The sequence below is a fragment of the Gymnogyps californianus genome, chromosome 15 (genome assembly GCF_018139145.2).
Source record: "Gymnogyps californianus isolate 813 chromosome 15, ASM1813914v2, whole genome shotgun sequence".
Taxonomy (NCBI): domain Eukaryota; kingdom Metazoa; phylum Chordata; class Aves; order Accipitriformes; family Cathartidae; genus Gymnogyps; species Gymnogyps californianus.
In genome coordinates, this window is record NC_059485.1 from 12848052 (window position 1) to 12992230 (window position 144179).

Sequence of the window (144179 nt, forward strand, 5' to 3'; positions counted from 1 at the left end):
ATGGTAGATTTCTTTTTGTGGGCAAAGAACTCCCGTCCATAGGATAGTTCCCTCCAGAAGCAGACAAGTAAGTGAGCAAATACCTTGTGATACATCATCATGAGTGCCACTTAAACATGAGAAAAGCAGATTTTCTGCAAGTGTTTCACACCTTCAGCAATTTCCACCTGAAAATGTGCCCAGGCAAAGTTCACCATGAATAGGAGATTACAGGCTTTTCAACCCAAATACAATATTGTTTCTTCTGTTATGTCTAGATTTGAGACAGATCAAAAGTGCGATTGCCTTTGCATAGGTGTTAAGATATAAAGATTTCACGTTGATTCTTGTTTTACCCTTCCCACATGTTTTAAGGATTCCTGAGGAGTTTTCCAAAAAGATCTGCAAGATCATCATCTGGGAGGAAGCGTGGTTTCTATACAGCTGTCCCCGGCTTTTGCTGGGCTATAGGCAAACATACAAAGCAATAATGTGCTAGAAGTACTCTGCCTTTGACCTCAAAATTGATTATCTTGTAGCTAAGGCCAAAATAAGGCGAAGGGGACTACAGTAGCTTAAGCTTTGAAAACTTGATTCAAGTTAGAGTGCTGCTACAGTCCTAATTTGCAATTTTGAGAAAATAATTAAACGTGATTTCTATTTCTCCTTTTGTTTTTGCATTTGGATAAACAAAAAATTTTCTTACTACCTTGACACTAGATAAAATCTACTAAGGCTCATGACATACCCAGATGCCAGGTACTGAAGGACGTAACCTGGCCTACATTGGTACGCTTTCAGCTGCTTCACTGTCCCTAGGAAAAACAGTGAAATGAATTGCTAAGATTTTACTAAGATTATTTGGATTTCAAAATTAGCTGTAGACTTTGGACAGAATCATATTTACTTAGAAGTGATACTTCCCCTCAATGCAGAGAAATCAAAAGCACGAGTTCTCCTTTTTAACTAACTTTCCTCTTTAAAATGTATCATAGCACAAACAATGTGTGTGAAAAAGAGAACTAAGTCAGGCTGTACATTTTTACTATTTGTTGCTTCTTATGTTGCTATTGTTTAGCACTTTCTATAGCTAAGGCATGTCTTTTCCTTTGGACTTTGAGAGGAAGACTACCATGATGACCCTTAAAAAGAGATACAGCTGCTATGAAACATCACTCTTATCTACCTAAGCTATGGGTCAGTTAAAGAGAATCCTTAGAACAGGAAGGGAAGTTGTGCAGTTGAACACATACATTCATCTGTGAAGCAAAGTAGTGAAATGTTGATGCCTATATATTATACAGGCTTGAGTCATTACAATCAGAAAGTAAGGAAATTTGTTAAATAGACTTTCCAGTCTATGAAAAATTGCTCAACCAGCAGTACATCAAGGCTATTCAGCCTGGATAGAAGGAATCCCAAACAAAAATTCTGGTATTGAATCCAATTTATGGCTAGAGAGGCCAAAGACACTAGCTGACTGGAAAACCAGAGCTCAAAGATAGAGCCAACAGCTCAGACAACATGAAAGGATTTTTCAAGGAAGTACAGTTCATTCATAATACAGTATCTACTGAAATCAATAGGGACTTTGCAGCAATGTCCATGAGCATTAGAGAATGCTGCCCTCAGTGAGTATCTGCCAGCCTATCCCCTAACTTTGTTACATTTTGCAGAGCTGGACTGCAGGAACTTACTTTGAGTAAATATTAGAATGGAAACTTTGGTTACCAATGTTGTGTCTTTTGTCGTGCATACACATTGACACAGGATTTCTTAAGTAATTCTGCCAAGGTTTACAGCTCTTAATGTAAAATCTTTTATGTCTATTATGAAAATGACTTCCTGTAGGAAAGTAAAGGTGTGATATAATGGAAGATGTTTTGAACATAAAAGGTCTGTCTCTTAGATTGCGGAGCTGGTTTTTTTGCCCCAGAGCTTGTTTTTAAAACTGTCTGATCAAATATTTCCCTGCTTCCTCACCTCAGAAACTAGCTGTGCTTCCATTGATGCATAACAGTCCTTCAGCATCCTTCCACGCCTACACTTCTAGTGTCACCTACCATATTGCTTCCCAAACACTATGATGAGCCTCAGTAGTGCAGCATGAACACTGCAGGTGAGACATAGCATAGAGCCCAAGGTAATGCACTACAATGCTGCTGGTCATATTGGCAGCTTCCCCAGAACATAATTTTCTCAGGTGAGGTTAGGAACTCAAAAGATTGGGAATTTCCAATCTAATAGGTGCAAAGAAAGATTAGGGCCTCAAATATCTGTGGTCATTCAGAATGTCACAGAACTTTGGACAAGCATTCTCAGAAGGCTGACGGAGTAAGGTAGGCTGAATGAAAGACCTGTTTATATGACTGCTTTCCAAAATCCTGATAGACTAACTTAAAAAGGCATTCCTGCAGAAATGACCTTGATTTCTACTTTTGTTAGGCTGGGATATCCGAGTTTGCTGCCAGTCTGCAATAAACATTCAATAGAATTCTGTTTCTCTAAAATATTAGAGTTTAAAAACTCATAGCCCTCCCATTTTTAGCTTAATAACATAAATAATAGTAAAATCGTCTGTCCTGGTTTTGGCTGGGATAGGGTTAATTTTCTTCTTAGTAGCTGGTACAGTGCAGTGTTTTGGATTTAGTGTGAGAATAATGTTGATAACATGCTGATGTTTTCAGTTGTTGCTAAGCAGTGTTTATCCTAAGTCAAGGATTTTTCAGTTTCCCATGCTCTGCCAGCAAGCAGGTGTGCAAGGAGCTGGGAGGGAGCACAGCCGGGGCAGCTGACCCGAACTAGCCAAAGGGATATTCCATACCGTTTCCTTCCCCCCGCTTCTTTTTTTTTGTTATATTCCTTTTCATTACTATTATTATATTTCATTATTATTATTATTGTTAGTATTATATTTTACTTTAGTTATTAAACTGTTCTTATCTCAACGCACAAGTTCTACCTTCTTTCCCGATTCTCCTCCCCATCCCACTGGGAGCGGGGGGGGTTGGGGAGGGGTGAGGGAGTGGCTGCGTGGTGCTTGGCTGCTGATTGGGGTTAAACCACGACAACATCACAACAACAATTTGCCAGCCTAGCTTCTGCAGTCCGGATTCATTTTTGTGCCAAGAGGACACAGCTACCATAAAGCTCCCTGTGGAGAATTAGGCAGATATATGAAGACAAAGACATGAAGCTGTTTTCAGCAGCAAGGTATCAAATGTTTTCTAAACTATCTTTGTGTTGATAGGTCCACATTTAAACTATGAATTCCACCACTTTCTTCCTCACCTGAATACCAGTGATTCATTACTTTCACTGGCACTAGAATGATTGTGCTATGGTACATGCTGGAACTTCCCAGTGGAAAAAAAACCAAACTGAAACAACTGAAAATTAACAAAATATTGCTGGTTTAGCAATATTTTGCTAAAGCACTGCTGATTTATAAGCATGCTGTTCTCTTATTACACTATTTTTACTAGCACAAGGTATTTCATCAGGAAGCCAAGGACGGAGTGTGAAGCATTTTCACTAGCAGTTGGCTGTAGCTGCATGCTCTGCAAGCACACCATAAGCACCAGGACCTGCAGCAACATCCAGCTGCTGCCTGGCCTACAGAGGAAAAGACACTGACAAAAGCTCTTATTCCCCCCCTTGGTTTTCAAGAAGTCTGTGAGCATCATAAACGTACAAATCTCTTAGCAGCAGTTTTGGGACAGACAGTGAACAACAGTATTCATCCTGTTAACAGAAGGACTTGTCGTTTATCTATAGCTGAGAGCAATTAAAAAAAAAAAAAGAAAAGAACAGAAATTCATATCCTTTCTGTCACTACCACTGGACTTCATATAACTAGTCCAGTACACTGGTACATTGGAGCATGTGACAAAAAACCCCTGTGTATACTGGTGCTTTGGAGTATGTGACAAAAAAAACTGTAATTCCCCTTACATTGAAATAAAATAGAGCAAGAATGAGAAACAGAATACAAATGCAAACCCAAACCAACAAGGAAAAGGACGTGTGCAAAACCACAGCCTGTGTCAAGTTTCAGAATGATGGAGGCAAGAAAACTGGGCAAAAATACTACACTGACAGTTGAAGAAACCACATATTTTAGGGGCTTCCCTAGAGCATTTCTGATTTTTGTCAACTAAAACACACACCAGGCACAAAAAATACTATAATTCACATCAGACACAATAGCTCTACATTTAGTCACTTGAATAAACCAGCACTCACCACGACTTTCATTCCAGTAGCTGTGGTGTTATTCTTGTAACTGCAGACGGTGAATGCGGTATCATAGACCCAGTCACACTGCCTTCTTTTTCAGGAGCTTCAGGTCCATGTTTCCACAGTCCTGCAGCGTGGTCTCTGGGCTGCTCTGTCACGGGGTAGGGGAACTCTCAAACCCTTCTGCTGAAGCTGCTCTACCCTGCATGAAGGATGATTAGTGTATTCTCTGAGAAACAAACAGGTTTGGGTCCTTGCCCTTCTTCCAAGGTTTATTTCAGTATTTTTACTTGCTGACTATTTCTAGATTTTAAAGTTGTGTGGATCACGAATTCAGGCCCATTCACAGGAGAAACAAATGCTTCACCCTCCAGTTGGTAGTCAGGCAGAACAGCTTTCACAGGAACAGCTGTGGAGGCCTCCAGTACAGCCCAGAGCTTCCTCCTCTTCTAAGCTGGGAGGTTGAGGCTTGTCACCTTTCAGGCAGCAGAGGGAATTGTGGTCTCTTCCCAAGCACAAACTCCATTGTAAAAGGGGCTCAGAGGCCACAGATATGAACCTTGCTTTTGGTTTTGCCAAAGAGGTTGGGCCTCTACCTCCAGGAGAGGTTCAGAGCTGTGTACTGCATATAGAGCGAGTCATCTCCAGTAGCACCTGGTATATCTTGTAAAGAACATGCCATCAATGTGTCGGACGCTGTTCCAAGGCACTTAATGTTCCTGTGGCTTATATGGGGGATCCAGCTACCTAAAGACCAATCCTGAGCACCTCTACCTCTTTGTATGATTCAAGCCTACAGAAACTGTATGGATTTTGTGAATTTTAATTCCTCAGACACCCCTTCAAGTTCTATGTGACAGAGTATAAGGCATTTTAGGGAGCTGAAGCTATTCAGTGAACTAGGAAAAAAATGTATTAACAAATTAAGGAAAGATACTATTAAACAATAATGCTGTAGAAGTAGGGACCATAGTCTGCTTCACAAAAATCTGCAGGTCAAAAGAATTAAGAACTGTAGGTACAGACTTCTCACTTCATTGCATCACCAGATGAGGAACCCTTTCTTACTTCTCTTTTTTGTGTTTTGCCTATATTCTACTTTTTTCTGAGAAAGTTATTGCCTTTACCACCCCCCTGACACCAATTTAGAATAAATAAGAACAACAAATGCAAGCAAATATAGCAAAAGCTGCTTAACCACAGCCTCCACAACAAAAGATGAAGCAGACATTGCCAGTGAAAGCAGCGGTTGAAGAACTGTCCAGCAAGCACCTCAGGAATCTGAACAAGACTATGTAGCTATTACTAGCAGCATGGAAAAAAAAAAAGTGCTAATGAATAAGCAGCTTACAGCTTTTATAGGCAACTTCAACTTTTATTTTTGCAGAGAAAACAGTAGAAGCAACATTACTCAATTTTTCATATTAACCTCCTATTGTACTGAGTTTCTCAACTGTTTGATAACCCTTAAGATCTTTTATTTAACAGGTTTAGATTACTTTTATATTAATTTTTTTTTTTTTCCTCAGCAAGCCTATAGAGGACCGCCTTAAGTCAGGAAAGGTATTGGATACTTGTGTGAGTGTGTACAGACCTTCTAAATTCATATAGCAAAGGAGGGAAGGGACCCCAAGCACCTCTTCTCATGAAATCAGAAGACTGCCACTCTGGGAAATGGATCCTATCCCTGCTTACCACAGTGGATCTATGAAGTCACTTAAACCAAACTTTTGACAGGCATCCAAACAGCCCAAGTTCCTAATTTTTGGAGTCCCCAAATTGAGAAATAAGAGATGATTTGCAGAAGTAACAAGTACCAAGAACTGCAGCTGAGAATAACTGAAGCTTTGAACATACCAAGAGATATATAAAGCTAAACACACTAAAAAGTCTGCATCCAAATGTTGGGAAGCAATGCACCCCAAGCTGGAAGAGAGCTGATGACTTCGCTTTGGTCTGCCTTTGTTTTGGCTGTTTCTAAGTGACCACTGCACAGTCTCAACAGAAAAAGATACTGAAGTAAACTCATTAATAATTGCAAAGCATTTTGTCTCCCAGGTAACCGCACTGGAGATTCCTACAGCATGAGTTAAATAAGGCCTAAAGCCACACAGTGAATACAGAGGATAAAATAAGCTGTTTAATAAACATATGTAATGTTTTCTTGATTTTTTTCTTAGCTGAAAGGAATACAGATACTACTGCACTTTTTAGAATCAAAACCAGTTACTGTGCAATAATGGGTATTTATACTCTTGAGATACTAAAAAATTATTTTTCATCTCTTCAGGCATAACTGAATGAAGGATCAATACAGCCTTTTTTTTTTTTTCTTTTTTAAATCTCCATTTATGTTTAGGGCCCAAACCTTTTCAGCTTTGACATATCTTTCGGTTACCCATTTCTTACTGATAGCAGAACTTGATCTCTACTGAGAGTGTATTGCTACATATCACCCAACTAAAAGACACTATCCTGATCTGTCAAGTAAATACTGTGGCTTCTTTCCTGTTAACACAGAGCTGCCGATTACAACAATTCAGGTATGTACAGCCAAAAAACTCCACAGAAATTGGTTCTGGGCCAAAGCAGGAAATCATCTTTTACAAATTAATTAGAAGGCGACGCTATTAGAAAGTTATCTATTTTAATACCTTCTCTAATTTGGCCTATCTCCTCAAAATTTAAACATTTTATTGAACCTCCAACAAACCCTGTAAGTGTATCTAATGCGAGTGAGGTAAGAGTTATTCTTGGACTGACAATATTTTCCAGTATTCAGAGGAACAGAATACTTAACTGTAAACGCCACTGAGATACTTAGATCAGAGCAACAACTGTTGAGTTATGAAAAATATTCTTGTGCAGTTTACATGGCAAGTCTCTGATACCACACCAGTACAAGATTCTGGGCAACATTCCAAAGAAAAAGAGAAATCAGCTGACTTCATGTTAATCACGTGAATATAAACGCCATATTCATCTATTTATTGTTGAAACAGAAAGTGAGAGAGATTTCTCAGTTATTTATACCAAGCCTTTGGCATTGATAGTGTTCTATGACAGAAAGGCCATTATTTGTTCTGGGGAGAGGATTGCCTGTAAGGTAATGGCAAGTGCACAGCAGCAAATGATACAGTTTTGAGCTATTTTATGCTATATGTTTCAGTCAGCAATTAAATGAAATCTTAATATATTTCATAAATGGTCAAGGTTTTCCTGTGTACAAACCTGAAAATGAAACCACAATTCATAAATTCAGTGTCACTATCTAAGTTTTGTGCTGTTGAAGCAGTATTTGAGGACTTGCATCACCTTTAGAGTGTTGCTAATCTTTCCAATGTTCCAATAATTTGTAGTTAAATCAGAACGCTGAAAAAATGTTGAAAAGAGGACAGTTTGTTCTGTGAAATCCTAGAAAACACTGGAAACTTCTAATGAGGTTTTACTTGGATGTATTTATTTTAAAACAAGGAAGAATGCTTTTCTAATAATCCCAAAATGAAGAAATTCTTGGTTTGACCAATGATTCCTCTAGTGACCAAGGATTCTTTGTAGCTCTTAATTTGCTCTAAAAGAAAATGACAACCCATACAACACCTTGAATAATCACACAACATAATTTGACATAGTTTTTTTAGAGAATGTTACTAAAACCATTTGCATGGTATAGTGATAGTCTTCTGTGGGATTATCTAATAGAGTGTGTTAGGAAAACAGATAATTCCTACAGTGAATCAGTGGAGACAAGCACTGGAAGGAGGGAAAATTAAAGAAACATTTATCTGTTTTAAAACTAAAAACCAAAACACAGGTTCTGTTTCTTTTTTAGTTATATCATTTCATCTCTAATGAAATCAGTTAGCAGCACCAGAGTAGTAAATCAGATACCTTACGTTGTGACAGGCTAATTGTCACCTCTCCCACAGAAGCAAGTACTGTTTTATCTGATAAGGAATGTAGCACACAGTTATTTTCTGGTGCCTTAGAACAAAAATGCAACGGCTCAGGCAGCACAGCAACATTACAGAACTACTAAATTCAAGCCATCAGACTTGCTGGCAGAACTGTGCTGAGAGGTGAAAGAACAGCTGATACAGTAGCCGAGATGAGTAATCTGGCAGTCAAGAAGATGCGAGACCTCCCTCCACTGTTTAATGCTTCTGTCAGTGGAGTTCTGGGAGCTGCTTCTGAGTCAGAAGCTGGTTCTATTTGAGTTATTGTTAATATGATGCTCGTAAGCAGAAGTGCATGTTGATACAGTAAATGAAGCAGAGGTCAGCTTCAGGTATGCACATAATTATTTAATAATTGTATCTCATGATAGGTCTCAGAGTTTATATCTTCTTCGAGAGTGAAAGCCTACTTAAATATTTTAATATTGTAGGCTATCGTGAGCCATCCCGTCAAATTACAGACTGCCTGTTCAGTTTTTTTAGTGAAAGTCTGCTGTACTTATTGACACACTATAAAGTGTTGTTTTAACACTACCAAGGCCAGAATATGACTACCACAATATTAACATTATTAGTCATAAAATATACCTTTCCCCCCCTACAATTACAAATCCTTCTAAGAACAGCTCTACCAGTTTTTCTGATGCATTAGGTATTGTCTTGCTCTAAATAACAGGTCTTGCACAAAGCTACTTTCCAATTGATGTTTTTGAAATGTTCACCTTAGTAACTTCTGCACTTATTCAACAGATACATTCCGGTTTAGTTAGATGTTTTACAAAAGACTAGGAAGTTATTATTTTGCAGGCTTACTAAATGCTAGTAGCTAGTCAGATCTACGAATGACTGATTTATTAGATCTTCCTTGATCCTCCACTTCATACTTAGCTGACGGGACTATTTCCCCCCATTATTGTGAAACCCTTACCCATATCCTGAAGCTCAGTTGTCTCATTTCATTGTCCTGCTTCCTTAACTCTGCTGCATAATCCCTCTGCGATTTAAATAAAAGCAGGAGAAATCTTTAACTAAAATGCTGAGTTACCTACGTTACACTAGTAGTACATCCACAGTATTACAGTCGTACTGGACTGCCTCCCAGAAGCTGTATCGCAAGAGGGGCACAGGGCCCACTGCGAGGCAGGGGACAGCACACGGGATTTGGCCCAGCACTGACAGGACGACAGACTGTTGGTATCAGCTGAAGTCCTCAAACCAGACATGCAGGTATGTATCACATTTGTACATATACCTTCACCCTTCTCTCCACTACTTTTTCCTTTTGGGGTTTATCTTCAGCGGAAGACCTAAGAAGCCCTGTCCGGGTTGGTGTGCTTGGTGAGCAAGCAGCCGTCACCAGCGGAGCGGACATCTTCAAACGCTGAACAAAGGGCTCTGGCTACACGGAGGACTCTGGCTCCTCACGCCTACAGCATGGCCCGCTGACGAGGCCCGTCTGGCCGCCCTGGCCTCGGCAAAGGCAACCGCTGAGAGCCTAAACGTGACGGGGAGGAGGGTGGCAGCTAAAGGCACCTCAGCGACACGGACGCAAGGGAGGAGGCAGGTCTCCCCGCCGGGCCCACCACTAGCACCAGTTTCACTGGGGTCACCCAGCTCAGAGCCGCTGCCGAGCCCCGAGCACGGCCCGGGTGAGGCGCAGCCGGCCGCGGCCTCTGGGCGAGGGGGAGCGCCGCGCTTCGGCTCCCCCCCCCCCGCCCGCGAGGGCGACCCCCGGTAGGGCAGAGCAGGGCAGGGTACGGCACGGCAGGGCCGGGCCGGGCCGGCCCCGCCGCGGGCTCGCCCCGGGCAGGCGGCAGCCCGGACCCTTTTCCCTGGAACACCTCCCGGGCCTGGCAACCGCCGCGCCTGGCAACCGGGCTGCAGGGCCGGGCCGGCCGGCTGAGGCGGAGGATGAAGCAGGTAGAGGCGCCGGCGGGCGGTGCGGGGCGGTGCGGGGGGCGGCGGGCGGCGGCGCGGCTCCCCCGCTCCCTCCCCGCTGACGGGCTCCCCGCCGCAGGCGCTGGTGGACGACACCGAGGATGTGTCCCTCGACTTCGGGAGCGAGGAAGAGCTGGCGCTGCGGAAAGCCAAGATCAGGTAACGGCGCGGGGGGCGGAGCAGGCCCGGCCCCGGCGCGGAGGCCTCGGCGTCGCGGCGCTTGCCTGAGGTAACCGGGCCTGGGCAGCCCTTGCTGCTCCAGCTGGACTGACGCACTGAAATACAAGAAACTCCATTTAAACACTTAATTCACATTTTTTTTTTTTACAGGGAGGGTGGTCAAGCGCTGGAACAGGCTGCCTGGGGAGGCTGGGGAGCCTCTGTCCGGGAGAAGCTCAGTGCTGGGCAGCCAGCTCCGGCTGCCCGGGCTGGAGCAGGCGAGGTCTGCGGCCCTGCCAGCCGCACCGCGGCTGCGAGCCCAGCTGCTCAGCAGGCTCAGCGTCGTCCTGCCATTGGAAACAGAAATTTTACATATCCAAAGCCAACATATCACAACCCCCCCCCCCCAAACTATTTTTGTTAGATCTGGAGAAGTGGAGAGAGCTCTCATCTTCAGCAAAACAGGTGCAGCAGAGTGGTCTGGCATTGCATTGCACACCCAGCTGAAGGGAAACAGCAAGTTATTTACAATAAAACTGTCATATTTTCCTACCATGGGATGTGATGTTATGTGGAATATAGTATAGATCTTATCCTTGTAGCTGTTACCTAAGAAAACCCAACCCATTGATCCATGTCATCTGTCAGGTTAAGAAGTCTGCCATTACCAGAGGTGTCACTGCGCAGCTCTGTCCACACCGAGGTCCCAGGCAACAGAGCTGTTGTTCCATCAGTGGCTTTTGAAGAATCTCCAGGCAAAGACTGTCAAGGGAAAAGTTTTATGTCAAAAGGAATTATACATATGCATGCACTCGTCAATAATGTGTATAATCAACTTTGATTTATATTGCTTTCTTCCCTTCCACCTTGCCCCAGTTTACTCTGGTCCATTACAATGTTAATATTTCTTGTAGGCCTAAACAAAGAAAAATAAGAGATGTTAAGCCTAACACAGATGTTATCAGAGATGTGCAAACAAGCAATCATGTAGCTTTACAAGACAATTACTCTGTTTTACTAGCGTCTGGTGAAGCATTTCTGCCCTTCCAGTGCATCGGACTTTGCAACTACATGATGAGTCAGCCATGACACAAGATTAATATTCCCAGAGTGACATTGTTTCTGTGCTCTAGCAGCAGCACACGTTTTAAATGAAGGTGTATATTTTGGTGCAGTCTTGGAGAACATAGCCTAAAGGATTAAAATAAACTGGGAAATACAGTTTAGAAGTGTCTTGAGCACGTGAGCCACAGATTCAGTCTATGGGACCAGATTAGAGTTAGTGTGAAGTGAAACAACCCTGAAATGTTTGTAGGAGGTCCACAGCACCAGTTACTTTACTCTAGAGATCTTTTCCTACTGGTTCACGCTACCTGATTATATAGACAGGCAAAGTATCAGTAAACCATACTATTAATTGATCCAGTTTGTGTAGATACTTATTTCATTAGAGACTGCTCTGCTTTCTTGCCCTCATTGTGACAATACTAAAAGATAATCTCATACTGAAAAGTCTTCTGCTATAGAATACAGAAATGAAACTCCTTACATTGTTCACACAGAAGTTTGTTTTTATATTTCTGAAGAATCTTGTGCAAACAAGCCTGGAACACACCCACGTGCTGCAAAATTTTGTTGTCTTATGTCATGGTTTAACCCCAGCTGCCAACTAATCTCCACGCAGCTGTTTCCCCCTCCCCGCTCCCAGTGGGATGGGGAGGAAGGGGGGGGGGGGAGGGAAGAAAAGGTAAAGCTTGTGGGTTGAGATAAGGACGGTTTAATAACTAAAGTAAAATAAAATACACTACTAAGAATAGTAATAATAATATAATCATAGTAATTGTAATGAAAAGGAATATAACAGAAAAAAAAGAAATAACACCCAAGAAAAGACAAGTGATGCACAGTGCAGTTGCTCACCACCCGCTGACTGATGCCCAAGCAGCAGTGCGCCCTTCCTGGCGAACTCCCCCCAGTTTTTATATACTGGGCATGACGTTCTATGGTATGGAATATCCCTTTGGCTAGCTTGGGTCAGCTGCCCTGGCTGTGCTCCCTCCCAGCTTCTTGCACACCTGCTTGCTGGCAGAGCATGGGAAACAAAAATCCTTGACTTAGGATAAGCGCTACTTAGCAACAACTAAAACATCAGTGTGTTATCGACATTATTCTCACACTAAATCCAAAACACAGCACTGTACCAGCTACTAAGAAGACAGTTAACTCTATCCCAGCCAAAACCAGGACATCTTATTAGAGGGCATAACAACATGTTCCAATCATTTGTCTTTAACTTTATCCCAATTTCATGTATCTTGAACTTGGTTAGAATTTGCATAAGCTATGACAAGTTGTGCTTTTGTGATTCTCCAAGGTATATGCAAGTGCTCCTTAAAAGCAAAAGGTATGTGGATAGCGATTTAGTTAGTGGCTACTTTCATAAGAAGGTTAGAAAAAGATGACTTAGACCATCTTTGCAGTTCGTTGCAGTACCATAACATTTGATCTGGAACAGTTAGGAGCATATGATCGCTTCTTTTTCAAATCAGCCAGGTAACACAAGATGATCAAGCCAGAGAGCCTGTTTGTTCAAAATTTGCCTAGATATACTTGAAGTACCAGACGGAGGTATAAAAAGCAGCATGTAGAGTGCTGCCGTGGCACTTCTGAGCAGGTACTGGGAATGATTCTCCTGTGTTTCAGTGGTATACCTTAGGGTTGACCCAATTTGATTCCTTAATATGGGATGCAACTAAATTAATAACAGCTCATTCCTATCCTAATAGGCATCACGCTTGCAAACTGAACAGAGGCTATTGTAACAAGATAAATGGTAATCATTTAGCCTCAAGGCTCCAGTTCTACACTGTATGGATGTTTAGATGCAACAGGATAACTAAAAGTCCTATCAAGTGGGCTGCTATGCTTTCAGGAGCAAATGTATGCCAAGCAGAACCAGTGCAGAGTTTTAGTTATCTTTATCCTTTATTGGATTTGAATGCAAAAAAAAAAAGATGAAAAGTTATCATGTTTTAAAGCCTACACTGTCTTCCATTAGTAGAAGAAATCATGTTAGTTTATACAATGGTTTCTTAATGCCATCATATTTCTGGAAATTAGCTTTTAAAAAAAATTATATAGTACAATTGAATTCAATATAAATGCATTCACTTAAGAAAAGCTGTAAAGTTTTTTTGTTTCAAAAAGGATGCATATGTCTTAGCTTCAGGTTTTAAAAGACAATTTTATCTATCTGGGATTGTCTCCTTATTAAAAATTCTGTTCGTATATGATAGGAGCTATAAGTTTCATCTGATGGCTGTGAATTAAGAAAACACATTTGTTCTGTTAAGTGAGGAAGTGAACTGTTTATTTACTGGATTCTGTTAGTTTCAGGTTTTTGGGTTTTTTTTTTTTTAAAGCATAAATAGGTGGACACTTTCTGAGATTGAGTTGTCCAAAGAATGAGGTGCAAGTTTTGATATATCTCCATATTCTTCCCCTAGGACAAGAACCTGCAAGTCTGTGTCTTTGGCTTGGCTAGCCATATCCTTGTGAGAGGACTGATATTCTGTAGTCTCAATAAAGTCTTTAGTGCTGTGATAAATGTGAGCCTCTTGCTCATGTACTGTTTTTTTAGTAAACGCCCTTCAAAGCTTGATATTGGAACAGATTCAGCATCCAAACAGTAATTCATCATCTGACTTCCAAAAATGAAACACTACTTCTCCAAAGTTACTTTCACATTTGAAGCACTGATATAGTTATAAAAGGTCAGTCCACCCCAATGCGCTTTAGGGTTGTGATCTATGAATAACTTGTATTGACACAAGATACCACTTATGTAATGAACTCTTACATCTTCTTGAATGAGATCAAGACTTGAAGTAGCAAGACAGTATCTGTTTTTGACGGTTCACAATATTCCCTCCGCTCCACCCACCCACCCACCCGTCTGCTTATGGCAGAAAAAGCTCCTTTCGCTTAAAATGTCACATGTTTAGTTTTAAGTCAGAATAAGTTTTTGGAAAGTTTGAGGTTAGCATGTGCATGATCAGGAGTAAATATAAACTACAGCTGTGCATCATTCTTGCTTCTGCAATCGTGTGTGTAGTACTACAAGAACAATATTGCCACTATAGAGTAGATAATTAGTAGAACAGTTAAACAGCTATAGAATGCTAATATTACAATAAAGATTAAATATAATAACTATTATAATTTAAATCTAATTATAAATTAGGTTTATAATAAACAATTGTAATTGTGTATATGTATCATTTTATTATACACAATAATACAATAACAAATTTAATAGTTGAATAGTTAATTATGACCTAGACCATACTACTGTTAATTGTTTACAGAGGTAGAGGAGCTTAATGAGACAATCGCTGACTTAAAAAAAAAAAAATCTTATTCAGAAAACAAGTTTTATTCACTCAGCTTCAAGGGAAGAAGTTACTTAAATGCAATAGCCTCTAGTTAATTGTCACTTTAAACTAATTAACACAAAGGCAACTGTACGGAGTAGCTTTTTGTATTTGGCATATTACCCTGAAAATTGTACTGTGCTCATTCTAGTATTCTCCAAACCCCCGTCTTACTGCACAGGCCAGTATTCCATGCCATATAGTTACTTCTTCCACTGAAATTCCCCTTTATTTTGTTACAGACAAATTTTAGTTTGATGAGCAAAGCACGAATATCTAGTGAAATTAATGAACATTTATTCATAAGAACTGTTAGATTCCCAAATCGTACTCCCTCTGTAAAAGGAAGTGTTTGGTTTCAGACATTACATATGAAGGTTCATTTTGTCTTATACCCAACAGCTACATTTTTTTTTAAAATTTTTTTTAGTTTCAGAGTTCCTGTTCTTGTTTTCAAAGCAGTTCTGAAAAGCGTAAGATCAGTCTCAATTCTTTTGTGCCTTGCAATGCTGATTTATTTCATGAAAAGATGAGGATTTTAGGGTACACTGTTGAACACAACCACTAAATTCCTTCATGCAGTACCAAAGAAACTGGTAAAAGACTCTAGATTTTGTTCTATCTTTGAGAAAGTTTTGACGTGAACAACACATTCCAACTTTTAGCTTTAGATTGAAGGTTGGCTATTGGAAATACTATTGCTTTGATAATGAAGATATACATCAACATATGAAATAACAACAGCTACAAACCAAAAATACCATTATAGACTAGAAATAGTTGTGTTATACTACATTGTTAGCAAATACTGTAATATTCCTTCTCTTCCCATAACTTCCTAAGTGCTCTGTTTTTTTTTTTCTAGGCACCCACTGGCCACCTTTTTCCACCTGTTTTTCCGAGTGAGTGCTATTGTTACCTACTTATTCTGTGACTGGTTCAGCAACAGCTTTGTTGCCTGTTTTGTCACTATTCTCCTTCTTCTGTCCTTTGACTTTTGGTCAGTTAAGGTAAGATGACCCTGAATAGTAATTCCCTTTGAAAGTATTGTGTGTGCCATTAATTAAAACAAAAAAGGAAATATGTATACTGACAAAAGTGACAAAGACATTGTGACCTGTTGATTTATTAAAAGTCTAGCCCATTTTAATTAAGACATTTACATCTCGTAGTTACTGTTTATCACCATGTTCTCTATGGCTGATGGGAGCTACTAATATGGTGAGAAAACCTACCTTGCCATAGGTAGATTTGTTTGTATGCTTTCCGTCTTAAAAAAAAAAAAAAAGAAATAAAATAATACTGGCTTTCAGTAATGGATGCCAAAGGATGTCCAAAGCTGCAATACTGTGCCCAGGCCCAGCATGCAGGAGCTGCAGAAGGCTCCTGGGAGCCCAGCTATGGCACTGGTGCCCTAATCACCTGCAGGCAGGTGGGTCAGGCCAGCCCAGAATCCCAGGAGCTCCACATGTAGAACAAGGCTTTTGTTTTGTAGAAGTGAAGCATTGATGCATCTCCAGTATACTGAAAACTTCTAGTATTCATCCAGGTGCAGAAATATTTTCTTAATTTGTTTACTTGATTCCATGTAGCTTACTTGCCTATAATTAATCTTCCATTTTTTCAGTGTGTTTTTGTTTGCAGTTCTCTCTTGCTGAGGAAATTTGTTCATTGGGGGCTTCTCCAACAAACTGACTTAGAAAAGATACATCCGATAATTTATTACCTAAGTCAATGTTATTGTGCTAGTTATCATATTAGAAGAGGAGAACAGGCCTCTAAATTTGCAGTAACTCATCCATCCTTAATGACTGTTGTGCTCAAGCTGGCACAGCTTTTAGAACTAATTTTAGTATTTGATAAAAGAATATGATTTTTCAGACATGCTTGTCTTTTTTTTTTTAAATGTTAGTCTGACAAGTGAATTATGCTACTGATTAATGCAAATAATTGTTTCTGTCACTAGAACGTGACAGGAAGACTCTTGGTTGGTTTGCGTTGGTGGAACCAGATTGATGAAGATGGGAAAAGCCACTGGGTGTTTGAAGCAAAAAGAGTAAGTATGTTAATAAAAGCAGGCGCAGGACAAACAGAATCCATGGGAAAGCTTGTAAAGCTGATACTAGTCAAATAAAGTAACAAATAGAGCACCTTTTTCTCAGTTAACTTTTTAACAGTTACTTTTTATCCAGCTTCTATAGAAGATAATGTAAATATTCAGTTGCAAGCACACTGGATTGTCACATCCTGGAAGCATTCAGGACAAAACTGGTCTCGCAACATTGTCATCATATGCATCAGCAGAAGAAATATTCATAGCATGGTACTATCGGTATGAAATGTTTCTGGTAGTTCTATTTTATTTTCTAGCGAGAACATCTTGTAATAAACACATCTTCCCATAGTTAATCCCAACCCAGAATCCTCTTCAGGAAACATCTATGTTGAAAGCAATGCTGAATAGTTCGAATTCAGTATTTTAAAATGAATATTTTATTCATGCTCATGGAATATGGTGGGGAATTGAACCCGGATCGCAGAGCATTCTGATACTGCTAGTGCTCCCCCGAACACCCTGAGCAAAACCGCTATAAAATGGCACTTGGCATCGCTGCCAGAGTCAAGACTGCAGGTTTTTTTTGCTTTCACTTGCTAACGTTCTCTCCACAGCCCCATTCAGGCCAGAGCCTGGCAGAACAACACTTCAAGCGGCACTCACTAGGACATTCCTTTCAAGCCAGTCCAGCCACGCACACAGCCTGGGTGCTGAGCCCGGTGTAAAACACTCTGAACGCGCAGGTCCGGAGTGCCCTCTAGCAGCCCTGCGGCCGCTTGCAATGAGAATGCGGCCAAGCAGGAACGCAACCGGCAGAGTGGGGCTGCACACCATTAAGAGGATAACAGACGTTAACGTTCTTCATGTAATCTAAGCGAAAGCTAAAGAGAGAATATAGGCAAGCCTGCATGAAAGCAAAGAAACTAGAAGACCTTCAGAGTTTCTCAGTTCTGTCAAGTCGAGACAGTAAGCAAGAGCTTTCTTAGCACTTAAAAGCAATGGCATCCATAAAATGACCTCCTGACCTCAAAATTACTGTGAGATGAGCAAGCCTAGTTCACCTATTACTTCTTCTTAAACCTAGCCTAGAAGTACAAAGTTGACTCATCTGTATGGGCTAAAGCCTTCCAAAAATTCTGGCAAATGGTAGCTTGATTAATGTGAAAATCATAGCATCACAGGAAGGAACATATAATTAGAGTGGATTGTATTTTTGTCATGGCTTATCCATGAGAAAAACTTTGTCATAGCAAGGTCCTGGAATACATGCAATTCTCTTACTTTCCAGAGTCAGGCATTCCCCACCTCCTTTGCCAGTCCTCTGGCAACTTTTTAAGGTCTTTTGCTTTCATAGAATTATAGGATGGTTTGGGTTGGAAGGGACCTTAAAGATCATCTCATTCCAATGCCCCTGCCAGGAGTAGGGACACCTTCCACTAGAGCAGGTTGCTTAAAGCTCCATCCAACCTGGCCTTGAAATTTACCCTCTTGCTTTACAGGTATATTTGCTTAGAAATATTCCAAGTCACTCACCAACAATAAACAGCTAATTCCTGGTGTGCTGCTGATGCAACAGAGGTTCACCCTTGAAATCCTATCTTCTGCTGAGGTTTGCTGGAAGACAAGTAATTCTTACACTTGCATTCCAAACATCACAACTTCCCTCTCCTTTCTCTGGGATGACTGCAGCCTTTTGTAATCTTGCTCATCAAGTTAACTAGGTCTTTTAGGTGCAGAGTTCTCAGGTGTATTGCTTTTTTTTTCCTCCTAAATAGTGCTAATGCAATGTCACTGTTGGGTAATTTGTCAGTAATCTGGGATACAGGTGATTAAACCCTTTTATTGACTCAGAACACATCTTTTTCTGCAACCATGAAGGCATAGAACATTGTTCTCTGGACCTCTGCAACATCACTGGTTTAGAGGGTACATGAAAAAATTAAAGACACCTTGTAATTATTGCATCTTTCAGGGTTTTCTTAGGCAAGATAGAGTAACTTAACCATATTTACAAGTTGGATGCCATTGTCTACCTCATGATGGATGGATGGATGAGTCTTATTTTTACATGGAGAATTCAAGATACTGAAAATGAACTAAAAGTCTTTTCAGTTTTCAGAGTGGAAGAGTCCACAGAGTTTTCTTTTCCAGTTGTGAAGCTTGTATTTCAGAACCTAGCAAAGATCAGAACCTTCTGAACAATTCTATTTCTTTAGTTTCTTTTAAGTGTTAGGAGTTAACAATGAGCCTTTCAGTGTAGATAGAGACACGTGAGTTGTGCCGACCTGAAGAAATCTGCAACCAGGGCTTTTTCCAGCCTGCTTGGAGGTTTTTTGCTCTCCCTGAAGAACACAAATAGAGTACCATGAGTAATGATGCCTCTTTCAGAGAGATGCCAGCAGTTACTATGTTGTCCAATACTAGTATCGCAGAAGAGCCATTTTCAAACCACAGTTCTTAGTTTATGGAATATCAGTGGACTTCACAAGCAAAATTGAAGTATTAGTTTACATAATAGAAAACTAAGCTTCATGCAAGATTTAAATTAAGCTAAGATACTGCATGTTTTTAGGAAAATGTATGGAGATGGGCACTGTTACGAGAATTCCATTGTCTGAACTGGAACCAACTGATAAATCCTATGGGGGATCTTTAAAGTTTGCTTGTTAGCACTTGCAACAGCTCATTGCAATTTCCACGTTAGATACTACAGCTTTTCTGATAGTGGACTGATTTTTTCCCCCATACTTTTGATTTGTGAACAGGGCACATGTCACGGATCTACACTACAGACAGTGAAGTACTCACACTAAAGTTCTGCTTGTAACACTGTCTTCTGTTTCACACTTCTCTAAGGCCTTGGTAAAGTTTGAATCTAGTGTCAAAGTTAACTTAGTATTTCTGAAGTTTAAAAGCAATTGTCAGTGTAACAGAACTTTGATGTTCAACTACTACTAATCTGTAGTGTTAGTGGGAGCTATCAGTGGGAGCTAAAAGGAATAATTATCTCATTTAAATGTGAACAGAGACCAGAACATTTTGAAAAGAAAATGCTGTCGTACAGTAGGGCAGCAGGCAGAAAACTTGGCATTTGCTACTTCTCTTCTTATTCAATCTTCCTTCTATGCATATAATAAGTGAAATTTAGGTAAAGAAGTGATTTTGTCCATTCTTCCTCCTCTGCCGATTTGTTATTTATTGTGGATTTTGTCTTTGTGACTAGTGGTTTCAATAATTTTCCTTCTAGGTGCCTACAATAGCTGCCTCAACTGAAGCTGAAGCTCGAATCTTTTGGCTTGGTCTCATTATCTGTCCGGTTATTTGGACAGTGTTTTTCTTTAGCACCTTGTTCTCCTTGAAGCTGAAATGGCTGGTAAGTCTGGGGGTACTGAAAGACCTACGGCTGACAGACAGCGTTGGTAGAGGGAAACCCCAGATCTGTTAGTTTTGCAACAGTCTTTGAAGCAAATCTTCCAACAGCACAAAAATTCCACTAACAGCTTCAAGAAATCACAAGGAGTTTTCTGCAGTCAAGCCCCGCGCTCTGGAACGGATTAGTAATTTTTAGTCCCACTTCTACTAGGTTATTGGATGTCAACTCCTTCATCTAACTTGAGAACCTCGGGTGGTTGGCAAAATTACGGACTTCTTTTTAACTGTAGCAACTTACTTTTCCCCAACTTATTTCAGTCAAAGGAAACTAATAGGAGAGGACAAAAAATGAACCAGTGATGCTGGTTTTCAGGTTTTCACATCTCCTTGGGAGTTGAATGTTACTTGCTCTTAAAAGTAAGGATTTTAGATCTCTGGTGCCATTCCCTTTTGAAAGAACCAGTATCATAGTGCTTAAAACCTTGATGTGTTGAGCTATAAGTATGTATTTTATAATTACTGTATTTATAAGCCATCTACTCTACAAAAAAAAGAAAAACATTACACATTTTTCTAAATACAAGAGGAAATTTACCCCATGTATTGCATTAAGATCTTTTTGTCTATGAAATCTTCATGTTTTCCCCTGTAAACATTAAGTGCCATAGAATTCATTTCGTCAAGTTCCTAGCCGTGCTAAGTACCATTTCTTATCAGTTTGAAAAGATAAAAAGTGTCTTGGACATGTGCAGCTACGTAACGAGTAACAGCCAAGATGACATTATTTTATTAAATGAAACAGGAACTTGAGCTATGGGTATGAATCAATTGCAAATCATGAACTGCTTTCTAGTGCCCAAAATGGCATAGCTAAACAAGCACTAGTTAAAATTAAACCAGCAGTCTTTCTCCACGGCTCCACCTTTATTTTTGAAAACCAGAGATCGTTTGCTAAACAAAGTGGCTTCATTTACTGGCTGGAGAAGGAACCCTAACTAGCACTGGAGGCAGGTCGCTCAGGTGCTTGTAAAAGGCAAGCTACACAAATGGAAATACAATAGCTTCCAAGAAACTGTTTCTGAGGCTAAGAAAAACATTTTTTTCTAAGTTATTTCATTAGTCAATCAGATGGGTTCTGCCTGCTGCTAAGCCTATAGTACCACAAAAGGATCTAATTATTTTCACTGCCTGTTAATGCTAGATATTGATTCATATCTATCGATGCTCTTCGTAAATCTGTAACTTACAGGATCGCATTTGTATATAATAAGGCATTTGTCAGCTAAACAAGCCTGCAGGTTTGCTATGTATCTGGATGTGAAACTTTTAGATACAAATCAGGCTTAAAAAAAGTGAAATGATTATGGAATCAGTTGAATAGGTCCTTTTTTGAATAAATGCTTTTAGGAAAGTAATGAAGTCTTTCAAGATACAGAATGACAAAAAAAGTTTGTATCAGTGTATATAGAAAGAGAGGCATTTTGTAGAAAGGAACTATTGTGTTTAAATTTGACATGATTGGATCTCTTTGAAGGTCATTTATTATTGGAAGGAATATCCTCCTCTAATAGCATGTATGTATATCTAAATAGTATGTATACATATATACACACGTGTGTATATATATTCTACACATACTCTCTCTATATAGCAGTGTATTTGTGCCAGCTGAACTTTTGTTTGTCCACAGGCTCTTGTGATAGCTGGGATCTCCCTTCAGACTGCTAATTTATATGGCTACATCCACTGCAAATTAGGGGGACAAAAAAGCATCAGCAGAGTAACCTCAAGTTTTTTTGTCCCAGCAGATGTTCCCAAGAGTAAGTACCGAGTTGGTCTACTCTGTGTCAGCTACAGCCCAGGAAGTATCACATACTGACCTGCCTGATGCTGTTGGTTTTGGCTCTTTCCAGGTCTTAGTTCCTAAAATAACTCCTGGCCTCTCCTGCGGAACTCGCTCGGAGGGGCCGTACCCCATGTCACTTTGCTCGGTGTTCGGAAGCCTGCTGAAGCTTCACAACCGAGCTGCTTCCAGGCCCCATGAAAAATGTCCTCCAAGTTAAATCCTCGGAGGTATTGTAATTCCTCTGCTTAGGCACAGCTGGGAGAACGATCTTCAACCCTCAGGCTTCCACCAGGTTCTCCCCTGCTTTTTACAGAAGATTCCTACTACTAGGTTATGCTAACAGCCACGCTTCCTGTGTTCGTTCTACAGGACAGACAAGGAGAATGTCAGAAGACCGCACTGAAGAACGCAGGAAGACAGGCACTAGATAAATAAGGAAGAACTAGAAGGATGAGCAGTAAAAATACTCATTTATGAAAGCTGTTCTTCATATGAAGATATTTAAGTAAAGCTCTTCTAGAATTATGCCTGCATGAAATAATAAGGATTTTGTCATTTGTGTTTGAGTCTTTAGCTTCTGAAAGGTTTAGAGCCTTTGTTCCTTACTTGAAAGTTTCATCAGAAAGCGGTTTGTATAGGCACAAAGCCAACGCTTATGGTTTATACAGAGCACACTTTAAGAAAAAAATCTGTCAACTAACGTGAAACTGTTGGGTTATCTTAACCAAGAATTAGAACGTAATCAAGAGAGGATGCTCATTTGTTTAACTTTGGAACTACAATAAACACAATCAAACTGCCTTTCCCTCTGGTACACAATACTGATTTCTCAAAGCTTTGATTCCTCAATAAAGAGAGGAATTACAAAGGGCCTCTTAGTTATTAAAGATACAGAAATGTTTATTTTTTAGTGCTCAGGCTTAGGGTCGAGTAGAAGAACGAACAAAAGTCATGTAGCACGTTAACACAGTACTTGTGTGAAGCAGCCAGTTGTGTATAAATAGTTAAAATGTTAATCTTATTCCGATACCTGTAATAAATAAAATATTGTACTTGTACTATAATTAACTTGCCTAAACTCTACTAGGTTTTTATTTTAAAACTGATGCAATTATAAGAAAAGGAGACACTACTACACTGAATTTCACTCTAAATATAGATCTTTTCCACCGAGAGGAAAGATACTGAAATGGTGTTATCCAGTAAGAGAGAGTGGGCATTACAATTCATCCTAGCGCAGCAGGCAGGACAAAGCCTACTACATGTGTGTAGCAGATACATTAGGTACAAAGCCCCAATGTCAGCGAAGCATATTTTATATTCAGCTTTCTAAATGAAATCTTATAGATGCACATCTTCAAACAGCAACTTCATATTCAGGTTATTAGTACCACGACACCAGATGCAGCTCGCCCCTATGTAACAGAGATGAAGACTCGTTTTATAGCTTTCTAGCAAGCTTTGAGACCACCTGTGAACTACAAGAATCTCGAACTATGGAAAAAAAACTAAGGCAAGAACATTTATATTAAGAATGTATTTGCAATATACAAAAAGAATACATTCCTTCTATTAAATCAAGGCATAAGTTACTTTTCTATAATTAAACATGAACTACATTTTTATTCCATTCATAGATTAGATAATCTTTTCTTCTTGAAAATGGTGTTGATCGCAGTATTCCTGAATTCCTGCAAAGACAGGGAAAAAGTAATATAAACAATATTTCAGCTGCACATCAGGAGTTCGTTATTACTGCATCACTCTGTCCCTATGGGTACAAATATCACAAGCTGGGCCTTTATCACAGTGACAATGGCTTTGGGAATTTCCCAGCTGTTTGTATTTTTAAACTGCACATCACCAGCTCTTTAGGTAGTGTCTGTATGGGGTTTTGTGCAATTACAAGTAGAAGTGGAGGCAGTAATTAGCCAACTGTATCATACTCAGCTATGGTGAGCACCCCTCAACAGGCCTGGTTGAGAATCTTAGAACTTTTCTGTGAGAGCAAGTACACACGCATCTTTTCTGAAAATTAACGACTGAAGCCAAACATAGGAACCAGTTATCAAATACAATTTCGTTATCACTTTAAGAGCCTGTCATAACTGATGCCCAGAAGCAGCGAACATAGTCTTTGCATCTGTTACTTTCGTAACTGCTATGCACATCTACTGTTTTCATTATTTGTGGCAGAATAACAGAATTCTGTTCAGCACCTCTATGTATCGCAGAAGTGCTCAGAACTGAGGGGATTCATTTGCACAGTGATTTTCAGACTTACTTTGAATGATATTCCTGTAAGACGATGTAGCTGGAGACTCAGGTGCTTCAGACAAGAAAGACTGCCCTTTGTCACAACTTCTTCCTTGAAGGACAGGGAAAACCATGAAAGCAAAGCAATGGGAAAAGATGAACTTTTATTTTACCCTTCATCCCCCTACCAGTTATATCCTTCCAAAGAGCCGCTTGCATCTATTCCTTTTAAGAAGTCCTTATGTCAGTAGTATAACTAGAACTACAGCTTACAGTTTTACAAAGGAATACTATTAGCAGAAACCTTCGGTCATTATTTTGGAAGTACTGACCTGTTCCTTGATGTCATTAAATCAAGCACTAATTGGTAATAGCTAGTGGGCACGGAACCAAGCCTTCTCATGAGCCACAGCAGAATTTGGGTGGTGCCAGTAACAGTGAAGTTAAAGCACTAGTTTTAATGCTTAATGTCTACAAGATACTATTCTTCGTAGTGGTTACGATTTTATTCGGTCTGCACTTCCAGGTTATTACACCAAAGAGAAAGACATGTTGCACTCTGAATATGACCATACAGCTGAAAAGATGCATAGTCTAATCGTAACCAAGATTAAGTCTCAGGCTAAGGAAATTATCCTAGCACTTCCCTCTTTTCACACCATGCTACGTTGCAGTTCCAGTAACTTTGGATTCAAAAAGATGTTCTATCTAGAAGAGGATATTTACCTAAGAGACAAAATGTTTAATATTCTAATTTATCAGTGTCCAAGTCAGGGTTTTCCAGTAATAACATCAGTATAGGAGGAAAAACTTGTTTTAAACGTAGTGCAATACAGTAACTTTACCTATTTGAGGATCTAGAGGCACTTTACCCAGGAGGGAAACATTTAAGTTCTGGCACATCTTCTCTGCACCGCCAGTAGTTGGGGGAAAGATCTGAGATTCATTCTGGGACAACACGAAAACTGGAGTTAAAATACTGCAATTCTGAGAACAAGGCATTTTTGGAGCAATGTTTTATATACAAACAACGTTGAGATAAAAAATGCTGTAATACACAGATAGCCTTACCTTACACTTTGGACATATAAAGCCACTCATATTTTCCACAACACCTATGATTGGCAGTTTCACTTTATGGCAGAAGTTGATCTCCTTCCGAACATCCTGAAGCGATACTTCCTACAAATATTAGGAAACACTGCTATTTTGACTGTAATGTTTTGATGCTGAACTCATTAAATTACACCCTTAGAGCTATTTTAAAGAAAGTTTGTAATGAATTATGACTGCTCTTTTCATATTTTGAGGAACATAAACCTGTGTTATGTGCTCTAGCAACAATTCTATGAGTAGCAACAGAACAGGTACAACACTTCTAGCCTACTGAATGTGGTTGTTTTGAGATCTGACTTGACTCTAGTAAAGATTCAGCCATATTTATGTTTTATCTCCTATATTAATCTCCTATCTTTAGTTCTTTAAATGTAACTTTTTCACATTTTCAGTTTACAGAAAGACCGTTGGTATTCTCAATAGGGCAGGCAAGGACAAGAACCACCAGGCTTACGCTTGTTATCTCTTTTCAAATTAAATTTGAAATAGCTTATCATCCCCTCAGACTTTTTGCGTATATGCCTGACCTCATTCAGTTCTCCTGTTCCCTTCTCCTTCCTTCACCACCTATCTGACACAGCCCTCACCACTTCACTTCCTTTACGTTTTATTCTTTCAGCTGTTGTGGAAATAATACATGTCTTTTGCTCATGTGACCTCCTGTTCCTTTCCAAACCAGGCATTAAAACCTAGGTTTGAATTTGATGTATTTTGAGTTTCAGCTCTCCAGGGGCTGATTTTTCTTCTAAAAATGCACATCACAAAGTTGCCTACTGGAGACAACAGGCTACTACATGTGGTGTCAAACAGTCCACATCTTATCACTTAAAAACTAAACTTCTTACTGACTTCTGAACATTAAGCCGTTGGTGAGTAAATTACAGATTCGCAATGATGTGAACTCTCATCTCGAAGAAGGAAGTGAAATACTGCATTTCCCTTCACCACACAGATCATGACAGCTTTTGATTGTGAACTGCTCAGCGGTTTAGTGACCCACTCGGATCCCCTACTCCACTGAGACGCCCGTCTAACTCATAAACCAGCCAGCTGCAGGCACAAAACAAGAAAGTCAACTCCCTTAGACTCCGTACCATCATTTCTCTGAAGTTAAAGAGAGTCTCTAAACCAAGGACTGGCTTTAACTGCCACGATGCTTCTATCAATGGAAATTAAGTTCTCGTACCTGAGGGGTAGTGATTATAACAGCACCATCTATGTGCGCTGCACTGAGATACTGCACAATAGATAAGTGTTCATCTGATGTTCCTGGAGGTGTATCTACAATCAGGTAGTCGATTTCACCCCAGTCCACGTCACGAAGAAATTGTTTGATCAGCCCTAAAGGAAAGGATAAGAATGTGGAAGAGAGAAAAAAATATCTCCCTATATTTCACATTTCAGGGTCTACTTCAACTTTTATAGTCTACGTATACAGACTCTTCTGACTTGTCAACTCAAGTACAGAAATTATTATTTTGCCAAGGCTCTAAAAAAAAAAATTAAAAAACCCCACAACAGCATCTGACCTTCTAAATTCATCAAATAAATATGTTCAACTAAAGAAAATAAGTAACCATTCACTCATTTGTTCCTATAGCTTACTATACTACATTTACATTATTAAACAAGCCCATGATACTAAATCTTTCAAGTACCTAAATTATTGTTGAAAACACTTGATACGTACCATTTTTTTTTGGTCCTCTCCAGATGACAGCATCATCAGGACTACTAAGCAAGAACCCCACTGACATGACACCTAAGTTTTCTTCAACATACTAGAAGAGAAGTAGAGAAACTCCGTACAGCATACAGAACAGTAAAGAAAGAGTCGAGAAACCAACTCTAAAATCGGATTTTATAGAAAAAGCAGTTTGGGGGAGGTGTGTGTGGGGAGACATTAAGAAAATAAAGGCAGAGAACCTTACGCGTGTCTTTTATCAAAGGGCACTAAAAACTACAGGTTTTGTGCCATGCTCACCAACTACCTTCATAGACTGAAAAGAATCCAGCTGTAGTAAGATTTACAGTGGTTTATGAAATCACTGGAGACAGCGTATAAATAAAAGCAGCTTTCCCTCTCAGCATCAAGCTGTCTTTTGAACAGCGTACGCACTAAAGGTGATCTTTAGACAATGAACACTCCTGCAAAACTTCCCTACATTATTCTAAATGTTAATGAGGTTTTTCTTGGGTGTAAGATACTTTTCACCTGTCACTGAAAAGGTGACATACTATACAGCTGCATGACAACCAAAAATAATGAAATCAAGTAACTTATATTTATTGCCCACAGCATAGCAGGAAAGCCAGTAAACAAGAGATACTTAAAATAATAAAACTATTTTAGAAATACAGTATAACTATCATTAACAAAAGAAATTTAACACTCTGATCTACATAGCCTATATCCAGATTCTACAGAATATCTGGATAGTCTATAGAATTCTCTAGATTCTAGATATTTACATCATTAGAAAAATTAATAGAAGTACCCTCTGCTCCTCCCTCACTTGTTTTTCACCTTAGAAGACGGTGCCCAACCCAAACAAACCCAACAAACTTTCCTGAAACAGTTGCACCAACTTACCACTGGAGACCATCCAGATCCACTCTGATGAACCTGAAAATTGAAGTGATACATAAAGTTACATTAGAAATAAATACAGACGGTACCTAAAATGTGAATATAAGTCAAAACCGGGTAAATCGATATCCTGCCTATAGGTACAATACTGCTGTAGTGGAGCAGCTGAGTTAAGAACTGCAGAAGGGCCGGATCTCCATTACTAAGCGAATAATAACTGTTCAACCCTTTTGCAAGAAGTTTACCCATGACTTCATGTATTTATATAAAATATTCTAGGGCTGATAAAGAGCATCATGCTAACATTACTTAAGTTTTAAGTAGTCATGAATATGTGGCCGAAATGCAGCAAAAGTTGGTTTGCAGAACTGGTCATCCTGGAAGCAGATAACTCGTTTACAAACTAAATTATGCTGAACTTCTCCATCTCACCTTCTTTATTGCCCTAGCCATTGCCACACACGTTTCCCAACAAGCAGTCCTTTCAGAAGCTTTAAGTCTACGAAACGCTAAAATGTTAATCAAAAATTGAGCAGAAATCCTTTAAACAACACGTTCGAGCATTCACTTACCTGTTCTCCTTCTAGACCCATCATTTTAGGGATTGATGGCCCACAGATATCTATGTCCAGCAGAGCAACCTGGAAGACAAACCAGCCAAGCCACCCCACTGGAAACAAGCCCGCACAGGACTGCCTCCGCCGTCTGCATCCCGCAATGGAAACGCTCTAGCGCACTTAATGCAGGAACTGAGTTCGATCCCTTGAGGCGAAGGGGGACGCGATCAGTGCAGTCACGCCCCGGCTCGGTTACCCCAGGTGTGCCGCTGGGCAGGAGCCCGGCGCCGCCGCCCGCAAGTGCCCGCCCCTGCCAGCTCCTCCCGCCCGCGGCTGCGGCACCCTCCGCCTCCCGGCTTCAAACCGCGGCGGCCAGCCGGCCCGGCCCGGCCCAGCCCGCGCAGCCCACCTGCTTGGCCTCGTCCGCCGCCAGCCCGTGAGCCAGGAGGGCGCTGAAGGTGCTCTTCCCCACGCCGCCCTTCCCGGACAGCACCAGCACCGTGTGCTTCACGGCGCGCAGCCGCTGCCGCAGCTCCGCCGCCTCCGCTGCGGGGCGACACGGCGGCGGTCAGCCGCGCCCTGACCCCGCCCCCCGCACAAGCCCCGCCCCCCCGCTCCTCAGCGCCCGCCGCCAGCGCGGGGCCTCCCTCACCCGGGTCCGGGGCGGCGGCGCCGGCAGCGCAGAGCCTCTGGTTGGGGCACCCCTGGCAGGCGGCGGCCCTCCCCGCTTGGGCGCTGCTGGTCCCCGGGCAGTCTGCAACGGACAAGGAGAGCTGGAGCACGGGCACCGGCGACGGCCCGGCCCGGCCCGCACGGCCGCGCCGCGCCCCTCACCCTGCGGCCGCGGCCCGCCCGCCGCCTCCGCCATGGCGCCCGCTGCTGCGTCCCCTCCGCCCGGCGCGAAAGAGGCGGGGCTAGGAAAGGGAGCCGCGTGCCGCGCGCGCATGCGCCGGCGGTACCCGCTGCCGCCAGGGGGCGCTCCGCGGCGGGGCCGGGGCCGGTGGGGGCGGGCCGCGGGCGGGCGGGCGCGTGGGCGGGGCGGGGCGGGGCGGGTGGCTGCGGGCGGGTCGGGGCCGCTGTGCGGGGTAAGATCCGGTGTGCCGCCGCTTCCCGGCCGGGCGGTTGGTGTATCCTTCCCCCGGAGGCGCAGGGGAGGGTGAAGTCAGCTGCGGTCCTTTCGGCACGCAGCCGTGCCGGGCTTGCGCGCACCCGGGCGGTCCCTTCTGCAAGCCGTAGGCACCGACCTCGGGAAACGACGTGCCCGGACGCGCCTGAGAGACCCCGCAGGTTTCCGGTAGATGGGCTGAGCGGGAGTTGTTACTGGCAGCCGCGTGTTTTCAAAGCTGCGTCGAAATTTCTCCGCTAGAACGGCGTCAGAGAGAAGCAATTGACAGCGGTGCCGCACACCCGGCTCAGTACCAAAAGATGGGCGTTAACGGCGTGCTCTGCGCAGGCTGGGAGCGGAGCCGTGCGGGGTTTATGCCGTTCACCCACGTCCGCCGCTAGAAGGAGACGTACTCAAATAGTTGAGTCAGCTTACTTTATGGCACAGTAGTGTACAACGGTCCAGGAAAGTATTACAGATTAATACACTTTACTTTTGTGTTTCAGAAGTTTTATACCTAGGAGATTATGTATCATTTCAGTAAAATCATGCCATTGCTGTACTTCGTAGCAATTTTGAATATATTAATTTCTGTACCTTGCTGGTAGACAATTTCTGCTAATTTAATGGGTACATTCATTTGGAAGATTATTCTACCTTAACTTGGCCAATCAACTTCTGAGCAATCAGATAGCCACTGTATTTGGTACGTAAAAATTAATGAAATAAAGTAATAATAAGTTAATTTTGCAAACCAAGGAAGCGTGCACCAGCTGGTGAAGTGATCTGGACCTTATTACCGGCCACCTTATCCCAATCACTGCTCCCTTTCTGTCTCTCCCATGGCTGCCTGAGCATGGCCTTGTCCTCTCTTCCATTCGTAACATCACAGTCTAAGAACGGAATTACAGATTGCAAACATCGGTGATTATTCCTTGTACGGCTCATCACCCCAGCACAAACTGACAGTACACCTGACTAAAAGCTATGTCTGTATACTGCAATTGTAAAACTGAATCACCTAAAGAGACCAACTGAGAATCCCCAACAGGGGATACCTTCCCAACATTCAGCAAAAGACAATTCCTGCCTCAAAATGCTTCCAATCTACATAGAAATGAGCACTAAATCACAGAACCATATTTAGTCTTATGAGGAGGAAAATGTTCTTCCAAGATCTTTGACAATCTTTTCACCTCCCCTTCATTTTCCCATTAGCTGTGTATAAAGTTCTCACAGTACCGTTGTGATTAGAACAGTGCAGAGTCCCAACCATTGCAGATGCAGCAACAGCCATCTGAACGGCTGTTACATGAGTAAAGCTTTGGTGCTCAGAATAAGGCATTAGCGTTAGCACTTTGCTTTGGAAAAATGCACACAATACATTCATGCCCTTTAAAGAAGTTTTCCGTTTTTCTCCTGCAGATGCATATAACAGGTATGAGCCTCGAAACAACAGTCCCTCTTGTCGTGATTACTTCCCGTGACACAGACTGACTTACTCCTGAGGCAGGGCCCAGGAATTCTAGTTCAAAAACCACTGATGGTAACTCGAGCTTGAGAGAAAGGCAGGTCAGGGCAGTGGTGCTGGAGGAACTGTGAGTGAACCAGCATGTTTCCAGCTCACAAAGCCTCCTTCTATTGCTTTGGTTGAGGGTGCTGTAAAAAGAGTGTTTTTCTGATTTGAGCGCAGTCAAGAGTCTCAAGTATTCCCATTTCTAACTGATTAGTCCCAAAACTTGATTGTTTTAACATGCAAGTGTTTAAGTTACTATTTAAGGCAGTCTCACCCTGGAAACACAATATCTAGAAAAGAATATGTGGTAATATTTGGAAAGGTACGAGCACATCCTGGTGTTAAATCTGTCTTTTTAAGAGAAAAATACTGCAAAGTTATCTTTTTATGAACACTCTCCAACAACCGCAAGCTTTTTAGAAAGAACACTCTGGGGGAAAAAAAAAAACAAACCCACAAAAACTTCTGAATAACTGTCTACCTACAAAAAAAGTCTAGAAAAAAAATCTTCAAACACATTTAGTTAAGGTATTTCAGGAGTTCGGCCTCTGTTTTTTGGTCATTAATAAATAGGCTACTGCCCGTTTTCCATTTCAAGTACATTTACCTCAGGTAAATGCTCATCACCACTTGATACTTGTACAACTTCTGTACTTATTGCTCTGTAATTATCTTCTATGGGAAACTAATGAAAAAAATGTTATGTGGAAGTGGATCCAAATGTTTAAGCAAATTCGAATGTCTGGGGTGGGAGGAACTGGCCAGTAAGACATATCTGAGAAATTTATACTGTACCTTCCCCATGAAAAATTTGGCTCTGTTTTAGACCACAGCTCAGTACAGCACTTTAGGTCTGTGCTTCCTTTCAAACATATGGATTAGATTCACTGATGTCAGCCGTCCTTTCCATATTTTAAACTGAGGTAGGTGTTCAAATGTTTTTCTTTTGGGGCCAACAGATCATATCCTGTTCCCAAGGTTATATAGAACGTTCCCCACAAAAAGCACCAAAAAGGAAAAGTAAATCTCTTCCTCAGCACCCCTCTTCCTCTGAGCCAGCAAGGGCTCTTCGTGCAGGGGTATCTGGGCAAAAACTAGGCTTTGTAGTGTTTGAGTCAGGCTCAACTCGGCGGTGAACTCTGCCAGCACTCTTGCAATCTCTCACGCTCAGGAATAACTTTACCCTCCTGGGCAGCTGCCGAGAATTAGTTCCATCAGTTATTGCAAGAGGAAAGTTTTTGGTGTGCGTGAGCATTTGCAGTATCAATCTTATCCTGTTTATACACCCCAGTCTGGTGCCTGTCCACTGTGTGTGGCTCCACTGCCCGTACCTCACCTCCCTACAGTTAGGACTTGCATTTGTATGTATTTTAAACATCATGAGAAAATAAATTCAACTTACAATGACCATTTATTTAAAATTACCTCTACTTTTTTTAGCTGAGGTGTAATGTCATGCTAGCTTTCTGAGACAAGATATGCTGTAATGTAATGCATATATATACATATATTTTATTTCCCCAGGTTGAAAAAAAGGTTAACAAGCTCTTTCATAGTTATGTATCTGGAGAAGAAGAAACGATTGCAATTGTCTTGCATTCAACCTAGAAGAAATCTGTCCTAATTTAAGGATTCTTAGGATAGTGAAATACAGCGCCTAATTACAAATAATTATTTATGTTCAAAATTCTTGGCACAGAAGATGGGTCACAATGCAATTTCAGAGCACTGGATTTCAGAAACAGTATTTTTGCCAGACAGACCAGAAGGCTGAAAGGAAAAACTAGAAAAGTAAGTTATCTGAGAAGTTACTTAACATTTTAAACTGGAGAAAAATCATCATCAGAGGAAGGTCTCTCCCCATCTTTTATACTTTTTATGGAAGATGAATACCGTTGAGGGGAAGAGCAAAGCCCAAGATAGTTACACTTTTTTTTTGTCCATTTGGACCAAACCATCTGCAGAGATCACTAGACAATCGTAAGAGATGACTCCCAAAGTCTGTGTTTCAGTTCAGAAGGCTTGTCTCCACTGCTGCATTTCCCTGCAGCCACTAACTGATATACATGAACCACTCTGAAGTAAAACTTTTATTTCATTTCGCTCAAGATAAGCTCACTGAAGGTAAACCTACAGACCCATCCAAAGCGAGCCTTCGGCAAATCCCGCTGCGCTATAACCAAATAGTCTCACATCACGTCTAGACCGCCGGGTCCCAACATGCACAGCGCTGCTCTGCGGGGGAAAGCACTGCTTCTTTGCGGGAAAAACAACGTGCCCCAGGACAGGAGGTGCGAACGGAGGCCCCCCGGAACGCCGGGGCCCCGGCGGGTTTCAGCCTGCTGGCAAGACGGAACAGCCCTCGGAGCTCTGTGACACCTCCGCTGTGTCACAAGGCGCTGCGCAGCCCCAAGAAGGGTGGCAGAGGCCCTGGGGCTGCTCAGAGCGGCTGCTGGACAGCCTGAGGGTGGCTGCCTGAGCCCAGTGCAGGATGGAGTTTCTGGGGACCACGCAGCTAGCCAGTTACTGTGGCACAAAGAAGAGCTGCCTGTTCCCGGATCTAGCTCCCACCAGCACCACCAAGGACACCTATCAGTCCTACTACTTACCAGGCTACCGCTACCTCAGCTCCTGGAGGCCCAGTCTGCTTCACAAAGTGGTTTCGGTCCCTCCCAGCTCTGACAAGCAATTTAACCCCACTGGGCGGCCGCCCACTGTTCTGCCTGCATTACGCTCTACCCTGCATACCCGCTACAGCACTCACGACTGGCACCATGCCAACGTAGTTCAATTAAAAGGCTCTGAAACCTCCAGGTACTGTGCTGGTAGACTGAACGCTGATTCAATGAGACTGATGCAAGATAGGGATCAACTGACTTATCAGATGCAAGAAGACAGTAGAAGAAACCTGGGAGAGAGGATCTCCAACATTGATTTCTGGAGATCGGAGCTCATCTATGAGCTAGAGTGTCTGCTGAAAGAGACCCAAGCCTTGGAAACAGCAAAGAAGCGGCTCGAATGTGCTGCAGATGAAATGCAAGGACCACTGAAGGTAGGTTTGACATAGCTAGTTATTTCATGACTGTACTGCAGAATGGGTAAAGAAAACAGCTTAATCTCTGTTGAATACTAGTATGACTTTTACTGTTATCATCAAGACAGATCTTGGTGAAACATTACCCTCAGTGAGAAGGAAACGTGTCCACCACGGGCTTTACATACAAAAGTCAACAAAGGAACCTAACAAGACATTTCTATGCCCTTTTCCTTCCTTTCTGCTTGAGGCTCCAGGAGGCTGAATCTCCCTCAGGCACTGGCCGGTCAGCTCAGTGCATTACAGGAGAGCAGAAGATGGCCCTGGAAGCTGCAATATCCCGATATTCTTATCTAGCTCTGAATTTTCTGCTATTGCTTGGTGAAAATAATATTTTCACTTAGAATAGCATATCACTTGCGTTACATTTTGACATTCTCCAGAATCTTAAAGGCAAATTAATTGCAACAGGAAAAGCCACAGTAATATAAGAGTCCATGAATGATGCTAGCAAAAACTCAAAACATGCAAAAACTAGAGTCAAAGTTTTCTCATAAACATCTGGAATACTGCTGATGGAAGCTATGTCTATCATGTTTCTAGGCAAGTACAAATAGAAAACCAAAATTCTGTGTTCAATAATGACTTTTTTAGCTGTGTGTATCTGTACTGATTCAGAGTGGCAGGCTGAGGATGCTGTCTATTCAGGGAGCATTTCCTGCTGAAAGGCTTTGTGCCAGCTAATGCTGTTTCATTTACTAGTATGGTTCTAAACAAGTGGATGAGACATTAAGGGTAAAGTTAACCTGCTGGGACAGGTTAACTGAATTCCCTATTCAATGACTGTAGTTATGCAGTCCTTCTCTTGTATAGGTACAAAACTTCCAAACTTTGGCATTGGGTAAGGGAGGATGAGGGGAGATGAGATTAAAGGATTATGCTATGGATGAGTGTAAACAACACAGGTATTTTAATCTACACAATTTACAACAAAGCTTAGGCATGTTGAGATGTGGGCCTTGCTGCACATTAATAAGCAGCTAATCAAATGGCAGCTATGGTGGCAGCTAATCCTTAAAAGTATGTATTAACAGGTAAGTGGGAATGAGCTACTAAGATGGATCAGTTGAGCGCAATGAAACCACCTCCTATTCTGTTCCACCCTCAAGAGATGGTCATTACTTGACATGTCAGCTCAGCGGCCCCTTCAGCAAGGTTCAAGGTTTCACTCCACAATGCAGTACTGAGCCTATTGCAAATGTTCCTTGGTTTGCTTGCAGATAGCCCTAGAATGCTTGTACCACCGTGAGAAGCGGAAGGGTATAGACTTAGTTCATGATGATGTGGAAAAGAACCTCATAAAGGTAAGATCAGACTTACTAGTTTATTTTTCACACTGTGGAAATAACTGAAATCCAACTAAATATTTATCAGGGTAAAAACATTGCAATAATTTCTTCCTTTCATTCATTTGGAAGACTGGGGGGGGGGAGAGGAAGAAATTTAGTAAAGCTGTATATATGGGGGATGTTTAATGTTTAATGTTCTATTCATCCTTCCTGGAGCAAAAGGAATAGCCTAGCATCCTTGTGAGGTCTTGTCCAGTTCTATCTTCCCTGATCCTATAAAACAAGGTAGAAACATTTCTCAAGATTGTTTTCTGGGCCATGGTCTATAAAATCTCAGAAATTCTTGGGGCTTACAATATAAAATGCTGGTTTACTGCCTTGCTATATATATAGTGTTACTGAACAAAGAAAATGAGGTGGATAGTAGTGATTGCTAAATCTTTTAAATTAAAAAAAAAAATCAAACAACATTTTGCTAACATATTTGAAAGAAGTTATACTGGATGTGTATGAGAACAAAAATACTAGGAAAGAACATTACGGGACAATGGCATTGCTTCAAGCATTTTTCTGGATACAGCAGGATGTGCAGACCACTTGGATAACGAAGATGCTTGTTCAGAGCCCACAGCCTGCAACTTGGAGTTTTAGAGTTTTAATGAAGAATCAAGGAGCTAATATACATTAGCTTAAGTATTTCAGCACTTAATTTAGCATGAGAATTCAGGGTAGGATGAAATACTGCTAAATGTTCCACATGAACAGATGAAAAAACTATTTTTTCAAAATGAAAAATAAAGGTTATTTGCCTGATCTCCCCAAGCACTGCTCTGACTATGGAGCAAGCTAGATAGTGACAATGAAGGACAACAAAGGCTCATTTTGTAAAAACAGGAAAGCCAGTTCTAAAGTTGCTCTCACTCCTACACATACTGTACAAGTACAGAGACAGAGCCTGTATTTTTAAATTTGGAGTGTCTTAATGACTTCCAAATAATTTAAAACACTTTATTCCCTGTTTCAAAACTCACAAAACTGTACACACTTAGGTAAGAGGGTATGTTGGGCTAAAACAGAGTTTTTAGAAAGGAAAGAGGCTGGAACACCGTAACGTTGTTTAAGGGACCGTAATTACCGTGTTTGCACAGTTTTCAGTGTGGTTGGTTTGAGTATTTTGTATTTATTTTAAGCTGAGTGGAACCTGGCTTTCAATTTCTTTGACTAATACTTAGAGTTTTGAAGAATATTACAATATACTTCCTTAGGGAGCCTGTTTCTGAAATCAGATCTATTTTCAAGGTACTCCACTATTAGCAAAATATTTGTATTGTTCTAGAAAAATGTAGAAGTAGTTAGAGGGTAGTTTAATGGATTAAGGTTCATGTTTCAAGTATCTTCATTATACTTAAGCCAAGCAAAATTTGACTTTATGTTTATTAGAATGACTCCATCCAATAAAATCTACTAACATGTTTGATATAATATAAAAAGCCATACAAAACCAAATCAAAAGATACAACTTTGTAGCACTGAGTAATAGAGGGACCAAAACACATCCTTTCTTGACTTACATTGCATTTGAGATATGTGAGGTGGTTGCAACATCTAGAATGCAGAATAAAAAGGGTAAATTCACTAAAACAAATGAAGTTTGATGAAAGCACTGACACTGTATATTTTCCACTGTAGGAGGTTGATGTATTTAAGGACTGCCAAGAAATATTGACAAAACTTGCACAGAAAATCAGTCAACATTTGGGGTAAGACTTTACATGTAATTCCTCTTTTAAAGACAGGAAAGCTGAATTCAGTGTTAGCTAGTATCTAATGACAGATTGAAAATAGCAAAGGCAAAAGCAGAGACTTAGTCTGTTAGATGCTCATTGCCCTCCATTTCTAATTCTTACCAATGATAGAATTTGTATGTTAAACCGCAGAAGAGCAATACTTACTATTTAAACATGACTGTGACTCAATTTTTAAAGTAATGTTTAATCTGAAATCCTTCGTTAAAATTAGGGACACCAAAATTATAGCTTAGTTGTGCCAAAGTTGCTATATGGCATACTGGAGTGAAGTTCGAAGGGAATTTTTTTTTTTAATTACAAAGCTAAATTCAAAGGAAATTTATTATTGACAAAAGAAACAGGAATCTAAGCACATCATAAGGTATGAGATGAGTTATGGAATGGACTTAAATTATTTTTATGTATATTTATATGTTTTTGTTATGGGACGCTTCGGAATGTATTTTATTTCTTTGAGGGTGCACATATATCCTAGTAAATGCAAATTATATTTGAGTCTTATCATTTATAATTAGGCAAAACTATTCTGAATACAGTGTTCTATTAACTACACAGAACTGACACAAATTGTAAAAGTCATGTTTATATGACATGACATGATTCTCAAAAGAAACAGTTCAAGTACTCACACACAAGGAAGATAAAATTGTACAGTTCTTGATTAATACATTAGAGGAGAAAAGGACGTAGGTAGATTTTATAAATGATTGCTTTTATTAATGGCAGTCAGGACTCGCGTGAGTCAGGCTAGATGCATTCCTGCAGTTCATCTCACTACTGTAATGTATTGGGTATATGATCAGATAAAAGCTAAGTTCATATTTGGTGGCATGAACTCTGTCTAGCTCTTTAGGCTGGCATTTCTGGTTACCTTTGATTCAGTTCTGTCGCCACATCAGGCAGACCGATAGTAATGCCAATTGACAAGTACATCATGGAAACAGCAATATTTGCAAAAACTCAATATGTCTGCTGTCTTCCTGATGCACTGGAAAGCAAGACTTTGGTTCTTTCTCCATCCATATTACTCTCATTCTAGCCCAAGGTCTGCCAGGCCTTCCCCCCTTTTGGAAGAGCCAAAGGAGATCAAATTACTCCAAAAATTCCTTGTGGGTAAGAAAGCAGAGATGGAGCAACACATTTCCCTCCTTGTGATCAAGATGAACAGAAATATTTAAACAGATTTTCCAGTGATGTACAATTGGAATTATGCTAAGTGAATTTGTCCCCCAAATCAGCAGAGATGGGAAACCACAACTCTGGTCTGCCCTTTTCTTTCTCACTTACAGCTGTGCTGGCATGAAGGTTACCACTGAAAACCTCCTCCCTTTTGCTCTGAGGCTTTCCTTCATGCCACACAACAACTACCTGTTGTTTTTCACCCTTGTGGTTGTCTGTCATCAAAATGAACGTTATTAAATGCAGTGAGTTAAATACAGTTCTTTGGGGAATACCCGCTAGAGGCTAGAAGAGATGAATGGTACAGCAGCTCCCTCTAGCTAAATTACAGCACCAAGCATCTTCAAGCCACTAAATGCCAACAAACTATAAAATGAAGCATTGTAGGAAGGTAATGAAAGCAATTAACTATTTAGCACAACAGCATTAAAGGTGGTTCAGATTAAGGTAAGTCTTTCCCCTTCACAGCATCATCAGAGATGCACAGCATGCCCTGGAGCAGGATCTTTCTGACAAAAACTCAGCCCATTTTATTGATGAGAAGTGCTTTAACCTGAGGAACACATCGGACAGCATCAACTTTTACCATGGAGTGGAAAAAGCAGATGGGACGTGAGTATGAGTGGCTATTGTAGCCTTCTCATTCCGTGCTCCCTGCTGTAAGTAGGAGCCTGATTACAGCACAAGCCCTAGCCTTATCTTTGAGAAGTTATATAGAAAGAAGTGGCTTCTCTCTCTGTATGGCCCTGTTTTTCCTCGGTGTGAAACCCTCCATCATCCTCAATTATTCCCTGCTTCCTAACAGCTGCCATTGTTGGAGGTCAGGCAGAAGCTAGCAGTCTGCAGCGTCGATGTGCAGTGAGCTGTGGTTTTCAGCAAGGATGATCGTTTACAACTGCGTTGCAGCTGACTCCTTGCCCTCAAACTCCTTTGTGGAGATGTTTCCCTCTGGTTTTGATTTACACTGTTCTGTGGCCCTCAGGTTTCAAAACCACATCCAATCAAATAAAAATTCAGATAAGGTGTGCAGTTAAGTGCGATGTGGTAAGCAGCATGCAAGTGTACACCAAGGACTATATATATTTTCTGTAAAAATAGCTTGGGTTATTTGGAAATTAGTCCATCAAGCTATACAGAGATATGTATTAAACAGGATGATCAAAAAAGATTTTGCACAGCTTTAGCATTACAGACTGAATTAAAATTACTGAACTAAAATGTCCCAATTGTATACAGTTTTAAAATTGTTTATTAGTAGCGGCCTCATCAAGATCTGCATCCAATCCAAAAGCAATAGCAGAAGAAAATCAGCTTGCAAGAGGGCAGTGTTTGTGCTAATGACTTGTTAGTTCCCTTATCACTCTTTAACATAGCAGTATTTGAATGGTGAATGTACCTCACGATCAAAAATGATAATAACTCTGTCTTGTCAGAAGGAGAAGAAAATCAGTATTATTTGTTTACTTATGTTCTGCTTTTCATTAAAAGATCACCTCATTCACTACTGAAATGAGGGCATATCTGAAGGAAACTTGGCAGGCATTCTGCTGACTCTAGTAACACTACCTACTTTCAGGATTAGCAATGAATAAAATTATTCTTGTCAGCTCTAGTAAAAAGCAGATTTATGTGGATAAGTTTTACAGCCCTTTTCCTTTCTCACCAACCATTATCCAAAGAAATGCCATTTTTCATCAACATTTTCCGGAAATCATTTGGCAGACTGAGACATACCTGCAGCACTCAGGAGCAGAGCAGGTGTTTTCTGCCTCGGCAGAGCCAGCCGGATAAATCACAGTCTGAAAAAGCAATGTTAAAGAACAGATTAAGTACTAAGTATTTCAGATAGTCAGGATGGAAACCTACACAGAAATTTAATTTCTAATGAGAAAATGAATATAATCCATTAGACCACAGAGGGGAAAAAAGGCCCCAAACCCAAATATCCTGCAGAAAGTACTCTGAGAATGTCTGGATCAGTAGCTGTAAGCACTGTCAGCTCAAGTTTAGTACACTGATTTATGCACTTTACTATGGTATCAGGTTGGTTACCTGAAACTTTTCAGGGCAACTGCCTAAATAAATGTGTAGCACTAAAGAATTTCAAATCATTTAGGAAGATCAGTATTTCACTTTGGAGAGAGAGGAATACCCTATGAAAAACTGAAAAAAAGGCCACTGAGAAAACAAGCACTGACAAAATTAACTTTTTCTTTTTGCATCCCTTAATATTTACTCTCAGTATTCAATTAAAATCTAGTGTAAATGTGAAACTCAAAAATAGTGACCTATCCCTGCAGAGTTTAGCATACAGGCATAATTCTTAGAAGAAAGTTTTGTGGAGAAAGAAGTCTAAATGCAGACAGAAGTTTGTCTCAGCCTTTCAATTTGGCAAGTAAAATATTTGTACCTTTTCATAAAATACACTAAATATTTCTGGGTGAAGAGAGAAGTGATCTAGTAGGCTAAGCAATGCATTAAAGAAAGCGGTGAATTTAACTCCAAAGAGAGTAGCTTATGCTGCACCAGCAGTTTTCAAGCCAGGGGCTCAGGCTGCAAGTTTAGAGCCCCGCAGACTCCTGGTTTGGAAAGATCTGAGTCTGGGATTTATGTTCAACTAATTATAATAATGATGGCCATCTCTGAAGCTTGGACACGAAACCAAGCATCCCAACGTTTGTTTACATACAGGACATTGCAGCAGGAACATTCATGGGTGGCATTTTGCAGTGCAGGAGTCCTATATTCAGTCTTTCTCTCTATATTCACAGGCTTTGCCATAGTAAAGCCATTTCTGCTTGTCTCATAGATATTACTAAATTTAACTGTAATAGCCCTGTAAGTTAAAGCAGAGGTGTTCATTTTAATACCTGGAAAAGTAAGAGGATGGAGATACTTATCCCAATGACACAGCAGGACACTCTTAGGGCTGGGAGAAAATTCCAGTTCTCCTTACTCCTAAGTCAGTGCCTTATCCATTTTCCTGCTATCATTCCTTCTTATGATGAAGGCTACTAGGAGGTCAGAGCCACATGCTTTATTATGTAAGTCATACATACCTAATGAGGTAGGGCTGCTCTGATAGCAGACCAGAGCTGCCTGAAGAGCTGTGTAACAATCCTTCTCCGTTGGTTTCTTGCTCATTTTCCCTAAACTAGGTTGGGCTCTCATGTTCTCTGGTGGCTGGTGACACACAACTCAGTTTCCCCAGGATAAATGTTTGGGTTCACAAAAGTAGATGGTATTTGAATCTAATTTGATGGTGTGCAATGTACACCATTGCACAGGTGATCATGCTAAACAATCTAATAATCCATCAAAGCCATAAGCACTCTGAAACTTGACACAGAGAAATGAGTCAAATTTCAGCTGAGATACAGCAGGTATGAACTCAGACCATCACCTAGCCTGTTAAAGACAGGAAGAAGCTGCATTGTTGACATTCATACCTGATCCTGAAAAACTTTTTAAGCATCAATAAACAAAAAGTAGGCAAAAGTTCATTCTTTATACAGCAAAACATAAACCTACCTACTTCGGAGTTGACACCAGGGCCACTAAGACCTTTAGTTAGAAGCTACAATAGTCAAGCAAGCCATAGAAACACTGTTGAAGCAACAGCTCTCCAAAAATCTTTGCTTGTTGTTGCCAAATCTTTGGTTTATAGAGGAAAAAAGAAAAAAAAAGCGGGTATGAAACCCATAGAATCACCTGATGTATGTGATTGCACAGTTTGCACAGTTCAATGGATGAACACAGTGTAATTCAGTGTAATTATCACTGAAAGAAAATAGCTCACCTAAGCTTTTATTTTTATTTTCCTCTTATTTTAAATTTCTTATTAGTGTTTCAGTTCCTGCAACATGGGCTAAATTCAGTGAAGACAATATCAGGTGCTCTCAACATGCAAGGGCCAACTCTGTCAAGCTCCGAGAGGATGCAGAGGTTGGACTGGAGAGCACATCTGAGGAGATGTGGAACCATTTCATCAGTACCAACTTGGCCTTTAATAATCGTATCGCTGAAGTAGCTGAAGCAAAGAACAAACTCCAAGCACAACTGGCCAAGGTAAGATTCACTGAGAGTTGGCAGCTGCATATTATCTTAGTTGTACCCAAAAGGCATAGAAATCTTCTCTGGAGTTTACGTCCTTCCTGAATAAGCACCTCCTCAAAAGATATACCTGTGTTACCTTTCCTCAAACTGCATTGGATTCACACACAGCCTAAGAGCTTACTCAAAGACAGGCAGACTGACAAGCTGACAAGGTTTTACAAGGAACCGTGCAACATCTATCCGTAATCACACACTGATTATGTTCATTTGCAACTTACATGTTAAAGTGGGGAAAGATCTCTTAGATGGTATTTTTTTCTATTTTACGTTTATTGATGATATTCCCTGGCCATTTCCTGACACAGAAATAGTACATGAATTACTTTTTTCTTTTTTTTTTAAACAGTGAACTAACTTTGGAAAGTGTGCAAATAAAAAAGGCCCACAAACAGCACATCTATCTGTTTTAGAGGAAGGAGAAGACTTTAAGTTTTTGCACTTTCATTTTGCAGCAGCAAGGGAAGAGCCCTAAATTAACTAAAATTTAAAAGTATTTACATACAGAATGTCATTCATCTACCTTTGACACCCAAGTTCCAAGTTTTCTTTCCCTTTTGATAAATACATTTCCACATCTTTAAGCTGAATTTTGGCCTGATTGTGGTCAGAAACAGCCTGATATTTTGGAGTGGGTCAGACAGTGAACTTTTCAAACATTAGTTCTGCCTCTGTCTTCATATTATACAAAGCAGAAATGGCAAAGGAGACAGACCTGTATTAATCTCTATCGGTATTGCCTTTTCAGTAAGTTTTCACTGAACTAAGTGATGCGCTGGAAATGTATTAGTTGAATTTTGAAACATATGTTCTGAAGTTAGTAAGAGGTGCTGCCTTTGTACTGACGGATAAAATCTTGTTAAGCTAGCAAGACTCACTGTGTTACTTTCATATGACTTCAGGAAGTTCTTCCATTAAGACTCCTATAGAGGAGCCTCATGTTCCCTCATTTTTTTCATTGCACATTTGGAAACAATAGAGTTTTCCTGCCATTCTATTTACCATAAGTAGTTTAAGACATTTTCAGTTTATTTTTAGGGAATCTTAGGAAAGTGCAAACTAACCAGCTAAATGTGTCTTAAGTCACAGCACATAAATTAATGTTTTCTTTTTTTCCCCTGCTTATAAAGTATGAAAGATCTTGAATGTAGTTTTTTGTGTGTTTTAGATTGTGTATGATCTAGCCAGCTATAGCACTTTATCCCTGAATTGGCCATCCATCTAAGTTTTTCATGGATTTAAATCTATGAACATTTGCTTCACATTTTCCATTGACCTTTTCTAATGCTTTTAAGTGTTCCTTTTATAAAAGAACTTATAGCATAAGGTAGCACAGGGTGCATATACGGAATCACAAAGTGCATTGTGAGATATCAACATACGAGCAGGGATTTTGTCATGGAGTCCAGCTGACACTATGACATAACTGCTGACAACTGGTATACAATGGAAAAACAATATTTATGCCCCTATGCTGTTACACTATTAAATAGCAATAATAAGCTATCTGGAGAAACTTGAGTAATCATATTTGTATAAAGAATAATTAGTTTGTATGGTACACATGGATTAAAAAAGTATCAAATAAGATTGCACTCTATGAACTAATGCTGCTGTTACTGCTGAGTTACTAGTTAGCACATACACATAGCAGAGATACTTTACTGATCACAAACTCCATAGTAATGTAGTTACATCAGAATAACAAAATGCTGGAGGAGAAGAAAACTGCATATGCTGGTGAGGAGCAATTCAGGCTGGTCAGTGTTGTCAAAGGAAAATACAATAGGTTTACTGAGCAAAAACATTGCTGGTTAAAATGTGGGTGATGTTACATGGTAGAAGTCCTGTTAATTCTCTTGCTTGTGACCATACCTCAAAAGGACAAGAGGAAGGAGAAGGCAAGTGAGGGCAGAAGTAAGGAGTGCTCATTTAACAGTTATCTATAGGTAAGCATAAGAGAGTACTCTTTCTTCTTTCTTCAGGCTTGCAGTGTAGTCTGTAATAATCAGAGAAAAAAAATATTGCTAGGATATGCTTTGATAAGACAGCCAATGGCTGTCTCTTAAATTCTACTACACTTCTGTTCTTCCATTGGGATGTGATTATAGTCAAATGCAGCTACTACAGTTCCTGTTCCCTTCACATCTAATAGCAATTAGACAATGGGTGCCACAATTTCATTTTTTGTGTTTAAAAAAATCAGTCAATCTTTCAAAGGCTGTTTTTGCACTGACTTCTCAAGCAATGAACGCCACTTTCAGAGACATCCTTTTTTCTGCCAAATTATTTTCCTAGCTAAGCAGGCTAGCTTCATAAAATGAGAGGAAAATGAGCATAGAAAAGATTTGCTATCTTGGAACCAGGAAAAGCTATTAATTTAATGAGGTCTGGAACCCATTTCAGAATGAAAAATACTTTTCTGATTTGTGAAACAGCAAAATCTCTTCCAGAAAAAAAACCCCCAAAACCTACAGGGAACCTCCTGCAACCATTTGTTTCTAAAATCAGTACCCTGAAAAAGGAAAGAAAAAAAAAATACATAAAAGAGTAAATAGTGTGAATATGGTGATGATCTAAAAATGATCCTATGTTGAAATGGCACATTTTCTTCTGTTTATATCACTTGCACATAAAAGATTGGCTGGTTAAAGTTACAAACCAAGTGCCTAATGCCTCAGCTTGTGGTCCACTGCATGCTCTTTAGAAACATAGAGCACCAGGTGGAACAGTTTGTCTTACATTGTAGATTTCATCTGTTGGCCCTGGAAAAATTTAGTTTTCCTTTGGAACTAAGCTTTTTGTAAAAACTCATTTAATTAGACTTAAACTCTGGGATCAGTAGGCTGTACTAGTGTCTGTCATTGATATTGTAGTGGTGATTATGCTGTGTGCTATGGTTAGCATTTGTTGTATATGCACTTAAAATGTTTCTCCTGGCCTGAATTTTTTTCATATTCTGTTTATATTGCCTATATATATAATGGCTTTATGGCCACATGTTTACAGTCATGACTTTCTGTGCAAGAATGTCATTGCTTCAAACTTGTGTGGGGAAATCCACTACCAAAAGGAACGTGGGCATTGCTCTGGTAATGATCTATTGGAACACTCTTGCATTGCTGTACTCAAATGGTAAAAGGCCTTTCTCTTCCTGCCTTTCTTTCCCTTGCTTGATGACAGTATTATATCATATGTGAGATTATGTGAGCAGAGTGCTATTCATTTATCGCTTGGAAAACAATAAACAGGAATAAAAATACAGGAATGAACAAGATTTAATTAGTTCTGAATTTACCCAGGCAAGCTAAGGAATTCCATGTGCAGTTTGCTATACTAGTTACTTCTAAAGAGCTAGGATTTTCCCTTTAGTAGGCATTTGCGCATATTGCATCATATACCTCCTTTCCTGGGTGCTGCTGTCTGCAGCAGCCCTTCACAGGAGTGCTGTTCAGGAGAAGGTTGCTGGGTTGATATTCTAGTTCAACAGTAGTTGCTAATAGTTATGTTATCAAAGGCTCTGTATGAACAATCTACAGCAGTCCTACCAGTCCTTCCTTCTCCTCCTAAGTACCACCAAATCTGTATTTCTCATATAAGCAAAATATAAAGAAAAACAGTGATCCATTATTATTCTGTTTAGTTTTATTCTAGGATATTGTCGTCTTTGATGTCTAGACAAGTGTATTCTATATACCAAAAGATACACAGAATGTGTTTACATGATGAAGGTATCCTGTTTTTACTTCTATCAAGCATCACGCTAGTTTGCCAAGACCTTCTCCATCAATAACATGTCTCCATTTCAGGTTACAAACTGTACAAGTCTCAGAGTAATAACTGCACAGCAGTCCATCTGTTTTTATAAGCATTTTGTCTGTTTCTAGTACTGCTGATGGACTTGTACCTCAGTTTCTAACATGTTCCTGCACCATTTACCTTGAGTTTCTGAAATACAATTGAATAATAGACTCCAGGAATTTCCCTGTTGTAACTAATTGAGGTTCTGTCATAGAATTTAACCTAGGTTCACACTATAGAGTGTTCACACATCATATTTAGAAGCCCATGAACAAAATACAGTCTTCAGAAAAAGACTTCAGCTAGTTTGCTTTAACTATACACACTTTTCAATCCAGGTAAGCCAAGAGATGCACCTAAGAACTTTTCCTGGTAGGCATTTGAAAAAACAGATTTTTGCTCCTTAAATAACTTTCTCAAACCCCAACATTCAAGCTGCTTGGCACATAGCCTTTGCCTCTTTTTCATGTCTAAAACAGTCCAAACAAGACCAAAGGCCTTCAATTTCTAGTCATCAGACAACACACATGATGAAAACATGCATATACTATCATTTTATAATATATATCACCTGTCCCATCACGTTTTTCACTATAAACCTCCAACAATTTGCATTTAGTTAGAGGGACGGTTTAGCAACTTACAGATGTCTTGTCTTGGGGCAGATCATATGTATTTTTACCCTTTATTCTACTTGGAGTTTGGTCTGAATCCCAATACTGAATAGGCTCCAAATTCAGGTCAAGTAACCAAGTCAGCACAAGGGAAGTCTCCAAAGAGCATTTGTTGTCAGTGATTCCCACGTGCTATTCTGCATTCTCAGTCCAGCTGCTGTCTGCTCTCACTGTTACTTCGCTGATGTATTCAGGAAATTCTCTGAGTTCTCTTCACTTCAGATTTTCATTGTCTGCTCTTTGGCTTTTCCTGCCTGCCACTTCTTTTGGGGAAGCTGGCTGGTGAGGCTGACAACCCCAAGTCTATCAGAAGTCTGGGAAGTGATTTGCATAGGGGAACAGTAAAAAAGGATTAAATTGCTTTTGTATAATTTTGAACAGGAAACTATCAAATGCAGAAGGGAAATGCTGTCCTTAAAACCCTGTTTTATATGTGTCCCTGTCCAGTTCACAGTAGAGCTTCTATGTAAGATTATTCCCTGCCCACTTTTGCTTGATTTTCTTCTAGGGGACTACGACAATTTGCCATCTTTACAGTGGCAATCAAACTGAGTATGTGGGAGCGAGGGTGTGGTATAAAGCATTTCCTTCTGCAAGTCCAAAGCCCAGAGTTCATCACAGCTGCAAGAATGATTAAAGGACCGGAAAGCAAGCAATTGATAGAATAAGTTCCTCAACTTTCTCTTTAGCAGGCTTAAAAAGGTGATGGTAGTAGCACTAGATGACACTGCTTTATTTAGCTTGTCCAAATAACAGTTGGGGTAGGGGTGCAGAGCTTGCTAAATCCACAAGTATCTATACAGAAGAAAAAAGAATCATAATAGAAGACTTTTTGCTTCAGCAGACAAAACCAAAAGAAGAATCAGTGGCCAGACAAAAGCCAGACAAATCTAGATGGAAAACATAAGCACTTATTTGTCAGAGCAAAGGAATTAATCACTGCAACAGCTTACCAGAGATAGATGGCTTCATTAGCACCAGGAACTCAAAAATCAAGATCACTGTTCTCCCTGAAAGCTCTGATCTCTCTAGAGGCACTGGCTTACAAAGAGGAATTTCTACAGGATCGACTAGCGACCTGCAGGCAGTGCAGACTTAGTGCATAACTAAGACTTCTTTCTGACCCTAAGATTGAAAATGTCCCATTTCCATTTCTGTCCCAACTACGCAAGTCTATGGTTAATTTATCTTACTTGATTCTGGGATTAATCTTGGTCATAACAATGCAAGATTCATCCAGAATTTGGATAGCAGAACCCTGGAAATATGAGGTGCTGGAGGCAGAAGCCCAGAAGTCCTAGCTAGGTATTTGGCAAGGGTTAGATCACAAACCAAAGAAGGTATTACAGCTCCACTGTGTTTCATCATCATTTGCCTCACAGAGCATGTGGTCGTTTGGGGATGCAAACTCTGCAAGAGTCTAATCACAACGTATGACTGGTCAGGCTCAGAGCTGCTCTAGGACCAGATTTTCAGACTGGTGAACAGAAAATATAGTGTACACAACTCAGTGTAGAAGAGGGTGGTATGTTGTCTTCAGCATGCCTCAGGAAACACTCAGTTTATGCCAAGAGACATTATGGTAAATATATTTTACATCTGGTGTAAAAGTACACAAATCTTTAGGAAAAGAAGGAAAACCTTTAATCATGGTGCCAGCCCCTCATTAATATGTTTGCATCTCTTTTCCATAAAGTTAATATTAACATAAATAGTTACCTTGGCTTCAGTCTCCTGGAAATAACCAATAGGGCAGGATGTTTACATACATTAGCTCTGGGAATCAGTCAGACCAGACAGCAAGTGACATGTTTACATAGTCCAGTATTTATATCATACCTAAATAGCAGATTATCCCTGCCAGCTCCAACACCTGTACTGTGCTCAGAAGTGTTTCTATGCCCAGAGGCAGAATGCCCAGCACCACCCTTCCTGCAAACCTTGCTATTCCACTACCTGGGAGCACAGGGATCAGAAAGATGCTAGAAAAACAGGTACATGTTTAGTAAAACCATGAAAAAATAACCACCCACTCCAATAAACAAGTAGCCATGATTTGAGTATTTCCACTCAGTTCACTGAGAATGTGTGCTTTTAGAAAAAGCTCCTTCCCCCCCCCACCCCGAGGTGTGAAAAGACAGTATATTCCATCAATATACAATGGAAATTAACACTCACTTTCCTTTTTGCCTGGTATATTTTTACTCTATACCTGAAGAGCCTACAGTATTTTGTTTTAGTAAGTTACTCCATCTCTTAAATAAGTTACCCCCTCAGAGTCTCCATCCTTCACACATTATTTTTATTAAATTTAAATTTATTTATAAATTTAAGAAAAAACCTTTCCTGTCTTAGCAGCTATTGAGTATGCTTATATGGTGGCTAGAAGAATTGAATACATTTTATATTTACACAACTTTCTTCTAATTCAAGCGATGAACCTACTTAATTTTACAACTAGCATAAAATATAGAATAAAAGCCAGGAAAACCTCAGTGGCAATAAAACCAGAAACTGCCTATCGGCCTCTGAAATAGTTTTCAAACTTCTTATCTGAGAAGTTCTAAAAGGAGCCCTCCTACGGCTGTTGAAAAGGACACAGCCTGTTCCTCTGAAGAGGAACGTAAAGAAATACTAAAATCCAATGCGAGGCGCCCATGCAAGAAGCATGTAGGAGAGGTGCAGCAGTGTTGTGAGCTGCGGGAAGGAGTATGCATAGAGCAGAGGGAGTACTTTCCCCGTGGCACTTGCCCCACAAAGACTTTCATCTGAGACCCCAATGTATCCTCACATAACTTTTTAAATATATTTTTGTTGATTGCTTTTTTCCCTTCCTCTTTTTATGCCTTAAAATCTCAGTTATTTACAGTTTTTCATGCCTGTTCATGGTGGCTGGGTATACAATTAATCTTATTTAATATTGGAACCCATTTGAGAGTAAAGTTTTCAGATGATTAATGAAGAGTGACTCAGAAGTGGTTGGGAAGGTGCATGCTGGTTGGTGTAGGCAGCTCAAACTTGCTTGGAAAAACCTGTTTGAAGGAGGAAATAGTTATTTAAGCTAGGAATAGACTTTTGCCTACAAACCAAGAGAAATTACAAATGAAGGCTAAGGCACTCACTTGAAGACAAAACCAGATTTCTCTCCCCTAAAATTGTTGCTTAATCTCATGAAATCATAGAGACTTGCACAGACTACATCAGAGTACAAACTACGGGCAAGTGGAGAAACCATGCAGGAGAAGCCTGGCTCCTCAGCATACCATGCAGCAATGCTCCACTTCATGGATTAGCCTACAGGGAACATGAAATGGGGAAGGCTGGAGTTATCATAATCAAGTGACAGCCATTGCACATCGGGATGTATTCAGGTTGTCATGAATCCAAGTGTCTTTATTTGCAAAATAACAGAAATCTCTTCTCACACTGAGGGACACACAGCTGCTGAGTAAAGGCAGCCTGGATTGAATGGATGTGAGACTTTGCTGGCATTGATATAGAAGATAACTTCTTTCTGCCACAACATTTACGTCTGAGAAACTGAGGTGGTTGCTACTATTACTGCTCCCTCCCCTGTAACCTGTCTGCACTCAGGCAATTCATATAGGCTTGGCAGAGCAAACAGGATTTAGTTGAAGGCAACTGCGCTCATATATTTTTATAAAATTGTTCCTTATTCTCAGAAAGGGCTGTCTTGCAGGAAACAGAGATGGACATATGTAGTAGCTTTTCTAGAAAAGAAGCATTTTCAGGCTCCAAAGGGTCATGAGACAAATGCATTGCATTGACTCTAAAGTCAGGACAAATTCGGCTTACCGTGACTGGGATGAGATTTTATTAATGACTGGAAAGAATCTCATTCCTGACAAGAATCAATATTATAGAGCAGCTGCATGAGCCATAGCTGTTTCTCTCCAGCACCATCTCTTTCGAGAGACATCACCTCTCTTTAACAGAGAGATGTATACCCTTCTCTCAGATGAGGTAACTTGAGACAAAACAGAGCATGCAAAAGGCCCAAACTGCCTGTTTGATTGTTATTTTGACCAGGTTTAGCAAAAACACATTAATAACATAGCATTTTATTTTGTTCTCCTAAATGATGATGCACTCTAAAATTGCTGGTCCTGCAGCATCTGAAAGCACGATACAGCGTAAAGTGGAGGAGAAATGCAACAGAACTCTGAGGCTTATTCTCGTTCTTCACTAGTTAAAAGTGTAGCAAGGAGGTATGCAAAGAGTTAAGCATTTTCTTGTGTATAGTTATGGCTTCCTCTGTTATTTTGAAAATATTTTAGAAAATCCAGGCCAAGTTAAAGGATCCCATGTTTTTCTCCCCCTTTAATTTTAATAAAGCTGTTTTGAAATAAACATCTTGTACATTTTTAGGACCAGTGGAAAATTTAAATAGAAACTGATTGCATATAAATGTGAAATTGATTGGATTATTTTCAGAGATTAAAGTAAAAAAATGCATACTGGAATTCAGTGGAAGGAGGATTTTTATAAGATTGTAAATTGTTATACTGACCAAATGAAAGGCCCAGGGTCCCTAGGTCCTCTGTTTCAATCTATGCTGAATAGACCAATCTGTGTAAGGACACAGATTACATGTCCAGATATATACTTAAAGCCGTCTTTGTTTTAGAAGTATAGTATTTACATTCTGATAGTTTCCTCTTTTCTGTGAAAATGTCATGTCTAAGACAGTTATAAAGAAAATGTTGGGGATTTTATAGGTATCCTTTAGCACACGTAGAACTTATAATATGCTTTAGCTTTCAGATCTGTTGACTGTATTTATGACAGCCCTATTCCCATTGTTATGAAGCTTTATAAATAAAAGCTTGCCATATTTCCAAATCCAGACCAATGTCCCCACTCCTGATATGCTTGATGAATTGTGCAATGCATTGACTTGAAGATATTTTCTCTGGGCAGAAACTAAATCGGTACTTCACTACGAAACTCAGTCATCCCATATAAGCATACAAAAGTTACTGCTCAGAATGATTCTAACTCTCCTTCAATACAGTTAAACTATCTGAATGCATTACCTGCTGATGTCACATTCTGTTGAGGAATGTGGGGTTTTTTTCTTTTAAATGTGCTTTTCTTCTTTTTTTAAGAGATTCCTGGACTATTCCCCACCACCATCTGGTTAAAAACAAAACAAAACAAAATTTGATAAGTCATAAACAGTGATCTGCAATTAAGCTTCAAAAGAAACAAACCAACCCTAAAAACAACAAGAGCAAGGGACATGGTAATCTCTATCAAGAATTTGTCTATGACATGATAGTAAAAACTGTCAGGTCCAAATTCATTTCAGATTTGAGATCTGGGTTATACTTGTAATCCAAAGATTGCAAGATATCATAGTTTTACTGTGAAATAATGTGGTCATATATCCTAAAATTAATTGTGAAATCAGTCACAATTACACTATTTATTCCATTAAGTACGATAACCTCAACAAATGTAACTTTTACAAAATAATTTGGATGAAATATGGAAACGTGGATGAAAAAAAGTTTAAAAAACTGACTGAAAGGCAAAATATTAAAGATAAAGAAATTTTCAAAATGAGGAGGCATGAGAATGTTCCTCCCACCATATTACCTGGCTGCTGCTTTTTGCATTCAGATACTAAACACTGAGCAAACCTTAGAAACAACAAAGAAACAAGGATAGCTGTCAGACTGTAGCATTTTAAAAATGCTTATGTTACACATAAGACTATCCTGATTACATGATGAAACATGTGTGACTTCAGTGGCTCTTTCTCTCGGTCTAACTGTATCCAACCTATAAAAATCGTGGCCTTGGTAAAGTGAAAGAACAGCGGGAGTGCAGTTTTCTACAAGCTCTCAAGAATGCTGCAGCACAAGACTTTACTCATGTCCTGGAAGGGAAAGTTTCCGGATGGGCAGCTGCCTGAGCCAATGCCTCACCATGCTCTCTTAGGAACACGCTGCTCAGCATTTGTTGTTTTTGCTTCCTGCCTTTGGAGGTCATCCAGAAATGACGTAGACTGGTGCAACACTATCTGGTGATCCTCCCCACCAATCCGTTTATGTATAGCAGATTATCTAAATCATTTTATCCAATGTGTGGCCAGAATGAGTAATGGAAAACTGTTTGTACAAAGCTTCTGCGATGTGTTGGAGCTGGTTCCCCCGAGGCCATTTTTCTTTGTATGTCTTAAATGACAGCACTTTAAAAAAAAAAAAAGTAAATAAGTTGAGAACAGACAATGAACCTAAACCACATCCACTTACATGCAGCCAAGCACGGCTTAAAGATGGATGCATAGTTTCACATTTGAATTTTGAGTTCACAGGCAGGTTTAAACAATATTTTCCTTTAGCGAATGAATGAGGGGTTTGCTCAGGAGCACTAATCAATTGCCTTGGTCATGCATAATGTGCTTGTAGACTACTCCTACCTTTATGAGCAGGACACCAGAGCACCTACTGAAGTCGTGGCGTGAGAGTGTAGTTACTGCACATTGTGCTGACACAAAGTGGTATAAGGGTTGGACACAAAACTGAGTTTTCAGTGACTTTTAGATGAAAGCCTTTTTCATGACTAATGAACTACTGAATTCTCAATAGAGAGAAACATTTTCTATTTAGACTTTAGAGCTTGCCCTTTTTGAACATTAACATTGTGTCACTTTGCGGGCTGTGCAAGCTCTAAATACTTCTAGATACAAGACTACCATTGTCCTATGTCAGTTATATGCCATTATTTATGGGGTAAGTGCATACATGACTCAGTATTCTAAAGAGAGGACAATACGGTCTCCTGCTTCTGTGTCATTAAGGGAACACCTATGTTCACACACAGTGGGCAATGAGGCCCAGCCAGGTGCTATCTGACACCACGGCAGAGGAAGTGCTGTAAAGGAACAGAAACAAACCTCAAGTCTGATGATTACCAACATTCATGCACTTGAAATGTTACTACTGAATTTGAAATACATGGGTTTGGTGGTTGTACTTGCGCTGTGGCCACATATGAATGCATCAGAAGAGGATTTGAGAAAAGTGTGAGTTCAGAAAACCACTCTTCTGAAGTTCTCTCCGCTAGCTGAGCTTAATGAAAATGGCCTTTCCAAGAGACTGAGGACAGTTTATACATAGGCAATCTGCTCAACGTTGTCTGTACTAGAATCAGCTTTTTCCTTCTGCATCTTAAAAAAACATCTGATATGTAACTTGTTTTTTCACACAAGCAGAATGAAAGAGTAAAGGGCACCCAACCATTACAGAAGCATTGTCACATAGTACTGGAACGGCCATGGTTTGTTATAGGCAATCCTTACATAATAAGGATTTGTGGCAGAGGAGTGGCACTGTTATCTGAAATACTGAAGACTACTAAATTTCTTCCCTGATCCTCTTATAAATTTGTGTAATGCTTCCATAGTCTGCTGCAGTATGTTTCTGTGCACATGCTGTGTCCCCTTTGATGGCTTCCTTCTTTCCTTCCATGTGTGGAATAAACATAAGGTACTTCTACTGCTTTCAAAGAAAAAGAGGGCAGGAAAAAAGTTTCTTGCAGGAAATATTAATTTCATCCTCTTCTCTAACCTGATTAGAAGAATTAGCACTAATGAAGTGTAAGAGAGCTTGTAACCTAACTCCACTCGCTGAATAAGTTAACTTGTTTTGATTCATATTATCACAGGACAGAAAGTATCAGTACAGTGACTACATTACATGCTTACCATAACACGAGCACATTTGTGAACTGCAGCATCGCTCTGGGGAGCTGGTTTCAGAGTCATGGTTCATTCTAACCAAGTGCTCTGGGCTGCTTTAATTGCACTGTTTCGTTGATAGATTTGCTCCACAAAGGTGAATCACCATTTCCAACTGCTGCGCAAGAGAAAAAGTGTTACTACCAATAAAGCTCAAAGTCTGAGCCACAAAGGTCCTACCCAGAGTCTGAACTGAGAGTGGAAGTCCTCTGTTCCACCATAAGTAGAAAACAAATAACCCACTCAATCCTTTCTGAAATTGAAACTTAACTTTGCCCAGTTCTTACTGGGCTGAGATACATGCTGCTTTGTTTCATTGTTTTTACTTTGAATTACACTTTTTATTAAAAAGAAGTAATCTGCTTACAACTTGCTCCAAATTGTAAGTAGCATTAACGTAAGAGGCCGACATCCTCACAATACCCCACTGCAGGTAACAGAATATGCCACAGTGAATTTGGCTCACATGCATGCAGTAAGGCGTAGCATGGGAAACACCACTGTAGTGACAGAAACTATAACATAAACACAGGAAAGGAGGACCCTGCTAAGCAGTGGGTGACCTCTAAAAGCACTGCGTGTGCTTTGCCTTACAGCCTTGGTACGTCCCCACAGGTTGATGTTTTTGGTTAGCAATGAAGGTGAACAGTGGGAGCAAAGGATAGGACTGACAGGCTTGTAAAACTCTCCCTGACATACATCCGCTTAATCACCAGCAGCCTGCCTAGGAGCTGGACCTCACCTTTGTCATGTACGGAGGAACACACGCTGGATTCTCTTAGGGAGGTTATAAATAGCAAAGTCCTGACAACAGCACAAACTACTCAAATTCTGCTTCTGAGCAGCAGAAGACCCAAATCCTTGGTGTTTTGGGGGAAAAGGGAGGATGTGGGCTTGATGCATAATGAAGACATTTTTTCCCATGGTTTTTATCTATAGAAATAAGTGTGTGTAACTGGTAAAATTGTAGACAAGATGTAAAACAATGTATCTCACACTGTACTCTTATCGTAAGTAGCTCCTCTGCAAAACAAATAGCTAAAGTGCACTGGTTTACCTGCATAAGTATTATTTCCTCTAAAACACAGCTAGCTTACAGTGATTATCTAATTAGGAAGGAACCACTGCAGAATAAAATTATAGGGAGAAATTTACTGCCGTTACCTTCACCTTCTTCTATACTGTGTTCCCTTCATAACAAACCAGATTTTTTTTCCCTGCAGCATATAAGCAATAAAGGCTTCTTTTTGGGTGAAGATGCTCTCAAGCTAGCTCTGTGAGAACCAACCTTGGACCCAAAGGGCTCAGTACGGTGTGGAGACCTGGCTTCAAATCAGTACAGTCATGTTCATATGCTGCTGCTTCAGGGTCCAAGATGATTCATCTATTGGAAAATTGCATTGCTGTAAGAGTTGAACTGGTTTGGACAGTGCTAGCCAGGAGATCTTTCACGTTGCTCTACTATACAGTGTCAACAAGCCCTTAAGGATTTGGACTGGAGTGCAGGTTCCTGGCATCCTTAACGCTTTGGATTTGTCTATAAATAACCTTTCAGCAGCAGGAACTAATTCAATTTTCAAACCACACACAGCACTAGCAAACCTGGTACAACTTAATGTGTAGGCAAGTTCTAAATAGCAGCATAATTTAAATCACATTACACCATTTGTAGTGGTTGTTGAAATTCAAGTTGCATTGATTTTAGTAGACTGGCTGAGAAACTACATTAGTTCAATTTGTTCTCTTCCATTTTAAAGCTGCCTACAGGAAAAGCTTGAACAGGTTCACCACATTGGCTGTAATGAATCCTGATAAATGAAAGTAACATAACGATCAATTGGCTGGGAAATGTTACCTGAATATAAACATTTTCTCTCTTCTTTCTTTAAGACTGAGCAAAACTTTTCCCTTGCAATTTCTCTCATTTTTTCATACAGATTAAAACATCTAAGAAGCACTTACAGGGTTCTCAGGGATAATATGATAATACGATAACATGCGCTGCAACTAAAAACTATGCTATACTAATTCCATGGGCCTCTCCTTTTTGGTGATGTTTCACTCCATATCTTCTCCATTTACAGAAGATAAGCCTTTAAAGGAGGCTGGTCTTCTCTCTACAGCTCCCAGTGGAGTTTTCAAAACTGAGAATTTAGTTTCAGTATGAAAACATGACTTGTGTTCATATGTTCCTGCAGCAAATGTCCCCAAAATACTTGGGGTATGAAACAATTTCAGAGGGAACATATTTGATTGCTTTTGAATTTTTATGAGGCAAAAGGAAATAAGAATTGAATGAAGGTTTAAATGAAAATGACAGTTTTTTGGAATTTTACCTTTGCAAAATGTTCATAGATCAAGCAGATTTTTTTTACTTAGGAGAAAAATTAGATAATGATGCAAAATGGAAATAAGTCCCTGTAGAGCTATAAACACTGCCTCTATGAAAATGGTTTTATCACAAAAACACAGTTGGAATTTCCCCCATCACAATAATTCAGTCCTTCTCTTCTGCTTGTAATAAATTTATGTTCCAATTTGCCTACAAATTTCTTAATTTTATAATAGGAAAGAGATGGTGCATTTCTTAGTGGAAGCTGATTGTCTGTTTTCCAGGAACAACTTCATTAAATGCTTTCACGTGATGTATGATTGTATGGCCCCCTCCTTCTGGCTCTCCTATGAGATTTGATTACCATACGTCCTTTTAAAGAAATGGCAAGATCAAGCCAACATTATATAAATCCATCCGACTGATGTGAGTTTATAGTAATCTCCTCCTAAACTAAGCAAAATGACATGCCAGAATGAAAGCAGTTCCAATAGGAGCGTTTAAAAGCGGAGGTGAGTTCTGATTTTGTATGCACGTGAGGCTTACAAAAACATTCTACTTTGTTCAGATACTTCAGGAAATCTTCCAGACAGAAGATACAATCATGTTACTGGAGAGATCCATAAAGGCAAAGGAGTACCCACTGAAAGTGGCTCAGACCCGCCTGGAGGGAAGAACTAAACGACCCAATATAGAACTTTGCCGTGATGCACCTCAGTTTCAGTAAGTAAAGGCCATACTACTCTGTCCCTTCCTTCATCAGCCACTCAAGAACAGGAAATTTAATGACAGTGTGAATCAGTTTGATGAGATTAGAATTGCATTCATTACATTGCGATACAAATTCTGGGAGAAAGAAGTAAAATCCAAGGAGCTACATTGAAACAATGGGCCAAAACATCTAATGTTCAATGTGTGTAGTTGCCTTTAGAGTCCCTCTCCCAGGACAGTTAAGAGCTCAATTGCTTGTTGGTGGCTGATATCTTTTGGGATTCAGTCTCATGTCCAGGTTGGGACTTAGGAATTGATTTTAATTCCATTCTGTATGAAACACAAAGATTTCACTTCAGGAAATACCTAATTTTAGAAACATGTTATCCCAAACAAAATTCTGTCTTTTGATGCAAAAAACTATCTAATGGTCAAGCTCCTTAAAAAGTTAGCTGCAAATAAGAATGAGGCAGCATCTCTTACTGCCTCAACTAATTTTCAAGTATATAGTGACTCCAGTATCATCTTGGTACAGGTTAGCTCATTTGGCATACATTTTGGTTATATAGCTGTGGGGGCTTCCCAGCACATGCTGGCATCAGCTTGGTGATGCCTGTGCTATGATCCATTGTATAGTGTGTATTGTGTCTTTCTGGATATACAAGATGATGTCCGAAATACTAGCCTTCAGTTGGAACACATCAGTGTTCCACAAGAACCCTATCGAGTGTATCTTACTTAAAATACTGTCTTCAAAATGCTCTGGGGGGTTCTCAAGAAATACTGCACCAGGGTTCCTCCCATAGCTGGAGTGAATTTCACAGTCCAGTAAAAGAATTTTGCATATTTTAATGAAAAGTAGAAAACTATTCCCTTTTAATTTTTGTCTCTAGCAAAATCGCACTCTATACAACAGCTTCACATACAATGAGATGAATGAAGTACATAATGCTTAAACTGAGTAGTTATATTATTTTTCCTAAACAGTGCTTTATCAGCTCAAAAAGCTTCTATTCAAACAAGGAAGTGGCAATAAGTCATAGTTTATTGTACTGGCATCTTTTCACTTTTTCTAACTCCTTAAACCATAAATTGTACAGTACAATATATCTTTTTTCAGCCTCATACCTCCTTAATCGGATCTTGACATTTCCTTTGGTGTATCCATATATTAGATTTCTTCAAGTTCATGCTCTGCTCTCCACATCCATTCTGTCACAAAATATCATTTTGGATCTGAATTCTTTTATATCCATTTGGATAGTTTTATTCACGTGGCTTTTCATATCACATAAGTCATGCCTGTTCTAGATGCAGGAGTTCAGCTGTGGCTGAATTTGCCTCTTTAGTTACCACCACACCATCAATTAGCTATGCAAATAAACTAGTATCAGCATTTTATTAAGAAAACAAAACAAAACAAGATGGCCTTAAATATTAATACACAACTCCAGTTTTATACTCACTCTGAGTCCTGTTCTCTCTCTACTTCCTCCCTGAAGATCTCTTCCACAAAAATGTCTGCACCATTATGATTGATATCAGTCTGGTCAGCAGGATTGCATGTATCAAAGACATAAAACTTGTTTGATTTAAGATCAAAAAAATGCAGAGTGTCACATTATCCCTTCTTCTTCCCACAATTGCCAGTGATGCTGTTGATGTTCCAAAGGGTTCTGTCTAAAAAAAAAAGTTTGGAAGCTTCATTTGAAGTCACTGGAACATCAGAATGTCTTTGATTATTTTCTTCAATTAGAGTGAAAGGACATTAACGTGACGTACTTAAAAACAAGAAGTTCATAAGGGTTCTAAATCAATCTAATTCCTATTAGCTTCAAGGTTATGCAAGAGCTTCACAAGCTGTTGCATAGCTATTTGGAAGTATTTTAGGCTTAACATACACGCAAGTTTTCTGTCAGTCTAATATGATTTCTAATATTTTAACCAAAATGTTTATACAAGTACATTGTTTACTAGATGTAGTTATATTGACAGATAATTAGCATATCCTGTTCTCCTTCCTCGGATGCATGTGAATTTTGCTCTACCACAGCTCCCTAATCCAGACCAGGTTATGTTGGATGCTTTAGCTGATCCAAATCATTGAATGTTATGTTCATCATAACTGCAATTAGAAATAGAAATTCTGACAGGGTATTTGAAATTTGGACACTTTTTTCTATCACAGTTTTTGGTTGAGCTCACATCTCAAAATGTATTTTCTTAGAGAGAAAATCCTATCTGAGAAAGTAAAACCATTTGCTAATTCACTTTTTAAGGATTTTTTTGCTTTTAAATAATTTAAGTGTATTTCTCATGTCGTTTAAAGCAAGAAGAAATTCAGCCCAATAGCTCAACTGTAATAGAGAAAGAAAATATCAAATGAACCACTTCTTTGTAACATGTAAATGTTATCTGAGTTTGCTGTTTATTTAAAAGGAAGTGCTGATGTTGGCATTTGTTCTCTGTGTGTGCTGCCAACTTTGTAGTTGAAGGGATTAGACAGAAAACAAATTAATAAAGTCTAGTTTTTCTGTGCTGAAACAACTGGGACTATCCAAAAACAAGTTAAAGTGGATTCTGGAAAAATTAATCTTTCTTATAGTCTATAGTGCACTGAGCAATTAATAGAACATTAGACAAATCACAAAGTTGACAGTATTGAGAGTTTACCAGCTCAGTGACTATACAAGAAGATTTGCCACATCTCCATTGATAAGCCACTGGAAGAAACGTGGCTAATATCAGCTCACAGAAAATCTTAATTTGAGAGCTCCACATTCAATGGTTATTCTGGCAAGTGATTCTTGTTCTGATTAACATGCTTCTGTGCCAAATCTAGACCATTCAGCACATTCTGCTGCACAAGTTTAAGCTATCATGAACTATACCAACACTCTGCAGTAACATCCATCTCAAACGTATTCTACAAGACCATATGCAAGTGCTTAACACAGCCATGCTAGCCCTAGAGAGGCTACACAAATGAGAGGCTGCAAGTGAAGAAGATAGATAGCAATTAGAAAGATGTATCAAAGCAGAGTGGCTTCATCTGCTGTTGAAGGTCAACGAAAGCAAGAAATCATGACTTCTTATAGGTCCTATGCAAGCTAGTTTGGCAAATAGGTTTCATATTGATTCAGTCTAAGACAGCTGTTCAAATCCTGCCTGAAAGCATGACCTGTCCACTGTCAAAAAAGGAATGTGGTGAGGGACTGCTAAAGTTATGTGAGCAACCTGTCTCCTCTTTTTTCAGGCTTGTCACTGAAGTTTACACTATAGATGACACCTTACAGACCTTAAAGCAACGTCTGCAAGAAGCCCATGATACTCTGCAGATGCTGATCCTCAACAAATCAAAGCTGGAACATGAAATTTCTGTGAAGGCGAACTCCTTCTTCATTGACAAGAAGTGTATGGACATGCGCAAAGTCTTCCCCAGCACCCCACGGCTCATTGGCTACACTTGAATAGTGATCTTTGATATCTTAGCGCATGATATAAAAGTTGCAAAGGTTGCAAATATTTCCCGAAGGGATTAATTATTACTCTGTTTTCTCAAATAATGAAGTCGTCCTATAGAAATAAACTAATGAAAATTAATATCATGCCTTTTTCCTTTGAACAACCTCGTATTCTCAGCTGTAGCTGCTACTAATTCAAATAGAATTAGTAGACTTATTCTAACAGAATCAGACCACACTAAAATAACCAGACAAATATTGCAAGACATATGTGAGTTACTAGCTGGAGAAAACGTTAGGCTGAAGCACTGTACTTCTCAACAGAATTAGTACAATACAGGATTTAACTGCTCAGGACAATGTGCCATCTGTGTTTCAGTCCTTATCTGGAAAAATCCAGTTTAAATGCTTACCCCATCCTTACACTCTCCTCCTGTCTAGCAATGCTAGATTTAGTGTTTGGAATTAGAGGAGGTTGAACAAACTGGATTAACAGAAGCTGAAGGGCAATTTCAGTGCAACCCCTTCAGGTACACTTGTAGCCTGTATTCATTGAGAGGGAATCTTTCCACCTCTACCTCTTTTTTTTCTTTTTAATTTGATTTTTCATTCAATTAAGTACGAAGAAAATTTGTCTATTTATATGAACTATTTGTGACTGATGTGATATTTGCCTAAGTCTGAAAGGCAATATACCTATTTAGAAATATGTACTATCTATCATTAGATCTCAAAGGACTTCATGAGCAAAGACAGTACCATTGCTCTGTTGTGACTAATGAGAAAGTTAAGACAAAGTAGGAATGGAACCAGCGTACAGGAACATGACGTGCACAAAGTGCGCCAGAATTGTCCTTCAGTCTGTAAGTCAAGATTGCTCAGCTTTCTAGTTCTCAATGGAGCAGTACTCTGTGTGGTGGAGAGCAGAAGGATGGAATGGGCGTTGAGATCTGACTGTTCTGGATGACATTTGAAACACATTAACGACGCACTAATCCTAGTAAAGGATTTGAGGAAGAACTAGTTTTAACTAATGGTAAAGCAGTCTGACTGTTGTGGACAAAATGGAGTAATAATGTTTTACTGTTATTTGTGTTTCTTCCTGGATTTACTCACACTCATTTACAGAGTAACTGGCAAACTACAATTCTAATAACTGAGCTGTTTCCTGCTACCTCAGGGTCCTCTCTACAGGTCAGCTCTAGGAACACACAAAATGCATTTTACACTGGACCAAAGCCAAATCCGAAACAATGCTAGATTTGAAAGTCTCCTGAATAAACTGGCTCTGTTCCTTATCCTTTGTTTTATGTGGGTGGTGGCTTAATCTATCTACCAACAAAAGTAACATTGCTGAGGCACGCTGGGCTGAGCGGTGCTGATACTTCCTTGTGAGTTAACCTCAGTTTTCACTGAGCATGGTTGTGGCTGAGCTATCTTACACCCAGTTTCTCTCCTTCAGTTAAAAAAGTAGTATCTCCTGGCTATTGTGTCAAACCATTTACATTGTGATATGTTTCTAAAGATTTAAAATCATGGGAAAACATTTTGGAACACAGGATTGGGAAGTGACATCCAGGCCTGCTTCTGATGCTCATTAAACCCATCTCACATCGACTACGCTGCATCTTGATTTTCTAAATGAGGGTAATGCCATAGTCATGTTGCACATGACTATGGACAGGGCAGGCTGCTCCATCCAGCAAGCTAATGCCAAACGGTGGCTTTTTGGGAGGAATTTCTCCGAATACAGGAAAAGTTCCAGACATAATTTGGCTTTGTATTGCAATATATGACTGCAGAGCAGTTCAAGGGGTCCTGGTGATGTGCCGCTGGAGATAGGAGCAGCTCTGTTACTGAAGACTTCACTGGTAATCTGGTTTGAATTAATAGTCATACCTTGCTGTTTCTTACTCAGAAATACTTCACAACAAACTTCTATTACAGAACCCCCCTTGGGACATGACTTAGCTAGGAGGAGCGAGGAATCTCGCTATTGTGTTTCCCAGCAGGGAAGGCTGGTACCACTGGTAACATTTTCCTCCCTCTCTATGCCTTTGTATAGAGGCAATGGAGATTTTATTGCTTGCTTCTGTTACTATCAAACCGTAGAATAAAGCACCTGATTTGCATTTCATATACTATTTTTACAATGTATGAAGAATAATATTTGTGTTGAGCTGTTAAATATTGACAATAGTCCCATTCTATTTATCAAATACTGACGGCTGACCAAGCAAAGGAGTAAAAGTTATTTGGAAATTTGGATCTTCTTGAAGCCTTTAAATATATTTCTAGAAGTTGGAGGCTCTCCCAGTTCACACAGCTACTCTAATAGCTAGAAATAGTTTCTCCCTTCCTTATACCAAGAACTCAATTAAGAAATATATAGCAGAAGAGAGGCGCTTCTAAGAGAGCTGAATTCTTTTAACAGTTCTTGACAGAAGGAAAAAAAAAAAAAAAGGAAAAAAATCTTTGTCTGAAAACAATCAACATCAGTGAAAAGTGAGCCTGAATCAAAGCCCTGAATTTGAAAATTTGGGGGCTTTGGGATGGAGATGGTGGGGCTGAACAATAGTTCTGAACATCACAAATTCCAGCTCCTTCCTGACTGTGCCTTTGTTCAATGTTCTCTCCAAGACCTCAGCTCTGCTTGTGCGTGGAGTACTCACTTGGTACATTGTCAGTGCAAACAACACTGAACTTGTTTGAACACAGTGTGAACTCCTACTAAGAGTGACTGCCTAAAACCATGGATCTATGACAGTTAGTACTGTTCTTTGAGAGTATCATTTTACATAAGATCAGTAATTCCCTGAGATTCAGCTACCATCAGCAAGAATAAATTTTTACTGAGTATCGCAAAAATAACAACATTGTACAAAAGTCATCTTCTTCCCTAACTATAACTGACCAGAAGATACTAAGTATATTATCCTAGTGAAAAAAAAAACCTCAGTGAAGAAAGTGCTCTTGTCTTTCATTAGTGGTATCGATACATGCAGCACATTTCAGTTTGCTGATAGTGTACATCCTCTTTTTAAAAGTAAACAGTTTTCTTTAGGCTATCGAAAAGGAGAAGACTTCCATGGACTTAGGCTATAAACCTATATAAATCCAAAAAGGCTAGAAATAAGTCACCTTTTGCTTCTTAGAAGTCAAGGTAGATGGATAATGCAGAAAGCCTGGATTGTAGTCTTGTTCTGCCACTGATCTACTGCATAAATTAATTTATGCTCAGCCTCCAGAATGCAGTTAATCCCAGTTGTGATGGGAATACGTCAAAGGAAACACATTTCTAACAATTATAAAGATACTCACCCAGATAAAACTGAGAATCTCTCAAAAAAATCCTAACAGAATACAAACATTCTTTCAGCTTTTTTTCCATAGATCTCTCTTCTTATGAACTAGATCATTAATTAGTGTACTCACATGCAGCCACAGACATCAAGAAGCCAGATCTACTGTATTTCCATGTATAAAACCAGAAATTTAACGCACAGTTCCATAATGAACTTGAAAGATAAGATCTGTTTTATAGCAAATAGACTAATGCAGAAAAGACCAAAACCTGTCCCTGCCTGTTTCAAACAATGAGATAATTTTAGTTCCAGACAAGCTATTTCCTAACATTATCTAAACTGTAGCTCATAAAAGTTTATGGACTCAACCTCCAAATAGAGTAAGAAAACAATGGATCTAAGTACCTTCACTAACGATAATCCCAGTTCAGTGCCACAAGGTTACTGATTATAGTGAAAGTAGCTTATTTTACACAAATCTACCAGTAGTTTATTCCCCCCCCCCCTTTTTTTTTATTTATTTAAAAAATCACAGCAAGGAAGCAGAATTTGTCACGTATAGATTAAATGCCTTGCCACACAGAATTTACACGTGGTGTCCCCAGTCAATATATGTGATGGTGCTCATAGGACAAGTCTTTTCAGTATAGCTACTCACCTGCGTAAAACCTGGCATGTGCTTTCAGCACAGGATATTAAGGTGTGAATAACAGGAGATAAAGAATATTAACTATGGAGACAAGAGTGCTGAGTTTGGCAATTTGCATTTAAATACCATTCCAGTTTGGTAATACAGTTGCACAATTGCACTTTTTCATAACATTGTATTTTAATTTTGTTAAGGGGGATAGCATGGGAGGCGCCTCGCAACACCTGCTTTTTTTTTTTTCTCCCTCCCTTCCTAGTGGTGCATTTTGGCATTTCCATTTTTACCAAAAGTCAAGGAATGTCCAGTTCTGTATTTATTTACAGCACATGCAGGCCTACTGATGCAATAAGAAATCCCAAATCAAATGAAGAATTATGCCAACAGTTTGGTAAGTAACTACTGTCTTGGATAAGGTTTATGCGCTGACTTAGACCTTTGCAATATTCAATCTGAAGATATGAAGTTGGAGTCAAACCTTCAGGTCTTCACTCTGCAGCTGCTTCAGCAACACTGATTTTACAGAATCACAGAACAGGACCTCTGGAGATCATCTAGTCCAGCCATCCCCTCGCTCAGAGCAGAGTCAACCAGAGCACATTGCTCAGTGCCATGTCCAGTCAGGTTTTGAATATTACTAAGGATAGAGACTCCACAACCCCTGAGTAGCCTGTTCCAGTGTTTGATAAACCTCACAGTAAAAAAATTTTTTCCTCAAGTTTAAACAGAATTTCCTGTATTTTCACCTGATCCTCCTCTACCAAGTGTAAGTCTTCCTTGCTCCAGACTTTCCCACTGGTCTCAAGGGCCTGGGATTTCTGAGGACATATCTTACCAGTAAAGACCAAGGGTGATAGAAGGCATTGAGTATCTCATCCTTTTCCATATTGCTGTCACCAAGTCCCCTGCCCCATCCACCCAATGGGCCCAGATTTTCCCTAGTCTTCCTTTTGTTGCTGATACACTTCTAGATGTCCTTCTTGTAGCTCTTCATGTCCCTTGCAAGATTTTGGCTTTCCTGACCAGCCCCTCATGCTTGGACAGTGTCTCTGTACACCTCCTGGGTGACCTGACACTGCTTCCACCTCTTGTATGCATCTTTTTTTTATGCCTGAGCTTTGTCAGCAGCTCTTTGTTTATCTGTGCAGGCTTCCTGCCACCTTTGGTTTATTTCCTGCCCATTTTAATGGACCGTTCTCAAGCTCAGAGGAGGTCATCCTTGAAAAATCACTAAGATCTCGGTGACCTTTCTTCTCTCCAGAACCATATCCCATGACATCCCTGAACAGGCCAAAATCTGCTCTCCTGAAGCCCAGTGTTGTGATCCGACTATTTGTCTTGTTTCCTTTCAGAGCCTGATCTTCAGAATTATGTTCCTTGAAAGAAGGAAATAAAAAAATCCACAACCTGGATATCTCTATGATATCTTTTTGGTCTACAGACCAAAAAGGATTTTCTGGGATTTTTTCCCCCCTAGAAATTACAGGCATGAATTTAAAGCATGATGATCATGCATTTCCCTAATACAACACAACTCCTGATAGCTTTTGGAAATAATGGCAAAGTGCATGCATCTAAACTATGTCCAGCAGAGATGAGATTTCGAATTTCTGTCTCCTTCAATCCTGATGAGAGAATTTTCTGCTAGATGATTGAGTTTTTAACCCACAAGCAGCTATGATACATGCTTGTCACTACACACAATGGTTTTGGCTCATTTTCTTTCATCATTGTGAGAGAAAGCATGCGGGGCAACACATTCTGTAGAAGAGGTTCATGAGAACAGGGGGACTGCAGCATAGTAGTAGATATACCAGTGAAACAAAAGCAAGAGCAGTTGCCTCTGGACCTGGATTCCGACACCAAAGCAGCAGTTTACAAACTACCATGAAATTTTCAGCTTATTTCTGCATTTCTTCCCCCCAAATTCTTTTAAGAAGGAAACCCATCCCAAGTAGATTACAGGCTTCTTTTTAAAACCAAGGGATTAAATTCTTACAGTAAAGGCACAACTAATTCCAACAATGAAAAATAAATAACTAATAACAAATAAGTAATGCTTCACTGCGCAATAAAGAATTTAAACTTATAGAGGATGTAAACCAGCAAATCTTTCTTCCAATGCAAATTGCTTTGAAGTATTAAAGAATGGTAGAAATTTCAGTATCACTGAATTATGATCCCACATCATGTAAGAACATGCTTGCTCTCCTCAAGTCATAAAATAACCGCTCGCTCCTTATTACCTGCATTACCAGTTCAGATCTGTTCTCTGGCCTCAGGCCTGCTGAAAACCATGCAATAAAACAAACCTCCTATTAAAACTTAGTCAGGAGAATAAGATACAGGTCAGACTGGTCTAAGTATTATTTGGTGAAGGAAAGACCCTCCTAACCATTTGGACTTTATAGCTCTAGTTATTTGCCAACTGGAATCCATAAATGTTTATCCAGCCTTCCTATGATGTCCTTTGATCTCTTACATTTTTATTTTTAAAAACACAGATAACATTCCTGTATCCATATTAGACAAATAAGTAGAGGAGACAACACAGTGGTTTGAACTTTTGTTTGGATTTTCTCTCAGTATTTATAAACACCAAGGCAGTCCTTCATTGGTTGCCAGTGCAAAGAAATTCAAGCTTATATAAAATACCCATGCTGATCTGGTGTATTTAATACAAGACAGACCTATGCTACACAAATGAGACTCCCAATAAGTTATTTGTGGGTTTTTTTTGTTGTTGGGGTTTTTTTTTGGTTTTTTTTGGTTTTTTGGGTTTTTTTAAAGGCATTTACTGGTGTATGACTATCACCAAGCCTCCAATATTGAATGGAATTTTTAAAGTGGAAAAAATTGAAGAGAAATATGTCTAAATAAACAAGGCAGAGGTTGTCTTCTGGTGGGAAATTTCTTAAAGTTGTGAAACAAACATTGGTAAGAAAACCAGGCTTTAAACAAACAAAAGACAGTGGTGAAAGTAATCTCCAGGTCAGAGGGCAACAAGCAAAGCACGGTCAGGAAGGTGGTGGGACAGTGAGTGTCAGTGGGTCCCTACTGTCCAGAGTCTAAAAGCCCACCACAGTTATTTCACAACCAAGTGGAGCTGGCACAGCGAGAGCAGGGAGCTACAGTGACACTGCAAGGTACTGAGCAGCACAGAACCACACTTCACAGTTACAGTCACGAGAGCCATCCCACACACTGCCAATTGCCTAGATCACAGGCATCCTGCAACAACCCCTGCACAATGCTCCTTGTGGCCTGTGCATCCTGGTTTGGTGCTTTGCTTTAGCATGCAAGAAGGAAAAGCATTTATTGAACAGGCATCTGATATAGTAGGGCTCAGGCTAAACATCTAGGCACTTCATATGCTACAGTGTAGTTAAGGCACTGTAGGAGGAAGAGCGACATTGTTTCTGAAGCTGAGCTTTTAAAACAAACACAGTCATGTTATTACAAACATGCAACAAAGAGAGGAGTGTATTCATCCCCTCATATCACATCTGTGCCCTGCAGGCAATGTTCTGAGAGAAGTCTGTGAAAATTGTACTTGCAGCTATCTCAGACAGCTCCACCTATAACTGTCTCAGCTCTGGCTCTCCTAGTGCCTGACATGATGCCAGAAATGCGTACGTGATCCCCTCATGTTCCTACGCAGTACTAGCTGTGTTTAACCAGCAAGCATTTACAAACATGCCATACAGGAAAATGAGGTAAACATGAAAATGGACTCAGGAGTTTTATTTGCATCTATTGTGTTCATTTGTGTACACTGCAGAGAAACACAGTGATCTAAACACGCTGACACTCCTGAATCTCTCTGGGAAGGACTGTGCTGCTGTTCAGTCCTGAGGGAGCCCTAATCCATCCCTGTGTCCAGGCAGCTTGTGATACTTCTGCACTGCAGACGCTGCTGCAACTTCAGCCCATGGACTGTGCTGATTAAATGTTAACCAAGGATTTTGTACATGTTTTACAGCCAAAACTGAGCTCCATGCTACTATGGTTGCTGCATTACTTCCATCAGTTGCAGTATTGCTGGATGCTTTTGTTGCATGCTATCTGTCCTTTTGGCTACTCTCTCCTCCAGCATCAGCATTTTCTAGACCTCAAAGATCCTAACCCAGAACTGGCACTAGCAGTCCCGCTGTTTTCCACTGGCCCCAAGTTCCTTGTTCCAGGGTCCATTGCTAATCCCACTCCTTTGAGGAACAGAAAGGGCCAGCTGCAGACCCCAGCCAGACATCCTTTATTAAGAGAGCATGAGAGGCAGCAACCACAAGGCTGGTCTGTCAATGGCTGAACAACAGCTGGTTGGCCAAACCCAGCAGGTGGAATTCAAACTGAACTACTCGCAAGCATCCTTTACGTGTTACAAACATTTTACTAGATTGCGTTGGCTAACTGGCTAAAAGACATATTTGCATACACAAATAGTTTTCTTGGCATACGCTTTTTGCTGCTTTTGGAGCTTGCCCGTCTTATGAGCAATCTATACATATTATTAAGCTGAGCTATAGGTCCCTAATTTTCAGTAGCCTGTCAACATTAACATTGCGTAGCATCACACAGCACTATGCAGAGTACTTCAGAGATCTGCAGTGGCTGACAGTTCCCCCATTGGTTATCACAAAGTTTTTACAATTCAGCTATGCCAAGGTCTACTGTAACCACTGTTGCAGAATCATGCAAAGGTACAAGAAGTGGCTGGTGAAGAGACACCGGAAAAACCTCATTTGGAAGAGCACAGCAATTTTTGCTTCACTATTGCTGATGGCTCCAAGCAGGAACAGTGGTACTACCAGTGTCTGGAGACATGCACTTGTGAACTTTTGCATAACGCATCAGATCTGCATGGCCTTCAACAAGAAACCTCTCTTCATCCTTCTGTAGCAGAGTACATATTTGAGTGAACCATGACAGTACTGAAAGGGACAACTTTTGTTATCAGGAAACCAGCTATCTTGGTTAGCTACTTCAGATAGCATGACAACTGCTTGGCAGTATTGGCAGGTCAACAGTTCTAGCCGTGGTGGAGACTTGTTACGAATGTTGTTTGCCTCTAAAATGTCAGCACCAGTGATGCACCTGAAACAAACACCCACCTCTCAGGGAATGGCTTTTCAAACGAGAATGGAATTAGTGATGACTGCTACACGTCCTACCTCTGACCGTTTGAAGGAAGGAACAAGAAACTGCTTTCTCTGCAGGGTTTGGGGGGGTGGGGTGGGGGCATGGAGGTCCCTGTGCACACGGTCTTGTTAGAGTTTCAGAGCCATGCCTGAACAGTGAGGAGCCACTGAGAAAGCTCAGGTATACATGTAGCTATTGCAGAACCGGGGTTGTGCTCTTGCTGGTTCAGTCTATTTTGGTTGAACTGGCTGCTGAAGTTACAGTTGCTTGTTCTAACCTGCCTCCAGCAAGCTCTAGTCTGTGCCACTATCCATGCACCCTACCCTGCCCCCTCTCCTTGGGAGCTACAACACACAAGCGCTTCTCTCCCTGCTGTTACTCCTTTCTGCTTGCTCAGGCTGTGTCCCCACTTCACCTTTCTCATATATGGGAGAGCACAACCCTTGCCAGGCTCCTCCCTCCTGCCATCCAATACACAAAAGAAAGGGCACCAGCATGCCTCCATTTCATGCAGGAAAACATGTATCAAAGAAACTCAGGGAAAAAGCTGTTAGATGCCAGTGTCAGAAATGCCGTCTGCACAGTGCAGCCTCCTCAATGTCTGCAAAGACATACATACTCCTATGAAGAGGGCAAGTTGCAAAGAGCTATTAGCTTTCCAGCTGAAATTTGTAACTAGAAAGTGCCACCCGAAGCTATGTGGGCTCAGGGGTGCTATGGAAATTAAGTGACATATAACCCATGTTCAAAACGGAGAGTTTTATGACTAACTACTAATGGATGCCCTGTACCACACACCACAAAAATATTTCTCCCTCTTCCAGAACCTTAAAGCTGAGCTTATTCCTTCAGTCTACTGGAAAAAAAGGAAGAGTTCATCTGTACAAGTTACTTTGTGCAGAATTAATTTAGTGCATTGGACTGAGGATGAATGGATTGATCTGCCCAACAAAAATATCAGTTCATATATTTCTCCTCATGTTTGTTAGTCTGAGCAGAGAGAGTATGGGTTTACAGCTAGATGGAGGAATGCCTTTTAAAAATGTACTCTGAATACTTTATTAAAGATTTTTGGCATAGCTGAGGTTTCCTGTGTCCTAAACACTGAACAGACAAGTGCCTAAGCAAACAATGGCGCTTTACTAAGGTCACAGCTCTATACAAAGGAAAAACTCAGGAATAATATGGCCTAGCAGAGAAGTTAAGTGTCAGGGGGAGACTGCTGAGTGGGTTTGGCTTGTTTGTTAACCTGCAAGTGAGGTACAAGGCTTTGCTGCTAAACAGGTCATCCAAGGGTGGGTGGAAAAATATTAGTTTTTCCTCATCTGCAGTTTGTGCAGGAAAGTTGACAGACTTGCCAAGCAGACAGCTCTAAATGATACATTATTTTTTGTACCCCAACTGAAAGCACTTATGCAAAAGAACTGCTACCTGGTTCTCCCCAGGGGCACTTAAATTATAGCTATGCATTGAGAGCTCCACAAGTTCTATATATAAACATCTAAGCACTGGGATTTATTACTAGTAGGTAGCTCTAGCATGTTACTGTTCATTTATCTTCCATATTCCAAGAGCAGCAGCAGAACTATTCTCGGTATGACAACACTTACAACTGAGTTTATGCAGCCAGATTTACCTACTTAAGGCCATCACTTTGTATTTAGACCTAGTCATAGTCTTGCAGAGGCCCCTGGCACATGGCAATGAGCCTGGTGGCAGGGATGTTTAATACCTTGAGCAAAGCAGAGGCAGGGCTCTCTGACTGGGGAATATTGAAGGCACAGATGAGGGGAAGGGGGAACAACTGATGAGACAGCAACAGACTTGTTTTTCTGAGCTAAGCAACATGCAGGGCTTTAGAATAAGCTTCCAAAAAAAGAACAGCTACAGATATGAGTGCAACTGAAAAGAGGACAAAATGATACAGATTTACCACAGGGAGAAAGCATTCAGTAACCTTATCTCCTCCCCTGAGAGTACAACATTTTTTTCTTTCTTTTAAACTAGGGAAATGTAGTAGATCTAGCCTATCTGGATTTTTGGTATAGCACTTCGTAACTCATGGGGAATTAACTCTGTTGAAGGCAATACTGAATAATACAAGAATTGTTAGGTAAGGAGCTGGCTAACATGAAGAGTTTTACAGTCAGATGCCACACTCTCCCTCCCTCATCTCTGCTGGTTTCCTGTTCCTGCTAGTTCCTTGGTTGGGCTGCTGGGCAAGAACCCATCTGGCTTCTCCCCCACCCACAAGAAATGCATATGATCAACCAACCATGGCACAGTGGTAACAACTGGTCAAGTAACTGAGTGCCAAGTTGCCTGAATGCATGCTCTGGAATGAATGATTGACTTCTAGGCAGGTACACAAACCTGAAGGAAATCAGAATCATGTTATGTATCCTCTTCCCCATACCACCAGCACCCTCCCCAGTACATGCTGGAACTTTGTTAGAACTGGTCTACATTTTATCCTTACAGCTTCTTTGTTTTATTCTGAGCTAAGATTGTTTGATTTAGAAGAACTCCAGAAAAAAAAATCTGGAAGGACTGCAGTGAACAGTCATTTTCCTGGTCATTTTCCATCAACTAAGAAGCATGAAGGCTGGAGCAGCCCAAGAAAGGTCCAAGCCTGCCTTCGTACCTGCTTTTATCAGTTTTGATGGGTTAGGCTCTCTTTGCTTTTCTGCATTCCTGCTCTATATTGTAGGTGTTAAAAAGCCTGAAATGGAGCTTGTGGTATTTCTCAGAGTTTCTCCTTTTACATCAGGCAGTTTTGGTTTGGTACTTCTGCTCATTAGAGGAAGACTCTGCTAGCTGTTACTGTGAGGGAGAAGGCTTTATCCCACAATGCGATTCCTGACCCAGCTGCAGATACTCTAGAGAAGCCAAGAAAAGACTGTAATTCTAGCATGAGCTAACAAGCATGCCGTGATCCTATCAGGCATCAGGAAGAGCACCTATTCTCACCATTCCTCTTGGGGTGTGTTTGGGAAGACTACTTTACAACACTCTCAGCTTTGTAAGTAACCACAAAAAGACCCTCCAAAATAATTTATAATTAAAAAATCCAACCCAACAAATAAAATATGCAGTAAACTGAAACAAATGAAATCCTGCATCAGTAGCACTGTGTTTATACAAAATTGTTTTCCAAGAATGAGCCAGAAATTAGAGCTCTGCAACGAGTGGGTTTTTTTTTCTTTTCATTCCAAATCCAGATGACTTTCATTTTTCAATGCTAATCTTAGAACAGAAATCTTAAGATTTCATTTGAAAAACATGAACATGCTGGAGTTTCTGAAACCAAACTCTGTCAGGAATACATTCACATAGGGCTAGATGAGGTAGCTGTGGTGAGCACCGAAAGGAGAGGCACTAAGCCACAAATAATTTTCAATACACCAGACTGACTTCAACACACACTGACTGACTTCTGCCCAATACTAGAACTGCTTATAGCAGGACTGAAGACTATCCCAAAACATGTGAAATTGATTTCCCAAAATAGCTCAGAATCCAGGTTATAGTGCCCCTGCAAGAGGTCGAGTAACCAGTCTCTCATTTGCTGATAAAGTTTTCACACTTTAGATACCTCAAACTCTCAAGTTCTCTCTTGTTACGATTCAATAGCAGCAGATGTGTACAAGTCTTAAAACACCAATGCAGACAGACTACTAGTGTTGGCCAAAGACAGTTTCTACTTTAACTACACAGCCTTCCTCCTCTATGATGCCTTTCACTGGAATCAGTATCTCTTTCCAGCTCAAAAGTAGTAATCAACAAACACAGACTGCAAGAGTAGCACTAACTTACTGTTTTCTTTTACAGAGCACCAAAAGATTCACAAGGCACAGAAGAATGACCACTGAATTCAGTACTGACACAGCTATGGACCTTAGATATCTGACATGTGTTTGGCATCACATTACCTGGCCTTTTCCTGAAGGAAGATTGACTTGACTAGGAAAAATAATCAAAGGTAACATTATTAGGCTCAGCAGATGTCTTTATGACTTACAGGAGAATGCTGTTAAAGTTACACATAAGAAATGCCATGGATTTTTTTTTCTAGCCTTCAATCATTTTGCTATTCCAAAGAACAGTAGTTGCAATTTTCTTACTGACATTGAAGTGGACTCAAAATCTGAACTGCCCATCCACAGCTTTTCACAAGCATCTTCCTGCAAGCTCACTTTATCTCAGGTGCTAAGACAGACCTACTCATTTAACAGTGGACTAATATATTTGGAGGAGTCACAAATCAAGTTGTTTCACTACCCAAGGAAAACATGTTTTTTCTCCATCACTAACTTAAAGCCATGCATTGACTCTGCTGCTCTCTGGCATATGGTCCTGGCAAAACAAGCAGTGACTGCCACCCAGAGCACAGAAAGTGTTGAGAAGGCTTTTAGGAGAGAAGAAAATGAGTACACTGCTACCTTTAAAGGACAAGCGGTGGCAAAGGAACAGATCTCACCAAGTGGGAAGAGTAATTTGGAACAAGTTGTAAAGGATGGGGGGTGGAAAAAAGCATACTGGCAACACAGGGACAGGGGAAGATGTTCAGAGAAGGAGTTACAGGAATCAGCGTGATTTTATCATATACACGAGTGAAGTACAGAATGTAATAGTTACCATCCAAATTAATTCTCGCAGAAGGCATTTCCTTCCTGCCTGATGAATTCAGCAATGGCAGCTTAAGCAAATTGTGTCCTTTGCTTTTCAGCTTGTCTCAGTAATGAAGTGAAAGAATTGCAATGAACAGCATTAGCTACAGTATAAATATACTGATTTTTCAGTCTTAGGCACTGACAATGAGATATTCCAGACCTGCAATTCAGTCTGTGGCATATAGTTATGCTAAGCATTCTCACTGCAAAACCGTATGTGCTTTATTACGTCCACCCTGTTCCCTTACTTGCCTGCTTCTGTACAGTAAACAGCAGATCATGGTCTTAGCTCATGATTCTTTGTGTTGAGGTGTTTTACAGTTCTTTCCCAGGCCACTATAGAAGAACTAGTCTGTCCTTTGGAAAGACTTATGGAAAGTATGTTGAAGGGGAACCAACACTTGAATTATTTTTGCCTGCTTCCTCACAGCAAAACAATCAGGCTGCACCAAACATAAGTTTACAGTTCCACCTGAATGCTAATTTTAAAGCACTTCCATAGGCATGTTGAAGCTGAAGATCTGGATAATATACTTGGCCAATCATACAAAGTGCAATTTGTAAAAAGAAACATGTATCCTTCCCTTGTGAGCAGAAGGAAAGGACACTGATAGCTCATCAGTGAGAATTACTCACAAAGAAGTTTTGTTGATGTTAGTTATCAACCAACCAGCCATTGCTTATACAAGTCTGCCTCCCTGACTGCTGAGTATTGATTCTGGATGCTCTACTACCATAGCTATGGGTGCATATTTTTGTGATGGAAAGTCCTATTCTATTGTTGTTAAAGGCCTTCAGCACCAAACCTGTGAACAAGCTCTGAACAAGCTTATGCAGGAATAAGGTGGGGTTTTTGTTTGGTTTGTTTAAGTGTGCTCCACTTTCAGTAATGACAGTAATGAACAGTCAATTGCTTCTTTAATTGCTCCTTTACCCATTGGGCCCTTCAATCTTCATGATTTGTGTGCTATAGCTCAAGTAGTAGTCCAAATGCTGAGGTACTTTGTCATACACAGAAAGGGAGTGACATTTCTTTCTTCAGAAAGAAACACAGTCTGGGATTTATATTGGGTAGAGAGATTTACAATGTCTGACTCTCTAGGCATTTCTAATTGTTCTGAATATTTCTCACAAACTGTATCTTTACCAAATCAAAATCATCATAGTCAAACTTCTCATTTGTTATTTTTTGCAAAACTAGGAGAAAAAAAAAATCTCTTCAAGTGTTCTGCATTCTTCTCTTGTTTAGAAATGTCAGAGTGTAAACAGAAAACAAAGTAGTAGCTTGTTTCCATTTTTGCTTCCCAGACTGCACTGAACAAGTGGCCTCTTACATACTGGACATAGGAGAAAAAAAGTGATGCAAGTAATTAAAATGCCAATTTTATTATTTTCAGACTTCTCACATACAGAACATTCCTCAACATTAGCAAAGCTAACAACCATTTATTTTAAAAATAAAATCCTTCTGAGAATCTAAAAAAGCCTTGAGGAATTTCCTCCATCTCTCCAGGACTAAATATGCTCAATGTTTCTATACAATACTACTCAAACTAATCTTCCTCCTAAAAAGCCTTCTACTTGCCAAGATTTTTTTTCCTGTTCCTTAAAAAAAAAAACAAACAAAAGCTTGTTTTGAAAGAAATATGAAAGGAATCAAAGGAGTTGCGTTGAGCCAAAAGTCCTCCTTTCTCCACCCTCACTGTACTCATCTGGAAAGCATCTGGCAAACAAATCCATTGATAGCTTAGAAAAGCCTTTTATCTGTCCTCACAGGCTTAAGAAGGAAAGTGGATAGCATACACATTCCATGGACTAATTGTACATTCCCTTTATATTATTGCCATTTTGAAAACATAAGAGTACAGCATAACATCTACCATGCTCACAAAAATCCCCCTTCCCTGGTAAGGCTGCATGAAACCCAGGTTAATAAAACTTGCAGGATAGAGAGACAGTTACGTTGATTCTATAGCATCCTCCCAATGGCAGCACAGCAAGGAGACACCAACATACAGAGCCTACTTGAGTCCAGTTGGGCTTATTGCTCATTATTTGGTTATGCTGGATCACCTACACCCATTGCCTCAACCTCATTTACTGCCTTATTCTTTACACCACACTTCCCAGGTCTCTGAGATATGCAAGTGGCTGGTCTGCTGCTGAACCTAGAGAAAAGGAGCAGAAAGGGGTCCAAACTCTTTCTGTATGTATTTGCTGGGCTCTCCCTTGATCCACACTCCTCAGCTCCCACATACTTGTTGTTACTAATGATCCAAATAATGAACAGTGGACTGCAGTTCCCTTTAAAATGTTGCCACATTCAAATGTAAAGCAGGGCTTTGTACCAAAGACAGAAAAAGTTTAACTCCCTTAAATAATTTTCAATGTTCACTATAAAATATGACCATTGCCTGGACAAAGTTGGTAGGCAGATTACTTCTAGAAATACTGTCACTCAGTGAATGAGTACCAACTGAGATCATTCTATAGTCTTCCGAAGGAAAACCAAACTATAGAAAGTAGCCAATGTAGAATTAGTCTTTTTTCTCTTCTAGAATTATCAGGAGTAAAGGCAGGTACAGTAGGAGCTATTTAGTTACTTATTTATCTACGAAGTCTTTTTGGTGGGGAAAATGACAGACAGACAGGAGCCAAATTTCTGAGAGTCAGACTGCCTTGCCTCTCTTCCTCCCCTCAGCAAGGCCAGCATATGTGTATGCATGCACACTTTTTTAAGGAAGCAGCATAGAAAGGAACAAGTCTACACCTCCGTCTTCACATAGACTAAAGCAGGGAAATCAAAGGCATGATATCTCTTCAGAAGCATGAAATGTAGTATTTTTCTATTAAAACTATATAAATACACACACTGTAGCTAGACATTAAACTGGCAGGTTGGGAGGCACATGCAAGTCCTCCCAGACCCGATTCATCCCATATGATATTAAACCACATCCTTGTTCACCCACTTTCCCCTATCTTCAGTCAAATTGAAGTTTATGTAGCTGAAAAAATATTTACAGTATGGTAGCACTTGTAATGGCCCCTTAGTCCATTAGACCACTGTAAAAACTGTCTCAGTTGCCTCAGTAGGCTAGTTACAGTTCTTGCCTTAAAGATACTATAGTCAAAGCAGAGTGTTCTGCTGTTGCTGTCAATGAGAAAGAGGTGCAAGTTCAGAGATGGACCCAAAACTTAAGCTGTTGAAATACATTTACAGTTTGACCCCTTATTGTACCACTGGCATAGCTATCAACACAGACCACACTCCCTAGTTCAACAGATTCCTGAAATATCTTTTAATTTGCAACCTAGATACTTCAAGTTTTCAATAAAGCTTCAGTCATTACATCCTATGGGAACAATTTTCTTTGGGTAACTATATTAATATCAGTTTATCCCATCCTTTAGGACCCAATTGCCATAGTAATACCAGAAAGTACAATTCTTCCCTAATGTAGAGTATAACAAGTTCCAGTCTCTCAGATGACCACTTTCCACTTCAGTTTTTGGCTTTTTTTCAAAAGTATTTTCATGCTATTTAATTTTGATGATGAGATTAAAATACTGGCACACCAAAAATCATAGATCAGTACATTGCACTCTACACAAAGAGCTGGTTAACAATAAGTAATCCAAATAAACACAGATGAAGAGCAGCCTATAAATACTGCCTCCATACTGTAAGCCATGCAAGACCAGGCAACATACTCTCCTTAACTGGAATTACAAAGTATACATCCCTCTCCTGGTACATAAATTTAAAGCATGTAAGACACAGCGAGAGGAGGAAATGATGAGCTGCACTGCCTTTCATGCACATTTATGTAAATTCCATGATTACATTAAGTAATCAAAATAGCACTATGTAAATTTGAACATGTATCATCGAAGAAATGCAAATATTTATATAACAGTTTAAATGGGAAACATTTAGGATGGTTCTTTGCTAGGAAAAGATTAATTTTCAAATAGCTGATCATTGTAAAGTTGGAAGTTGGCTGTTAGAATTCAAGTATTCAGCTGACCTTTGGGGACCTAATTCCTTTCTGTGCTTACAGGTACCCTCAGGAATCAAATTCTCCTCAGAGTGAAAACTTAACCCTAAACCAGCATAAAATACCTAATTACTTTCCTGTATATAATAAAATCCCAATTTTCTGTTTTTAGTTTTCTTAGTATTTGGCTTCCTGCAACGATAAATACAAGTACTCCAATGCCATTTCCCATATAAAGTGGCCACAGTATTGCTTTCTCACTCCTTCCTCAAATATTAAGATGTACATGCAAGAAGAAAAAAAAAAATCAACCTTTTTTAAAAAAACACACTATATGAACAATTGCAATATATTCCTCAGCAGATGCATAGTCTCAAAAGTTATTTTAAAGCTGTTAAAGAAGTTAAAACAGGTTTGCAAATGACTCAGACTGAGAAGAGCTCTTGGGAATGCTTTCTTGGCTGTCTTGCAATCCAGAACTGAGAATAGATGGGGAGGAAGAATTAGTATTTTTTTGCAGGTAGTTTCATGGTTTTAGCACTATCAAACTGGATTTCACAGGCCATCATTGCTGTCTTTAAGACTTCACATGTCTTGGAAACTTACGTAGCTCAGCTGTACAGCATGCAGTATACTTCATTAAGAGGAAAGAGTGTCACAGTACTGAAAAGTATGAAGAAGTCCCCTAAATTTCTGGGATGGTACTTTCAGCTGGACAGAAAAATAAATGCTCTCATTTGTCCACATTTCTACTTCTGATCTATAACGAGGGCTAAAATTTGTTTTGAAAGGTCTATTTTAGAATGCAGTGCAGATCTGTGGAAGCTGCCATGCTAAGGATATTACACGATGTTTGGCAGTCCTCACTGTCTTGCCACATGCTCCTCCCAGCTGCAATTCCATTTTAGCCATTCCACTGAGCTCTCTTTAATGGACTACCAGAGCCTGAGGACACTGATGTTAACAGCTACCATCAGTTAGAACCAAAAGCAATTACAAATAAAAACCAAGTTTCCTTTTCCTGAATGGATGACTACTCTTCTCTTCCTAGAGGCAGCAGTTACTTGAGACTGAGCGAGTTACCTTTCTAATACCATTCTATTACCTATGAATTTCTAATTGACTGTCACACACCAGGGAGAAGTCTCACTGCCTCCCCAATAATCTCTTTTACACACAGACGTGTGCAACAGGTTCTCTGCCCTGTTCTTTTGCTTGCTTTTTTTGATTTCCTTCTACTCACTACATATTTTATCTCCCCATCTTTGCATTCAATTATTATGAGAGCCTGACTTCAAATGGACAACAGCTATGCTACTAGATTACTTTTACACAGTGAGATTTGGGTTCTTTTTCAGGTTAAGTAAACTAGACAAAAATTTAGTGACAGAAAAATATCTAGCACTGCACAGAGAAATTCCAAGAGCTGCTTGTCATCTGTTGGCTAGGGTAAAGAGACAACCCCCAGACACATTTTTAAAAATATTCTCTTTCAGTAGAATAAAAACCAGATTTACAGGATTTAGACTGAGCTAACATACAATGGAATATTACACCTGCCAATCCTCACTCATTCGTTATTAGTCTTATCTACTTTTTAATAATTATTATAGCATCCCACTTCTCTCATGAAACATTGTATAATGTGTGTTTCATTGAGGATTTTAAAGTTTTTATTATTTCAGCCACTTAATTCTGTCTCAGACTGGGGGGACAGAAGATACTCCATTATATGTACACCAGTAAAATCATGTCATCCCATTTGATTTCCATAGCACTCTTCCAGAATTTTTAATTTTAAGCCACAAAGGTGATCTGACTGCATGCTTTAATTTACATTTAGAAGAAGAGTATCAAGAAAATATGAATGCACTGTTTTGAAAAAATACACTTCTCCTATGCTATGTCTTCAGCTATCTCCTCCTTATTTCTGTGGTCAGGCTGTCCTCCCAAACTCAGTGGCACTGTCATGAATGAATGCAGACAGGCACAAAGAATGAGTACGGGCTTAATGCAACCTTCATTTAATGCAAAACAATGAATGTCACAGGGTTAGAAAGGGACAGGAGGTGACTATGTGCTTAAAGTTGTTTCACACTGCCACGAGCACAGGAGAAGAGAAACTTAATCTGCTCAGGTAGTGAAAAGCACAGCCATAAGGCTAACTCTGCTAACAAAGCAGCAGGTGCATTTAGGTTAATTATATCCTGCCTTCAACAACGTAAAGGAGAGCAAAGCCTCAGTTTTAAGATCTTGAATGTCCTAAAATGACATGCTCAGATTGCATGCTGACCTTTTAGGACCTATATACATGCTTGACACCCCCGGAGGCTTCTGCTCTGCCTTTCCCTTTGCAGCACTGGCTAAGGTTCCATCTATAAAGCATATTAGAATCTTCTGAACAAAGATATTTCATATTATTAATTTAGAAGACAACAAGCAAGCACTAGCAGCATTAGTCAGTCTAGAGCACAGATCACAGCCTCATGAGACAAAACTTTTCTGGTCTTTTGCTAAAGGCTTTCAGCAAAAGGAAACGTTAAACCTAGATTTTGCTATTTAACACTTCCCCCCGCCCCCCCTTTTAAGTTTGCATTCCTCTGAAGAAATACAAGCCAAAACATCCGTTCTACTTAGGTTTGCTATATGTGCATTCCTCTGCAGGAGCTACATATCCAACGGATTGCTACTTGTGTTAGTTTTGTTAGAGATCATGGAGCCTTATACCTTGCGGCAGTTAATACAGATCAACATTTCATAAATAACTGAAGCCTCTCCTTCCCCTTCCTGGTTCACACTGTCCAAATTCTGTTTATTCCAGACTGTCTGTGTAGGTCCTAAGCCTGCTTTGACTCTGTTGGTATTAACCCACAAAGCTGAAAGTATTAATGGCTCAGGTTACAAGATTTTTTTTTTTTTTTGTTATTCTCACTTAGACAGGATCTTGAGGTTAGACTCAACTTTATGACTATTACATCATGTATACTATTATCATTTTGTCAAATATTATTTCCTATTAACATCTGGTTATTTTTAGGAAAGACACTCACAACTGAGATGGGTTAAACCAAGTGGTGTTCTTTTCACACCTTCCACTAACTAGAATCTTGTTCTACACCCAAAAACCCACACTCCTGAAGTTTTACTCATTTCAGAAAGAAGAGTGCTCTTCCTGTAAACTGCTGTTCAAGTATCATCTTAATTTATAACTGGATATTAATTTTGTTACAAAAGATGATGTTTAATTCATGAGATGAAAAGCAGGAAGAGGAGAAATATTTTACGTACACCAGGAAAACTAGAATTGAAAATAAAAAGGAAACCCCAAATACACAGAGCATTAAAAGCTTACAAAAAGAAGAAGAAAAAAGAAAGTCAGTAGTCGTTGCCCTTAAAGTTATTCCCTACTTGGGGCTGCCCTCAGACCAAACTGGAACAGCATGCAGCCTTGCCAGCCTGAGGACAACACCCAGCTGTGACTCACCGGTGAGCAAGCAGCAGTGAGAACCTGGCAGCTTTCCACATCTCCCAAGGCCTGGGCTTGTGATGTCCTCTGCCTCCCCTCCAGCTCTGCCCACAGGACTGCTACTAGGTCATGCTTACAGGTGAAATGCAGAGTCCTGGCTAATAAGAGGTTTGTGCTTCAGTAGGGAGCCTGGCTAGGAACACGTCAGGTCTGCACTCCCACAGCAGCAGCCAGGTCAAGCAAGCTAGTAACAGAGCACTCTCTGCGTTTGCTTGTAGCATTGCCCGCTCTCCCCAATGTCAGTGTTGACTTTCTGCCAAGTGGCAGTGGATATCTGTACCCCTTGGATGTCATCATCCTGGAGAAGCAGCAGTGAGACTGAATCTAGATGTATTTTAAGTGAAGTTGCTTTTGCTAACACATACAGCCCTAAAATGAGGTGTCTGGTTTGTCAAAGCAGTATTATAGGCGGTCCCTAGATTGTGCTTAAAAACCAGCCATATCACGAATCCATCCCCTTGTACTATTTGGGGTCTACTTGTGTCTTCCAGGTCTGAAGCCTCACAGATCTTGGCATGCCCGAAGTTACCCTTTCTTAAGCAAGGGTTTTCTCCTTCCTGTTTACCCACCCATTGTAAGTAAACTTACTCTTACCTATATTCCCTTTGATAAAAGCTGCTTGCAAGATGACCCTTGCTAGATATGCAATAGTTAGGCAAGAAACACAGCATACCCTTAAAGTTCCTGCACATTTGCTAACAGCATGATGAGACAGTGAGTCAGTACATACCACTAGAAGGTTTCAGGCAAAGCAATCTCCATCAGCATATTACCTATATACTCCTATGCAAATCCTAACAGCACATCACTTAACCATAGTCTGTCAAGCAAACCAACCTTTTAGATCTTTTATTTTTCCACTGGAAGAACCTTAAATCAAAATTAGCCTCTAGATAGCACTGTCAGTGGTACAATTATGCATACACACATTAGATAACCAAATAGAGCCTCTTCAGTAGTCTATACTGACAGGCTATGATGATAGGCCTACTTTTATTGACAAATCCTATAACCTAATGCTTCTGCAATCTTAACTTCTCCCTTTGGATCCCCTAAATTACCGACTACTGCTCCCTGTACATCAAGATTTGTGTTGGTAGAGAAAGTGCAGGACAACTGGTTTTAATAGAAAAGGACAAAGACATAAGCATTGAGTCAGGATCTCCACAGACATCTAAAGAGGAACCTAGAAGAGGAGGGCCCAACTCCAGGCTGCCTACTATATCTTTCTGATCATAAAGAAGCTCTACCCACATAAAGCAAAAGCACGTAACAGATCACAAATGCAATACTTACAGGAAAACCTATGAAATGACAAACAGACATGTCACCCAATGCACTCAGTGAAAAAGAGCAAATTTAAAATACATTTGTTTTTATTTCCAGAGTGACGCTACTGTCTTTGTAAATTCAAAGGAGCATCACAAGCTAAGACAATATTCAAACCAAACACTAAGATCAGGATTCAGCTACCTACGCATAGTATTCCTAGTGTCATTTACTCTGCGCAGTGTCCCACTGTGCCTCTTACTACCGTGCTGGAAGGGTGTTCATCTCTTAAGCCCTGCATCACAACCTCCATCCACCCTGTGCACAGGTCTCGGGCACCTAAGGGTATTTCAAACAGAACCATAACTCATTAACCCAAACACATAATCCCTTTCCTCACATCACCCCTCTCCCCAAAGACGAGCACCCTCTTCTCTAAAAGCTACAGAGGTTCTGGCAAATCAAGGAGGGGGGAAAAAATTAGCTCAGGATTGAACTAATCAAAGTGCTCTGAAATAAAGCATATCTATATATAGGCAAGAGGAATTCACAGGTATTAAGGTCTTTCTCAGGTAAGGAATGAGCTCGGGAACATACTAGAACTCCAGAGTCTGGAAGCAATACTGGTTTGTGAGCTTGGGTCTGTGCCTAAGCTCAGATTTCAGTCACTTTTATGTATTCTAGTGCTCAACTCTGAAAGTTAGTTACAAATCCATGTCCAGTCCAGACACTTTTCTACACAAATATCCTCTACCCTAACTAGTTTTCAGTATACAGCAAGAAGTTTTTTCTTGACTTAGGAAAAGGTTAAATAACTAAAAGAAGCAGCAAGACCAGCATTCCTAACAGTCTGAAAACCTCATACTTCAAACAGAAGTATTGTTACTGATTGCCACGATGTTACAGTTGCATGACCTGGCAGGAATAATATGCAGTTTCCAGAACTCAAACTGAGGTGCTGCGAGAGAAGTATTATAGACTGCAATTCTTTCTTTTGCAGCTAAAAACAGAAAAAGCACTCAAAATAGATACAGGCCCCCAACATACAGCAGGTCATATGCAAGTCAAGAATTTACCTGTTTAATGACAAAAAAACCCAAAAAACCCAAACACCAAAAAACAAAACAGAACAAAAAAATCACAGAAGTTACAACAAAATCCTGAAGTTCTACTGTGGTTACAAATCTGGAACTTAAGGCTGGGATTTGAGAGACACATACAGATGTCCTCTGCAGCACAGGAAATGTCCTTTCTTAGGAAGATTCTGAATTTTTATTTAGCAAATTTCATAATTATTGCAATGGCCCAAAAACTTGTGGTAAATGTCATCCTCTTGCGCTGTCTGTGGCTTTGGACTCTTCTTTATTGATATAGGATTTGTTATATGGTTTTGGAAAGCAATTTTGCAGTCCAGTGGCCTATATGGTTAACTCTTTTATACTCTTTTGAACTGGCTACTTCTGCACTGTTACCTGTAACTGCAAGGCTAACCTGATCCAGGTGCTCCCTTTTAATCCAATGGGTTAAATTTCTTCTTAAAAGGAAAGAGCAGGAACCTTAATTTGCATTACCAGCAGTAATACACACAAAATGCTACAGCTAACAATATTACAACATATCTAGTGATACTACAGGATACCTACCACAAGTGTGAGTTCTTTTCCTACTGTAAATACGCCCACAGAAGTGCAACACAGAAAAAAAGAAAATTACTGGTTTTTTTTTTTCTTCACAGTGCCATTTTGACAGGCTGTCTATCAGGATTTCAATCTGTAGCCCATGGACTTTTCTTTTACATTGAGAAGTTTGTCACATTTAACATCAGGTTTGCTTACAACAAACAATACAAAGTCTTATCCAGAAAGCTAGGAATAGATTCCTGTATCTGTTGATATATTTTGCTCAATCGTCTCTGCTTATAGAAGGGTTGGGCCTCAGAAAAAGAAAAATTAAGATTCATTGCATCTAACCACATCTCAGACTCTCATGTGCTTCCTCTACACTTTGAAACTCAGTGCCGTCTTATCTACATTGGCTCCCTCCACAGGGCTATCCCTCCCACAGCCCTAATACATAGCAGATTTGCATTCCTGCTGAGTGCCAATGTTTAATTTTTAAAGCATACATTCAGTCTAATGAGGGAAAAATGAAACTGGGTGCCTAGACTGATATGATAAGCACCACTGAATGCACAACTGCAGGCAAACAGTAAGCATGTTTGTTTATTTCCCACAACAGGTTTTATCCACTGAGACATACCTTGAAATTAGAGGATAAGCAAAAAACTTAATAAGGAAGAAGGGAAGAGAAGGAAGGTGAAAACAACTCTCTTTAAGCATCCTCTTTCCACTCTCCAGACTACTCCTACTTAATCTTGCCTTGAGGTATCATTAACAGACATTACATAGAAGTACACCGTAGAGGGGTATAAACACTTGTCCACATACATACAGTTCTGATGGAAGAACAGGATTATTTCCTGGGCTGGTTCACTCAGTGATGGGGTCATCCAGTACCCCTTACTCCTCCAGACCTTCCAACAAGGCTTTTCCTGACAATTCTCCTTTATTTAGTCTTAAATGGGTGAAATTCACCTGTCTACAGTGTTTTAGAAGGTCAGGTAAAGGTACTGGATCATCTCCTGAAAAGTCTTTGGAAAAAGCAAATAGAAACAACTACTCCCCTTCTGCACACCCTTGCCAGTCCTGAGGCTTACACAATGAAGCAGAAATTGGACTGCATGAAATACATGAAGTGGTAGTCAGAGGAATTGTATTCTGCCTGCTCCTTGTCCGAGAATGTTTACTAGCTGGTATTTCTCTCTCATATTCAACCCTTGGTTATATTAGCTATCAAATCAACCTCTGCAGCTTGGTGGGAAAGTCACCCTGAATTAGCTTCCTGAACCTTTCCTGGATTTCAAGTTCTCTATTACACTATAATAAATACAGCTATTTTGGGAAAAAGACAAGATGCTTTATACTTGGCACAATTGTGTGAGGCTATCATTAATGCTAGACAAATCCAAAATGGCAAATTAGTTTAGTCTAGCAAAGCAGAGGGTTACATTCTTGATTACAAAATAGGAAATAAAAAGTTATCAAAAACAAAACAAGTCAGACAGAACATAATTGAAACAGCTCAATTCTCCCAGCTGTCTCAAGACTTTTCTGAGTCATGTCCCAGGAGCAGATATGGGAGAAGACGTAATGTAGTTGTACTGAATCCCGAGTTTTGACTTTCAGAAATAACCTCATATTATTGTGAAACTAGAGAGTTAGCTCTGCTGAGGTTGCTCAGAGCTGAAACTACCACTTTCTTCACTTCATGCAACATCCATTTCCTCCCCCTCATTTTTGTTCCCAGCTTGGATGACATTAACATTTTCTCTGCCTGGGTGATTTTCTGACTTTACAGTCTGTCTTTGCACATTCTTTTAGCTTAAGTGATCTTCAAGAGGGATAACATTCTTCAAGGCTCATACAGCACTAAGTCACATCTCATAAGCAACACTACTATACCTACTCTTTAACTGAACACATTTTAGTATGTCATTATATCTTCAGAGAGGTCACTATACAACATTAATCATACAGATGATACACTTGGTTGTGAACGTGTGTTCCCTCCCTAACATTTAAGGGAAGGAGCCTTCAATTAACGTATGTTTCACTTTCCCCTATCACAGAATGGTTGAGGTTGGAAGGGACCTCTGGAGGTCCTCTGGTCCAACTCCCCTGCTTAAGCAGGGCCATCTTTTCTCCTCTGCAGGGAGAGGAGAAACATCTCCATCTTTGCAGTTTTCAAGACTCTGCTACAGCTGATCTGATCTAATGACAGTAATAGCCCTGCTTCACATAAGAGGTTGGGCCAGAGGTACTTTCCATCCATATCTCTAATCCCATAAATATAAGTGTGCTTCATTCAACTGAAAGATTTTTCCTCTTTTCTTGGTCAAAAAGTACCCCCATCCAGCAAGTCAAAGATCACTTCAGTCAGCGTGCCTTATTGCATCCGATTTCATTCACACATTGCAGTTCTACATCCACTACTGGCAAGCAAACAACTCCCTACAAACTGAACACTTCAGGTGCTGTTGTACTAGAACATATACAGCTATGTATTTTTAATGCTATGAGGGCTTGGTTCCTTAACAACTCTAGTTGAACCTTGTCTTCCTTTCATGAAATATTTACAGCTTTTTGGTAATATTTTGTACACCTGCTTGGGTTTTTTTTCCCATTCATCTAAAAGCCATTACTAATGTTTGCATAATAGGGGATTGTTTTAGTGAACAAAGATAACACTAGCTAGGTCAAGAAAAACATCAAAAAATTAAAATAGAAAATAAAGCCGCTTAGAATTCAACAATACACACAGTCACAGTATTTAAGTGTATTATTCCCTACTATACAATTCTTCACAGTACATCTTGTATTAAATGAACAGAAGTTAAGACAGTATATTCCAGTCAACTAAAGTAGCACTATCAACTTTTATGAGGTGTTGGAGACAATTCTGCTGTGTTTAATTAGCATCTACAAAAAAGCTGCTATTTGAAAGTGATAGAAATAAGTTTTGATCTGTCATTGAAAGCTACACAACCAGTTGCTTTTCCCTTATTCACAGGTTAAGTCTGTTCTTGGAAGTCACTTCCCTCCTTATCTTAGCATTCCCCATGATGGCTGACAGTTCCTTAGTTCCAGCAGAGTACAGCCATCATTGGAGCTTTGAATATTTAGGCACTTAGACTGACCCTGTGGAAAGTTATCACACAGGTCTTTAGCCTGGTATGGATTTGTTTTCAAGGGGAGCCAATACGGAGAATAGTACACAGAAGCCAAGTGTTCCTTGGAGTCATCTGTTAATGGAAGACAAACTTTGACTAAGATTTCATAGTGCTTCCATTTGATAACGAAATTTATTTTTTATGCTTACGGATGTAGATTTCAGAAGAACATATATCTTTGGTATGAGTCATATCACTTGGAAGAAGAGTACATCTAAAGTATTTACTAGTTAATTAATGAAGGAGAACATAAATCTGAAGTTTTAAAATATTTATCATTTCTATTCCCTTAACTAAGTATCTGGATGAACAGGTTCAATACAGTAGTTTTATACTGAAAGAACCTGGCAAAAGAGAGGAAGAATAAGCAATAATTTGATCTATTGATCTTATAACCATTTAAAAGAAAATCTTTAGTTACATACTAAGAAATTAACTGGATTCTTGTCGGTACACAGCAGCTTCCACCTTTGATAGTCCAAAAGCACAGGATGCACACTAATGGATGGATTTTAAAGTTATATTGGAAAAATGTGATCTAGCTATTGGCTGCAATATGGGAACTGTCTGCTACAACTGCATGCTAGAAGAGAGACAGGAACAAGACTCATCATTTCCTTAGTGGAGGTGGAACAGGACTGATGGAAGAAACTGCTTAAGAGTCCATGGAGAGAGGTCATGTAAAGAAAGGGGTGGATCACCGTTCTGATAAAGAACATTTTTTCTTGCTCAATGAAAATTATTACACTTAATATATGCCACTAATCTTCCCGCATGCCCTGGAGACCTAAGTGAGCCTATGCACATTGTTCTCTGATGTTTTTGATGGCAACTAATTAATCTTAATGAGAGGGAGTGCTGAGTTTAGGGGTTTTATCTCACTACACTGCAATTTGTTTTCACTGGCAACTGGTTGACTTTTCCTTTAGAACATGCAGGTTATGAAGGTCTCGTTTATTTTGGCAATACAATCACAAAGATTGATACATCTATGTTTAAAACATTACGTTTTTAAAATTTGCAGTTCAGAGCCCCATTTAGATACCAAGCCAACAGCGATTTATTTAAGGGTTTATTGTGTTCTCAATTACTAGTTCAGTTGCTTTTGGAGCTTTTTCTCTGGCCTCAACCCTCAGTTCCTACTTGGACACTCTTGCACATCTTCCATTTGCTATTCTCTGAAGACTTTGGTATCCAAACCACTGCCTTATTTTTTTCTTGCTCAACAATAGCAACAGAGAGCCAGGGGCAAAGAAATCTGGCAGAGGAACGAGTCACCACTAACTAGTTCATTAAAGCACATATCATCTGGAAGAAGTTACTGTATACTAAGTATGCTGCCTTGATTCCATTGATCAAATAATAAAATTCTACTTGAACTATAAAATCTGAAAGGTAAGTAAAGAAATATAGAAATGAAAGAGTAATTTACTATACTGATGAAAGCAAAACCACCTATTCCTTTCAGCTCCTGAATTTAACTGTTGTGTTACAAATGCATTTTTAATTTAATTGAGTGTTTAAAGCTAAAAATAAGATATGGAAGCAGTTTGTCAAAGTTAGAATTTGTTTTTCTATAGGAGAAGAAAGCATGAGGGGTGACAGAAGTAATATGTTCCAAGATGTTGCCGCAGGCCCTGGACTGTGCATTTGCACAGACAATAAACTATCTGGGTAATTACTGTGAGCAACTGGATTTATTTTAAACTATTAGTTCCATCGCACCTTCTTTCTGCTGAAGAATATAGCATTATTTATATTTAAATTTCTTCTTTAAATCAGATAAAACATTTAAATGCTTTGGTAGAGATTGTGGCACTGCTGGTGACATTTCCCATGGGGAGTATTATAAGCTTTCATCTTCCTACTTACGCAGGAAGATGGGGGATGTCTAAACATGAGATACTTGTTAAAAGACAAACTTCTTTCATTAGACTGTAAAGCAGGCAGGACTTGTCAGAAACTCTCTAGTAGTGGGTATGTCTGGTAACAAGACTGCTGGATAGGAGCACATATACAGTAGGTTCCCCGTTTCCATTTCAGATAGTCTTTAGTTTCATTAGTTGGCACCCTTCCAATTGTGTGTCTCTTTAAGCAGTCTTCCCAAGGGTTTGCAAGGCAATAGGGACAGTTTCTGATTTTTCATGAAGTCCAGCCAAACTTTTCTAGCCTAAATCAGAAGGCTCAGGCAATGACTTGATTGCAAAACAATCTTGAGAACATTAATCTAATTGGCACCATCTCTCTTCTACCAGTGATCCCCTGTAAACCACCATTACTAAGTCCTAGATGCTTTCCTTGGCACTCAAGGTCCTTCCACACTCATACAGAAGTGGAACATAACCTTTTAGCTTGAGGCTTTAGTACTCAGCCCCATCACACAGAATTGTAAAGATGCAGAAGTGGAACTAAGACTGTAAAGATGTTGTTGTACTGCAGTTCTTATGTTTTCTCTTTCCCAGCACATGCAAATCTCATTTCTAGTCCTTAATAATGAACTGCAAAAAACCCACCACTTAATACTGTAACATCAACCATCTGCTTCTTTTGATTAGCTATAGATTTAATTCTTCTAAGATGTAGGCAAACTAAAATAAGCCCCCTGCTTCCCTCCCCCCCCCCCCCAAAATCAATCCCCTCAGTCCAAATCTAGTTTGATTTTCAAAGCTGCTGTGCAATGGAGACTAGTTACTGCTAATTTATCTTTTATTTCCCTCCACCTCCTAGATCATTTGAACACTGAACATTGGTTTCATGTTAACTTATTAAAATCTGTTAACACTGAACATTGGTTTCATGTTAACTTATTAAAATCTGTTAACAATCTCAACTGGCCCAGACTGAGTCCTCTCAGAATAACCAGCACAGGTCACAGCATTGCCATAAAACAGAAATATGGACTGAGATCCAGCAGTAATAGTGCTGTTGGAACTTGAATGCATTCAGGTTGAACAACAGGCTGCCAGTAATTTTCTGTATAACTCTGCTACTGCTCTCTCTTGGAGAGTGATGATGAAATTTGAGAAGTACTCGGGCCCTAGTTTCAAAAACAACAAGAGTTTCTCAACACATCCCATACATCAGCATAATGAACTTAAACTATTCACTGGCTGGTCAACTTACAACAATAAACAGAAACAAGAATCCAAGTTCAAATCCTCAGAGTTACTTTGCTATTACTTCTTTAAGTACACATGAATACAGAAGCATTTCATTATTGCATTACATATGTGTTCTTAAAAGCCATGAACTTCTTGCATTTTAAACCGCAGAGCTTGAAGAGAATCCTGTTAGAGGAACTTCACTAACTAAAAAATTTAGAACTGAAGAGTTGTGAAAATTCCCAAACTTACCTGGTCACATTGTCCAGAAGTATTGCAAGGCAAAAGAATAAAACCTCCTTAAGTTATTTTTCTGCTCTAGTCCATTGTAGATTTATCTAACATTCAGAAGATTTTTCTGCTGCTTCTCCACAAGTTACTTGAAATGGCAAATGAGCGCATTCACTACCTTGGGAAAGCACTCTACTAGATTAGTCACCTTTACTGGATTAATTTTCATCATTAACAAACATATGCATCCCATTTGTGATTTAGGGAAATCTCATTTATAACATACATTTCTATATAGGTTTGTTTGCTTTTTTAAATGCAAATAACTTCACCTGTAGGAAGATTTCTGGCATGTTATACACATAAAGAGGACTCCCCCCCAATATATCTTGCCAGTGTTTTTAATGATGTAAGATAAAAAACAAAAGGTATGAAAATTTCTGACTTCATCAATGATTGAGCATACTTCTATCACTGCACTTGCTCATGTTTCCTGTAGACACCAAAGAAATTGATTTAATGGCTCTCTGGCACTGTGGCAGAAAGTTAGAGTCCAAATCCTATTATTTTTTTCATGAAAATTAAAATTAACTTCCCACAGAAATGCTCCCTATCTCCTGTAAGAAGAGAGGCAAATAAGTGACTGAGTGAAGATCTAAGGAGAGCTGCCACAACTTCAGACTGACCATGGGTGCTCTCATAAGACTCAACTACATTTACCCACCTCTAGTAGTACAAATACACGCTCAAGACATGTGAAACAAGCCAAATACTTATGTGTGATTATGTACTTTTCCCATTATTTTCCATTTCTTTTCTCCTTTTACTCTTTATCTTATGCACATTTTGACAAAGTTGCACTTTTTCAGAAAAGTTTCTACTGACAGGAGGCTGCGCTTATGGTTAAAATATCAGAATAAACAGTGGGAGTTACTTTCCATCCCTGCTGTACTATTCAGCGACTGGACTCTGTGTATCTATTTTCCAGTATGTAAGGTAACACCTCCTTCACAGAGGGATTGTGCATCAACATTTCTTAATGATTAAGACTCTACATTGAACTCTTTACTCACAGATGTTTCTCATTGGTATCATGTGACAATCCTGCATGTGCATTTCTGTTACTGAGATTTCTCCCTCTCTTTTCCCCTCACAGTAGTACTGGCTTGGCTTCCACTGCTCTGCACTGCTGGCTGTACAGGGAACTGGGATAGGCTGCTTTTAAAAGCAGTAGATTTCATTTTAAACCCTTTTGCACAGAATACAAATCCTTGAATGTTTTCCAGAAATCTGAAGTGTGTTGACTTCTGTACTCAGAATAATAAACACAACTGCTTGTCTAACTAAAAAAAAAGTGGAAACGCAGTTCTGTTACCCATTCATGATACAGCAGTCAAAATACTTTTACCCTGTCTACTCTATCAATATCATAACTGGGTTTCTCTGTGTGGGAGCAGTGGGGTTTTTTTGGAGGGAAGGCATGTTTGCTTTTTTTTTTTTTTTTTTTTTTTTAAGTAGTTCCTTGGAATAGCAGCCAAGATTTCAAATAGTGCCCATTACACTGATGACTAATAATCAAGGTGCTCCTCAGTTTCTGCTATTGAATTGTGCAATTCCTTCAGTAGGGCATTACCCTATGCTATGTGCAAACTGAGTGTGCCACTTTGCATCAGCAGCAGACAGCCTGGGAAAATACTGCTCAACTAGCATCATAATTCTTTAATTAAAAAAAAAAAAGCCTTCAAACTCTAAAGCCTCTAGGGATGTTAAGTTTAGCTAAAAATCTAAATGTTAAATTACACCCAATTGGAATGCATAGCAGCATCTCAAAGTAAGATGCTGTGACTAAGGATACGGTAATGAGAGAAAAAAAAAGAAAAAAAAAAAAAAAATCAAAGCACAGCCCTGCCCAAGTTAGGCAGTTTAAAGCTGACTCTGGTATCATAGAAAGCAACTAATGCCAACTCAGAGGCAGGAATTATCCAGCTTCACCTCATTCTGCTCTTTTATTTTTATGTCTAGGCAATACTGATGCTCAAGCCAATACACAGCTAAGTCTATCCACAGTCCTAGTATCAATGCCATAGCTAGGCTCACTCTGAAAAAAATTAAATAGTCAAATTGTTCAGGTCACAGCCCAGCTGGGGCAACAGGAGATAAGCCAAAGACATGGATTATGGCAGCTCCCTCTGAAGTCAGCATGAGGTCTTATTATAACCATTTCTTATCAAAGCATCAGCCAAAGCTAAAAAACATGGCCAGAGGAAAGAGGTGCATTCTAGGGACTGGCACTGCCTCCTTTTGTTTATGTCCATTTCTGCTGTAGATAAGCAGAGAATATTTGTCTTTTGCTCTACATGTTAGTCTAGTTTTCTAACTGCATTTGTGCTGCTTACAAGTGTGAGAACAAAATTTGGTCTTCAGCTTAAAACATTTTCCAGCCTTATTTGGTATGAAACTTTTACTTCTTTATAAAGTACAAGGGATATTGTGTCTATGCTTTTTATTAACAATCTAGAGAAGCTTTGGGATTTTATATTACAATAGAATAAAATATGGCATGGACTGAACAACATTGTCACCTACTCTATCATCAAAATTCAGTAGAGCTCACAGCACCTTTAAGACAAAGAAAACTGCTGTTTGCAGAATGACTTTTTGAATCGGAAGTAATTTTCCTCCAGAAAATCCCCCTTCCCAGTTTCATACAGGAAATCACAAGGATTTCAAATAGGGAATTAATTTGAGACTATGTGTTGCAGTTGCTTTCCTACTCAGTGTGATCTACTGGTTTTCTCACTGCTTCTTTTAATATTTGAACTAGAACAAAGAGAAGTCTGTCAAAACCTTTAATTCCTTAATCCAAATATCTGAGCTAATGAATGAGATTTTCAAAAGGCAAAAAATTGGTTCAGACAAGAGCAGAACAAAGTTGTTTATATGCTTTTGGGAAAGGGAAACATGTATAACATTTTTATGTACATTTATAAATTTATAAAAATATAAAATCAATAAATGAGTGTAGCCTCAAAGGACCATTCACTTTGTTTTTTGAACATTAACAGCTATGCTAAGTGTTCAAGTTCAGAGGACCATGAGGGGAAGTTTCTTACAAGTGACCAGATTTCTGATTTGCTCGTGAAATATTCAAGTACAGTTGTTAAGTAGACATAGGCAATTCATTTTCCTGCAGCTTTGCTCCATTTGTAGTCAGAATTTAACTGTTCACTCCTTTGGTAAGGATGGCCTGTTTTAAAACACTGCCACTCATACTGCATGTGGCAAAGTCACAGTTCCACACAGGTTTCCTGTTAAAAGCCTGTCACTGCCTCAAAGATTCAGCTCCGCTCCAATTCAGCTCTACCACAGCCACACTCCACCTTCATGTCTACACATTATCTGAACTTTCCCTTTAAAATCATTAAAAACAACAACAACAAAAAAAATAATCAAGCTTTACAACTGTTGATAAGATTACATCAGTATTTTGCTTTCACTTACAACAGCAGAACAAAAAGAAAAAAGCCACAAAGCCCAACTCACCAGCGGGAATTAAATGGATAGAGAATGTTCACCTGGAAAGAAGCAAATGAAAAACTTATTTTCCAGCTTTCAGGAATACCTGACAACCTGGTAACTTTTCAAATCACAAGATTCCTGCTAGGTTCCCATGAAGGCTTTTTAATATTGCAAAATATTAAAATAAACATTTTAGTTATACTCCACCAGGTGAAATTGTCACTGTAGCCCTCAGCACAATGCCACCTCACAGTAACTTGTACAGTGTCCTGCCGTTGGTGAGTTGCAAGGCCAGTGAGCTACAGTAAGCACCAGTCATGATTTTGGACTCTCTTGGAAGGCTGCCTAACTTGTGCTTGCTGTTAAGTTTTGTTTTGATTCTCCTTGGGCCAAAACACATACTTCTTACTGTATGTGTCAGTCTGGCATCCACAAATCTACCCTGGATCTAAAAGAACCATGTAAGTACATTTACCATTTGATGTGGTTGCCCCTTGAGAATAAAAGCAAAGCTGTAAGATGGGGTTTCAAGCAATCACCTTCCAAAGCTAACTGGCTTTGCTGACTGGCAGAAGACTGCCCTGAAGGGGTCTGCAGAAGGACCTAATGCAGGCTGCAGCACCAAAACAAACCAGGTTGGCTACTATAGTGTTGGGAAGACATTGCCATTAGGATCTCCACCTCTGCTGCACTTTCAAAACTTTTTATTGCATGACCTGGGGGGGGCGGGCGCCAGTGATGCAATGCCAACATTTTAACAAGGAGTCCCCTGAAATGTTTCTCTATTAGTTGGTGATAAAACCCACACATCACAGAAGCTTATTAACAGAGAAGAATGGAAGGAACTAGATCACCTGCTTTTCTGTATAAGCCATTACTCCCCACTAGATTAGTGAGTAAAATCAGAGTAAGATAATTCACATTTATCAATGGCAAAGGTCTCCCTTCTTCCTGCATGCTTCAGATTCCATCTGAAGATCTTGGTCTTCAAAGCCATCAGTTGTCTATCAGTGCTACAAAGCACTCTGAAATACTCCTGCCATTGATAACATCTGCTCAGAATCACCAGCTACAGGGCCATTGATATCTTAATACCTTATGTACTTAGGCTACACAAACTTGAAGCTACCTGGATGCCCTTCCACTCCAGGGCCTCCAAACCCACCACATTAATGGACTGTATTAGAACTAATAATAAAAAACCTTATATAGATGTGAGTGAAATACCAAAACCTCACCTCAGTCAGAAACACTGTCCATTCTCTTCACTGATAACAGCCAAAACAATAATCCCTTTTGGGGGGGATGCAGCTCAAAGTTCTGGAGATAGGACCCTCTTGATCAAAGTGCTGTAGAAACAAAGCTCCAAATTAGGTCAAACTAATAAAAAAAAAAAATCATACTGAGGCACATGCAAGGCCAAGGCCAACATCCCAAGATTCTGAGGATCAATATGCTGTAAGTTCACCACTCAGTAGTATCCTTTCATATAACTCTTTCCTTCAAAGATCCTGTTGGCAGAGTTCTCCCCTTCTCACGTCTGGAATTAGCAGACAAAGAGGGCATATCTGCACACCTGAACTCAAGATAGGACTTTTCATGTTCCACGAGTGGCCTCAGAAGTGTCTGTGTATTGAACTAGACAGCACTAGATAAACAATTCGTAACTGGAAAAGAGTTTTGGCAGCTAAGTCAGAAGGCAAAGCAGCACAAATCCTATGTAAGTATAAATCCAGCAGTTGTGCCTTTTGATTTCTGTCCTCCTGCCATTTCTAACTTTGGCTGACAGTGTTTCCTTTGGGAATCTAAAAAAACCATGCAATTCCCAGCAGCTCCAGCTGCAGTGATGAACTTCCTCTTGGTTAGAGGTACACAAAACTAAATCCATTTCCTTAAAACTGGTGAAAATCCAGATAAACTTCTCTAGATTTCATTAGTTAATCTTTAGAGGTATTATAGCGAAAATAAAAATCCACTCCATGGCTTTGTTTATTTGTCACAATAACAAGGTTCAGACTTGTGGGGGCTATTCTTCGCCAGTTAGGAGCCAAAACTTAACTGTTAGCCTAACCACTGTTATAAGTTGCAACAATTTGCCAAGAGCCACAGCAAGTTTAAACCCATTTCTTTTCAGAATTCTCACACAGGATAAACCATTTACTGTTTGAAGTCTGTAGTCTCATCCTTTTTCTACTCCTCCACTTCCAAATCAAGTTTTATGTAGATTGGCAGGCAAAAATTCTACCAGTTTTGGTCATAATAAATGTTACTTTATTCCAGGAATAATTTTACAAAAATATTATCGATCCTAATGAATATCCGCAATATCAAGCTGCTATTTCTTGAGCAAGAGTAGTATCCAATCACTGCTCCATCCTACCCGTCCGTTTCATTTTAAAAGCTAAACATGACAAAAAGGAAATAACCCGTTGTGCATGGACTACTTCAAAATATTTTGTCATTAATTCTGCAAAGAGTGAAACAAGCCATCAGGTAAGAGCTTGTTTCATGCAAGAAGATATTCTGGCCCAGATTTCAAGAAAATCACATTTAAAACACTTTCTACAACAAATAGGTAATGTTCGTTTTCCCAAACCATTACAGACTCAAGATAAAACAGGAATAAAATCCTGTTAACCCTGAAAACCAAGGACTAACAGACTACACTAGGTGGCACTGCTACACATGGCTTAAGTTTCTTTACTGTGGGTTCAAATTAAGCTTAATTTTTGAACAAATATCTGTATTAAGTTTGAGGGAAGTGTTTTGAGGGAGCTTTGGCAAGCAGCAAGTAAGCACTCTCTTTGCTCTCCTGCAATTACAGATGATTTTTGCTATGAAGTTATTATCTAGAAACTGGCCAGTAGGAGTCTTGATGATAATGCTGTTCCCTCCTTCAGGAATTGCATACCTGCTGTTTAAGCCAGTCCTTCAACAGTCACACACACAATCAAAACTAAGCATTGCCTTTGCAACACAGACGGGAGCCCAGTCACTGACTCTGGCAAGATTGAGAACTTGACCTGAAAGAGCTGGACACTACCAGAGACTACACATGGCAGAAGGATGACAGTACTTTAGAAGCCAACTGGGTTGAAGAGATAGACAATAAAAAAGTTGTCTGTATACGATACTGTCGAGATAATGAATTAATTTAGATGTCTTCTTTTAACATTATTCAAAGGTTATTGCAGCATTGATGGTGCACTACAGTTTGTATTTAGACATGCATTACCCTTTTGTTTACTGTTTTTACCTTTTGTTTACTGTTACGACTTAACAGGACACTTAATAGTTACCAACAAATAGGACAAAGTAGCTGGTACAATGGATAGTTGCAGGCATCCAAGTGTTGTTCATATTAATTCATAGCCCTGTGCATTGCACAGCAGGATACTTACAGTTAAATGTCTGTAATTTCACTTGTCTTTTAAATCTAATTCCTTCGTAGTAGCAACTGGAGTCAACTGAAAGCCTCTTGGCATTGCAACCCCACGGGTGGGCGTGGGCCACATGGCCAGTGGGCCACCTATTGAACTGAATAAACTTAACCTTCACTTTTCTTCTTTGCAGTAGTTAAATAGAAGCAGGAATTCCAACAACCTTTGGTTCTTAGAAAATCAGAAGAGTGGAAGAGTCTGGTTGCACCACCTGCCCGACAGAAAAACTTATAAGTCCAGAACTCAAATACTATCCTTTATTATTTCATCTTCCCCAGTTCTTCTTGTGTAAAAAGGAAGACAGTAATACTAAAATTATCATAGCTGAAACCGTCAAGGCTTTCTTTTCAAACACATCAAGTCTTGACACTAGAGATTGTTTAGATTAGTGCCATGTCATAACTTTCCACCAGAGTGAGTTTTCAACACTGAAAATCAGTTTCAGCCAAAGATAAAAATACACAAAGCAATTTCCTCAACAGAAGGAAGAAGGGGAAAAAAAAGTGGTGTTATCATGTCTTTTAGTCAACAGCTCAGTGTCCTCACACTGGACTGAAGAAACCATATTCACATTCTCTTCTGCTTTATAATACCAGAAAGAAGTAGTGACAAATCTTCTACCACATATTTAAGCAAAAGCTGAGGTTCTGGAAATTATGAAGTCTCTAGCTGTTATTGAAAAATAACTACCAAGACACATATGTCATTACAGAAAATTCAAACAAATGGCTAGAACCACAAAAAACATACAGGTAAAGAGGAGAAGCAGGAGTCCTGCTCTACATAATTTTATTTTCGTGCTGCATCTGGCAAAAGCACTACTTATTCCTGTGCTTCCATACCTGAATGGTTGAGGATGCTCACTCTTCAAAGTCCTATTAAATCTCATGGAGATCAGGGTAAAAAAAGCTCATGCTGCTCAGAAAACACCCTGTAATACCATATTCTGTGCTAACTGAGAACATACCATGAGCTATGCTCAAGCCTCATTAACTCATATATTTGGAGATCATTGTGTGAAAAGAAAAGAAAGGCATCACCACTTTGCCACACCCACTCACATTTCAGCCCAAACACGAGGATGTAGTATCTAAGAAAGCCACTTGGAATTTAAGCAGAAAGGACTTTTGGCAATCCTGCAATGTATTTAATAGCCTAACATTTGTGGATGTTCTTCAGAAGCTGAAAGTCAGTAGGCTTTGGCCTGGATGATTTTTAAACATAGATCCACTTAGGAAGACTTACTCTGTATTGTCATAATCCTACAAGAAAGATTCCTGTAACTGAGGGGGAAAAAAACCCAAACAGACATTTTGTAGGATTCTCACTCTTCTGTGATAAATATCAACATTTCTTTAGAATCCTCTCCCAAGTCTTCTCTGATTACAAAAGTTTTACAGTGCAGTAGAAGAATCTTGCTAAGCAAATCAATGGAGTTTTTAATATCAAATAATCATAAAATAGGTCTCTTTAAAGTTATTTTTTCAGTATAGTCAAAAAGTCAGTCTCAGTATGGGAGAATACAATTTTTCCTTCACACTAATATCTTCACCATCTTTTCCCCAGAAAAAGAAAACACTTAGTCTGTGAATTTTAGTGAGAACTACATAGAACTTTTTCATTCTTTGCTTAATTCAAAACAGGAAAAATGAAAAAGGTAGAACAAGAACTATGATCTTGGCAACCAAAATGCCTTCACTGTACTAAAGCCCTAAAAGACAGAGTTTATAGTGGTCCCTTCTTCAAAGAAGTGTTAGCAGACATAGCTACACTAAACACTGATTTATGGGATTGCTGTTATCTTTAAACCAAGTTTGATTCAAATTTCATTATCAGAACAGGAAGCAACAAACTGAAAGCAGACATTCCTGCTCCAGTCAGCTTTTAGTATTCCTTAGCTTTTGCTTCATTTCAAGTGTGTGACTTACATTTATCCAAGAAAGGGGAAAAAAAATTCAGCATCTTATGGAAAACTGCAAAATGGAAATGTTGAAATGTATAAAACAGCTCATTGGCAGGTCCTCCTGACAGCGAGTCAAACTATTCCAACAGATTGCATCTTTCTTGGAAGGCCAGAAAGTATCAGGCGGTCCTAAATTATTGAACATGTTCTACCACATGACTTCAATTAAGAGAAAAACAGTACTAGCTATTACCTTTATGAACTTGAAAACTAGCACTGTAAGAAAAAGCTTTCATATTCAGGCCTCTGATCCTGTGAAGGAGTCCAAAAGCACAGAATTAAACTCTGATAGCATCCTACTGAATTCCATTAAGACTGGGGTGGTGGTGGGAATCGTGCTCATTTCAGAGAGGGAAACAGTTTTACATCTCATGATGCCACATGATTTGAGTACCCTGTTCTCTACGCAGATGAAACAGGTGTCACCAAGCTTTTTTTTTTAATGGAGGACAGGAGAGAAAACACATGTATATGCTGATCCAGCCTAGCAGGGTAAACAGCCTCAGAGACAGGCTGCTCAGAGGTAAGGATAAAACGTGAATTGGATTGATCAGTTCAGAACAGGAGCCTTATCCTCAGCCTGTCTCTACTCAACCACCAGATGATCGGCAAACACTTCCCAGGGCAGATACCTGGCATGTGCTAGAACGGCAGCGCAGGAATTTGAACCAGGGGAGTTGCCTAAGCAGACTACACACAGTCAGTCTCAGTTCTGTCCTGAAGGACATTTAACACAGATAAGAAATGAAACAACTTCAGTAGGAGAGAATAAAACCTGAAACAAGTTACCAGGCAAGGCTGCCAGCAGAACTGCTAGCAGAGACTTAAGGACAGCCAAATTCAATGGAGAGGGGGATATGCAGTGGAAGATCTCTTGTTCCACTGAGAAGAAGCCTTCCCTGTCAAAAACCCCAAGAAAGTTATTTGTTCCCACAAAATGATTTGAATTTTGACAACTCAGTATTTTCCCTTATATATTTTATGTAAAGCAGTCATTTTAGGTAAAGCCATTAGGAAAATTCCCCAGAAGAGCTCATATTAGTATTCTACTGCAAATTCCAGATCTGAAAGGCAATACAGCATTCTGCAAGATTTCAAAAGAAACAGGCTCCTGCAGTTCTTCACATTACATAAAGTCATATTTATAAATAAGTGTTTTATATGTCTTTACCTACTGGATGAACCTATAAGGCTGGTTTCCTCATGTTTCTGAAAAGCCAGACAAGATTGCTTTTCTTTCTCCTTTCTTAAATGAACACTTTGATTCTCATGTAATCCTATCTTTCCATGAGAAGAAAGGAGAGACTGTGGGGGGAGACGGGACACAACTAACCCAGAGATGACAAAAAAGAAAAACAAATTAAAATGTTTGCTGTCCTCAAGCCTATTAACACAACAAAACATGCAAACCTGTTTATATCAAAACAGAATTTGTTTATGAAATAAATTTGCATTCCAGTATCTACTGACACATGCAAATATCCCATTCAACAGTAAAGCTACTGCAGTACTTTAGTACAGGGTTTAATACAGTGGGATTGCTTTTCAGCTGGCTGTATTACTGGTCCTGGGCCTGTGAAATGAGGCCTTCAAGGCAGATTATCACTCTGGGATTTCTAAAAAAAAAAAAAAAACAAAAAACAAAACAAAACCAAAACCCACATCACTACTTATTCTGAATATACAGAAAACAGTGAGAATATAGGAAGTCCACAAAGTAACAACTCTGTTTTCGGCAGGGTGGAGAGTGTTGTTCCCTCAGATTCTAGTGGAGCCTATAATCTTTACACTTAGACATTAGGAGAAAACAAAAAAGTGATATTCCAAAGGGACACATGTTTATTTTTTTCATTTTGGGTTTAATTATTCAGTATTAACCGATACACCTCCACTGCAGCAAACAGGGCTGCTTTCACCACAGGTGGTCTTCTTTGAGCACAATGTCTAAGCTCAAAGTTCCCTACCACAGGTTGGTAAACGCAGGTTTCCCAGCAAAGATAAACAACTCGGCACAAGGCAGTTCAGCTCCCATGCAGCCGCACCTTGCACCTGGCAGAGCTGCAGGCATTATCAAAGCAGGCAAAAAAACCCACACCAGAAAGCCTGCTTCTCACCTGTCAGGCTGGTTTTAGGTGCATGGGAGGGAGGAGGGTGAGGGAATGGCTCTCCAGCCCTGGCCCTTCAACGAGTTCAATCCGTCCCCAATGTTTTCAACACAAATGATTCAACATTTTAAGAGTTGTTTCATTGTGCTATGCCTTAATTTACAGCATATATTGGTGAATTCCCTGTTTGGACAAAGCTACAAGAAGTTTGGAGTGCTTAATTTGTCACATACATAAGCCAAAGGAAGGAGATTGCAACAGCCAGTCACACAGAAAGTTTGAAAAACAGGCTTAATCTGAAAGCTGATGCTATCACTTAGAGTACAGACACAAAAAAAGCCTAAAAACTGTAACATCCAAAGGTTTGAATAAAAAATGAGAGCTTCCTGTACTTCTGGGTTAGATGTCAGGAGAAATGAGGAGATGTACATCCACGCAGCCCCCTTGCTCCTTGCAACACACCCACTAGGTCTGGTTCCAATTCCACCCTCTTGAGGAATTCAGCAAGCACTGCCAATCAGCCATAGCAATCTATAAACTATCGTGAATATTTGGAACAACTGCCAACAGGTTTATTGACAGCTGATTACTTTAAACTTTGTTTTGATGCAAGTAAAAGCTTTAATCCCACTTGCCAAACACTGAAAGGTTAAGGCAGATGAAAAGGCCTTACAGCACAGGAAGAAACTTTTATCTTCTACAAGTGTGACTGTCAAAACTTGCAGGGGATTAAAAAGCTCAAATACAATTTTGTTATGACTAAAAAAACCCAGAACCTACAATCTAAAAAGTGAACACAATTTTAGGATTACAAGCTAAGCACTCTGAAGTCAAACTGTCTAAGTTAACACAGCATCAGGTAGTCTTCTGTGTCCTTGTAGTAGCTATTACAATAGTTTAATATATTATTAGATCCCATATTGGAATTACAAAATAAAGTATCAAAAAGCCTTGCCTTCTCTCTCCTGAGAGGAACACTGCAGAAGTAAGGCTATTACAGGAATGGTTGAAAGACTCAGCATGGTTTATATACACAAAGGGATGAAACATAATGCAGTACTGGCTGACAATATACAACAGATTCCATATGTGCGACACTGAAGTGGTTGGAAAAAGTGAATCATCTTGTACAGAATGTGATTAGCAGTTTATGGCATTTAAAATGAACGTGAATCCGGATTCAGAACTTCACAACAGCCCTCACTCATAGCTGGACTCTTATTTATGGGGAAAAAATGTTTTGTTTTTTTTTAAAGTGTTTTTTTCCTTTTTTATAAGTATTGTACTTTCATCTTACTGGGGTAACTGAAGTAATTTGTGTTCTCAAGTGTAAGTAATTATTTGCAAGTGCACCTTGCTAACATACAGCAGCATGCTTTGGGCTGAAAAAGTTAAACTGACACTGTACAGTATCTTGTGGTTTGCAAAAAAGAGATAAGAGCTCTTGCTGTGCATATTTTGATTAAGTTAATGCCTGAAGCAAGTAGTAAGTGTAGCTAACTCCAAAGAAGCTGGTTTTTAAAATGCTGATAGCAGTCCTAGCAAGGAGAAGCTCCCTGTTTATAGTAAAGCCTCGCTGGAGAAAATGAGTAGTGTAGTGTACATCAGTGGACTCACTGTCTCCTGTTCTTTCATATCTACCTCAGGGCTGCAGGTTCCTTTTCACCCCTTGTTTACCCTGACACTGCTGCAAGGGCCAACTTAGCACCTGGTTGAGCAAGCAAGGCAGGGAGATGCTTGGGCTGTCCACAGAGCCAGTCTCAGAGCATTCATCTGGGCTGTCTCAGCAGCTGTGATCAACTCTTTGCTCCTGGGCTGTAACTAGTGGGACAAGTAGTCAGCAACTAATGTATGCAAACCTGAGAGGATTCATAGAATGGTTTAGGTTAGAAAAGACCTTTAAGATCATCCAGTCCAACCATTAACCTAGCACTGCCAAGTCCACCACTAAACCATGTCCTTAAGTGCCACATCTACACGTCTTTTAAATACCTCCAGGGATGGCGACTCAACTACTTCCCTGGGCAGCCTGTTCCAATGCTTGACAACCCTTTCAGTGAAGAAATTTTTCCTGATATCCAATCTAAACCTCCCCTGGCACAACTTGAGGCCATTTCATCTTGTCCTATTGCTTGTTACTTGGGAGAAGAGACTGACACCCACCTCGCTACAACCTCCTTTCAGGTAGTCACAGAGAGTGATAAGGTCTCCCCTGAGCCTCCTTTTCTCCAGACTAAACAACCCCAGTTCCCTCAGCTGCTCCTCATAACACTTGTGCTCTAGACCCTTCACCAGCTTCGTTGCCCTTCTTTGGGCATGCTCCAGCACCTCAACGTCTTTCTTGTTGTGAGGGGCCCAAAATTGAACACAGTATTCAAAGGGGAGTTAGACAAATGTCCCAGGTTAGACACAAGAGGAACTGAATATATAGTCTTGCAATTAAATGAGGATGGCTATATATTATTATTGGGAATGTATTGATAAATTGGGGCAATAAGTCACTATGGTGGCAGCAAGTTTATGCATAAGTAATAAAGGAATAATGAGAAAAGATACAGAAACATTTTTTCAATTACAATTTAAAAGCCTATGAAATAGCCTCCCAGTGAAAGGAGAATAAGTGGCTTGATATTGTTCATTCATAAGACTTCAGTAACATAAAATGCTCAAAGTTCTCAAAGACTCCAGATCTTTTTGAAATTCAGTACTGTCTTCCTAACACATTGACTAGAATGAGTTCTGCTCTTCTCACATAAGGGAAACAGCCTGTCTCAAAAGAGAGCTAGAACATGTAAGGAAAGAGAATATATGAAGAAGAAACTTAAGGCTGCTCTAGGATCTTTCATATTTGCACCCTTCTGGGGCTTAAATAGAAAACCGCTCTTACCGGGTTGAGTCAAACCTGTTCATAGTGAAGGCAGAATACCAGCTATCTTTAATTCTACATCATTAAAAAAAAAAAATCAGCAGAACTTCTTTATTGAATGGGCAGCATTAGCTTCCTCCTAAACCACATTAGAGCTTGAATAGAAGTTGGTCATGTGACTAAGAAAACAGGACATGTGGGTGAAGACTGGAAAAGGGGAAAACATAACCCCCATTTTTAACATGGGGAAAAAAAAGACCCAGGGAACTACAGGCCAGTCAGTCTCACCTCTGTGCCTGGCAAGATCATGGAGCAGATCCTCCTGGAAACTATGCTAGGGCAGATGGAAAATAAGGAGGTGATTGGTGACAGCCAACATAGCTTCGCTAATGGCAAGTCATGCCTGACAAATTTGGTGGCCTTCTATGACAGGGTTACAGCGTTGGTGGATAAAGGAAGAGCAACAAATGTCATCTACATGGACTTGTGCAAAGCATTTGACACTGTCCCACATGACATCCTTGTCTCTAAATTGGAAAGACATGGATTTGACAGATGGACCACTCAGTGGATAAGGAATTGGCTGGATGATCACACTCAAAGAGTTGCGGTCAATGGCTTGATGTCCAAGTGGAGACCAGTGACGAGCGGCGTTCCTCAGGGGTTGGTACTGGAACCGGCGTTGTTTAACATCTTTGTCGACAACATGGACAGCAGGATTGAGTGCACCCTCAGCAGGTTTGCCAATGACACCAAGCTGTGTGTTGTGGTCGACACGATGGAGTGAAGGGATGCCATCCAGAGGGACCTTGACAGGCTTGAGAGGTGGGCCCGTGCGAACCTCATGAAGTTCAACAAGGTCAAGGGCAAGGTCCTGCACACAGGTCAGGGCAATCCCAAGCACAAATACAGGCTGGGCAGAGAATGGATTGAGAGCAGCCCTGAGGAGAAGGACTTGGGGGTATTAGTGGATGAAAAACTGAATATGAGCCAGCAATGTGCACTCACAGCCCAGAAAGCCATCCGTCTCCTGGGCTGTATCAAAAGAAGCATGGCCAGCAGGTCAAGGGAGGTGCTCCCTCTCCCCCTCTACTCTGCTCTCGTGAGAGCCCACCTGGAGTACTGCATTCAGCTCTGGGGCCCCCAACATAAGAAGGATATGGACATGTTGGAGCAGGTCCAGAGGAGCGCCACAAAGATGATCAGAGGGCTGGAGCACCTCTCCTATGAAGACAGGCTGAGCAAGTTGGGGCTGTTCAGCCCGGAGAAGAGAAGGCTCCGGGGAGACCTTAGAGCAGCCTTCCAGTACCTAAAGGGGCCTACAAGAAAGCTGGAGAGGGCCTTTTTACAAGGGCATGTAGTGGTAGGACAAGGGGTAACGGCTTTAAACTGAAAAAGGGTAGATTTAGATTAGATGTTAGGAAGAAATTCTTCACTGTTAGGGTGGTGAGGCACTGGAACAGGTTGCAGATGCCCCCTCCCTGGAAGTGTTCAAGGCCAGGTTGCATGGGGCTTTGAGCAACCTGGTCTAGTGGCAGGTGTCCCTGCCCACGGCAGGGGGGTTGGAACCAGATGATCTTCAAGGTCTCTTCCAACCCAAAGCATTCTATGATTCTATGAATAGGGAAAGGAACTGATCCCCTTTGGGGTGATGACTGGAGGTACCTCTCTGTGACAGCAACCTCTCAGGCAGAACAGGTACTGCAGCATTAGACACATATGCTCAAGAACAGACGTAGGCAACTCTGAGCAGGGGCCCACTGGGAGGAACTGACACACAAAAATCCAGTCTCCATTCAATCCATACTGTGTTCAAACCAGACAAAGCTTGTCAAAACAGAACAGAGAAATGCACCTAGAAACAGAAGTTTACAAACTGAGAGCCAATGCAACATTTTCTTAAGATGTGGTAAAAAGCTCCCCAGGAGCTTCTGCAACACTATCCTGAACTGAGTGAAGAAACCTAAAGACAAATAACATCAATGGATGAGACTAATGAGGAAACTCAGATGAGAACAAACTGGATAAATGACTCATCCCAACAGACTTCACATGTTTTTTCAGGAACAATTCAGAAATCCCATACAGCTTTTGAACTCAAGCAATTTCAATGCTGATGACAGAGTGTTGCTACATCCCACCAAACCCTCAACCATTTGCACCTACAAAGCGTTTTTAGGTCCATATTTTCACAACAACTAAAGTCTGTTTTGATCTGCTAACTACAATAGGTTCCACATACATAAAAGGCTGCTAAGGACAAGGCTTTTACCTCCCAACACCTTCTGCAAAGCAGCACTGCACTGAGACTAGAGCAGTCCTACAAGGTTGCGGCGGAGTAAGGAAACAAGCTAATTTGTCCTGTTTGTGAGCAGGAAAAAAACAGAGGGATTGAGAAAATATGGAAAGAGCTTCTACCTTTAAACTAAATAGAAGGATAAGAAAGCAAAGAATATTCTCTCCCTTCCTTTCAGCTAGAGAATCAACCAACCAACAACCTAATCCCAGAAAAAGCAGAATTTCAGGAACCACAGCCTTACAGAAGTTACAGATAGACAGGAAATATTCTATTCTCCTCCTTGAAGGGGAATTTTCCCAAGTACAATATTTTTGGGGATTGTTTGTCACCATTCTTCCAAATACCTGACGCTTCTTAATGATGCCATGGACCCTGGACACATTTAGACACTGTTCTCTACTGCCTCAAGCCAAACAACCAAGCTCTCCAGAAATCAATAGTATATGACACGCATTTGTCCAAGGTTTAGCTTTCTCCACCCTCTCATTCCTGTGCAAGTGTGAATTTATATATGTCTGTAACTGTTCTAGGAAAAATAAGATTGTGTTGTAAAGTGGGTTCTTTCAGGGAGAAGTTGGGGTACTCCCCCCAACAGTTAAAAACTGCTGTTTTTTCATACCATACTGCGTCACCAGTTGGAGGGAAGATGACAGATGCCGAACTTCCAACTTGACTTAGGTGAATTACCTGATGAGTAGAACATTAACACAACAAATGGCCACGCTATCATGAAAGTGAAGATGACTTCCATCCATTTTCACAGATTAAAAAGCTTCTGAATGTAGCTCCTTCATCACTTGTTTGGAAAGTATCAGTCATGTTTGGGATGATCTTTTTCCTAATCAGAGGAAAGGAAACACCTACTTCTGAATCTACAAGCCAGCACACTTCACACAAGCTTCATATCAGAACATTACCATCACATCCCTGCCTTCACCATATGAGACAAACAGAGAGGGGAAAAAAAAACCCCACCACATTTACTTACTTTACCAAAATTCCTCTGATCAGCTCAGGCTACAGATATTGAGATTCTCTTCCTCCCACCACCCCACCCAGCCTGCAACTCACCCAAATGTGCCCAGATAGATTTATACTACGCAGCTGGAGTACTCTGATAGCATAGGAACAGCACCTGCTTAGGCTTCAAACACCAAGCACTCAATATCCTAGGTCCAGAGCTAACTTAAATAGCCCATCTTGTATGCTATCATGATTATCCTTCTCTGCACCCCAATTAACTGGTTCAGTTAGCCTAGACACAGCTATAGAAGTTACAGCTCCATCTCTAGCTTACAGAAGATTTACCTTTTCAGACACCACTGATAGAAGATCTAGAAATTCCTACCTTTGTTGCAGAGCCACTTGTTGACATTAACATTACTTACTGAGGAAAAAAGAATCAGAAAGATTGATATTGTACCAACCCAACAAAACTAATAATACAAAAAACCCAAAGTAGCTAACTAGTACCCTAGATTGGACAAAGGTGTTTTATCACAGCCCTACTCTTTTGAAACTGTTACAATTAACACTTCTAGCTCTTTCACAAAACACCACTTGAAAAGCCTTCATGCATTTCCAAGGAGATGATAAAAGCAGGCTTATCCAGACCTTGATGATAAGACTAAATTTAAATGCACAAAGGGAAATATGTTATGGTACTCCTGAATAGCCAGCGGAGACTGGCAAATGTGTGAATTTCAGGTTACATTCACCCACAGTTTGTACATCAACAGTACTGAAAAGTATGCTTATAAACTAAAATGAGAAGCCATTAGGAAAAAATGGAGAATAAGATTTGAAGAAAAGCCAAGGATCTGCTATGGACATGGAGATGGTCTACAAATGACAGAAAATCCAGAATCAAAGGAGGACCCAATACGGATTACCTACAGTGTGTCTGCTCAAAGTGCCCAAAGATTTTCAACAAAGGTTAGTAACTTGTAGGTTCATTGTGAAGATGCAGATTCACAGACAACACTAAGTGGCAGAGGTATGTATAAAGTGGTCATTGCTATGCTGAGTTTCCAGGCAAAACATTTTTGTTTATTTTAAGGAGAAAACTAGAAGGAAGAGAATGGTTAAGTAACAGGTAGAAGATTTAAAAATAAAAAAAAACATTTGGATTAAGTGCCTGTCTCTCTATCAGATATACATTTATCTGCATGAAAATCTGCTGCTAGTTCTGGAGAGAGGGAAAAAACCCAGCTCATCCCTTGTTAAGGTTATTCTTTTTTTTGAAACAGATCACAAGCACTTGACTCCAGATTTTGTTACCTAGTAAAAGCTCTTAGAAAGAAGAAATGTAGAGATACGTAACAAAAATCAAGGCATGGGAAACAACTTGAATGAAGACACTTGAAAAGAATGAGTCTCTTTAGCTCATCAAAAGATGAGTAAGATATAGTACAGAATAAAAGTAAACAAACTAGTGAATTACATAGTTAATGTACTTCAGAAACATTTCTTGCATTATGAGTACTGAATATTCACTTTAGAAGAGGCGACAAATTCAGAGCTGGAAAAGGTAACACCTTTCAGCAGTGCATAGCTGACTCACTGTCACAAAACATCACTGATGTTTATTGCTTCTCTGGACTCATAAATGGGTGAGATGATTCTATTAATAGCCATTTCCACAGTTCTAAAATAAGTATTACAAAATAGCCAGAGCTTTGAAAGTGATATAACCTCTTCAGCTTTGGAATGGGAAGAACTTTTGCCTTTTGAAGGTTAAATGAACTGTCGTAGTAGTAACTGTAGTATAACTGGTAGTACATTAATAGCATTGTTAAAATCAGGCATTTTACCATATGATAACTAAATATTTAAAATTTTTATATTTATTGGACTATTAATGACCAGATTGAATGCCAATACAGTCTGATTTTCCAACAGTACTTTTCCTTTCAGTCTGTGTATGCATACCAGCCTTACCTCCTTGAGTCGAATACAGGAGGAGATGGATAATGTGAGATGTGTAAAACATTCTCTATGTTCACTTCTCTAGGACAAGGGCAGAAAGTGGAAATTACTGGGGGAAAAAAAAGAAACTATTCCATGTCCCACTCTATTATTTATTCCCTGTATTGTCTAATCTCTTCCAACTTCTGCTCAACAATGCCGTCCATCCGACAGCAGCTGGCAGGCACAACAGCAGACTAGGCATTACGCAGTCTTGCTATGTAGAGAGAAATTCTGCTCTGTGATGTGATCTTGGAGTACTTCTTTCCTTGCACCCCTCCAGCATGAAGAGAGGAAAGATCTATGAATATAGTAGATGCACCAGATAAAGAATTAAAGAGCTTCTTGAACAGACCTGTTGGTGGACAAAGGTTACCATGGAAGTGCACTGGAAGCAATTAAAAACTTAACATAGATTTGTACACATTTCTTTACAAAAGGCATTCTTACTTTTATACTGATCTAAAAGTCCAATTCTTACAAGCCCTACTGTGAGTGGCTAGAGATCTTGTCTATGCATTTAGTGACTTCATACTTTGTAGATCATTAATGTACTGAAAAGTGTTTGTTAAGCAGTAAATCTCCTCAAAGAGGGGTTACTGTTATCAACCAAAGGTTGAATATGAGAGACCCTAAAGAAGTTCAACGCCCTTCCTGTGAACATACTACATTGCAGACTGCTCCACTGTTTGCTCTTTAAACAAAATGGCAGATGGATAGTTCTCAGTCAAAAATGATGGAGGTATAGGAAGCAAAACTACTGAATGATATTTAGGACTATGCTCTTGGCAAATGAAAGTTTATTAGAGCATAGAGGAAAAGATTTGTCAGTGTTTTCCAACAAAAACAGCTGGTACTTCTGAGCTCTACTTATCCCATTGCACTTTTTCACATTGAATGTTGCAAGATTCAAGCAGTAAAGACAGTTCCGTGCCAAATCATCATTAAAGGTATTTCTGTTTCTGTAAATTTATCACTAGAACATACTGGAAAAATAACATACAGTTTATATTAGTTTCGTTTATGTTATTATACAGTTTATATTAGTTTATATTATTTATATATCCCTTGACATCAGGTCAATTCCAGTATACTATCTCACCTATATTCTTAGCTCCCCCTTGCTTTGTGCTGTGTTTCGAAATCAGTTTGCTCTACTCTCAAAACCCTCTTAGATTAGGGTAGACACTTTCATTTACTGAATTATATGTATTGCCAACCATACTGACATAGGGACAAAATAAGTGCAATTAAAACCTGTAAACTTTATCAAAACTGAAATATTCTCTCACCCTGATGCAGTGATAGCTTCAGCTAAAAAAAGACCAAGCCAAACAGCTCATGTGTAACTTTCTTCTAGTGTGTTCATGCTAACATATGGCCCTGTGCCACAGGGAGCAATTTCCAAATGCATACCATTACATACTTAAAGAAACACAGAGCTTTAAATGATGGACTTATACATAACTGGGAGCAAGAGAATCTTGTTGCTCTTGTGCTATTGAGGGCCATAGTTTCTTCATTCCTAAGATAAACTGTAGGTTATACAAAAATGTAAATTATCATATATCCTGACTGATAGATTTTATATTGGATATTCTTCTCTTTGCATAGAGGTATCCAGAACATGGAGCCCTGCAGGCTCAGATCTTTATTGCTAGAGTAATCTCTGCACATGTGAACACATTCAAATAGAAATAGTAGGGAATGGTTAGACACATACTATTCACATTTTATGAACAGCTGTCATTTTTAGAATTTTCAGCTTCCTGGTATGTATATAATGATTCCCTTATCTGTGTCTAAAACCTGATTAAATAGGGAACTAATGACATAAATATATCCTTAGATCATTTAAAACAGTAATTGCTAAGAAACTTCTTGGCAGGCTCAATACCTGATACCCTCTGGTGAACTGTGCATAGTGCCATGCACCTCTCCCTTGCAGGCGGTGCAGTGCTACTCACCAGATGCAGCTGCTGTGGCCCCACGCTCTCATCTGGCTTTCCTGCTTATTCTCTCCCTGCTGGTTTCATTCTGTACTGTGCAGGAAATTTTGCACATCCTACAAAGAGAGTATTTGTTTAGGCTGGTGAAAAGGAGGCTAATAGGAATTCTAATAACTGCCTACGACTATTTGAAAAGGATTTGTGAAGACATAAGAGCCAAACTCTCCTACGTAGTGCTAAACAATATAGCAAGGGCAATGACCACAAATTGCAGCTCTGAGGGTGCATATTGGACATTAGGAAAACCTTTTTTACCAGGAGGGTAGAGCAGCACTGAGACAGGCTGACAGACAGATGGTGAGATTTCTGTCCTTGGAGTATTTAAATGCTTAGCTAGGCAAGCTTCTCTCAGTCTTCCTACCAACATTTTTCTGACTCTATCATTCTTCAGATGCAAGTGAATCTCAGATCACCATGGAAGTAATGCAAAAGTACTACAATAAGAACCATATCAGATCTATGGAAATAATCATAACCACTGTCTTGAAAGGTTCATAGAATTCTTCATACATGGGCTGATTAAGCTTTGTGACAAGTCTGGATGGCAGGTAAGTATAAAGTCCGTTTCATAAGTAAGAAGTGAAGTCACCAGCTTAAGCATTATGACAAGAGTAAAGCAAGCAAAGGCTCTGCATTCTTGAACTTGTGTTCTAGCCAACAGAATAATTTACCACAGAAGAGAAGCAATCTCCAAAACCCTCTGCAGTGTTCAATGAGCTCCCCAAGAGGGGGGGTTGGTTACTTGCCCAATCTCAAAATATAATAATAATAATCATCATCATCATCTGATTTTGAGGCTTCTAATCATTGCTGCAAGTGCTCTTTTACCAAGCTTTTTACCTTCAGGACAGGTTCAAGAGATGCACTTGGCCCCTTTGGTTAATCTATAGGCTAAACAGACCAAGTAATTCACATAATTGTCCTGGTTTCAGCTAGGACAGAGTTAATTTTCTTCCTAGTAGCTGGTATAGTGCTGTGTTTTGGATTTAGTATGAGAATAATGTTGATAACACACTGATGTTTTCAGTTGTTGCTAAGCAGTGTTTATACCAAGTCAAGGATTTTTCAGCTTCTCCTGCCCAGCCAGGAAGAAGGCTGGAGGGGCACAAGGAGCTGGGAGGGGACACAGCCAGGACAGCTGACCCAAACTGGCCAAAGGGATATTCCATACCGTATGATGTCATGCCCAGTATATAAACTGGGGGAGCTGGCTGGGAGGGGCGGATCACGGCTCGGGAACTAACTGGGCATCGGTCAACGAGTGGTGAGCAATTGCATTGTGCACCACTTGCTTTGTATAGTTTAATTCTTTTAGTATTACTATTGTCATATTATTATTATCATTATCATTGTTTTTCATTCCTTTCTGTCCTATTAAACTGTCTTTATCTCAACTCACGAGGTTTTTTTCCTGATTCTGTCCCCCATCCCAGGGGTGGGGGGAGTGAGCGAGCGGCTGCGTGGTGCTTAGCTGCCGGCTGGGGTTAAACCATGACAATAATTCATGTGGAAATAAATTGCAAAACCTCATGTGAACTCTTGTTATTCCTCTCCTTCTGAAATATTTTGGATTTTATCTGCCATTAAATCTTTATGACTACACACCTACAAAACAGTTTTGTACAGGAACAAAAATCAGATACAGATTCTCTCAATATCTAGTGCCTCTCCTTGAATCTTAGTAGCTATTAGCCGCTCAGTTTAAGTGAAAGAGGAAGAACTGCAAGGCTAGATATTATATGAGAATATGCTTTTCCACACATAAGATTGTAAACAGCATCCTACATGACGTTTTAACCACAGAGAAAAGAACACAAGACAGTTTAGATGGAATTCTTAAAAGGAAGAGAGATGAAGCTGCTGTGGTTTTCAGAAAACAGGCCAGCCTGGGCACTCCAGCCACAGCTCGTTCAATCCGTGCAGCCCACATGCAGCCAGCAAGACATATGTTTCCTTAAAATTGCCAGGAATGCAAAGCAATGCTAGACAAGTCTAGACTGATCACAGGATAAATGCAAGAAGCAAAGAAGTGGATCCAGCTGTGTGGTGGATGACATTTGCCTGGCAAGGGAACAGTTACAAGTGTCCAAGTCCTGGAACGAGTCAGGAGGGAGAAAGAAACAATTTTCCCAGAAGTGCACTTGGTTCCAGAGGAGAATGCACCTCCCACCTCCAAATTCAGCTTAGCTAAGTTTGCTATCCTCTGTTAGAAAAATACATCTCCCTCTTTCTTAACACAAGTATGTGCAGATCAGGTTGAAAAGCCAAGTCCCGAACACAGCTACTGCGCAAATCATGCAAATCAATCTCACTCAAATCTTTCTGCTTCTACTCAAAACACGAGATTATGCCCTTAACTGTTGCTCTCCCCATCTTTTGTAGGCACGTACGTGATGGCCCTTCAGTTATCTAAAACTTATTTGCACAGATCCCATACTCTGCCTTATCTCACTTCCTGAACACCCTAATGATACCCTCTCTTATAAATTAAAAATAAAAATACAGCTTTAGTAGTTTCTACTTAAAATTTATAATGCTACTCCTGCCTTCAACAAAGTCCTGCTCCTTGATCTAAATCCTACCATTGTCCAGTTTACTCCTAATGATGCTGTTCAAGTTGCCCAACTAATTCGTTACCTATAATGAAGGACAGATGTCAGTCCTGGACAACCGGCCAGCCCGGTGGAGCACACTTAGATTTCCTTTTGACTTACATGTATGTATTTCCTTCCTGTGGAAACAGGGAGTGGGTCAGAGGGAAAAGGGAGGAGGGCTGTACACACCCAGGTCTGCAAGCCCAGTACAGACAGACCTAACTCTCTCATTAGTGCTTTCCTTCTCAGCTTCACATCTTCTTCCAGTCATTAACAGTCTTTTTGTTTGAACTAATCAGTATCTCTTGTTCATTCCCTTTATATGAACCTCAGTCTCCTGCAGTGCTGTAACATTCACTTCCTTCCCAAAGTTTACTTAAAATCAGAATACATATACAGGTTCCAGCTATTACAATACAACTTCACCTGCTTTGTGGAATTATTAATATTTTTTTTATTTGGATGAAGACCTGTATGATAACATCTTAGTATTGGCAAGTACCTACATTCAAAAACCATAAATCAGGTCACAATAGATTTTATGATTGGCTTAAAAAATGATAGGTTTCAAAAAATGAATTTTGGGCTTCCTTTAGATGACAAGTATATTTTCTTCCTTTTTTTTTTAATATGGGGGTAAAAGGCTTTCTCATATTCCTATGACTGTCCTTGAGAAAACACTAAATGCCTTGAGACTCCTAATAATGCTGCAAGAGTTACAACACACTGCTGTTTCCTGATACCCTTATGCACTGTTTATGTAGTAAGAGTTAAAATGTGAAATTTGTATGAATTGTTAATACTTCAAATTTATGTTTTTTATTAAGATTGCCTGCAATTCACTAAAAACTTAGCTCTTATTAATGATAGGGCTCATGCTGTGTCCATTTAGTATTAATACTTGCAATCACTATGAAAACAATTTCCACTTTAAGACTACACAGGTCCAAATCCTGCCTGTGGCAACATCCACTTAAGTCAATGACATTAAAAAATGCATATCTGCAGGCAGAATCTGATTCATTGCCATGTCTGTGTCTCGCGCAGCACTCCAATGCTCCCATGAAGAGTTATATACCACTGACTTCAGCAACTGTTAAAATCTGTAGAGGCTGAGTTTTCTCCCTTTACTGTACTGTTTTTCCTGTGAGATTTAGTTAAGTGATCGTTAAAATACTTAAACTTACGTAAGAATTCAGTAGGAATAACAATATTGTGTTCTTCTAATAGATAGCCTTAGAAGGAGCTAACACTTACATGCATGGAGACGTATCATAATAATAAACAAAGATGATGAATTTCCAAATGGTTTACAGAATAAGAGCCTTTGTAGTGGCTGCTAGTCCTCAGAAAACACACTAATGCAAAAATTCTTTTCAGATGACCTGGTTCCTGGATTTGAATTTTTATGTGTACTTATTTGGAAGTGTACATGCGTACGTGTGCACAAATTTATATGGAAAGAAGTGTATCTGCACAGCAGGCTTGCTATTTAAGTGAGAAAGCTGCAGGAATGTTGTGGTTTGCTCCATGGGGAGGGCAGCAGAACCATCTTATAGATGGGTCACAGTCTAGAGCTGTTTATTTACATGTGTGTTTTGCAGAACAGATTCATCCAGGAAGATAGTGTCCTCACTGGTGGAGCTGTTTGTCACTCACACTTTGCTGCAAATGGGTAAGTCTCCTTGTGTGTTTGGACACTAATAAGAAATAAAAATGCTAAGTAGCTTATTTTACTTTACAGATCAGATGAAAATGTGATTTATTCATTCCTTACATTCTAAATATTTGATGTTATTTGGAATGTGCTGAGAATGAGCAGTTCTCTTGGGGGAGCAAACAGGCATATTTTCTAATTAACTCTTAATGATTTGTGAGTGATTAAAGATTTGTGCTTTTTTGGATGACAAAGTCAGTAACCAAAGTGACAAAATACATTCTTCCTCTAATCAGTACAAGTGGCTACTTTTCAAAATAGTGTCTTCTTGTAGGGCACTTTGACCTTGTTTTGGATTTTGTTTGTACAATGAAATCCTAGTCCTGCCATTTTAACCACACACTCCTGCAGATTTCAAACAATGGTAAGTTTTCTGTGGCCAAGTCTTTATTACCCCTCTTTAATAACAAGATTTAGTCTCCTGTATTCACATCTCTAGCAGAGTGACTGGTTAGAAGTTGTTTTCTTATGTATTTGATTTGTAAAGCTGTATGTTTAGAGAGTTGGGTTGCTATTGAAATTGTTTTGGCAGGATGGTAAGCAATGTACAGGTTTATTTGTAATGTATTAAGTCCTTGACATACTGTACTGTACTTCAGAGGCTCCACAATTTATTTTTTGTTGTGGCTTGCCTTTAGTCCTTGCCAATTTATTTCCCTTCCTTTTCCAAACAAAGCTAGGGTTGTCAAATCCTAACGTTAAAGAATTTTAATAGCTAGATCCAGTTACGGAGCTAATTTTTAATTTACCATTGTCCGTACAACTTTTGACTAAATAGAATAACTCTGCAAATGGGCTAAAGAGATGTGACCCACTAGCCAACAGCATCAAAATACCCTCCTAAACTTAAAGGCCCACGGACTCAATGCTTTTGCTACCATCATCCATAACCATTTTCTGAAATACTGCTTTTAAGAAGTTCTCATAATGAGATCACTGCACTGGCAAACAGCTTTGATCCAGTAATAACATTTCCAGGGGCAGCACTGCAGTTTGTCTTGGCTAGTTTTTACCAGAAATTTTTATTGCTTTTCTTAAAGTAATTACAACATTAATACAAAAAGAGCATTTTCCAAGAGAACACACAAGAGTGGGGAAGACACAAGAGTGGGGAAGAAAGGAAGGATAAGCTCTTCCTTTTCATTTAATGTCATCTCCACAGATTTGCAGATCCTGCAGATCAGCATGGTAAACAAAAATTTGAATTAATATATCCTATATATGTTCGCTGTATAAACCATGGAACATAGCTCCCTGACATGTTGTGCTGTTTATGCGCAAGTCTTTCACTTGTTTCTGCAAAGCCTTACTGCAGCTAAAGGCATTCATTTTCAGGAATATTTTTGGACTCGTGCATCTTTTGGTTTGGAGGATGACAGTGGGATAAGAGGCAGTGGAGAAGAACACTGAGATGGAAGCGGGGAATGAGAAAAAGGAAATATCTTCAGATCCCTCAAGATTTCGTAAGTTTGTCAGAACTCCTTCCAACCTCCTTGTTCTAGGCTCAGCAAACCTTAACAAGGACTTCAGTTCTCAAGGAGTTAAGGATTGTTGGGAAGCTGCTGCTCTTACTTAATCTCATCAGGTTCCTTTGAGGGGGAGGAGGAAATGTTGCCAAGGTTGGAGTGGGAAGGGGTATGTGAGTAAGGTTGTTTACCAAGGACACACTAAGGTTTGTAAAGATCTGAGACACTTTCCATGAGTATACCAGGGCTCTCAGGGATGAAAGCAAAGAACCCTCTGACACCTGCAGAGGGGAAGGAGAAGGGGGACAAAGCTGTGAGAACCTTGATGTGCTTCAGTGGTTTTTAAGGTGACTGATGAAATGATGTTCTACATTGGGCATGGCAGCTCCCTTTGTATGGACTTTTAAAGAACCATGAGAGAGGAAAGTCTATTTCAGTCTTTACTTTCTCATTGTTTTCTCCATTCCTCCCCTCACAGAGCTGTCCAATGGTGGAATCATTCTACGGCATACTTCCTAAGGTCCACACAGGGGAAGAAATCATATTCATCTGGACTTTGAGCATTAGCAGAGTATGATTTTGCTCTGAAAGACATAATATGTATTTACGGTATATTGAATGGTATTCCTGTCTCTCTATCCCTAACACTACGCGCACCACATGATAAGGCATGGATGCTTCCCAAGCAAGCAGTTTAGGAATTTCAGCTCCAGATTTCCAAAATTTCCAATGCTGAGCATTTACTGTTATGTTTCACATTACCTTTGAACTCTCCAGGCCCTATTTTATAGAATTTCCTGCAAGAATTTTTAACTCTAAATAAACAAAATATGAGTCTGACTTTAGTATTTCTGCAAAGTTTTTTGCTTGTCAGACCTTATATTCAGAAAAGGTGACAAACAATGGAAGGATAAAAGCTGCAGCATGGGAAGCTCTGTGGATGACAGCTCCATGAATTGTGGGCAACATTTTACGGTTCACAGGAACTGCTAGACAAAGTATTACAAATGACTGTTTTTTTAAAAACAGACACATTTATAAGTTGACCTTTCAATTACCTAAAGCTGCATGCTAATTTTCCCCATGCTACTGTACCTGGTAGGTACTGATGGAAGAAACACATGAGGTTTCTTCCATCAGTGCTCTTTTAAGAATGCTTTGAAGTCCATTCTACTCCTCCCTAAGTATTTGGCAACTACTGCCTCTTCATGTGAAAAACTAATATGGAAAAAACATAGCTCAAACAGGAGTATGTTCACTCTCAAAGAGTGGGGTTTTTTGGAGCCAGAGGAAGCAATGGCTGGGGTAACTCATCCTGCTGGAAGACAGAAACTAAGAGAAATCTAACAACATACAATCTACTTTTTAGATAACCACTTTCAAAAAATATAATGGGCAAATTGCAATGAAAGGGTTATTCTCTCACTCGTCTATACACAACAATCACCAGGAAAAATATTCAAAGGAAAATATCAGATGTTTCAAACAGGTCTAATTCTTGACGTTAGAGAAGAATAGATGAGTGAGAGTTCACTGTCTTATTGGACTTTAACTCACCTCATATCTTGAGGTATATATAAGCCGTCTGCTGGTACTGAAAAAACAGGTCTAAGCTTGCTAAATAAAGCCATTATATTCAGACTTTCATTCTTCTAACTCAGATGCAAAACTAGAAGTGTCTTACTAAAAACTTTGTAATATAAAATCAACCTGAAAAGAGACTGAGTTTGTTAGGTCATCTTATACAAACCCCTTATGCAAACCCATGTGCTACTGTTTACAGGTATAATGCCTAAGTCACCAGGTCTAGTAGTGGTAACCATCCTATATTCCAACACAAGAAATGGAGTAAATAGGAAGTAAAATAAAACTAACCAGGAATGAAACAAACAACTATTGGAAGAGAAATGCTCCTTCATCACCAGAGCCCCCAAATGCCTTGTCCAAATGGTTTAATGATATCGTTAATGATATCGTCACCACAGTGGTGAGATATAGACTGGAGAAGTGGACAATACAGTGGTTGAAAAATTGGCTGAATTGCCAGGCTCAAAAATTTGTGACCTGTGCTGCAATGTCCACCTGGCAGCTGGTGGCCTGTGGCATCTTTCAGGGGACAACATTGAGACTAATGCTGTTCAATGTCTTTGTTAATGACCTGGATGATAGCATGGAGTGCACACTCAAGAAGTTCACAAACTACAGCAAACTGGGAGGCATGGTTGATGAGCAAGGTGGCAGGGCTGCTAATTAGAAGGACCTTGACAGAATGCAAAAATGGACTTACAGCAACTGCATAAAGTTCAACAAAGTTCAAAAAGTGCAAAATCCTGCAATGTGGACTGAATAATCACAAGAAACAATATAGGCTGGGCACCAACTGGCTAGGGAGCAGCTTTGCAGAAAAGGACCTGGGAGCTGTGATGGGCAAGTTGAACATGAGCCAGCAGCGTGCTCTTGCAGCAAAGAAGGTTTACCACATGATGGCCTCTGTTAGCAATAGTTGCCAGTAGACTAAAGGATATGGTTATTCCACTCTACTTGGCACTTTTTAGCCCACCTAGGGAATACTGTGTCCAGTTTTGGTCCTCCTAGTTCAAGAGAAACATTGAAAAATTGGAGACGGTCAAGCAGAGGGCCACTAAGATGAATAGAGGGTCGGAGAACTTGACTTCTGAAGAAAGCTTGAAAGAATTGGGTTTGTTCAGCCTAGGGAAGAGAAGTTTCAGGGAGGATCTAATCATGGTCTTCCAATACCTAAAAGATAGTTACAGAGAAGACGGAGGTACTCCCTTCACAAGGATGCATGGTGACAGGACAAGAAGCGACAGACACAAGTTGCTTCATGGGAAATTCTGTCTGGATATAAAAAAAAAATCTTCACAGTGAGAAACAACTGTGAGGTTGCCCAAAGAAGTGGTGGAATCTACCTTACTGGTAATACTCAAGACTTAGCTAGACAGGCTCTTGGATAACCTAATCTAAGGCCCTGCTTTCAATAGAAGGTTGGCCGAGGTGATCTCCAGAGGTATCTTCCAGCCTAGACTTTTCTATCATTCTGTATGTACAAACACTTCAAAAAACCCCTAATGGGTGAAAATGAAAAAAATTCATAATATTGTTCATACATGTTATGGAAAGTATACTATTTGTCCCTTCGCACTGCCCTTAAATCATTAAGGAAAGTTTTCCATAAAACAATGAAAAAGACAAGCTATTTTTAAAGCAAAATAACATTGATATTTTATTACAATGGAAAACTGAGCGATTTAAACTTCTAGTCCCATTTATTTTACTAATGATACCTTATGTCTGAAAGACCTTGTGGAAGCCAAGAGTCTTCAACTTCCTATCTGAATACTAAATTAAGGCTTCTATACCCTTGTTCAGATTCCTAGATTGAAATCAGTTGTGCCTGCAAGTAGTTCTGGGTTTTTTTCATAAATACATAGTTTTGGGGCTTTCAGCTCGTGAGCCTCATTTCCTGATCAGTAGTAATCAGCAAAATCAAGGCTCCAACTTCCAGTCTTGCTTACAGAATATATACATCCATATCTTTCTTCCTTGCAGATTAAGAATGGTTTATTCAATAACAAAAATGGCACCACAGCCATACAAGCCTACATTTGAACTCAGTTTCCTTGATGGAACCTCTTACCATTCAGCAGTAGCTCATCAGTATTACTTACGTCTACATGGCTGAATATTGGCAGTAAATATAACTTCTTTTTGAACACTAAGCATGTAAAAGTTAGTGTTGTATACTCTGAATCAATAATCTGGAGGATTCTTACACAGATTCTTGAAGAAAACTACAGTGTCAGTTTTGTTATTGTGCTAAAAGACTTTCATTGGTACATTGGTTTTCACTGCAACAAACTAACAGATTGGTATTACAAGGATGCCTATAGAGGATGTTGCCGTATGTTTCTCTTACTAGGAGTTTTGGCATAGTATTTCCACTTTAAGAGAGGTCAGATTAGAGCCTATCTAGGCAGAGATATTTTTATCAGAAGCTGTTTAAGATTTGGACAAGTAATTACTTAATTACCCTACTGATCAGCAGCTCCCTCAGTCTGAAGGCTTCTCTTTCTTGGAGTCACTGGCAATCACGAGGTTTGTTTCTTGCAGGTTCCCTCCTATTCCTGTTCAGATAAATCCAAAGATCTTGTTAGCCTGTGTTTTCACTTACAACTTCTTATTGCACAGCAGAAAGCATGCCCTGATCCCTTCTAGCGATGTAAAGACTGAACTTGTTTGCTAATTTTGACAGATACATGAGAAGGCATAAACTGTAGCTAGGTAATCTCTAAATGTAAAACAAACAAACAAACAAACAAACAAACAAAAACCTTATTATTCCACTCATGTTACAAATTAATGAGACCAACACTTATACCACTGTCCCATTTTACATATCCGCAAATTGTCTGTAAGCTGTTTCACATCAAACTTTCAACATTCAATGCATACACATACGCCAGTAAGATCAACATTTGAGCCTGTATTTCCATTATACAGTCTCTCTTGGTCATGATGGCCACTCAGCCTGCACTTTCAGACCTTGCTCTGAAAGCTCCTCATGTATAAAAGGGAATCCTAACTACTAGAAAAAAGGCTTATCTCAAATATACAGGCAAATTGTGTCCACTATATAACAGCTGGTAGTGGGAAGTGGGAGAGATACATCTGTTCATTTATGAATTACATCTGGTTTCAAAGATACAGTCTAGGATACGGCAAGACAAGCAGGAAGAACTGGCATGGAACAGTTGTCTTGTGTTTGCCCACTATGAATTCTGTTGTCAGTAACTTTGCTTTTAAATAGCTTATCTCTCAAGATAACTTTACCAAGGTAGAAGGAGGTACCTGGATATGCCACCTTTTCCTTCACACCATCATCCTTCATGCAAATGAGGGAAGGAGAAGGCAGGACAAAGGTCAACACCACTTCCAGATACTTAGCACTGCATTAAAAAAAAAAAAAATTCACTCAAAGCACATGAGTCCAACACAAGTCTGAAAAGCAGAACCTGGATAATTTGTTTCCAGGAAAAGCCTGAAGTCATCTGGCAGTGTGTTGATATTGCTTTAAAAATATTTATTCTTAGCTTCTAGTTAAAATAAAATATGGATAACAACTATACAACAATTAAAAACACAAGTAAGAGAAATTGAGGGAGAAGAAAGGAGACTATTTTTACCAGTAAATGTTTTCTTATAGGGACAATATTATACACTTATTAGCAAGCAGTGCCTTTAATGCAGTACATGATGAAATAGAACAGTCAGTTTTCCTCTTTCTAGTCACTGAAGTCATAAGGAACTACATCTTTTGTTTAAAAACCAAGTGTTTTGTTTCATACCACAATTCCACTGGCAAACAGCTCTGTATGAGGGGAATGTTTTAAGTGACTTCAGCTCTAACGCTTCAGCCCAGTGGAAGTCAGGCTGCTTGTGCTTATAGTGGTTGGCTCAGCCTGAGGTACCACTTTATTTCCTGAAATCCCTGGGAATCGACAAGCAGGGCTGCCTCCTCCACCGATACTCCCAAGCTTCTCCCTTGTACTCCTTCAGCCCCAAAGCTATGAGCATCTCCTCTGAGAGCCACTTTGAATTCCTATTCCAGTCTAACCACAAGGCAATTACTGGAAAATAGGTGATGTACAAAGGAAGCAGCCGCTAGAGGTCTTTGCCAGTCCCTCTTACCCAGAAACTTGGAATATATCAGCATATAGAAACCTAAAGTTTTAGTGAACAGTAGGGACTGTTTATGGCACTGGATATTCTTGTGTATGATTCCGAAGTGATTTATGAACACAAGATTTTTTTGACCTTTGGTAGTTGTATCAGAGCTAAAGCTAGTATCAAACAGAGTGAAAATGACACTGTAAGAGGGATTACCATGCCACCCAATGCCATTTACTCCGGTTGAATAGCTTGTAGTGTTTTGTGGAATTGGTGATGCTTAGACTGCTGAAGCAACTCTTTCACAGTGTTTCTATAATTTTGCTTTTTAGCAACACATGAGATTCCTAACAGCTCTACATGGCCACTAATGCTGCACTTCAGAAGGGGTGAAGGTGCAATGAAGTAAGGTCATGCTACTAGTTTTTGAGTAGCAACCAACACAGTGTTTTGCTCAACATAGTAGTTGCTATTTGTGTGAAGACTTGAGGAATAGGGATGGTATTGCTGGAATTCACTACAGTTCTTACAGAACAGGTAATCTCTGGGATTGGGAAACACTGCCCATAAACTTGCATGTACGGTCTGAAACCAAAGAGTCATGGTCTAATTGGTTTTTAGGTAACATCCAAAACGAATGTTAACAGCAACTTGTGCAGAACTGTAACAGAAGGTAAGACACAAAAGAAAACAAACATAAAAGAGGCAGCTTGACAGTCACACCGGAATAGCCAGATTTCCTCGCCAACTTTACGCAGTGGTAAGAGCTAATCCTGAACAGCAGGCGAGACCTTTTGGCCCTCTGAGCAAGCGAAGAGGGCTGTACCAACACTAAAACCTGCAAGGCAGCCAAAAAGCTGAATTACAGTCTTCATTCTGCTTGCGAGTAGGAGTAAATAGCATCACCCGGTTGGCGATGGCCATTATTTTTCTACTTTGTCATGTATTTTGTGACAACTAAGCTGAAAACGGGCACAGCTCATTACTGACGCTTGCTAGCGGCAATGGTGGTTAGCGAACCTCTTCAGGAGAGAGGAGGTTCGTGAGGTGCGAGCAGTTACCCCTGGGGCTCACCTGAGCTGCCCGGAGATGGCTTTATCAACACGGATTTCCTCAGCTCTCCGCACACAAGTTTTTCTCCTTGACGAAAAAGACAAGACTCCCGCGAGCCGAGCCTCGGCGGCGCCACGCTCCCCGCCAGGGAGGCTCGGCCCTAGCACGGCACTCGCTGCCGCTCGAGGCAGCCCCGGGCCCGTCCCTCAGCGGCGCCGCCGGGGGTCGCAGCCGGAGCCGTTCGCACCGTCCCACCCGCCGCCCCCCCCGCAGGCCGCCGACCCCCGGCGCTGAGGGGCGGGAGGCGGCGCGGGGAGGCGCGTTGCCGCCCGCGGCGGGCCGGGTTACGCAACGCCCTGGAGGGGCCGGCACCGCCGGCGCGAAATGGCGCCCTCCGCCCGCCGCCCCCGGCCCGCGCGGCGCAGCGCGCCGCCGTCCTCCCGCCCGGCCTCTCCGGGCCTGCGGTGCCGGGACAGGGTCCCCGCGGGGCTCGGCCGCCGGCCCGGGGAGGGCGCTCTCGGCCGCGTTGGTTACCGGGGCTCCTTTCCCCACAGACGGCTGCTGTGGGGGCTCTGCCCTGGGCCTTGCCCCCGTCCTCCCCGGGGAAAGCCCTCGCCCTGCCGCCGGGCAGGCACCGTCCCGCCTGCCCCGTCCCTTGCCCTCGGTGACAGGCGGCTGGCAGGCGGCTGGCGGGACGCGGCCGCCCCTCGCCGTGCGCGGCTCTCCGGGACGGGTGTGCTGAGGCGGGACGAGCCCCCGCCGCCTCACGCTCTCCGCTGCCGGGTACGGAGCGGTCACCCCTCTGACGGGGCCAGCGCCCGGCCCGCTCCCGCCACAGCCGACGCCGCTGAGACGGAGGGCGGGGGCCGCCCGGGGAGCGGGACAAGCGCCCGCCTGGTGGCATCCCGTGGGGCCGGGGCTCAGCCCACCCTGCCCAGGCGCCGCGACCCGCGGGCGCCGCCGGGGCAGCGCTCACGGTACCGGCCCCGGCCGCAGGAGGCGGCGGGCCGAGCGCCCCCGGGGAGGGCCGGGCGGCGGCGCGCCTGGATGCCCGCCCGCCGCGGAGTGGAAGCGGGCGGGGAGAAGTTTCTCCCCTGCTCGCCCCGTCCCTCCCTCCACGCGCGCACACACTCGCACGCACACCCCTCCCCCCCCCCCCCCCGCCTTCGCAGCCGGCTGAGGGGCACTTCTGAAAATTATTTTCTTTCCACACCCAGTTCGCTTCTGACATCATTTCTGCAGGAGGGCGGGCGGGAGGCAGCCGCCGCCGCCGCCGCCGCCAGACGGTCGCAGCCCGCGCGGAGTGCTGCCCGCCGGCCCCGCGCCGCGCCCGCCCCGCGCCCGTGAGTAGCCTCGGCCGGGCGGGGGGCGCGGGGGTGAGCGGGGCGGGGGCCGGGGCCAGGACCGCCGCGGGGGAAGAGGGTGGCTTCGCCAGCCAGGGGAGGAAGAAACCGCAAAAAAAGGGGGAAAAAAATAAAATCGAGGGCTTTGTTTACTGCAAAACAAGCTTTATGTCGGCACGTCGGCGGCCGCTGTGCCGAGCCGTCTCCCGGGGCTGGCGGGCTCGCTCTAACGCCGGCCGGGGAGGGTGCCGCCGCCCCCGGGCGAGCCGCGGCCCCGGCACCGCTCCCTCGCCCCGGCCGCCCCGAGGCGCTCCGGCCGCGGGACCCGGGACCCGGGCACTCCGCTCGGCATCGGCGGGGCGGGACAGGGCGGGAAAACTGGGCTCATCGCAAGTGACTGAACGGCTGGGCCAAACCAGCAGAAAGTTCGCTGTCTCCACAGGATAGTTCTTTTTTTTTTTTTTTTTTTAATGTACTCTGAGTGGAGTTTGCGTATACTAGAGTAACGTTTGATTGTTTTTGGCAGCTGACCCCCCCCCAGTGGAAGGAAAATACACTTACATATAATTCAGTGCAGATTTTGGTTTATGAAGTTTTTGCCAGCGTTAAACGTTTTTCCACTGGAGTCAAACTACGGTTGTAATAAGCAAGTCTGTCTTTCTCACTGGTGGTTTTTTCTATCTGTAATGTCCAACTTACACCCGGGAAGTTATGTGCCAGATACCAGACAGGCAGCTTTCAGTAACGTGGGTTGCTTGTATTATTGAGTATTGAATTTTAGAGGTCAACTCCTTGTTTGGACATCTCTAGGAGGAATAGCGCACCACTGTCCTTTCCTCAGCAGACATACCCAGGGCTTGTTCCTACTCACAGAATGCTGCCACCAAGAAACCTGCAGTTGGCCTCTCTGTTAATTTCTTGGCAGAAATACTTTGTTCACATGGTGCAGGAAGGTCTTTTTTTTTCCCCAGCACCTGGGAATAATATGTAAATGATCAGTAATTATTGCAGTTGAGCGTCTTAGAAGTATCTTCTGACTTGATACAGGGCTGTGAAGAAACCCACCAAATAGCTGTAAAATACACACTAGATTTTCTTAGAGTTTTCTTTAGGAACTTTGGAAGTAAACAGCTGTGGTTGGCTAATCTCCATCAAAAAAGAAAAAGTAGCGCTTTCTCTTCACTTACTTTCAGACTCCGTATGTACAGTGCTGGTATGTTAACTATGTAAAATCAGCCTTCTTGCCTGCCTGAGCAGATATTTTTTCTGTCACATAAAATAGTCAGTAATGACTCTTCCATCCAGACCCGCTCTCTGATGTTGATTTTGAAGTCTTTGCTGTCCAGGCAGGGTAGGGTAGTTCAGGAAGAGAGCTGTGAGGCTGGATTGCCAGGACTGAACTGAGATGGCAGGTGGCTGCAGACATGGACAGGCAGGAAGCCACACAAGTGTTGGGGAGTACTGGGCATGAGTTTCAGTGAGGGGAGAAAGGTGAATTGCAGTTTACTGGAGAGTCCAGCTACTTTTTAGTAAGAGAGTGTGTGACAAATTAAATGCCATGCTAAGGAGTGCAGCTGGGGTATAGGTACAGCAGCTGGTAGAATCAAAGTGGGAGTGGAAACAAAGGTATATGGAAAACATGTTCACCAGAAGCTGATGTGAGTTTATTCAGTGTAAGACGTAAGGACTTGACCTTTGCTTCAAAGACATTGAAAGAAAGAACTCTTGCTATCCTCTGCATCCCTTTGTGAACTTGTAGAAGAAAGTTGGAGAACAGACTGTTGGGATACCTGGGGGAAGATTCATCCTCCATGCTGAATAAAGATGTGTACAGATTTTATCATGTTAGCTGCATAGCTGACATGGATGTTACCAGGTCAGCTGTCTGCCCAGCCAGGAAACCAGGAATTACTCTGCTGATAGCCAACATTAACTCAAGGTGAAATGCAGTAATACCATGAAAACTTTTAAGAGGTGATCAGTTTCTTGTTAGTATGCTCATTTGGGAAGGAAAATGGTCTGTTAATGTAATTTAAAATAAAAACAACATACTGTCAGTAGACAAGACACTACTGGTGTTGTATTCTGTATTTGTGGTCTCTGGAAACACTTCTATCATAAGCACCCGAACGGTGTTGATTATGCTGTGGATCTGCCAGTGAGGAAAAACAGTGTATTCTATTTGCTTACACAGATTTAAAACCTTGTTAGTAAAGGAAGTTGTTCAACAGACTGAGCAGGTCAAGACTGAAGGCTGCTGCAGCATCCTTCGACAAGGGTTCTGTCTCAGTTCTTGGATGTTGTAGTTATCGTTTCTGGCCAGCATTGCCTAAAAGAAATTAACATCTCTACCTTCATCTTATACCCGCTTTCTTCACCCCTTGATTTATTAGCATCTCTCACTTCACAGTTGCCTTGTATCTTTCTCTCACTTCCATTGTCATGGCTTTTCTTTTGGTGTCTTGTTTGTCTCAAGGTTGTTTCCCATCTTGGGTTTGACGTTCCTACAATGATTAGAAGAATGTCGTACTGATGAGTCCCATATGGATATTTAGAGGAGCAAGACCTTCCTCCACTTTTGCTAAGTATATTAGTCATAGTCTGTCTCCTTTCACAATGCTGTTTCCATGTCCATTTAAAAATGAGATGGATGGCGGCACAAGGAGACTCTTCCCTTTCCACCTCAGTGGTTTGTGTATATTTTGGTTTTCCACTTACACTTCATGTTCTATTTGTGTCTTGACCATCATGTAAGACATGACACCACCACATAAATCAGTACAAGAATGTGTTTAATTAAAGAGATAAGTGGGTCTCTGGGGACAAGACCTTTTATATTGCTAGCTGGCAGAAGATATACTTTCCAGATCCTACTGCCTTGTTTCTGTTGGAAGAAGACCCAGCAGAATGAGGCACTGTGTTATACAGGAACTAATAAGAAAGAGATTTACTCTGAAGTGTACCAAACACTTTGTATAAAATCCATGCGATACTTCAGCACAGCCAAATTTGAAAGTAGAAAGGAATGCACAGCTTTTATTGAAATCAGTTTGGTCTCAGAGGGAAGGCAAGGGAAACATAAGCACAGCACTAAGGAATTCCATTCATGGAGCTGTTCAATGTTTGTTAGGGTTTGTTTGTTTTTTGGATGCTCAAAGCAAACCAGTGATCTTTGCAGTGGGGTCTCAGTCTTTGCTGTTTGTGTTGAAAGCTTTACTACTTTAGAGAGAAGATAATTTTGTGAAATATATCTCAATATGTCAGGTGATGCTTATGACTTCATTAGGAAGATAAGCATCTTAATTTTTAGAAAATAGATCTTGCTGGGTGGGATTCAAGAGAAAGCCTGATGGCCTGAATTCATCCATCAAAGGAATTATTATTTCTTCACTGAATGGGGAAAATGTAATTACGCCTTTTTATTTTGCCTATGAAGTTTCATGGGCAGGTTTAATGATGGTATGTGCATGCCTGGTAAAGACTCATAATTTGGGTGTGACCTTAAAATACAACCCTCTGGCTGTGTAGAGATGTTCACAGGAGTCTGTAGGTGGGGCAGAAAGTGGACTGACTCAAACACCCCTTAGAGATGGCTATAGGATATATTTTTATGGTTTACTTCACTGATTCTTAAACACCACACTGTGTTTGGAATTGCACAGGCCACAAACAGCCAAGGTGGGCAGCATGAACACTCTCTCAGGTGTTTAATGCATGTGTTAAGTGTCCTGAAATAAATCAAAATTATGACCTTCTTCCAGGCAGAAAGTGACCTTCCAAAGTCCCCAGATACCCGTATTGAGATGCCTATGCTGATGGTGGTCTCTGCAGTCAGTCTGCAGACTCATCTGGTCTCTAAGGCTGACAGTTCTCAAGCCACGGAAACAATAGACCAGCCGCTTAGTTCAAAAGCAGAAACAAACCGAAGTCTAGAGACTGCAAGAAGAGTCTAATGTAGAGCTGAAGAGAGCTGGCTGAGCTTGCCTGTTTATCACGTGCCAGCATGCTTGACGGGGCCTTTACCTGGCACTGTGGCTAGTACGAAGAGCCGTGACTCTGCAGTGACCCAAGCACTATATGGGCAGCCAGCCTGGTCGAGGTGGAGCCGTAGGGTAGAGCAAAGTTGACGCAGGTGCTAGCAGGAGGTGACTGGGCTCTGTTTCCATAGAGCAGCCAGAGTGTAGAAGAGCAGTGCAACTAGTGTGCTCAACTGTGCAATGAAACAAGTGTTAGAAATCCTTCTACCTGAACTGGTAAAGTTCACATGGCAACCTTTAAGTTTTACCGTAATTGCACCAATTACAAATTAGAATGTAAAAATGACATTCTGAAGGTAGGCTGAGTATTAAATCCAATCATATGCTACAATATTGCTGTGAAACAAAATAGCAGTAGTTGTGGAAGAGTTTGCTCTTTATATTTTATAGCCAACTGTTGTACTGTCAATAGAGATGTATTTTCACACTCTTGATAGATGATGTGTAAACTCTGAAATAACTAAGACCAAAATTTCTCAATACAGAGCTAGTCAAAGCCAAACCAAAACAAGCAGTTTGAAAATTTTACAACAGTGAATGTAACATTTAATTGCTAGCAATTTCCATAGAGCATCTGCCAAAGTTAAAACAATATCAGCTTTCATTTCTAGCGAATTAAACGCGTTGCTTTCAATCTGGAAAGACAGGCCCTTTCTGCCTTTGTTTGTTGGTTAGTTAGGTGGAACAACATAAATCACTCGAGGTGTTCTCTTGTATCTGGAATAATCTCTGGATAAGCAGCAGAGTTTGTACTGTAGACTGTCTGTACAGTAGAGTCTGTAGTCAGTAGAGCTCAGGGTCTGAGATTTGATCTCAGAACTATATTAATGTCTAGAGTGTCTAGAGTTAATGCTGCAGGTGTGCTTTTTTTTTGCTTTTCATTGGATCAAACTGAGGACACATTTAATCTGTCAACCTGATGAAAAGGTCTGGTATTATACTTGGTCTGTCCCTCCCTGCCCTGCCATGGTATTGAACAGGGACAACCTTGACACCAAAATGTGGTCACACAGTGATTGAGCAGGGGTGAGGCCAGGCCACACCTCAGTTCAGTTATTTGCTTCAGAAGCAGGTTCCCAGGAGGCTTCTCATAGCTTGAATAGCTTATTGGTACACCCCCATGTCATTGTCCCAGCTCCATGAAACGGCTGTCTGATTCCCCGAGCCAGAGGCAGGGCTGTGCCAGCAGGCTGCACAGAGCTCTGTGGTTCCTGACCACTGCTCTTGAGTGTTGGGAGGCAATGGTAGCCCTTAGGTCACCCTCAGAAAAGGGGACAGGCCTCGCTCACTCCTTGTAGCTTTACTGCCCGCCTGAGAAATGAATCCTCCTTTAAAGCTGACTGTATGCCATCAGTCCCATGGTCGCCGCTTGTATTACTCCACTGTACAGATCAACAGTCGGCAATGCTCCCAGCATTAGCTGAAGTCTTTGAAAGACAGGAGAGAATTTAGCAGAGTGCCGAGGGCATGGGTATCATGCAAAAGCATGTTGCAAAACATACAGAGACCTCAAAGAAACTGTTGGGATAGCCTTCACAGGAGTGCAGAACTGGAGGGACCTCTCGGGTTACCAGGTCTACTGCCTTGCTAGCGCGATCACTGGATCACATAATCCCTTTTTGTGGAAGCAGGTCTTTTTTTCCCATGCTATGGTGATTGTAAGGTTGTTCCAGAACCTGACAGCTCTAAGAGTTATGATTTCCATCCTAAATGTGCTCACACCTGATTTATAGCCATTTATTTTCATCTTTAGGTTAAACAGTTCTTTTTCCTTCCATGTGTTTGCCTTGACCTGCAAGCAAGTATATCCCCAGTCTGTCTTCATCTTTGAAAATGAACAAGTCAGAACGAGAAGTTCTTGTCTTGTTTAGCTTAGGAAAACAAGGTTTTAGTACTTTTAGACCAGCTTGATTGTTAAGGTTTTAATGTATACCACAACTTTGTTTATACTGAAGTGGTATCATCTGGTGCACAACTTAAAGCAAACTGGCTGAACAGAGAGGATGCATTGAATGTCTGAAATGATGTGTGCTTATTTTCAATTTCTAAGCATACAATTAAGCTCTACCCATACATACTTCAAGTTACAAACATTTTGTAACGTGTTTTGCAGATGCCTCTGTGAAAGCTGAGAGAATACATTTACGTTTTGTAAGAAACCAGAAACTACAGTATAGAAGCAGTTCCTTCTTTCAAAGTACTGCTAGGTTTTCTCAAACAGTATGTGCCCTTTGAAAACTGATCTCTTGAACAGATTGCTTCCATGGGGTATTTTTTCATTAAAGACCAGTTTTTGTTGGTATTTTTCCAAAGGCATGTGACTCTCAGCATAAACTGAAGGTAGATGAGCAGACGGTGGAGGGCACAAGCAATGACTATGATGGGAGTTAGAGATGTAACCATTTCAGGTGTTATTTAGCAATAAGGCAGCCTACCTTACACCACTGTGGCTTGTGTTGGGATTTAGAAGCAGACATAGAACAGGTTAAATCTGAGATTATGATTATCTAGTGTAAAAGTACGGTTACAAGACAAAATGCTTTAGAGAAAAAGAAGAATATATAAAAGATTTACTTCTGCGGAAGATGCTAGTTTGTGCTGCTAGAGGAGGACAAACATTGTCTTTCTGCTGAACACACACCTCTAAAGAGCAGTTTTGAAAAGATGAAGGCTTAAAGACTATTATTGAAATATGCCTGTAGTTGAGGGTCTGTCGGTGTAGGTAGCTGGCTTCTGTACCTGCTAAATTGTCTTCTCAGCATATAGTGGCTGTTAAATTTCTCTTCCAGGTTTTGCTGGAGTATTTGAATACATCTACCTTGAATCTTTTAAGCTTGAAACTATTTTTTAGGATTTTCAGGTCAGACGTCACGAGGCTCATTTTCCCCGTAAGTGCCACTTCCCCACCCCGTGACAGGGCATTGTGTTCATGTTTTCCCATAGGTCCTGCCTGTTCTCTTCTGCTCAGTCTGCCCACAAAGGCTTCATGGCAGAGTGACTTCCCTCTGGAGTGCACACAGTAGGGCCATAGTGAAAGGAGTGGCAGGGCAAGTCTAAACCCAGCCTGAACTTGTTTGCAAATGAATGACTGACAAAGTTACAGAAGTGGCAGAAATGCTGGCATCCCTGGGTCAAAACTTTATTAAAAGCATTCCTAAGAAATTAGAAACATCAGCTTCTTTGGGTCTCAGTACTCAAAGCTAGCACTTTGCATTTTTGCTGCAATTTTTTTCTTGTTTTTGTTTGGAAACCTGTGGGATAGCAGGGTTATAATTTCCCAAACTTTGGAGTTCTGGCTTAATGGCATAGATCTGCTGAGGAAGACAGGGTGAGAAGGAATGGAGGAAGTCCAGGGAAGATCTGCCAGGCCTAACTGTAAGCATGGTCTGTTCTACTTTTGGTAACTAGGTAGGGTTTCTGAGGAGGAGCTAAGATTTAGTGTTTATGAAATAGATTCAGAAAGAGCTGAAAGGGTGCTTCAGTATCCCCTCACACATAGGTGATAGGTAGGCCAAGAACATGAGCTTATTCACTGTAAGTTTACTACTGTTCAGGCAGTCCCGCACAGTACCAATAGGATGGACAAACACCCAACCTCCGTAATAACAAAAGGCTTTATTAAGCTATAGGTGCACATTTATATTAGCCTTGGTGCACACAAAAAGCAGACCTCAGGGCTTTGGTTGCAAGGCAAGATTTTCTGAAAGAAGCTGGATAAAAACTAGGTCATACCATATCTTGTCTCCAAGCCCCTGTATTTCACTATCAAAATACAACAAGCTGACTGCTTTAATTGTGCTGGAGGTTGCTGGGTCTTAACACAGTCTGCTGCAAGGGCACCAACAAATCTAGATCTGGCAGAATGACCCTACTTTCATTTTCTTTCATTGAGTTAAAAAAGCGTAAACGTTGTAATTCAAATAGAGCTCTAGAAAATACTGTGAATTAATTTTTGCTGTATTGATTTTTTTTTTGCCTACATACAGTGATTGTGTGCAGGGAACATTGTTTCTTTTCCTTCTGATTTCCTTGCTTTGTGATGAAGGACTTCGAGAAGCAGCTGGAGGTGTAACTGAGAAGCTCTCTTCCTTCCACATAAAATAGGTAGCACAAAGAGCTACGGGCTTGAGTGTGTTCTCAATTAACCGATCGCTTGTAAGCAAAAAGAGCTGACAGTGTCTGTGCCATGTAGGGGCTCACAGGACAGTTAGCCCTCTTGATTCCAAGTCCAGTGTCAAGCAGGGGCCTGACATTTTATTTCTTGAAGAGCATACCTTGTTCTTTGTGCTTAGCTTTATACCAGGAAAAAACTGGGTGGGAGCCCGTCAGCTGCGTAGGCTGTTACTCTTATTTTGCACTTCCATCCCGGGTTCCCATTCAATATTGCAGAGGTCTAATCAGAGCCAACCAGCACTTCTTGGCGGTTTGCTAGCTGGCTAAAGAGATCACTGGTTGAAAGAGGATGTACTGTTTCTGTATTGACTGCTAGCTCTGTAATACCTGAGCATGAAAACAGGTCACAATTTGAATCTACACCTGAACATGAAGAATAGGTCGGGTAGGGTCCTGTTCTACAATATATTTGATTCCCTGACAACAAAGAATATGTGAGCTTAAATACAGAGACTTCCACATCTGTTGGTAGACCTATATTTTTAATTACTGAATTACACTTATAAATAAGACTTTAATAAAAGAGAAAACTCATTTTCTGTGTAGTTTGTACACCTGTGAGCTCTAACAGTAGCAGCTCACTTCATGTACCAGAGAGCTATCAATACGTTTTTCAGGGATTACTGGCAGTAAAACCTTTGCATGCTGTTTATAAATCTACATGCAATGTTAGCTTCAAGATTAACACTCCTGTCCTATGAAATGTTTAACGGCTGGTTCCTTAACGTAAGGCTCCCAAGTCATCATCTAAAATAGAACTAGATTGCTTTAGTTGCATTTTCTGTTCTTTTCCAATATGCATTGATGACACGGCAAAAAATAAGAAAGAAAGGTACAAGGATGTGCTCATCCTTCCCAGACTTCTTGCATGATAGAAGGATTCTTCTGTAGCTGACATGGAAAGGATCCAAATGTGTCACAGCTGGGGTATGTGCACAGCAACACACGGGTGCGCAGAAACACTGAGGACAGTGAGGACAGGCTGCTGCGCTGGGCACCTGTGTCGGGCCAGCCTTGCAGCTCAGGCCTGTGGCCAGGTTAACCCTGCAGCAACAAAAAATGACAGACTGATGATCCAATGGAAATTGCTCAAATGGTGGGTTAATGTACAGATACCACAGACTGTGGATAGGGTCAGAGCAATAGTCAGCTTGGAGAAAACATTGAAAGGGCAAAGTATAGAAAGAAAGTGTAAGAGTTTGGATATTATCATCTACCTCGTTTTAAGGACTATCACTCAGTAAATTATATCTTGTAATGTTGGTGTTCCCAACTATTAAACTAACTCAGGCAGAAGGAATAATGAAATTGGAGTAAGTTGTTTCAACTGGTATAATTATTCCCTTCGTGTTAAATTTCCTGATTTTCTTGTCCTTTATGTTGTTTGATATTTAGGCATTAGAGGATTGTTGAAATCCTCAAAGCTTTTGCTAGTTTGGGAGAAACTCTGCTGTCTCAACTTACTTCACTTTTGGTTCCCGTTCTGAGAATAACACAAGAAAAACAGAAACTTTCATATTTGATAAAAGAAAAAAAAAGGGAAAAAAAAGAAATAAAAAAGAAAAAGTTAACAGTATCACTCCGTTCCTTATAAACCAGGGAATTTTAGGCACGTTTAGAGACAATGGTACAGGGAAAACATGAGCCAACTCCTGAGTTCTCTGTCAGGAGACACCATGAGTTGTGGCACAAGAATGCTGAGCAAAACGAAGTGATTATCATGTAAATCCAAACATCTTATGATGCATCACAAGATGACAGACTTCTCATGCCACCAGTATACAAGCTTTTTCTTCTAACTTCACATATACAGACTTAATTACAGCACTGAGGGGCAGAAGAATTGATAATTAAGAAGGCTTGCTTTGATTCAGTTTTACACCAGTGACCTCAAGAAAGTTCAGCTGAATCGAATGCTTATTGATGGCCCAAAGACCTGCTGTTCTAGTTGCAATGAAAAATCTCAGTGCAGAACGCTGCAGGTATGGTAACTTGTTTAGCAGGATCCTCTGCCCCTTCTTTTGGGTGTGTCTTTTCAGCACACTAAATGCGGGTGACGAGCACACCTCCCGCCTTGGTCTGTACAGAGCAGGAGCTGTTCTGCGGTGTTTTCACCATGTTTCTAGGAGTATACACCAGGATTGTCTGTGTTGAGATTTTCTTCATACACGGACTCAGATGAAGATGATACAAAAACCTGACTTGATCTTAGAAAGTGAGGGCAGCAGACAACGTTGTAGGATAAGCTTTAGCTTTCTCAATGCAAATGAGCACAGGATAAACATTCTGTACTATGTACATGTTTCTCTGGTTGCAAACAGCAAGTATGCCCAAACGTGAGAAATATCCTGGCAGCAGAATTTAACCACATGGGAAGAAATGAAAGCATGGGTTGCGGAGATGACATCTGGACTGGAAAGTAGTGATAAACCTTCTGCTAAGAACTGTCAAAGACAGAGTTTTCGTTTTTGCTTGCTTGCTGTACTAAACAGCAGCAAAAATTCAAGTAGGCATGTTTCTTTGTACTGCTGGACGTTAAAGATGAACTTCATCTTAAAGATAATCTGGGGCTTTTTTTGGGGGGGGGAGTGGTGGAGTTTGACATAGGGAGGCAATCCAGTTTTGTAACGTGTTTGCTTACTACAATACAGAAATGTTGGGAACCCTGGACTGGATACTTTTTTTTACGGTGCAGTTCTGTGATTGTCGTACTGATTTATCTTGTACAAAGGTACTTGCCTCTGCACGTCTAGAAGATTATAGCAGAGGCCCTTCTTAGCCACCTCTTGTAAAGCACATCAGGCTCTCATAATGAAAGTGCAACTTACTGCTTCCCATAGTCTGCATTACTGAAAAGATTAAAGATAAGTGTGACTGCTGCATTTATCCTCCCTGTCCAAAATAAGGTAGCACTGGAGTATTACCCAGAAACAGTTCTTCTGCACTAATTGAAAAAAATCTTTGTTGTTAATATAACTGGCCTTCTGTTTTCAATGTGTTTTGTGTAAGCATCCTGCAGCTTAACAGCATTTGTGGGAAACCTTATTACCACACAAATCTGGATGTGTTCAGTAGGATTGTCATAGCTTAATCTTTCTGGATTCAGTGGCAGTCTGCACTTCTAACCCAGCTGTACCTGTACATTGCTGCCTTACAACATACTTTGTAAAGTGGTATTAAATGCTGAGGCTTGCAATTGAAGAATTCACGTTGACATCCAACGTCGTTCTTACTATAACCCCAAAATCTGTTTTTTATGTCACATGTAATGAGCTAAGTCAAATTTTATGTTCTCTTTTGCCAGAGCTATGCTGGAGATTAGTACAGGGATGTTCCTGAAATAGCTACAGATTGACAGACAGGAGAGCAGAGCTGGAAGGGGCCTCTGGAGGTCTCTAGTCCAGACTCCTGCTCCAAGCAGGGAGTTAGTTCAGGATGCCCTGGGCCTGCTTCAGTCAAGTTACGAAGATGTCCAAGAATGGAGATCCCACAGCTTCTTGGGCCCTGTTCCAGTACTTAATCATGCTCATTGAATATAATTAATACATTTTTCACAATTGGAATATTCCTTGTTGCAACTTGTGACTGTTGCCTCTAGTCTTTTCATCATGTACTTCTGAGAAGAGTGGCTCCATCATCTCTATTAGAAGACAACTACAGTGTGTCCAAAAAGCTTTTCTTTTGTGTGTGTGTGTGTGTGTCTGTGTGTGTGTAAAAACTATTAAAAGAATTGAAACCACTGTGGGGAATGATGAACAATATCTGTTGCATCATCGCAGTCTTCATCCATGCCTAAAGGCAGTGTACTTAAAAATCATAAACACCTTGACTTGAGATCATAGTGCGTATTACTTCAAATGATAGAAAGTAAAAAATTCCTTCTGCCCAGGAAGCTTTTTTTGATCCATACACATATTCTTACCTATAATCAAGAGACTAAAACAGAAGAGTTGAGCAATGGTTCATTTAAGAGCAAGACTCCTGTAAGAGCAGGAAACCTTTTCATAGCAGCATGTATTAGCACTGATAATAGGGCAGTGCTTCCAAAGCTGCAAAACAACAACGGAAAAAAATACTCCAGAATCCCCTATCACATCACACATAGATAGCAGAGTTTTACCTGAAGAGTCTGATCATTTCTATGCATCTTCTTAATATAGTTGTTTGCAGATTCTTGTTCAGTGCAATAGTACAAAGTACTAGATTCCCAAATTTATGTGATGTAAAAATGTATTTTCTGTTCTTATTAACAACCACTTTTAAGCAATATTTTCTTGTGGCTGCATAAATTAAATGTAAGAGATGATAGGATTTTAATCTAACCCAAATTGCTGGTTGTTCTGTTGAGCAGAATTAGTTCAGCCAGGTTAAACAGTAGCGCTAGCTTTTTTGTTCTTGCAGGTACCCTCCATTTTGAAAGAGCGAGGCAAAAGCCACTGCCAGGTGGCATGCTGTTGGTTTGGCAAGCTTCCGCAAGGGTTTCAGCCGCTGCTAAAAGAACCAGGAACAACTGTGAACCTGAAGAGAGCCCTTGAGAAACAGTTAATGGTGAATAAGAAACAAAGAGGACTACAGCTAGTATGCAGAATAGGATGTTACCAAAGTGTGTGGTTAGTAATAAATTATTAAAGTAAGAATTCTGAATATTAATGCAAACAGTGTTCTCAGAAATTCTCCGTGTGAAAACATAACTGTGTCCTTCCCTTGCTCATAGAGAGAGGAAAGGAGCTGCCTGCTGCTAGGAGAGGTACCCAGGCAGGCTGTCCTCAGAGGATCAGGGAAGGAAGAGCTTCTTGCTGAGGGAGTGGAAGGATCTTGAGTCTCCAAAATAAATTTTTAAATTCCCGCATTGTCTGGAGTGAAGGAGGACTGGTTGCTAGTAGTCCCCCCTGAGAGATGAAGTCCAGAATTTCTGCCTTGAGAGGGATGCAGCTACTGTAGGAGCTTCTGTGTCGTGGCTGGCTGCATCTTAGAAGAAGGGAGCTGCTTTTTGCTTCCTGCATGCATAGAGTTTAGCTGGAAGACCCTCCTCCTCTCATTGCTCCTTGCGCAGGCTGTGATGAACCAGAGACACTCCTTCTTGGTCTCCATGGGAAGAGCAAGTTGCTGGGAGTGATTGAAGTCCACAGATCTTTCTGTGCACTTCTGGGATCCCTGCTCAGGCATGACAGATTAGGCAACAAGTTCTTGTTGTCTTTTCCTGGTATTAATTACTTGGAATTGGTCTGTCTCCTTCCTTTCCCCCAGCGTATTTAATTCCCGTATCTGTGTATAGTTGTTGTAGCACTGTGTGCACAGAAGTTGTAGCAGCTCATGAAGGGAGGAGCCATTGCCAGCAAGTCGGGAGGAAGTATCTAACTATGGCTGTTACGAAGGTTCTTCAGAACAGTCCTGTCCTTTATTTTTTTGTAAAGACAAACCAAAAAGCTCTTTCAGTCAATCTTGGCTTTAGTTGGGTAAAACATAAAATGTCTTCTCCTCATCACCCATACATGTTTATCCATCCTGTTTGAAACACTTCTGTTTATGGCTGAAAGCAGTAAAACAAAAACATTCACTTGATTGAAGATTAAGTGGATTTTTCTGTACTGGCAAGTCTTGATTTTGCAAGATTGGTTTTCATTAGGTTACATTTTTCTGTCTCTATGATGCTTCATGTAATAAGATGAAATTGTATTCTTATTCTTAAAATAATACTGAGGACAATTTGATTCTCTCTCCTTATATGGCAGATGACTGTTGCATTATTGTCTGCTTAGATACCATCTGTGCAACAAATGAAACTCAGAAAAAAACCCAGCCACAGGACAAGAGAGTGCTGTGTGAAGACTGGTACATTTCACAATGAAAATATTTTGATGTGGCATTATACAAAACCACAAAATATCTTCTTTTCCTTTTTTCTTCCTTTCATTCAAGAAATGCTCGATAGAGAGCCATGAATGACATTTCTAGAAGCAGAACTAGATTCAGAGGATCCTGAATCATACAGCAGAATTGGGTCTTTGGAGGAAATTACCACTTCTCTTCTTTGTTGTGGCTGAGAAGGCAAAGTTTAACAGTGAGAAAATGGGAAGGAATAAGCACTTGAGTAGCTGCTTTCCTTATTTTAGGATTTGACTTAGCTTTCCCATACAGTCATTCCAATGAGATACAGATGTAAGGTCATCTGATCAATTTTCATTTTCTCAAAAGCGCTTTAATACTGTTTGGCTTTGTGCTTGTTATAATGCTGTACTGCAGTGAAACGCTGTACTGTGGTGTAGATGCAAAGGATTAGTCTGGAACTTCTAGTCTCTATTCAGTGTGTTTATATGCTGTCTGTTATCTTTTTGTTAAAGTTTTGCAGAGTAATTGTATTTTGGCCTGATGAGAATGTCAGTGGAACCGCTTTAAAAATGCTGTCAAAGTAGTCCTTTTATTTGGTTAAATTCTCCATGTGGGTCGTGATTCTAGTAAATGGCAGTAGGGGAGAGAGGGTTAGACATGAAAAAAATCATGGAAGTCTTAAAAAACTCGTAACTGCCTTTTCTTCTGCATATTTGCTGCGTTACGTGAATAGGATCATTTGACATAAGAGAATGTGTCCAAAGCAAAGGAAGTGGAGAAACAGGCATTGATGTACTGATGAGTGATAACATGCGGATAATGCTACAGAATGGTACACATTAAATGCAAAGAAAATATCTGCAAGACTGCAGATTCCTTATAGAATATAACATATATTAATTGGCAAGCATTTTTACACAAGAAGAAGAAAAAGATAATAGACATACCAAGCAATTGTACATTTCTATGTAGTAGTAACAGTAGTTTTCCCTAACCTATTTGTTATGTGCCCACAGATTTCCTGGGGATTGCAGTTCAAATAAAGTTTGTGGTTCCTTTGTACATAAGAATTTATTTTTTTTCATTTGAGGAGTGAAATGGTAATAAATGGGTTAGATAAGGTATGAAGATAATAGGTAGACTAGAGAGAGTATTAAGTGACTGAACATAAAATAACTAACTGGATTATTACATGACTAATGGGTTTATTCAACCCTACCAGTCAGAGCAATACATTGGAGAAAATGGTAGCCCTAAGTCAGTCATCAATGGATAAAACTTGTAACTATATGAGCAAAGAACAACCTGTATGCGACGTAAGGTACAAGGTAGCTGTTACTAAATCTAGGAGGTGGTTCTTGATGCACTTAATTTTGTTCTACAAGCATCCTTTTGGAATCTGCGTTTCTTCCTACTCTGAAGCGTGGTTGAAACAAGACCTTACTATAGCCAGTGGAAGTTGTAGCATCACATGCAAATGAGGCTGTAATTTGAAAAGTACTTCTCTAAAAGTCAACATGAAGGAGTTTTCTATCCTTGCTGGAGAAGCACACAGAAAGAAGCTTCTCTGTGTGCTTACTCACTGCAGCCATCCCACTGGCAGGTTGCAAAATGCACCTCTTGGCTTCATTTCAAGTTGTGATTCATTTTAACACCAGTGATGCTAGTTACGTATCACATATAACAAACAGAAAGCTGTTATGCTGATGTACAGCCTGATTAAGTGAAATCTTTTCTCTCTGGAGAAAGAACGCGTGCTGTGGACTCAAACTGCATACGATGTTCCTGACTCTAACAGCACCTCGCTCTGAAATACACTCACGCTGACCTTGACTACTCACAGCCACAGTGAAATAGCATAATGACAGGTTGGTCCGTTGACAGCTTTTAAAGACTGTTCATATATGCTCTTATTTTTAACAGATTTATCTCAGACTAAAGCCTCCACCGATCAAGGATGTTGATTCTTCTGGCTTTCATTATTGTGTTTCACATAACCTCAGCAGCACTGCTGTTCATCTCAACTATTGACAATGTAAGTGTCATTTCTTCTCTTGTTCTCTCAAACACACAGGTGTTTCTTTGCTTCATAAAAATGAAGTTATTCTTCTCCAGTTGTCTTCAACTAGCTTATTGAAAGCGTGTAACTTTGTTAGGCACACTGGTCTTCTTACACCTTTTTGTAACAAAAATGCCTTGAATATGCATGTTGCTGGTATACATGGATAAGACTATACAAGTACATGCCATACGTTTGTGTGATGTCATGTTACAAGCCCATGTTATGCAGCTAATCTTCTCCCCTGTGAGATACTTGGCCAGGGAGTATATTTACAAATACTACCATGCTTGCAGGGTGGAGCTATGGGACTTGGTTCAGCTAGATACGAGGGAAAGGCGGGGGGTGGAATCTATCGCCCTTTTGTGTCAAGTACATGAAGTCAAATAGCTCCTGATTAATGTGTGGGGATAATTTCCGTCAAGGTATGCTTTGCCTTAGAAGTGGTTGTCCAAGATGCCCAATTAAATCATGAAAGAGACACTGTGAATTTATCTGTTTCCATACAGTTGAAGCAGTTTCAGCACTTAGTTTTAGAATAATTTATGTTGCATTCTTTTCAAATTTCCTTTTTATTTTTGTGACCAGAAAGAATTTACCTTCCAATATTTACGTCTAGCTCTTAACTGAATTCTCCTCTTTCCAAATCAGCCCGCTCTCCTGATTGGTACTCTTAACTGTGCACTGGAGTCTTTCTATCTCTAAGAGGTTCGGTGTATGTACAGGCTTTTAGGATTAACAAAATTGTCTGCTGACAATACTTTATAGTACTCAGTGAAGCTGGTTTGAATCCCATCGTCTTTTCCAAGACTATGCTCCAAGTGAAATAATGTATTACCCACAACTTTTTATTGCAAAATTGTACAAACTCAGATGTTATCTTTCAGTCAGCTGGTTGATTTGTTCCATTGAAGTAGGTCATTAATTGAGCACTAAAGCAGGTTGTCTTGCCCTGCTCCTCTGAATATTTAGAAAGCTAGGACAGTGGACAAAGCAACTGATTCTTAGTTCTGATCTGCTACAT

General features: G+C 40.3%; 4 protein-coding genes and 2 long non-coding RNA genes across 8 annotated transcripts in view; 4 read left to right on the plus strand and 2 right to left on the minus strand.

Annotated features, from left to right (window-relative positions):
* Positions 1–10085: 10085 nt before the first annotated feature.
* TVP23A (trans-golgi network vesicle protein 23 homolog A) lies at positions 10086–23036 on the plus strand. The gene is given in 7 exon segments (XM_050905732.1): positions 10086–10160; positions 10162–10271; positions 15570–15714; positions 16671–16760; positions 20008–20133; positions 21823–21952; positions 22348–23036. Coding segments are annotated over 7 exon segments (738 nt in total). The 3' UTR covers positions 22410–23036.
* Positions 23037–23500: 464 nt separating this feature from the next.
* On the minus strand, positions 23501–29365 carry NUBP1 (NUBP iron-sulfur cluster assembly factor 1, cytosolic). Its single transcript, XM_050905731.1, has 11 exons — positions 29332–29365; positions 29150–29251; positions 28907–29043; positions 28513–28581; positions 27944–27976; positions 27041–27131; positions 26537–26691; positions 25306–25416; positions 25080–25182; positions 24263–24346; positions 23501–23669 (listed from the first exon to the last, which is right to left on the minus strand). The coding sequence occupies exons 1-11, from the start codon at positions 29363–29365 to the stop codon at positions 23617–23619; spliced, it is 972 nt and encodes a 323-aa protein (XP_050761688.1). The 3' UTR covers positions 23501–23616.
* Positions 29366–33609: 4244 nt separating this feature from the next.
* On the plus strand, positions 33610–61442 carry TEKT5 (tektin 5). Its single transcript, XM_050905730.1, has 7 exons — positions 33610–34174; positions 35437–35516; positions 37191–37261; positions 38957–39100; positions 42334–42556; positions 57745–57899; positions 61144–61442. Exons 1-7 carry the CDS (start codon positions 33610–33612, stop codon positions 61355–61357), a joined length of 1452 nt encoding a protein of 483 aa, XP_050761687.1. The 3' UTR covers positions 61358–61442.
* On the minus strand, positions 40231–96890 carry LOC127022247 (uncharacterized). 2 transcript variants are annotated; one of them, XR_007767323.1, is made up of 6 exons: positions 96786–96890; positions 95572–95603; positions 59354–59567; positions 54812–54962; positions 52134–52233; positions 40231–40287 (listed from the first exon to the last, which is right to left on the minus strand). It is a non-coding gene; the product is annotated as an uncharacterized LOC127022247 (long non-coding RNA). The 2 variants fall into 2 exon arrangements; XR_007767322.1 differs by lacking the exon at positions 40231–40287 and adding an exon at positions 49567–50108.
* Positions 96891–117387: 20497 nt separating this feature from the next.
* On the plus strand, positions 117388–119778 carry LOC127022248 (uncharacterized). The gene is made up of 3 exons (XR_007767324.1): positions 117388–117465; positions 118843–118970; positions 119452–119778. It is a non-coding gene; the product is annotated as an uncharacterized LOC127022248 (long non-coding RNA).
* Positions 119779–126993: 7215 nt separating this feature from the next.
* EMP2 (epithelial membrane protein 2) overlaps positions 126994–144179 on the plus strand; it is a 23335-nt gene continuing 6149 nt past the window's right edge. The window contains exons 1-2 of one of the 2 annotated variants that reach the window (XM_050906268.1): positions 126994–127057; positions 143020–143131. In XM_050906268.1, coding sequence (XP_050762225.1) covers positions 143054–143131 — 78 coding nt within the window. In that variant the 5' untranslated portion in view covers positions 126994–127057; positions 143020–143053. Of the gene's footprint in view, positions 127058–139768; positions 139878–143019; positions 143132–144179 lie in introns of those variants that run through there. The other variant, XM_050906269.1, reaches the window with a different exon arrangement.

Bases quoted from the DNA above. Each gene is read 5' to 3' on its own strand.
- TEKT5 (XM_050905730.1), top strand. From the start codon at position 33,610: ATGGAGTTTCTGGGGACCACGCAGCTAGCCAGTTACTGTGGCACAAAG. The intron at 34,175-35,436 runs GTTTGACATAGC...GCTTGCAGATAG, and splicing joins GCAAGGACCACTGAAGGTAG to CCCTAGAATGCTTGTACCAC. The intron at 35,517-37,190 runs GTAAGATCAGAC...TTTCCACTGTAG, and splicing joins TGGAAAAGAACCTCATAAAG to GAGGTTGATGTATTTAAGGA.
- NUBP1 (XM_050905731.1), bottom strand. From the start codon at position 29,365: ATGGCGGAGGCGGCGGGCGGGCCGCGGCCGCAGG. The intron at 29,252-29,331 runs GTGAGGGGCGCG...TGTCCGTTGCAG, and splicing joins GGGCGGGCCGCGGCCGCAGG to ACTGCCCGGGGACCAGCAGC. The intron at 25,417-26,536 runs GTACGAGAACTT...TAATATTTGTAG, and splicing joins TTATAATCACTACCCCTCAG to GAAGTATCGCTTCAGGATGT.